General features: G+C 43.5%; 2 protein-coding genes and 1 pseudogene across 12 annotated transcripts; 1 reads left to right on the forward strand and 2 right to left on the reverse strand.

Annotated features, from left to right (window-relative positions):
* Positions 1 to 13,773: 13,773 nt before the first annotated feature.
* On the reverse strand, positions 13,774 to 66,940 carry HSPA4 (heat shock protein family A (Hsp70) member 4). The gene is made up of 19 exons (XM_032156431.2): positions 66,578 to 66,940; positions 53,704 to 53,761; positions 50,951 to 51,091; positions 47,696 to 47,818; positions 44,878 to 44,977; positions 44,082 to 44,215; positions 41,323 to 41,567; positions 31,075 to 31,151; positions 29,381 to 29,532; positions 28,776 to 28,882; positions 28,242 to 28,375; positions 26,565 to 26,746; positions 25,155 to 25,244; positions 21,739 to 21,891; positions 20,712 to 20,837; positions 18,343 to 18,450; positions 16,420 to 16,539; positions 14,226 to 14,387; positions 13,774 to 14,018 (listed from the first exon to the last, which is right to left on the reverse strand). The coding sequence occupies exons 1-19, from the start codon at positions 66,682 to 66,684 to the stop codon at positions 13,815 to 13,817; spliced, it is 2,523 nt and encodes an 840-aa protein (XP_032012322.1). The 5' UTR covers positions 66,685 to 66,940; the 3' UTR covers positions 13,774 to 13,814.
* A 22,800-nt stretch (positions 66,941 to 89,740) lies between these two features.
* Positions 89,741 to 121,323, forward strand: ZCCHC10 (zinc finger CCHC-type containing 10). Of its 11 annotated transcripts, none has more exons than XM_032156438.2 (5): positions 89,741 to 89,978; positions 94,690 to 94,755; positions 111,575 to 111,736; positions 119,218 to 119,287; positions 120,573 to 121,323. In XM_032156438.2, exons 1-5 carry the CDS (start codon positions 89,938 to 89,940, stop codon positions 120,576 to 120,578), a joined length of 345 nt encoding a protein of 114 aa, XP_032012329.1. In that variant the 5' UTR covers positions 89,741 to 89,937; the 3' UTR covers positions 120,579 to 121,323. The 11 variants fall into 11 exon arrangements, with proteins under 11 accessions (XP_032012329.1, XP_032012331.1, XP_032012325.1 ...); XM_032156432.2 differs by having other exon boundaries at positions 89,748 to 89,978; positions 119,246 to 119,287; XM_032156440.2 differs by lacking the exon at positions 94,690 to 94,755.
* On the reverse strand, positions 115,750 to 119,023 carry LOC116471980 (cytochrome c oxidase subunit NDUFA4-like; annotated as a pseudogene).
* Positions 121,324 to 121,526: the final 203 nt, after the last annotated feature.

The raw sequence follows: 121,526 nt of genomic DNA on the forward strand, positions 1-121,526 counted from the left end.
ATCATGTCATCTGCAAACAGGGACAATTTGACTTCCTCTTTTCCTAACTGAATACCCTTTATTTCCTTCTCCTGCCTGATTGCTCTGGCCAGAACTTCCAGTACTATGTTGAATAGGAGTGGTGAGAGGGGGCATCCCTGTCTTGTGTCAGTTTTTAGAGGGAATGCTTCCAGTTTTTGCCCATTCAGTATGATATTGGCTGTGGGTTTGTCATAGATAGCTCTTATTATTTTGAGATACATCCCATCAATACCTAATTTATTGGGAGTTTTTAGCATGAAGGGTTGTTGAATTTTGTCAAAGGTCTTTTCTGCATCTATTGAGATAATCATGTGGTTTTTGTCTTTGGTTCTGTTTATATGCTGGATTACATTTATTGATTTGCATATGTTGAACCAGCCTTGCATCCCAGGGATGAAGCCCACTTGATCATGGTGGATAAGCTTTTTGATGTGCTGCTGCATTTGGTTTGCCAGTATTTTATTGAGGATTTTTGCATCAATGTTCATCAAGGATATTGGTCTGAAATTCTCTTTTTTGGTTATGTCTCTGCCAGGTTTTGGTATCAGGACGATGTTGGCTTCATAAAATGTGTTAGGGAGGATTCCCTCTTTTTCTATCGATTGGAATAGTTTCAGAAGGAATGGTACCAGTTCCTCCTTGTACCTCTGGTAGAATTCGGCTGTGAATCCATCAGGTCCTGGACTCTTTTTGGTTGGCAAGCTATTGATTATTGCCACAATTTCAGAACCTGTTATTGGTCTATTCAGAGATTCAACTTCTTCCTGGTTTAGTCTTGGGAGGGTGTATTTGTCGAGGAATTTATCCATTTCTTCTCGATTTTCTAGTTTATTTGCATAGAGGTGTTTGTAGTATTCTCTGATGGTAGATTGTATTTCTGTGGGATCAGTGGTGATATCCCCTTTATCATTTTTTATTGCATCTATTTGATTCTTCTCTCTTTTCTTCTTTATTAGTCTTGCTAGTGGTCTATCAATTTTGTTGATCTTTTCAAAAAACCAGCTCCTGGATTCATTAATTTTTTGAAGGGTTTTTTGTCTCTATTTCCTTCAGTTCTGCTCTGATTTTAGTTATTTCTAGCCTTCTGCTAGCTTTTGAATGTGTTTGCTCTTGCTTTTCTAGTTCTTTTAATTGTGATGTTAGGGTGTCAATTTTGGATCTTTCCTGCTTTCTCTTGTGGGCATTTAGTGCTATAAATTTCCCTCTACACTCTGCTTTGAATGTGTCCCAGAGATTCTTGTGTGTTGTGTCTTTGTTCTCATTGGTTTCAAAGAACATCTTTATTTCTGCCTTCATTTCATTATGTACCCAGTAGTCATTCAGGAGCAGGTTGTTCAGTTTCCATGTAATCAAGCGGTTTTGAGTGAGTTTCTTAATCCTGAGTTCTAGTTTGATTGCACTGTGGTCTGAGAGACAGTTTGTTATAATTTCTGTTCTTTTACATTTGCTGAGGAGAGCTTTACTTCCAACTATGTGGTCAATTTTGGAATAGGTGTGGTGTGGTGCTGAAAAAAATGTATATTCTGTTGATTTGGGGTGGAGAGTTCTGTAGATGTCTATTAGGTCCACTTTGTGCAGAGCTGAGTTCAAATCCTGGATATCCTTGTTAACTTTGTCTCGTTGATCTGTCTAATGCTGACAGTGGGGTGTTAAAATCTCCTATTATTATTGTGTGGGAGTTTAAGTCCCTTTGTAGGTCACTCAGGACTTTCTTTATGAATCTGGGTGCTCCTGTGTTGGGTGCATATATATTTAGGATAGTTAGCTCTTCTTGTTGAATTGATCCCTTTACCATTATGCAATGGTCTTCTTTGTCTCTTTTGATCTTTGTTGGTTTAAAGTCTATTTTATCAGAGACTAGGATTGCAACCCTTGCCTTTTTTTGTTTTCCATTTGCTTGATAGATCTTCCTCTATCCCTTTATTTTGAGTCTATGTGTGTCTCTGCACATGAGATGGGTTTTCTGAATACAGCACACTGATGGGTCCTGACTCCTTATCCAGTTTGCCAGTCTGTGTCTTTTAATTGCAGCATTTAGCCCATTTAGACTTAAAGTTAATATTGTTATGTGTGAATCTGATCCTGTCACTATGATGTTAGTTGGTTATTTTGCTCATTGGTTGATGCAGTTTCTTCCTAGCCTCGATGGTCTTTACAATTTGGCATGTTTTTGCAGTGGCTGGTACCGGTTGTTCCTTTCCATGTTTAGTGCTTCCTTCAGGAGCTCTTTTAGGGCAGGCCTGGTGGTGACAAAATCACTCAGCATTTGCTTGTCTGTAAAGTATTTTATTTCTCCTTCACTTATGAAGCTTAGTTTGGCTGGATATGAAATTCTGGGTTGAAAATTCTTTTCTTTAAGAATGTTGAATATCGGCCCCCACTCTCTTCTGGCTTGTAGAGTTTCTGCCGAGAGATCAGCTGTTAGTCTGATGGGCTTCCCTTTGTGGGTAACCCGACCTTTCTCCTCTGGCTGCCCTTAACATTTTTTCCTTCATTTCAACTTTGGTGAATCTGACAATTATGTGTCTTGGAGTTGCTCTTCTCGAGGAGTATCTTTGTGGCGTTCTCTGTATTTCCTGAATCTGAATGTTGGCCTGCCTTGCTAGATTGGGGAAGTTCTCTTGGATAATATCTTGCAGAGTGTTTTCCAACTTGGTTCCATTCTCCCCGTCATTTTCAGGTACACCAATCAGATGTAGGTTTGGTCTTTTCACATAGTCCCAAATTTCTTGGAGGCTTTGTTCATTTCTTTTTATTCTTTTTTCTCTAAACTTCCCTTCTTGCTTCATTTCATTCATTTCATCTTCCATCAGCGATACCCTTTCTTCCAGTTGATCACATCTGCTACCGAGGCTTCTGCAATCTTCGCGTAGTTCTCGATACTTGGCTTTCAGCTCCATCAGCTCCTTTAAGCCCTTCTCTCCATTGGTTATTCTAGTTATCCATTCGTCTAATTTTTTTTCAGAGTTTTTAACTTCTTTGCTATTGTTTTGAATTTCCTCCCATAGCTGGGAGTAGTTTGATCATCTGAAGCCTTCTTCTCTCAACTTGTCAAAGTCATCCTCCATCCAGCTTTGTTCCATTGCTGGTGAGGAACTGTGTTCCTTTGGAGGAGGAGTGGTGCTCTGCTTTTTATTTTTTATTTTATTTTATTTTATTTATTTATTTATTTTTCTTGAGACGGAGTCTTGCTCTGTTGCCCAGGCTGGAGTGCAGTGGTGCAATCTCAGCTCACTGCAAGCTCCGCTTCCCGGGTTCAGGCCATTCTCCTGCCTCAGCCTCTCCGAGTAGCTGGGACTACAGGCGCCCACCACCACGCCCGGCTAATTTTTTTTTGTATTTTTAGTAGAGCGGGGGTTTCACCGTGGTCTCGATCTCCTGACCTTGTGATCCGCCCGCCTCAGCCTCCCAAAGTGCTGAGATTACAAGCGTGAGCCACCGCGCCCAGCCTTGTGCTCTGCTTTTTAGAGTTTCCAGTTTTTCTGCTCTGTTTTTTCCCCATCTTTGTGGTTTTATCTACTTTGGGTCTTTAATGATGGTGATGTACAGATGGGTTTTTGGTGTGGATGTCCTTTCTGTTTGTTAGTTTTCCTTCTCCCAGACAGGACCCTCAGCTGCAGGTCTGTTGGAGTTTACTAGAGGTCCACTCTAGACCCTGTTTGGCTGGGTGTCTGTCAGCAGCGGTGGCTGCAGAACAGCGGATTTTCGTGAGACCACAAATTCAGCTGTCTGATAGTTCCTCTGGAAGTTTTGTCTCAGAGGAGTACCTGGCCGAGTGAGGTGTCAGTCTGTCCCTACTGGGAGGTGCCTCCCAGTTAGGCTGCACGGGGGTGAGGGACACACTTTAGGAGGCAGTCTGTCCATTCTCAGATCTCCAGCTGCGTGCTGGGAGAACCTCTACTCTCTTCAAAGCTGTCAGTGAGACAGGGACATTTAAGTCTGCAGAGGTTCCTGCTGAATTTTTGTCTTTCTGTGCCCTGCCCCCAGAGGTGGAGCCTACAGAGGCAGGCAGGCCTCCTTGAGCTGTGGTGGGCTCCATCCAGTTCGAGCTTCCTGGCTGCTTTGTTTACCTAAGCAAGCCTGGGCAATGGCGGGCGCCCCTCCCCCAGCCTCACTGCTGCCTTGCAGTTTGATCTCAGACTGCTGTGCTAGCAATCAGTGAGACTCCGTGGGCATAGGACCCTCCGAGCCTGGTGCGGGACACAATCTCCTAGTATGCCGTTTTCCAGGCCCGTTGGAAAAGCGCAGTATTAGGTTGGGACTGACCCGATTTTCCAGGTGCCGTCTGTTACCCCCTTCTTTGACTAGGAAAGGGAACTCCCTGACCCCTTGCGCTTCCCGAGTGAGGCAATGCCTCGCCCTGCTTTGGCTCGTGCACAGTGCGCTTCACCGACTCTCCTGCACCCACTGTTTGGCACTCCCTAGTGAGATGAAACCGGTACCTCAAACAGAAATGCAGAAATCACCCGTCTTCTCTGTCGCTCAGGCTGGGAGCTATAGACAGGAGCTGTTCCTATTCGGCCATCTTGGCTCCACCTATTTAAATTTTTTAAATTTAATTTTTTAATTTTAAAGTTACTTATTTTGATGCTAGGTTATGAGACTGGCTAATTTTTATATTTTTGGTAGAAATGGGGTTTCGCCATGTTGCCCACACTGGTCTCAAACTCCTGGGCTCAAGCGATTGACCCGCCTTAGTCTCCCAAACTGCTGGGATACAGGTTTGAAGCCACCACGGCTGGGCTGTTATTTGTTTTTTTAATAACAGCTTTATTTTTCACATGCTATATGATTTACCCATTTAAAGTATACCATTCGATGGCTTGCAGTCTGTTCACAAAGTTGTACAGCTATTACCACAATCAATTTTAGAACATTTTCATCACCCCTTAAGAAACCCTGTACCCTGTAGCCATCATGACTAGTAGCGGGTTGAATTGTGGCCCCCTAAATCTTTGTCCACATGGAATCTTAGAATGTGACCTTATTTCGAGTAAGGGTCTTTGTAGATGTAATTAAGGTAAGGAGCTTGAGATGAGATCATCCTGGATTAGGGTGGGCCCTAAATGCAATGCTGAGTGTCTTTATAAAAGACAGAAAAGAAAACACAGAGAATAGACAGAAGGCAACATGAAAACAGAAGCTGAGATGAGACTTATGAAACCCAAGGCATGCGGCATGAAGGGTTGTTAGCATTTTACAGATATATAGCAGTCCCGGCTTATCTGCAGGAGGTATGTTCCAAGAACCTCACTGGATGCCTGGAACCATGAATAGTACTGAATCCTACATACACTATGTTTTTCTTATCCCTACATATCTATGAAAAGGTTTATTTTATAAATTAGGCACAGAAAGGGATTGATGGCAATAAAAATAAAATACAACAATTACAACAATATACTGTAATAAACTTAGAGTGAGTGCGGTCTCTCGCCTCACTCTCAGAATATGCTATTGTACTGTACTCACCTATTTTTGGACCATGGTTGACCACAGGTAACTGAAACTGCAGAAAGCGAAACTACAGATAAGGTGGTGCTACTCTGCCATGTTTTGTTTGTCCTTTCATTGGTTGATGGATATTTGGGTTGCTTCCACTTTTTGGTTATTATAAATAACGCTGCTATGAACATTTATGGGTAAGTTTTGGTGTGGACATACATTTTCATTTCTTTTGGGTACACCTAGAAGTAGAATTGCAGAATCCTATGGTAACGCTATGCTTAACATTTTAAAAAACTTCTAGACTGTTTTCCGAAAGGGGTGTACCATTTGACATTCCCATCAGCAGCATAAGAGCTGCCCGTTTCCCCACATCCTTGCCAACACTTGTTATTATCTGTCTTTTTATTAGAACTGTGTCCAGGCCAGGTGTTGTGGCTCATGCCTGTAATATCAGCACTCTGGGAGGCTGAGGGTGGGAGGATGGCTTGAGCCTGGGAGGTCAAGGCTGCAGTGAGCCATGTTTGTGCCACTGCACTCCAGCCTGGGTGACAGAGTGAGGCCCTGTTTCAAAAAAAAAAACAAAACCAAAGAGCTGTGTCCATACCACAAGTTCCCTCATGGTTTTAACTTCCTCACTATATCTCCCTGTGGCACAGACAGCCTTTGGGTCTACACCACCAGTCCCTTGGCTTAACACAGCTTCCTGTGTCCATAGCACAAACACTCCGAGGTATACAGAATCTTCCACACCAACCCCACCAGGCACCTCAGGTACACAGGAGCTGTACCTCCCACTACAAGTTGTGTCCAATACACACAGCCTTCTCGTCTAACACAGATGGGGCCTCAGATGCATACAGCCTCCCTACCCAACCCACGCACACCACAATTCCCCTGGACATGAAAAGTCCCCTCAGATGCACACAGTCTTTTCTTTTTTTTTTTTGTTTGGTCTGCACCACAAGTTTCCTCAGTGTCACAAAACTGCTATGTCCACACCACAAGCCTCTAAGGCATACACAGCCTTTTACCTACACAAGAAGTCTCCTCAGGTGCACATAGCCTTTCTGCCATATCACACATGTCGTTGTGTATAACCTCCTCCTGTGTCTACATTACAAGTCTTGGTGGGAACAAACAGCTTTCCAGTCCACTCCACAAGTTGTCTTGAGTCTACATACCTCGGTGTGCATGTCACGACCCCTCGTAGGTATATACCGCCTTCTTGGTCCACATCCAGGGTCCACACCAGAAGTCCCTTCAAGTCCACACAGCCTTGTTTTTTTAAACTCCCAAGTCCCTGGTACTCTTGAGTTATGCAGCCTTCTATGTCCTCTGTCCACATCACAAGTCCCCTCAGGAACACACGATTTTTGCTGTCTGCACCACAAGTCACATCACATATGGATAGCTTTTTTTTTTTTTTTTTTGATGGAGTCTCACTCTGTCGCCAAGCTGGAGTGCAGTGGCGCAATCTCGGCTCACTGCAACCTCTGCCTCCCGGGTTCAAGTGATTCTCCTGCCTCAGCCTCCCCAGTCGCTGGGATCACAGGTGGGTGCCACTACGCCTGGCTTATTTTTGTATTTTTAGTAGAGATGGGATTTCATGGTGTTGGCCAGGATGGTCTCGATCTCCTGACCTTGTGATCCGCCCACCTCGGCCTCCCAAAGTGCTGGGATTATAGGCATGAGCCACTGCGCCTGGCCGAGTCACATCACATATGGACAGCTTCCTACTTTCACAACAACAAGTCCTTTTAGGGACACACAGCCTCCTACCTCCACTCCAGAAGTTCCCTCAGGGATACAAGGGCACCTCCGCCCGCACCACAAGTCCTCTTGAAACACATGCTGTCTTCTGTGGCCACAGCACAAGTGTCCCCTCCGCACACTAACCATCAATGTCCACACCACCAGTCCCCTAGGTGTGCACAGCTTTCTATGTCCACACTGTCAGGTCTCCGGGTCACAGACAAACATCATGTCCACATCACAAGTCTCTTTGTGTCTAACAGCCTTCTGGAAATAAACCACATGTTCCCTCAGAAGCACACAGCCTTCCCTGTCCATACCGCTGGTCTCCAAGGTTCACACACCCATGCCACACGTCTTCTCAAGTACACAAAGCTTTTCATGTCCACGCAGTAAGTCTTCTCATGTACATACAGGCCTCCATGTCCACACCACAGGTTTCCTCTTGTAGTCCCATCTTCTTGGTCTGAGACTTCTGAAAGCACTGCCCTAGGCAATCGGTCATCTCATACTTACAAAAATCAGGATGATTCAAGTTCACTATGTAAGGGCATCAGTCAACATGGGCTGCTATTCTCATCAAGTATATATATTTTTTCTTTTATTTATTTTTTTGAGACACAGTCTCACTCTGTCACCCAGGCTGGAGTAAGGAGTACTCTGGTGCAATCTTGGATCACTGTGACTTACGCCTCCTGGGTTCAAGCAATTCTTGTGCCTCAGCCTCCACAGTAGCTGGGCCTACAGGTGCATGCTAATTTTTTGTATTTTTAGTAGAGACAGGGTTTCACCATGTTGGCCAGGCTGGTCTCGAACTCCTGACCTCAAGTAACCCACCCGCCTTGGCCTCCTAAAGTGCTGGGATTATAGGTGTGAGCCACTGTGCCTGGCCTTTATTTTTTTCTTTCTGGACATTTTTTTTCTACATCCAAGCCACTGATTCTCATGGCTTTTTTTTAAATATCTGGGGATAATTCAACTATTTGTGAAGTATAAGCTGGCTTATTCAAGCAAGCTTCGTATGTGATTTCTAATCTTAGGTGGAATTGTGAAATTCTTTCCCCAGCTTGCTTTCTTCTTTTTCTTTTCTTTTCCTTTCTTTTTCTTTTTTTTTTTAGACAGGTTCCCACTCTGTCACCCAGGCTGGAGTGCAGTGCTGCGATCTAAGCTCACTGCAACCTCTGCCTATGCCTCCCTGGCTTAAGCAATCCTCCCACCTCAGCCTCCCCAGTAGCTGGGATCACAGGCACCTGCTACCATGCAAGGCTAATATTTGTAATTGTTTATAGAGATGGGTTTTTGCCATGTTGGCCAGGCTGGTCTCAAACACCAGGGCTTGAATGATCCACCCACCTCGGCCTCCCAGAGTGCTGGGATTACAGGCATGAGCCACCACGCCCAGCCACCTCAGCTTTCTTGAGGTATAACTGACAAATAAAAGTTGTATATATTTATTTAAAGTGTACAACATGATGTTTTGATATTTGTATACATTGTGACCTGATTACCACGATGAACAGATCCGCCATGTTTGTGTTGGTATCACTTTTCCCCATCACCGCGAATCTGTCAACGCTCTTCGTTAATAGACACTAAGTCCCACACACCCTCATGGAGAAGAGAAAAGAGAAGCTGGATTATGATAAACTGGTCTCCTAGACTGAATTTGGATCTGGGACTTTGTCAGTTAACAAGAAGTTACCAATTTTCTCTAGTCAAGCAATATTCTTCCAGCTTGGCAGTGAAAGGAGGAGAGATGGTCATGCTGTGTAGTCTTTGGGCAGAGTGAGGTCCAAGGGAGTCATTACAATGGTTAACAGTGAAGCCAGCAGGGCAGGACACATGAGGCTTCCACATCCATACGCTGGGGATTGGGCTGGCTCTAACCTCATCATTTGTGTTCAGGGTTGGACTTGAGAGAGCACTGGTCTGGAAGCTTCTCCAGGGTTACAGGCCAGCCACAGAACAAACCCTCTCTCTAATCCTCAACCAAACCCAATCTAAACCTTAAAGCCAGTCTTAGAATAGACTGTTTTCTTAGAATACTCTAGAATAGTGATTCTGCCCAATACCCCTTTCCCATCCCCTCTCCTTCTCCTTCTGAGATTGACTGGCTCCTTGAGGCACATTGCCTGGATGGTTCTCCCTAAAGTGTCTGACATTGGTAGGACGGAGCAAGGATAAGCAGGTTTCTTCATTGCAGGATTTTTCAGGACCTTTAATAGGCATTTTGACTCTCTAGGAGAAGAATAAAATTGCAGAGTTGCTCAAATTTACTTGGCCATTAAATTTATTTCTCATCAACATCTCAGAGGACTGGCGTTGGGTGGAACACTGTTATAGGTTGGGTTTTCTAGAAGCAAGAACTGAAATGGTGATTCTTGTGTACATGATTTTTGAGGGAGGGGTCTCTGGAGAAACTTATATAGGGCAGGGAATAAGCCAAGCAAAGATGCAAGTTCAGGCTAAGTTTAGCCTTAGCCCGACCCCACAGGAAGCAGTGGAGTATAATAAACTCTACTACAGAGGTTGCCCCTGTACCTCTGCTAAGATAAGGGGGCTGGGCTGTTACATATCCACCTCCATTAGCCATTGACCACAGGCTGCGCCCTGAAGATGGTGCATAGCCTTCAAGGCATCTCCAGGCAAGGCAGCTCTGTCCACCAAGAGCAAGAGAAAGAGGTAGGTGTGAGCAGAGGCAACACCCAGGAGCCAGAGGGCAAGGTGTACCAGCCCAGGAAAGAAAATATGGGCAGGGCACCAGATCAGCTACAGTCACACTTTGGGAAAGACAATATGGTACCTCAGTCCTGTCTATGGCTTCTCCCCAAGGCTGCATGAGAATCAGATTACTCTTTGGACATATATTCATCTGGCTGTTCTCATGTCACATTTTCATTATCTCTAAGGTAGAGATAAATTATCTTGGAGATACCTTATCAAGGTGAAGAGGATTCAGAGCAATTAGGCAAGAGAATGAAATAAAGGGCATCCAGATTGGAAAGGATGAAGTCAAATTGTCCCTGTTTGCAGACAACGTAATCTTATATATAGAAAAACTTAAAGACTCTACCAAAAGACACTTAGAACTGATAAATTCACTAAAGCTGCAGGATACAAAAATCAACACACAAAAACCAGTAGTGTTTCTATACACAAACAACAAACTACCTGAAAAATAAATCAGGAAGACAATCCCATTTACAGTAGCTACAAAAATTAAAATATTTAGGAATAAATTTAACCAAGGGGATGAAAGACATCTACAACGGAAACTACAAAACACTGATGAAAGAAATTGAGGAGGATAAAAACAGGCAGAAAGACCTCTCATGCTCATAGATGGAAGAATCAATATTGTTAGAATGACCATACCACTCAAAGCAATCTACAGATTCAATGCCATTCTTATTAAAATACCAAAGACATTCTTCAATGAAATAGAAAAAAAAAAAAAAATCCTAAAATTTGTATGGAATCACAAAAGACCCCAAATAGCCAAAGCAATCCTGAGCAAAAGGAACAAAGCTGGAGGTATCACACTACCAGACTTCAAAACATACTACAAAGCTATAGTAACCAAAACAGCACAATAGACATAAACTAGTGGAACAGGGAATGCAGAAATTAATCCAACTTCTAAAGCATGGTTTTGAGCTGGAACCATGCTTACATCTTCCCTCTTCCTGCAGGTACCAAAACCGGCAATGTTCCCCTTCATTTGGCTGTCCCCTCAAAGGTGGACTAAGTCCCACTACCTCCAACATCTCCCAAGCCCCCCGTGCCCCTGCAAAACAGCTCCCACTGCCCCACAACAGAACCCTGATCTCTCAGCCCCCCACCTTTTATGGAGACAGGGTATCACTTTATCACCCAGGCTGGAGTTGCAATGGCACAATCTCGGTTCACTGCAGCTTTGACCACCTGGGTTCAAGTGATCCTCCTGCCTCAGCCCCCCAAGTATCTGGAATCACAGGTGCACACCACCATACCCAGCTATCTCAGCTCTTTCTACCACATCTAACAAACAATTCCTCTACAGAAACCACTTAGATGCTCAGGAGGAAACCAAACCTACTGGAGACACGTTTCTTAGACACATGGCTACAATAGGCCCTGGGTTGGCCCTGGCAGGTAAGCTGCTCCTACAGCCAGAGGACTAGGACTGTGTAAAGGGCATGACCCAGGGGACAAGACCCCTGACCCCTCCTCATCTAGACCCATGCCTTGTCCAGTTAAGGTCTTTTTCACTGGCTTAATGCCCTTTTAACACCCATCACCACCACATACATACACCAACACACATTCCACGCAGCCACACCACATATCCAGTGGCGGCAAAGTTTCTAGCACACTCTGGGCCGTGCTGTTCTTTGGCCAGGTATCAGTCCTAGCACTTACCTCACAAAGTAGGCAGTGTGCTTCAGCTGTCACTCTTCAGGCTGGAAGTCTTCAACAGATGTGAAGTGAAATTTAGCTCAGAGGGTTCCTACTCCTAGAGAACGTTTTTATTGAAAACACACCCCCCGCCCCCACCTCACACACACATACACACACACCCAGCAGCCTTCATTATGGAATTAAGGAAACCATTCAAGTGTAAGACAGGTTTATTTTATTAGTTTTTCCTAAACTTGTCTCATGTTTACTGAATGATTTTCTTAGTGTTTAAGAACGTGACCTGGAGCTTTAACAAATCAGTTTGGATAACGCAACCTGGATAAATGCTTGTCTGTACACAAGCCATCAATTACCACTCTCTGTCCTGGCCTCCATGAAAATCCAGTTGATCTTAAAGCCTGCCTAAGCAGAGAGCAAACAGACCACAACATCTTGTTTCAACTTCAAATTCACCCCCATCCCAGCACCCACACCCTTCCCCACACACACACACACACCAAAAAAAAAAAAAAAAAAAAAATTTTTTTTTTTTTTTAAAGAAGAAATGGCCATTAAGGACTGGGCCAGTTGTAAAGGGTTGGCTTAATCCTGCAGCCAGCACTTTTAAAATAGCTACTGGCTTCACAGCAGGCCAGCTGGAACTCTTGAAGCATGACAGAGAACAGAGGACGTGCTAAGAACATGGCCTTGTTGTGGTGCCTCGAGGCCTCCATGGGTGCTTACACACCAACATAAGTATACTTTCCCCTTCCTCCTCCTAAGCAATTGTTCTCCATAGCACTTTAGAGCCTGTAACACTCTAAAACTTTTCAATGTATCTAGAGATGGACAAACGCTTAATTCTAACTATGCAAGATAGCATCTTTTTTTCTAACAACATAGGCCAAAAGTAACAGAGAGGCACTCTGTTATACAGAATATCAATTTTTACAAAGATCCAAAACATTACCAACAAGCCTTGTAACAGTTTCTTAAAGCAGGTACCAACTCTCTGGCCTCAAACACAGGCTTCCCTTGGAGTTTCCAAAATGCCTCATTCCTGTCAACACTGCCCCAAAAACCAGTCAGAGGAATGCTTTGGTATACCTGACACTGGCCACACAGTTAAGAATGAGGTGTTGTTATAACATCAGGCACCACACTTCTTTAACACTAATTTCAGGCTTATCCAGTACAATCCAGTGTATCTTAGTTTTTTTGCATCATCTGTCAGCTGCTTAAAATGTACAAATTGGCAGGTTCATGACAGATATTAACACTTAACACACAAGTGATTGTGAGTGAGCTAAAAAGAACTTTTAACTCTTGTTCTAGGAGTTCAAGCTATACCTCAAAATTATACGGAACACCTCCCACCTGAATAAACAGGCCAGGATACAAATCTTTACACCAAAATTAACAAGGATTTAATTCCTCAGTTAAATTTACCATGGCTATATCCAACAGTGTATCTATCTACCCAATTCTAATCTTCTGAAAATTATTTAGACCTTGATGCTTGGGGTATTCATGAACATACTTTCAGCAAGAGCCTCCAGGTTTAAAGCCCTCAGTTAACAACTTACTCTAGGCAAGGGGGTCTGTTTTCCCAAGAGAAGTACATGGCATTTATAATGGGAGCCCTTTTATTGGGAGAGAGGGAAGAGAACACAGGTGAGGGTGAAGGTGAAATATGAAGAAGCTCAGAGCACACCTTTGTTCCTCTGCCGTGTTAATCCATGCCGTGCCATGTTCCAGCCCTCACAAAGAGGGGGACCCCATCCCCACACCAGGCAGGGAGCCTTTAGAGCAATCTCCACAACAGATTTTTAAAGCATAATTAGAGCTCCTGCCATGTAAGTCATAATGAAAAGTCTGCTGGATAGCTAGAGCTGTAGCTATAGCTCAACTTTCCAAAACAAACTTATTCTTGTAGACACATGGTTAAACATAAAGGAGTGAAGCATAAGCTCAGTAAGACTAACTGGGCTTCTAAATAGTACCATTATGAAAAAGATACAATGCACTTAATTTCTGTATCTAACTATTTAGAAGTCAAAATGCTCCATACATTACCTATTTCCCCTCCCCGAAAATCCCCTAAAAACTGACTAAGAAATCTTCAGTATTCACTTGCTCTAGTTGATATTTAGAACAAAGTTGACAACTTAAAGCTTTATAATAGTCTGTTTTAATAGAAACAAGTGTTGGAATCAATCAATGTCCATTTCAGGAAGCTTCTTGTCTGAATCCGAAGGCACAGCTGTGTCTGTACCCTGCTCAGCAGCCTGGGGGCCTGGGTTGTCTCCTTGTCCATCCACTGGTCCATTCTGCTCTGCATTTTTTTGTTCCTCCTTTGGAGGTTCCACTTTGGGTTTGGGCTTTGAAATTATAGGGCTACAAATACTTGTCAGCTCCTGGAATGAGTAAGAGAGAAAACTGTGGTTTCTTATAAAATTAACACATTTTACAAGCCATGCTAAACTCGAATCCACCCTCTCCCACCACCCAATCCTCAACCTAGAAGCTAAAACACTATAATAAAGTTCCCTCCTAAATGTCACTTGAGGACTATTAATAATAAGGCTGTCAAGAAAAGACTGTTTTAAAAAGTCTTAAATTACCTTAATTTTAGCTTCAATCTCTTTTGACTTGACAACTGGATCCATGGTCAAACTCTGCTTGTTCTGCAGATTTAGCTTGTTATTCATCCACTCCATTGCCTCATTTGTGCTTTTTTCTACCTTTGTCATGTCAGCAGCATCCAAATGATCATACTGGTCCTCCTGCAACCAGGAGACAGTCAGACAAGTGCTAAAAGGGTGACACCCTCCCTCCCCACAAATACTGTCTAGTTTCTGCCATTTTTCAAAAACTTAAAATCTTTCAAAAAATAAAGCATATTTAGCCGCACAATCTGAACAGAATTATTCAAAAAAAAAAAAAAATAACCACAATTTTTTAATACATTCAGGATAGATTTAAATTTTAAAGGCCAAGAAAATTCATAAGGTATCAATTAAAAGGCTTCAACAAGATAAACAGCAGCACCTGATTTATACAAAATCTTAGGAAGATCATTTCACAATGCAAAAAAATTACATTAGATATGAGAGCCGAAGTTTCAGCATGCTAGTTCAGAACCAAAACTATAATGTATACTATTTTTAAAAGAAGGCCTTTCATGTGAACCCAGGAGGCGGAGCTTGCAGTGAGCCGAGATCACACCACTCCAGCCTGGGCAACAGAGAGAGACTACGTCTCAAAAAAAAAAAAAAAAAAAAAGAAGAAGGAGGAGGAGGAGGAGGAGGCCTTTCAGGCTAGGCGTGGTGGCTCACACTTCTAATCTTAGCACTTTGGGAGGCTGAGGCAGGAGGATCGCTTAAGCCCATGACTTCAAGACCTGGACAACACAATAAGCCCATCTCTACAAAAAATACAAAAATTAGCCAGGCATGAGGGCCATGTGCCTATAGTCCCAGCTACTCAGGAGGCTGAGGCAGGACGGTCACTTGAGCCCAGGAGGTTGAGGATGCAGTGAACTACGATCATACCACTGCACTAGAGCATGGGCAACAGACTGAGACCCTGTCTCACAAAAAAGAAGAAGGAAAAAAAGAAAGGCGGGGCCTGATGGCTAACACCTGTAATCCTAGCACTTTGGAAGGTCGAGGTGGGTGGATCATTTGAGCGCAGGAGTTCAAGACCAGCCTGGGTAACATGGTGAAATGCCATCTCAAAAAAAAAAAAAAAAAAAAAGACAACCCTAGTTGGGTGTGGTGGTGCGTGCCTGTAAGTCCCAGCTACTTAGAAAGTAGCTGAGGCAGGAGAACTGCTTGAGTCAGAGAGATTGAGGCTGCAGTGAGCCAAGATTTCACCACTGCACCCCAGCCTGGGTGACAAAGTGAGAACTTGTCAAAAAACAAAAACAAACAAAACCCCACAAAAGCTCAATTTATCATTCAAAGTTTCTTACACTAACAATATGTCAAGAACCTGGGGTATAATGGAGGAACTTTATACTCCAAAGTCTGAACTTTGGAGTCAGACTTCTGGCTAAATGACAGTTCTCCCAATTTAGTGACCCTGAATGTTGCTTAAGGAAAGTGAGGCTTAAATAAATTGGAATTTATCTATAAATGTTGATACCACCCTCTACCTTATAAAGGTACTGTGTGGATAATTACTGGCCTCAGGTGTTCTTAGAAAGACCAGGATAGAGCATGTTAAGTCAAACACTAACGAAAAGGAAACTGAACACTGTTCAATTCCAGATTCCATCTATTAAAAAGATATAGTAAATCCTATGGTTCTTATTAAGATGCTATAAAACATTACCTATGGTTCTTATTAAGACGCTATAAAACATTACACATTACATTAATATCCAAAATAAAAAGTGCTATTAAACAAGTTAATGAGAACAAGAGAAAAAAATGCTATGTAAATACCTCAGAAGTTAACTTTACAGCCAGGAGCAATGGCTCACGCCTGTAAATACCAGCCAGCACTTTGGGAGGCCAAGGCAGGTAGATCACTTGAGGTCAGGAGTTCGAGACCAGCCTGGCCAACATGACCAAACCCCTTCTCTACTAAAAATACAAAAATAAGCTGGGCGTGGTGGTACACGCCTGTAATCCCAGCTACTCGGGAAGCTGAGGCAGGAGAATTGCTTAAACCCAGGAGGTGGAGGCTGCGGTGAGCCGAGATTTTGCCACTGTACTCCAGCCTGGGCAACAGAGCGAGACTCTGTCTCAAGAAAAAAAAAAAAAAAAGTTAACTTTACTAACATAAGAGTAAGAAAAAGAAAAAAGTTACCTTGTTTTTGAAAGAGCTGATTATTTTCATATACTGTTGGATCTGTTTCCCTAGTTCTTCAAATAATTTGGGTCGTTCTTCAGATTCCTGGAAACGTATCTTAATAGGTTGACCTAGATTCTTAACAGAAGAATACACAGTCTTCATATGGCAGTTCAACGATCCAGAGTACTGATTCCATTAAGACTGGTGATAAAGTACATTTAATCTCCATGTGCTATATGTAAGAATTTAAATATACTTCTCCAGGCCTTTGGAAATATGAAGCTACTTCAGGAGGCGAATGAGACTATACCTCAACACTGTTCCATGGGGAATCGCTTCAATTTGTCACCTGAGCCCTAGTTCTCAAAACACAGCAGGGAGACCACCAAAAATTAGGTGACTCCTAATAGAGATACACACTACTAAATATAAAGTATACTTGCCAAAAATAAAAAATGTTTTAATTTAAAATCTTAAACACCTGAATCTGATGGAGCCTCTAAATGTAACCATTAATTTAACAAATAATGTTAAATACCACCATGGAGGTGAAAATCAGCAAAATCCAACTAGAGGAAAATCCTACAGGACCAATGATCCCATTTCCTCATAAACTAAATAAGGAAAGGTTGGGGCGACACAGGAAATAACGGGAGAAGAACTACAGACACAGTTATAAGCGACATCAATAAAATCTATGAGCCCTATATGGATACTGATTCAAACAAAAAAATCATTTATGAAATAACTGGAATTTGAAAACTTAATACAACAGTGATATTAAGAAATGCTTGGTCAGGTTTGGTGGCTCATGCCTGCAATCCCAACACTTTGGGAGACCAAGGCAGGAGAAGTGCTTGAGTCCATGCCAGTCTGGGCAACACAGGGAGACCCTTTCCCTACAGAAAAAATTAAAACAGCCAGGTGTGATGGCGCACAGCTGTAGTCCTAGCTACTTGGGAGACTGAGGCAGAAGGACCGCTTGAGCATGGGAGGTCGAGGCTGCAGTGAGCCGTGATAACACCACTCAACTCCAGCCCGACTGACAGTGAGACTCAAAATGGCCCAGTTCCACAAGAAACCAAGTAATCCAAAGCTAAATTTAAAGAGAAATGTAAAAAGTTCATTCTTGTGCATCTGCAACCTTTTCTGAACAAAAGGCCTCAATTTTATGTAATTCTTTGCATTTTTAATCCCAATGTTAAAAGATCAGATGCTTTAAATACAAAACCAGATGCTTTGGCTAGGCATGGTGGCTCACACCTATAATTCCAGCACTTTGGGAGGCCAAGGCATGCAGATCACTTGGAAGTCAGGAGTTCGAGACCAGCCTGGCCAACATGGTGAAACCCTGTCTCTACTAAAAATACAAAAATTAGCTGGGCATGGTGGCACGCACCTGTAATCCCAGCTACTCTGGAGGCTGAAGCATGAGAATCCTCTGAACCCAGGAGGCAGAGGTTGCAGTGAGCCGAGACTGCGCCACTGCACTCCAGCCTGGGCAACAGAGCAAAATTGTGTCTTTATAAATAAGTAAATAAATTAATTAATTCATTAATTTTTTTTAAAAAAACCAGATGCTTTGCTTTTATCGCGAATCCAAACTACATAAACAGAAACAGCCCTGCTCCAACTGCATTCCTTGTGCCTTTAGGGCAGGTACTAAGTCTTGCTAGTAATTTATCTCTTGACACCAAGAATGCACTAAACATCCAATTCAGTGAAGCATTACAAACCTCAACTCAATTTTCAGAAAAATCATTTTGTTATTACAAGGTTCTAAGAGTGAGAATGATAATGAGCCTAAGTCATAAAGGGTTTAGTTCATCAAACATCATTTTCAGTCTGTCTTTACTTGAGAATTCCTCCCAAATTTGAGCTCCTCAGAGGAAGCTTCAATAAGGGTTCTGGATACCTCTGCTCTCAAGAGTCACTTACTTTTAATTCAGCCAACTTATCAACATAAACTTGCTTTGGCTGGTCTTCTCCATCCTCATACAACCAATTTTCAGTATCTTCTAGTTTCAAGGTAAAACTGTTACGATCCTAATGATAAAGAAAATATTATAATTAGGTCAATCAAAAATTACATCCCCAATACAGTCAGAGGCATAGAATATAATGATGTATCTGGGATTTGCTTTAAAATACAGAGGGCAGCCAGGCGCGGTGGCTCACACTTGTAATCCCAGCACTTTGGGAGGCTGAGGCAGGTGGATCACCTGAGGTCAGGAGTTCAAGAACAGCCTGGCCAACACGGTGAAACTCCGTCTCCACTAAAAATACAAAAAAAATTACCCGGGTGTGATGGCAGACACCTGTAATCCCAGCTACTACAAAGGCTGAAGCAGGGGAACTGCTTGAACTCAGGAGGTGGAGGTTGCAGTGACCCAAGATGGGGCCACTGCACTCCAGCCTGGGCAACAGAGCAAGACTCCATTTCAAAAAAAATAAGATGAGATACAGGGGGAGTAAGGAGACGGGAGATACAGAAAACAAGGATGGCAAATGTTGGTCTACTTGATAGGTATGGGGAGTTTTATTATATTATTCTCCCTGCCGTGGAGGGCTTTGGATAAGTTAAAAAATTTCAGAATTAAAAACTGCATGTAAAAGCAACTGCGGCCGGGAACAATGGCTCACGCCTGTAATCCCAGCACTTTGGGAGGCTGAGACGGGTGGATCACCTGAGGTAAGGACAGACTAGCCTGGCCAACATGGTGAAACCCCGTCTCTACTAAAAATACAAAAATTAGCCAGGCAGGGTGGAGCATGCCTGTAGTCCCAGCTACTAGGGAGGCTGAGGCAGGAGAATTGCTTGAACCAGGGAGGCAGAGGTTGCAGTGAGCCAAGATCGTACCACTGTACTCCGGCCTGGGCAACAAGACCGAAACTCCATCTCAAAAAAATAAAAAAATAAAAACAACTAAGTACCCATCAACCAATGAGTAAATAAAGAAAACGTGGTAGGCTGGGCACGGTGGCTCACGCCTGTAATCCCAGCACTTTGGGAGGCCGAGGCAGGTGGATCACGAGGTCAGGAGATCGAGACCATCCTGGCTAACACGGTGAAACCCCATCTCTACTAAAAAAAAAATACAAAAAAAAAAAAAAAAAAATAGCCAGGCGTGGTAGCAGGTGCCCGTAGTCCTGGCTACTCAGGAGGCTGAGGCAAGAGAATGGCGTGAACCTGAGAGGCAGAGCTTGCAGTGAGCCAAGATCGCATCACTGCACTCCAGCCTGGGCAACAGAGCAAGACTCCATCTCAAAAAATAAAAATAAAATAAAATGTGGTATATACACACCATGGAATACTACTGAGTCATAAAAAGTAGCAAAATAATGTCTTTTGTAGCAACTGGATGGAGCTGGAGGCCATTATTCTAAGTGAAGTAACTTGGGAATGGAAAACCAAATACTGCTACGTTTTCACTTATAAGTAGGAGCTAAGCTATGGAGCATACACAGTAATATAATGGACTTTGGAGACTCAAAAGTGGGAGGACAGAAGTGGTGTGTGGGATAAAAAAACTACCATCTTGGGTATGATGTACAGGACGTGGATGACAGGTCCACTAAAATCTCAGTATTCACCACTACATAATTCATCCATGTAACCAAAAACCACCTGTACCCAAGAGCTATTCAAATTAAAAAAAAAAAAAACTAAAAATTGTGAGTTACAATAAACAGGAAAAAGTGAGCTTTAATAATTTAAAGAAAAATACAGGCCGGGCGCGGTGGCTCACGCCTGTAATCCCAGCACTTTGGGAGGCCAAGGCGGGCAGATCACCTGAGGTCAGCAGTTCGAGACCAGCCTGACCAACATGGAGAAATCCCATCTCTACTAAAAATACAAAAACTAGCCAGGCGTGGTGGCGCATGCCTGTAATCCCAGCTATTCGGGAGGCTGGGGGAGGAGAATTGCTTGAACCTGGGAGGTGGAGGCTGTGGTGAGCTGAGATCACACCATTGCACTCCAGCCTGGGCAACAAGAACAAAACTCTGTCTCAAAACAAAACAAACAAACAAACAAAAAAAAAAAAAAGGAGAAAAGAAAAATACAAGATAAATAACAATACTCAAATGTCTCAAAAGTGATTTGTGACCGTGATGCACAAAGACCAAACCTTGCAAAACACTGTACTAATAGAGTATATAAAAAAATATAAAATTTTGCCCCCCACCAAAAAAACTCCATTTTTAATAATTCTACTATACACATATAGCTGCACACTTCCCTTCTAACCCATTTAAAGATGTTCACAGAAGACACACAGTAGTTAGGCATATTGCGGCAGACTTACATCTTCACTCACAAACTTCTCATATTCACCACTAAGCTTGTCTCTCATTTCATACACATATTCCTCCACTGCGTTCTTAGCATCATTCCGCTCCTTCTCCAGTTTATCCTGCATGATCATCTTACCCTGAGAATATTATGTATAAATTAGACATTAGGACAACTGAAATAACTTCCTCTTAAATACCAATATAATTATAAAAGTAGAGACTCTTTCTTCCCCAAATCCTTTTAGTTCTGCAAGTCACATAACAAAGGCAAGTAGGAAGACTAATCCTTGACAGACTTTGAATATCAAAAAGTTTTGTGGGTGGGATTAAAAAAAGAACAATAGAAATATCAAGGTGTAGACACTCAAAAGCAAAATTAAAAAATTTAAGAGAAATTTTAAAAACTATTGGTTCAATGTCACTAAGTGATATCCTCTGCTGTATTATTATGAGATAAGAAAAATAAAATTCATTCACACAGTATAAATGCTGAAGTTTCTATAAGACAAAACTATTCTAAGATCCAGTGGAAACCTGGTAAGAAACCTCGCAGACAAAAATTAATTCAATAAATGTGCTCACAAATCCCAAACCTTCCATCTCAGTAAGGGTTACTATATTTACATACTGACTGGCAACAGAAAGGAATAAGCAAAATACTGCCACCATTAATGCCATATGATTTCTCCTACTGAGTAACTTCCATGACTACCAACCTCAAATATCCCAATCTCTAGTGAACAAATATACCCACGTATTCAAAAATGAACAATACCTCCCCTACACCAAAGACATTATATGTCAAAATTTTCATAACAAAGCTTCTAGCAATACAGACATCTTAGTACCACCATAAAAGAACTGACAAAACATGGGATCTATTGCTTCAACTTGCCCTTACAATACCACACAAAAGTCTAAATTATTTTCTCTAAGTCCAAACAATCAAAAATGCATAAAGTCACTAGACACAGAGTCTGAATACTATGGTAACATTAATTTGTTAGCTCATTGTTCCAATAGACTTTAAATGACAACCTCATTTTCAATGTACAAGTTGAGCATCTCTCTGTCTATCTGCCATAATAGCTGATTCTCGATTGGCAGGTCCACAGTACTGGTCTTCACTTTTGCCTTCTTGGCTTGGGGTGGTTGGTCCATCTTTTTATCCTTGGATCCAGCTTGAGAGGTCTAAAACAATAGAAATCATTAAGAACACACACATATACAGACTACCTTAAACTTCAAAATGAGTCATGTTTGAAAAACTGTTTTTGCTTTTTTTACTTCGTTCTCTTTTGATGATGATCTAAGTAACTTAGGACTACCATAACATCTAGAAAATAAAAAATAAGTAAATACGATCAGGTATCTAGAGCAGTCAAATTCATAAAAATGGAAGCAGAATAGTGGCTGTCAGGGGATGGGGGAGGGGAATAATGGAAAGTTATTTAATGGGTATAGAGTTTCAGTTTTTCAAGATGAAGTTCTGAAGATTGGTTACACCACAATGTCTATATACTTAACACTACTGAATGGTACACTTAAAAGCAGTTAAGATGGTAAATTTTATAAAATATGTATCTCCTACAATCCCATATCAATATATAATCACTATTAAAATTTTTTCTATATTTAAACATATAGACATTCAAATGAAGTTAGTGAGGAGGAGGGTATGAAATTTTTATAGATCAGTAACATATTGGTAATTTGATTTCTATAATGTAACTATTTACATTCTCACAAGGAAAAAACTCATTCCACTGCACCCTGTCCACAAATGAGAATTCATTTAACATCATCTCACTGTTACTCAGTATGAGTTTCTTTTAACCTTTTTCAGACACTTACAAGCCATACTTAATTATTTCCTCAAACTGCCTAGTAATATTTTATCCACTGTTCTCTTAGGATTGCAGTATTTTTTTCCCCCACAAACAACTGACTCTTCTAGTCTTTTTGTTTTTTTGAGATGGAGTCTCGCTCTGTAGCCCAGGCTGGAGTGCAATGGCACGATCTGAGCTCACTGCAACCTCTGCCTCTAGGGTTCAAGAGATTCTCCTGCCTCAGCCTCCTGAGTAGCTGGGATTACAGGCGTCCGCCACTATGCCCAGCTAATTTTTGTATTTTTAGTACAGATGGGATTTCGCCATGTTGGCTAGGCTGGTCTCGAACTCCTGACCTTACGTGATCTGCCGCCTCAGCCTCCCAAAGTGCTGGATTACAGGTGTGAGCCACAGCGACTCTTCTAGTTTTTTCTAACGGTATTATTTGTCTATATGTAAGTTTTGACTGTCAAATCCACTCATCTTTTCCTTTGAGATTACTTATGTTGCTTTCATACTCTGAAAGCCCTTCCTCATCCACAGATTAGAAAAATATTCACTTCAAGCTTTTTCAACTCTCAACTTCAGAATTCATCTAGAATTCAATTTGTTCTATGATAAAGCAAAATCTTAATGTCATTTCCCACCTCCTATCAAACTAACTTAAGTCGGCTGCTGAAATTTATCTATCATTTCTATTTCACTTGCCTTTAGAAGCAATATGATGCAAAAGGCACTTTAGTTTCTGAGCCATCCCAAGGAAGCCTAGAAAACTAATACCTCTAGAGCCCCCACAGCTCAAGGGCATTGGGGAAGCAGCTGTCACTTCCCCCTTCTCTTCACCCACCTTCCACAAACATATAGGAGAACAAGTCCTTGTCTCTGCCACTGCTGCCCCCATCCCACCCAACAACATAAAGGGTCTTCCATCTTGAAAAAGGCCTGACCCAACTAAAGAATCTGTAAGCACCATTTCCTGTCCGTTCTCTTTTTTAATATTACTTGCACAGCTAAAGGAAAGCAATTAAATTTTGTTAATTGACATGAAAATATATAACAGACTTAAGCCACTTTAAGGTTCTGTCCAACTTTTTTAAATGCCACTTTTAAATTAGAAAATTGGAAACTCCTAAGATGGTGAGATTATACATTGTAATTTTACAAATAAAAGATATTTTCAATGATAAAAAAATTTAAACATGACAACTCAAAACTAAAGAATAGGTTGTAAAGGATTCAAAAATGTTACTACTCTTTTTGAAATAAATACATTATTTACATTATTCACAAAGTATATTTAAATCCATTATTCCATTATTTAAAATAACTTTTTAAGATGGAGTCTTGCTCTGTCGCCCAGATTGGAGTGCAGTGGCACAATCTCAGCTCACATAACCTCCACCTCCCAGGTTCAAGCAATTCTCGTGCCTCAGCCTCCTGGGTGGCTGGGTCTACTGGCGTGTACCACCCCACTCGGATAAATTTTGTATTTTTAGTAGAGATGGGGTTTCACCATGTTGGCCAGGCTGGTCTCACTCCTGACTCCAAGTGATCCACCCGCCTCGGCCTCTCAAAGTGCTGGGATTACAAGCATGAGCCACCAAACCGGGCCCCATGCCTTTTTATTAAAAGTTGTTATTTTGGCCGGGCACGGTGGCTCATGCCTGTAATCCCAGGGTGCTGAAGTGGGAGGATCACTTGAGGTCAGGAGTTCGAGACCAGCCTGGCCAACATGGAGAAACCCTGTCTCTACTAAAAATACAAAAATTACACGGGCATGATGGTGCACGCCTGTAGTCCCAGCTACCCAGGAGGCTGAAGCATAAGAATCGCCTGAACCTGGAAGGCGGGGGCTGCAGTGAGCCAAGATCATGCCACTGTACTCCAGCCTGGGTGACAGAGCTAGAGTCCATCTCAAAAAAATAAAACAATTAAAAAGTAAAAGGCATGGATCATCGATGATTTTGAAAATTTTTTCAGTTTCATTATTGGTTTATCAGTAATGAATTAAATTATGGGTAGAATGACTTAGTATAAGCCATTCAGAAACTAGCATAAATAAATCACTAGCCTAGTAAAATTAGGATTCCTGAGTGTTTTCTTCCCATGTATCAACCAGGAGAGAGTTTAAAGGCCATCTTGCAAATAGCACATTACAAATCACTACAAAATCTTGCTAAAAAAATTGTTCAAATAAATTAAGAGTTTCTAGTACAACTATCTTTCAAGACACTGCCCCTCAACCAAAACCATGTACTTTAAAAAGACTGCAGTGCATACTCTAAAACACAACTCAGCTGGGCATGGTGGCTCACGCCTGTAATACCAGCACTTTGGGAGGACAAGGCAGGTGGATCACCTGAGGTCAGAAGTTCGAGACCTGCCTAGCCAACATAGTGAAACCCTATCTCTACTAAAAAATACAAAAAAAAAAAAAAATACCTGCCATGGTGGTGGGTGTCTGTAATCCCAGCTACTCAGCATGCTGAGGTAGGAGACTCACTTGAACCCAGGAGGTGGAGGATGCAGCAAGCCGAGATCATGTCATTGCACTCCAGCCTGGGCAACAGAGTGAAACTCTGTCTCAAAAAAAAAAAAAAAAAAAAAACACCACACAACTCATACCTCCATTTCTTCAGACTCTGACTTATTTTCTGCTGGTGTCTGCTGCTGTTGCTCTTCAACATGTGGTTCCTCCTGGTCCACTTGCATCTTCTGAAAAACAGACCAAATTAAATCCTGCAATTAGGAAGACTAAACAACCTTCATTACACATTGACAAAGTCACATGGTTATGTAATTCCTGCTGAATTACCAGCAATCAGAAGGCCTATGCTAAAATTCCAGGTAGGCCACATTACCTAGAACACAGAAGTTTTCCACTGTGGAAGTTAGTTAATACATTTGTACAACGAGGATAACATTTGCCCTGCCCTACCCTTACATACACAAGAATGACCGTGGAGCTGCTTTGTACACCATTAAGTACTCACAGTTCACAATGTGGCATCATTTAATACAATCTACAAAATACAACCTGAAGAGAGCATAAGCTTCTCCAGGCTTCCTCAAAGGTATTTTCTCTCAAAAGTTCCAACTTTTTCAAATAGTTCCTAAGTCAGCCTCTCTTCATCCTCAAACGTATGACCACTGCATGTGCTCAGGGAGGTGAACACGTTAAAATTACAAAGCCTAAAAATAATGATGAAAGAAGGTTTGTGGAGAGCCTGAACCAGTGGCTTCTCAATGCCTGCAACATATTAGAATGACCTGAGAGGCTTTTAAAACTACTGCTACCTGGGTCTCAGCCCAGATCAACTCCAATAAAATCTGTGGGGATGAAACCCAAGCATTTGTAGTTTTGTTTTCCTTGAGGCAGGGTCACACTCTGACACATAGGCTGGAGTGCAGTGGCGCAAACAGGACTCACTGCAGCCTTGACCTCCTAGGCTCATGCAATCCTCCTGCCTCAACCTCCCATGTAGGTGGGACCACAGGTGTGTGCCACCACACGTGGCTAGTTTTTGTTTTTTGTTTTACTTTTTGTAGAGATGAGGGTCTCACTTTATTGCCCAGTCTGCCCCTCAAACTTCCGGGCTCAGGCAATCTTCATGCCTCAGCCTCCCAAAGTGCTGGAATAATAGGTAATTTGCAGTTTTATAAAGCTTTGATTCTGATGCACAGTGAAGACAAGACCCAGTGCATAATTCCAACAAATGAGTGTACAATCTTTTCTACTTTTGAAAATAATTAACTGAGACTCAGAGCACTCTTCAATAACCAGAATCAAGAATAACTCAAGTTGAGAAGTGTATGATCTGAAAGGAGAAATCAACTTGTGTTCCACTTCCATACAAATTCTGCATAAAAATCTACTACTGGTTCACTTATATTGGGGGAAGGGCAAACATACAAACCCACTCTCACTCAGCAGCTCTGTCACAATGCTCCTGCCTTGCCACCAAGTCTACTTGCTATAATTTCTAGACAAGTCACCTCTGGGCCATCACAAATGGTATACAATGTCTAGATTACCTCTTCCTCCTTTGCATTCTGATCTGTTTCCATTGGCTCCTCATTTTCCTCAGACTTGTGAACCTCCACTAAAGACGCACTGGACACACTGAAAATGCCATGGACATTTACTCGAACTTTGACTTTCACTTTTGAACTGGAGCCATCAGACTGAGGAGTGACTTTCTGAACTGAAAACTGAGCTAGGGACATACGAGAGACAAAAGAACACATAACCTAAGAGGATGAATTCAAGCATGAATATATGCCTACACTGCTAGATTATGTCTACTTTCAATGATAGCTCAGTAACATGATGCTTAAAATAAGCAAAATCGGTCCTTTTAGAATCTTACTAAATCATCAGATTTCTCTTTCTTCTTTCACAGTCTCTTATCCTGCCCCAATTAAGAACTCAAATATCTCCCGATTCTTTCCTTTCTTCCAATTTCTTATTTCTATTTATCTTTATATGCTACTTTCAGATTAATTCCTAAAACAGATTTGTCACATTCTCTACTGAAAAAACAAAACAGAAAAAAAAAATGATTCCACTCTGCTTGTCATTTATCAGTAAATTGCCATTTCTAGATCCAGTTACTGTACAAGGTTTTAATTTACATTTTCTTCATTCCCAGAACTCTGCAAAGTATGAATCATCAATGTTATTCCTGGTTTTACAGATTTACAGATGGGGAAAAAAGAATAGGTTAACTTTCCACAGCTTCTAAATGCCATTCAGGATACTCCTAATTCTTTACCCATATATTCTAGGTCTTTATAGTATAACTAGTTTCTATCTCTTCTCAACTAGTATTATTTCCAGATAAGACTTTCCCAGAGTCTATAACTACTCCAGATAACACGGTTCTGAAACCTAGGATGTTTTGATACTGTATCACCATCTCGTAATGATTTTCTGTACACATCTTTTTTTTTTTTTTTTTTTTTTGAGACGGAGTCTCGCTCTGTCACCCAGGCTGGAGTGCAGTGGCGTGATCTCGGCTCACTGCAAGCTCTGCCTACCGGGTTCACGCCAGTCTCCTGCCTCAGCCTCCCAAGTAGCTGGGACTACAGGCGCCTGCCACCACGCCTGGCTAATTTTTTTTGGTATTTTTTAAGTAAAGACGGGGTTTCACCGTGTTAGCCAGGATGCTCTCAATCTCCTGACCTCGTGATCTGCCCGCCTCGGCCTCCAAAAGTGCTGGGATTACAGGCGTGAGCCACCGCACCTGGAGATTTTCTGCATACATCTTATAACTGTATGTTAGGGTCCAAATTGAATTTCGTTAACTCCTTATAGTATACAGCACCATCTTATACATAAGTTGTAATTACAATGTGCGCTAACCAAGAAAAACTGCCGATACAACGGGAGATCCAATTAAATAGTAGCCATTTGGCTGGTTCTAAACCTGCTAACGAGACTGGAAGAGGTTTTCTTTTGCAATCTAAAGCCCCTAAATTTCAGAATACCGTACTTGTTCTTTCTACTATGCCAACTCTCCAAGTAGATAAGTTTTTTTTTGTTTTGTTTTTAAATTTTGACAGGGTACCACCATGTTGCCCAGGCTGATCTCAAACTCCTTGGCTCAAGTGATTCTCCCACCTTAGCCTTCCAAAGTGTTGGGATTACAGTTGTGAGCCACTGTGCTTTTTTTTTTTTTTTTTTTTTTAAATTCCCAACTCTTTACTTACCTATAGCAGGATCTGGATAGGGCAAATCCTGAGGAGAGCTGTAGTAGGCCTCAAGAGTGAAAGGTTCCTTTCTATAAAATGTAAGGACTTTAGAGAAAGGAGCAGCATGATTTTTGGAAAAGACTTCACAGTCACTGAATGGAGGAAAAAGACAAAAACACAAATTCAGGATATTCCTAACATTTTTACCCATGTGTTCTAGGTTTGTAATTATTGTATAGAGTTAGTTTCTCTCTCTTTTCAACTGGTATTATTTCCAGATTATAAGAGTTCCCAAGAATCTTTATATATGAAGTCAGTAAAAAAGGAATATATGTCAATCTGCACATAAAAGGCACCAATGATTTCAGCAGAATCAAGTGTGAGAAACTAATTAAGGACACAAATTTATTCTGACTAAAATAAATGACCACTTTCCTTCATGCACTATGATAAAATGTTACAGATTTATGTAACTGAAATGAAGAGTAACATATTATTCAGACCTAATAGTCAACTAACTTTAGGTATATAAATGATTAATAAACATCATACCTTGACCCTTCTTCAGCTGGAGAATTCCATCTCAGAGATATTGGATATGGTACTACATCAGTGATAGAAAATTCTCTGACTTTGAAAGCAGGCGATAAGATGGCGCACTAGAATAATAATTTTCAAAAGTTCCATTCAACAAGTATAGACATTATAAACTGCTAATATCACTAAACCTACAAATTACTTCAGAAAATCAATGGTCTTTTTAAAATATTTATATTAGTAATTTAATGGTGTCTGAACAGTTTTACAAACTTCTATCATGTCAATTACCTATATAATCTAGCTATTCCTTATTTTTCTATTAACCCCAACCCTTATTTAATTGATGTACACTATTTCATATAGACATAGGTAACAGGCCAGACTTCTAGTCAAACTTCAGGCTCAGAGTTACCTATGTTTCTAGTCAATTAATTCATCTTATGTGCTATAGAGTACAGTTACTTTTAGGAACATCACCTCTATTTTAAAACAAAGGTTTTGGAATCTCAACACCTTGAAATCACCCTGAGCTAACCCCAGGCTGTTAGATACATAAACCACTGCCATCTTGTTACAATGATTTATAAATGGTTACCTACAAAGGAAAGAATATTCACCTGCAGTGCACAGCCTCGAGTGACAGCTTCATCAGCATTTAATGTTGTACTAAGTTCTTTACCAAAAAATTTGCTGATCTTCTCTTTTACTGCTGGGATTCGTGTAGCACCACCAACTATCTCCACTGCATAAATATCTTCTTTCTTTAACTCTATTTTTAAAGAATTAGACAGATTTTTTTAATTGAAAGAGCAGTAACATCTTACCATGATGAAATAACTCAGATGTATAACGAAACTCCTCCACTCCCTCACCCACCTCCACAAACACATATTCACATGCTCACACTCACAGAGGCATGTGGCATCTGGAAACAAGTAGGTGTTTTAATTCTCAAAATAATGGGGGAAGGGTAGCTAGCGGGATTTAGGAGGTGAGGGCCAGGAATACTCAAATGTACTGCAGTGTACAGGTCCTGAATTTCTTACACAATCTCACACAAACAAGTGTTAAAACATCAACAGACCAAACATTCAAATACACTAGCCATCAGGAAAATAAAAGGGCCTCAAAGCACTGAGTTACTCTGACCCGACATTAAAGGAAAAAAAAGAAGAATCACATCCAGCTACTCCAGTGTTCTAATCCAAGGCATAAACATAGTCCACATTAAAACACGGGTAGAGGCTAGGCATGGTGGCTCATGCTTGTAATCCCAGTACTTTAGGAGGCCGAAGTGGGCGGATCACCTGAGGTCAGGAGTTCAAAACCAGCCTGACCAACATGGTAAAACCCCGTCTCCACTAAAAATACAAAAATTAGCCAGACGCAGTGACGCATGCCTGTAATCCCAGCTACTCAGGAGGCTAAGGCAGGAGCACTGCTTTAACCCAGGAGGCGGAGGTTGCAGTGAGCTGAGATTGAACCACTGCACTCCAGCCTGGGTGACAGAGCACGACTCCCATCTCAAAAAATAAAAATAAAATAAAAAATAAAATACAGGTACAGTTTCTTCGTATCACAAAGAAGGTGTGTATCAAGAATCTGCTGTTGCTCATAAAATACTTCTTAATATCACCTGATTTCCTGGTCACATTTTATCTAACAACCATTGATAACTTCTTGGGAAGGGCTATTTAAAGAAATGGGCTTTCCCAGTGTGGAAATAAGCCCATTTGCCATCATCACTAATTAAAGAGGAAAGCCTGTGCCAAGCTGACAGTATATCTCAACACTCTGAAACAGCAATCAACACAACAGTGAAGTCCAGGTAAATGGTTTGTCAAAGAAAGATTTTAGGAAAATTAGTATATATTCCTAAATCAAACAGTCACCTTTTAGCCTGAGACAAAATTAAAGCATCTTGTTAAATAAATATGTGGTTATCCTACCTTCCCCCTTTGCTGTAGCTCTCATCCAGCTAGGGAAGAATTCACTGACAGAAAAGCTTGTAAGACTACCATATCAGCATCGCAAAAGACAATATTTACCACCATTAAATAATTGTGAGGCTTATATCCAACTTTCAGTCTGAATCCAGTTTCTTGGAGAAACTTTTATTAGATTTCCCTAGACATTTCAAAAGATTACTTTGCGCAGGGGGAAGATACAGATTGAAAAAAAGTTTAATATATACTACTGAACTAGTTCATACAATAAAAATTTCTATCACCGCTTGCAAAAGTAAGATAATAAATAACAATTTCCAAAGAGTCTGAGATACGCAAACAAATTCAATCACAAAAATACTTACTGGTTTGTTCCAAAACACTACGAAGTGGTGGCTCCACTCTAGCTAAGAGATCATTGCACATCTCCAGAAATTTGCCTCTACAAAAAACAAACAAACAAAAAAACACAGTACATTAAATCACATGCCACTTTTATGTGGAATGGATGGCTATAATAAAAAACAGGTAACAACGAGTGCTGGCAAAATGTGGGAGACAGTGGATCCTTCATACATTCCCAGGTAATAGAAAATGAAAATGGTGCAGCCACTTGGGAAAAGTGTTTGGCAGTTCCTCAAGACGTTAGAGAGTTAGCATATGATTCAGCAATTCCATTCTAGGTATATAGCCAAAAGAACAGAAAACACATGTTCACACACAAAACTGGTATATCAACGTTCACAAGCAGCCGAAACAACCCAGATGCCTATCAACTGTATAAAGCAATACAAATAAATGAATACAATAAGAGGAACTAATACATATTACAACACATGAAAACATTATGCTGGGTTAAAGAACTCAAACAAGAACAAAAATTTATGTGAAATATTCAGAATAGGTATATCCAGAGAAAGGAGACGAGTGGCTACCAATGACTAAAGGGAAGAAGAGATGGGAAGGACACCTAATGAGTACAGAGTTTGTTTTTTGTTTGTTTGTTTTTGAGACAGGGTCTCACTCTATTGCCCACAATGGAGTGCAGTGGCACGATCTTGGCTCACTCTCACTGCAATCTCAGCAGTGAGCTCCCAGGCTCAGGTGATTTTCCCACCTTAGCCTCTCAAGTAGCTGGGTCTACAGGCATGCACAACCATGTCTCTTTCTTTTATATTAATACACATTTTTGATGTTTTAGGTCTACAGAGAAATGAACATAAAGAATCTCCATACATCCCCTGCTCACTCCCAGCCCAGTTCCTCTATTAACATCTTGCATTAGTATGGTATATTTGTTACAATTAATGAGTCAATGCTGACAAATGATAGTTCCTATTAGTGTTTTATGAGTTTTAACAATGTATTCACCACTTCAGTAACATACAGAATAATTTCACTGTACTCCAACTATTCATCCCTATGCTCCAACTATTCATCCCTCCCTGCTCCAAACTCCAGGTAACTGACTGTTTTATTGTCTGCATAGTTTTTTTTGGGGGGGGGGGGGGGGGGACGGTTTTCAGACGGAGTTTCAATCTTGTTGCCCAGGCTAGAGTGGAGTGGCACAATCCCAGCTCATTGCAACCTCCACCTTCCGGGTTCAAGCAATTCTCCTGCCTCAGCCTCCTGAGTAGCTGGGATTACAGGTGTGCACCACCACGCTCGGCTAATTTTGTATTTTTTTTTTTTTTTTTAGTAGAGATGGGATTTCACCATGTTGGTCAGGCTGGTCTTGAACTCCTGACCTCAAGTGATTCACCCGCCTCGGCCTCCCAGAGTGCTGAGATTAAAGGCATGAGCCATCGCACCCGGTCGTCTGCATGGTTTTGCCTTTTCCAAAATGTCATATAGCTGGAATCCTACAGTATGCAGATTTTTCAAATTGGCTTCTTTCACTTGGCAATATGCATTTAAGGTTTCTCATTGTCTTTTCACAGCCTGATTACTCACTCATTTAGGGTTTAAGAAGTAATGAAAACATTCTAAAATTTAGTTGTAATGATGGCTGCTGAACTCTGCGAAAATACTAAAAAAAAAAAAAAAAAAAAAAAAAATTTTTTTTTTTTTTTTTTTAAATCACTGAGTATACACGTTAAAAGGGTGACTTCTAGTTGGATGCAGTGGCTCACGCCTGTAGTCCCAACACATCATGAAGCTACGGCTTGAGCCCAGGAGTTCAAGACCAGCCTGGACAACACAGCAAAACCTCATCTCTACAAAACATACAAGAAATCAGCCAGGCATGGTGGTGCACACCTGTAGTCTTAGCTACCCAGGAAGCTGAGGCAGGAGGATCACCTGGGCCTGGGAGGTCGAGGCTACAGTGAGCCATGATCAACCCATTGCACTCCAGCCTGGGCAATAGGTATCCTTTCTCCAAAAAAAAAAGGGAAAAGGGGGTAACTTTATTAAATTACATCTCAATAAAAAAGAATAGTAGGCTGGGTGCAGTGGCTCACGCCTGTAAACTCAGCACTTTGGGAGGCCAAGGCAGGTGGATCACCTCAAGTCGGGAGTTTGAGACCAGCCTGACCAACATGGAGAAACCCCGTCTCTACCAAAAATACAAAATTAGCCAGACGTGGTGGTGCATGCCTGTAATCCCAGCTATTTGGGAGGCTGAGGCAGGAGAATCGCTTGAACCTGGAAGGCAGAAGTTGCAGTGAGCTGAGATCAGGACATTGCACTCCAGCCTGGACAAAAAGTGTGAAACTCTGTCTCAAAAAAAAGAAAAAAAAAAAAAAAAGAATAGTAAAGTATAGAATGCACCCACCAGAGCATGCAAAACTTAAGGACTCCTAACATCAATACTGGTGAGATGTGTAGCAACCAGAGATCTTACATGTTAGAAGTTTAAAATGTTTTACTTCTAATAGAAAAAAAAGCTGAAGAGTCACTGTCCATCAATAACAAACCTACAATGGCACAGTAGTTAGCAATACAGAAGAACAACAAATGGCACATGAAACAAACAAATGAATCTCAATTTTATGCTGACTAAAAAATGCCTCACACAAAAAACTACACACTACATGATTCCACTTACAAGAAGTTACAGAATTGGCAAATTTAATCTATGGACTGAAAAATACAAAAAGCACATCAGTGGTTATGGAAGCCTGAGGAAACATTCCAACATAATGGTCTATTTCATAATAAAGGCATTAGTTACAAAGATATATATGTATGCTGAAGCTCAGCAAATGAGCACTTAAAACCTGAGTGTGTCATATAAAAATATATCCAAAAAACAATGAATTCTGGTTAATATGCAAACCTTAGTATTTGGGGAGAAGTCTACATTTACAGATGTCCGCAATTTAAGTTTCTGTAAGAAGTATACAGATGCAATTTACTTTGAGATATGCTAAAAACAAAATTGAGGCCAGGCCACGCAGTGGCTCACACCTGTAATCCTAGCACTTTGGGAGGCTGAGGCGGGCGGATCACCTGAGGCTGGGAGTTGGAGACTAGCCTGACCAACACGGAGAAATGCCATGTCTACAAAAAATACAAAATTAGCTGGGTATGGTGCTGCATGCCTGTAACCCCAGCTACTTGGGAAGCTGAGGCAGGAGAATTGCTTGAACTCAGGAGGCGGAGGTTACAGTGAGCCAAAATCACGCCATTGCACTCCAGCCTGGGCAACAAGAGCAAAACTCCATCTCAAAAAAAAAATAATAATAAATTAAAAATTGATGGCTTTATAGGATATATGAACAAATATGTAATAAAACAAGTACAGTAAATGTTATCAGTAGAACCTAAGTGGTGGGATAAGGACATTCACTGTAAAATTCTTCCAACTTTGTTCATGTCTGAAACTATCTGAAATCAAAATTGTGAAAAGCAAGGGAAAAGATTGTTAAGAAGATAGCTACAGTGGTAGAGTTTTTTTTTGTTTGTTTGTTTTATTTGTTTTTTTGAGATGGAGTCTCATTCTGTCACCCAGGCTGGAGTGCAGTGGCACGATCTCAGCTCACTGCTACCTCTGCCTCCCAGGTTCAAGCAATTCTCCCACCTCAGCCTCCTGAGTAGCTGGGACTACAGGTGCACGCCAAGCCCGGGTTAATTTTTTTTTTTGTATTTTTTTTTTGAGACAGAGTCTTGCTCCGTCATCCAGGCTGGAGTGCAGTGGCACTATCTTGGCTCACTACAGCCTCCGCCTCCTGGGTCCAAGCAATTCTCCTGCCTCAGCCTCCCAAGTAGTTGGGATTACAGGCACCCACCACCACACCTGGCTGATTTTTGTATTTTTAGTAGAGATGGGGTTTCCCCATATTGGCCAGGCTGGTCTCAAACTCCTGACCTCAGGTGATCCACCCACCTCAGCCTCCCAAAATGCTGGGATTACAGGCGTGAGCCACCACGCCTGGACAGTAGAGGTTTTTTGATAGTTTCTTTTTAAAAAGTTTTATTGCAATATAATTTACATGCCACAGAATTCACCCATTGAAAGTATATAATTCCTGTCCGGGTGAGGTGGCTCACACCTGTAATCCTAGCACTTTGGGAGGCTGAGGAGGGTGGCCGAGCTCAGGAATCTGAGACCAGCCTGAGCAATATGGCAAAATCCTGTCTCAACAAAAAATACAAAAATTAGCCAGGCGACAGTGTCGGTGAACACCTATACTCCCATCTACTTGGGGGTCTGAGGTGGGAGGATCTCTAGAACCTGAGAGAGTGAGGCTGCAGTGAGCTGAGATCGTACCACTGCACTCCAGACTGCATGACAAAGTGAGAACTTGTTTCAAAAAGAAATTTAAAAAATTAAAAAAATAAAAATAAAGTATGTAATTATTGACTTTTGGGCATGAGGTTTTGGTACAAAAATATTTTTAAAGTATACAATTCAGTGACTTCATATATAGAGTTGTGCAAGCATCGCAACAATCAATTTTAAAACATTTTCAGTCTAAAAAAGAACATTTTCATCACCCTTAACCGTTACTTTCCTCAATTCCCACAGCCCTAGGCAACCACTGAATCTACTTTCTGTCTCTACAGATTTGCCAATTCTGGGCATTTCATATAAATAGAATCATATAAAATGTGGCCTTTTGTGACTTCTTTCAGCAGCATGAACTTTCGAAGGTTCACCCATGTTTTAGTATGTATCTGTATTACATTTTTTTCAAGTACCAAAAATATCCCATTGTATAGACATAGCATGTTTTATTTATCCACTTCATCAGCTGATGAACATTTGGGTTGTTTCCACTTTTTGTCTATTATGAGTAGTGCAATGAACATTCACATATGTGTTTTTCTGTGGACATGTGTTTCCATTTCTCTTGAATATGTATCTAGAAATACAACTGCTGAATAATGTGATAATCTGATGCGGATTTTTTTGGTTTTGTTTTTGAGAGGCTTTCCCTCTGTCGCCCAGGCTGGAGTGCAGTGGCACGATCGTGGTTCACAGCAGCCTGCATCTCCTGGGCTTATACAATCCTACAACAAAACTAGGTAATGAAATATGCCCACAAACCTCAAAATACATATAGGCAGAGACAAACCATCCACAGCTACAATTCCTGCTTAGTATCAGCTCTGTGTAAAATAAACAGAAGTAAACAAAAGGGCATATAATTGACCTGAAAACTCCAGAATAACCTAACTCAGAGGGCCAAATTGAAAACAGCAGCTGAAATCAGCAGGGGTTGGCATGCTCCAAAACAAGTATAAAAGGCCCTAAAATAAGGTATTCAAGGACCACAGCAAACTGGGCCCAACCTAAAGTTATCTTCAAAGAAAAAAGAACTCACTGAAGAAAAACTACTGATTAAAAAATCCAAACTAAGCAGGACAACACAGTAAACACAAAAGAAGAGGGAGGGAAAACATCTCAGAAAGTTAAGCCACATTTTTAAAATATTTCACAAAAACAAAAGAGGGACTCACACTTATAATCCCTGCACTTTGAGAGGCAGAGGCGGGTGGATGACTCAAGGTCAGGAGTTCAAGACCAGCCTGGCCAACATGGCGAAACCCCATCTCTACTAAAAATACAAAAATTAGCTGGGCATGGTGGCCCACACCTGTAATTCCAGCTACTCAGGAGGCTGAGACATGAGAATCACTTAAACTCGGGAGGTGGAGGTTGAAGCAAGCCAAGATCATACCACTACACTCCAGCCTGGGTGACCTACTGAGACTCTGTCTCAAAAAAAAGAACAGGCAAATCTACAGAGACAGAAAACATATTGGTAATTGCCTAGGGTATGAAGAGTAAATGCTAATGGGTATAAGGTTTCTTTTTGGGGTGACAAAAACATTCTAGAATTAAATAGTGGTCACAGATGCACAACCTTGGAATTGTGCACTTTAAAATAGTAAGGTTTTATGGTACGTGAATTATATCTCAATAAAAATGATACAGGAAATGAAAGAACAAATCAGCATTAGAAAGACCTAGAACAGAATTAGAAGTATGAGAATAAATGTCAGAAATGAAAACTAAACAGTACACAAGAGCAATGCCATGAAGGACTGGACCAAAAATGGCAAATATAAAAAACAGGCAAACTAAAAAAAAAAAATATGTAAGATAAGCAAGGAAGATCCAACATAATTATGTAGGAATTCCCAAAAGAGAAAACCACAGCATTACAACAGAATACCAGAAAATATAATTCAAGAAAACTTAAGAAATTTTAATTAATTTGTAATGTCAGACTACATACTGAAAAGGCACACTGTGTACTGGAAAAAAACTGATGCAAAGTAACCAACATCAAAACATACTATAGTAAAATTATTGAGTTTTTTTTGTTTTGTTTTGTTTTGTTTTGAGACAGGGTCTCACTCCCATCACCCTGGCTGGAGTGCAATGTGGCGTGATCATGGTTCACTGCAGCCTCAACTTACTAAGCTCATGTGATCCTCCCACCTCCGCCTCCCGAGTAGCCAGGACAAGCGAACGCCACCACATCAGGCTATTTTTTTGTATTTTTGGTAGAGACGAGGTTTTGCCATGTTGCCCAGGCTGGTCTCAAACCCCTGAGCTCAAGCCATCCGCCTGCCTCAACATCCCAAAGTGCTAGGTTTACAGGTGTGAGCCACCACACCCAAATGGACTTTCAAAAAAAAAAAAAAAAATCAAAAACATTTGGGCATCTAAGCAAAAAGAACAAGTGACAAACATCTAAAAACTATGCTGTCACACTTTGACAGCAATGTCATACACCAAAAGAAAATAGATTGTTACCGCATTTAAGATCCTCAACAAGGAAAGAAAGGCTAAGAATGTTCTATCCAGCTAAAGTGACTTTTAAGTATAAACATGGCAAACTGTCACCAACATGCAAGAACTTAAGGAACACTATTCACATGTGCTATCCCTTAGGAATCTGCAGGAGAATGCACTTCCAACCATCAAAACGATGAATTAACACAAAGCTGCTAGTAATCTACTAAAATAATCCAAAAAATTGAAAATAAGTGCTGACAAAGACGTGGAGAAACTGAAACCCAGTACAGCGCTGGTGGGGTAATCACTGAGAAATACAGTTTGGAGATTCCTCAAAAAGTTAAACATAGAATTGCTGTATAAGCCAGCAATTCCACTCCTAGGTATATAAGCAAAAGACCTGAAAACAAGCACTTGTTCACAAATGTCCACAGCACTATTCACAACAGCTAAAAAGTAGAAACCCAAATGTCCATCAGCAAACGAATGGATGAATAAAATATGGTATATCCATACAAGAAAATAATATCCGCCCAAAAAAACAAATTAAGTACTGATACAGAATGTGGATGAATCTCAAAAACATTACACTGAGAAGTTAGAACAAAAGAAGCCAGACACATATTACATGATTCCACTTATATGAAATATCCAGAATAAATAAATCCACAGAAACAGAAAACAGGCTGTTGATCACCAGTGACCAGAGGTAAGGGGAAACAGGAAATAATCACCTACTGGGTATGAAGTTTTATTCTGGGGTGATGAAAACGTTTTTCCATTACATAGAGGTGGCCACTGCACAACCCTGTGAATGTACGAAATTCCACTGAATTGTTTACTTTAAAATGCTTAATTTTATGATACGTGAATTTCACCTCAAGTTTTTTTTAAGTGAAGAAACCATTAATTAAAAGAAATATAATGTCAAATAATCTGGTTTAATCGATTTAAACAAAGGTGAATGTTAAAGACTAAATGAAGGGGGCCAGGCACGGTATCTCACGCCTGTAACCCCAGCACTTTGGGGGGCTGAGGCAGGCAGATCACGTGAGTCCCCAGGAGTTCAAGACCAGCCTGGGCGACATGGTGAAACCCAGTCTCTACAAAAATACCAAAATTAGCCAGGCATGGTGGCACGTGCCTGTAGTCCCAGCTACTCAGGAGACTGAGGCAGGAGGATCACTTGAGCCCAGGACACAGAGAGTGCAGTGAGCCAAGATCACACCACTATACTCCAGCCTAGGTGACAGAGTAAGATCCTGTCTCAAAAGAATAACAACAATAATCACCCTAAATGAAGGCTATAATATAGAACATATAAGAACTATGTATTCTGGCCGGGCGCGGTGGCTCAAGCCTGTAATCCCAGCACTTTGGGAGGCCGAGGCGGGCGGATCACGAGGTCAGGAGATCGAGACCATCCTGGCTAACACGGTGAAACCCCGTCTCTACTAAAAATACAAAAAAATTAGCCGGGCGTGTTGGCGGGCGCCTGTAGTCCCAGCTACTCGGGAGGCTGACGCAGGAGAACGGCGTGAACCCGGGACAGTGGTGGCCCTTTAACCACATTTGGGAGGCCGAGGCGGGCGGATCACGAGGTCAGGAGAGGACCATGGTGAAGCCCCCACAAAAAAGAACTATGTATTCTGATGATGTAAATACAGTACAACTTTTTTTTTTTTTTTTTTTGGAGACAGTGTCTCACTTTGTTGCCCAAGCTAGAGTACAGTGGCACAATCTCAGCTCACTGCAACCTCCATCTCCCAAGTTCAAGCGATTCTCCTGCCTCAGCCTCCCGAGTACCTGGGATTACAGGCGCCTGCCATCACACCCAGCTAGTTTTTGTATTTTTTGTAGAGACAGAGTTTCACCACGTTGGCTAGGCTGGTCTCAAACTCCTAACCTCAAGTGATCCGCCTGCCTCCCAAAGTGCTGGGATTACAGGAGTGAGCCACCACGCCCCATCACAGTACAACTTTTTTTTTGAGACAGAGTCTCACTGTTGCCCAGGCTGGAGTGCAGTGGTGCGATCTCAGCTCACTGCAAGCTACACCTCCCAGGTTCACACCATTCTCCTGCCTCAGCCTCCCCAGCAGCTGGGACTACAGGTGCCCGCCACCACGCCTGGGTAATTTTTTGTATTTTTAGTAGAGAAGGGGTTTCACCATGTTAGCCAGGATGGTCTCCATCTCCTGACCTCGTGATCCGCCCGCCTCTGCCTCCCAAAGTGCTGGGATTACAGGCGTGAGCCACCGTACCTGGCCACAACTATTTTTAAAAAACAGCACACAGGCAAATTCAGTTTTTAAAAAATTTAAACTACTTAATAAGTACCTACTTAGCTCTTACAAACACGTAACATTTCACTAACAATTTCTGAAACATATTGGCTTACCTCCAGACTTCATGGAACACACATACACATACACAAGACTGCTGCTTAACAAAAATGAAAGCCATCTCTTGCAAGTAGTGGGTGAGGTGACTAAAAATTTGGATACAAGGCAAAATAAACACCATTTCAATTTTTTTACGGATAGCTCAGGCACATGTCTCCAAATACACCATTAGTCTTGCCTGAATTCTACCAGTAGAGTTCACAGCCAAAAGAATATCTTACTCCCATCATCCAAGCAACCGAACCAGGCAACAATAACACTCTGGGTGTTTCTGAGGATAACCCCGAAATGTCAATTATCCAGAATTCTCGCAGCACTATACAAAAAGAGCTGTCACCCTCAAGTGAATCCGAATCTTTCAAAAAGAAAAATTTCAGCCTGGGCACAGTGGCTCACACCTGTAATCCTCACACTTTGGGAGGCTGAGGTGAGTGGATCACCTGAGGTCAGGTGTTCGAGACCAGCCTGGCCAACATGGCGAAACCCCGTCCCTACTAAAAATACAAAAATTAGCTGGGCGTGGTGGCAGGCACCTACAACCCCAGCTACTCAGGAGGCTGAGGCAGGAGAATCGCTTGAACCTGCGGGCAGAGGTTGCAGTGAGCCAAGATTGTGCCACTTCACTCCAGCCTGGGCAAAAGAGCAAAAACCTCCATCTCAAAAAAAAAAATTACAATTTCTTAATCACTGGGTAAATTAAATTCAATTCTGCATTACAGCCCTTTGCCCTGATTTTTTGGAAACTGAAATCTCGTGTATAACAAATGCATATGTAAAGAACTACCAACACATTGGAATATTCAATTAATCAGAACAAAAACATTAGTCTACATTATTAGAATAACCAGACCCAACTTTATATAAAAAGCAGGGTCCTGAATGGCTTCGAATTTTTTAAATAGAACCAAAATTATCATATAACCCCCATGATGATTTTAACAATTAGCCAATTAAAGGTTAATGTACGTGGAGAAGACTCACTTTTCACTTTAACATCGAAATATTAATATACTTACCTATTCATGGTTCCAGATACATCAACATCATTCATAAAACATTCAATGCTCAAAGGGAGATCTGAAGCATTTGCACTCATCAATTTCTTGAGTTTCTCACACTCCTGAGAGAGTCGTAATAACGCACGGATTTTGGACTTAATGTCTAGCTTGTATTTCTTCCCAAATTCTTCACAGAAGTGATTTACTAACACTTCATCAAATTTTCTACCTCCCAATGTCGTGTCAAATGCAGTGGCCAGAACCTTAAGGAAAAAATGAGAATTAATCAAACAACCAATCGATTTTGAAACAGATGATATATATTTGCCTGGTAAGTTGTTTATTTAGAAAAAAAGAGGGAGGGTTACATTAAGGTTAAAATAAAGCAATGTATACATCATTTAATCCTTATTACCCCACACTGTAAAAATAGGCACTATAATCCCCAATGTACAGATAATGCTACAGACCTGGACAGATGAGATAAACTGCAGTTCACAAAGCTAGTAAGTGGTAGAAGTGGAATTCAAAGCCAAATCTCCTTAATTCCGAAGTCCATGCCCTCCCCACTGTACCAGTCTGACTCCCATTAGCAGTTACATGTCCAAGGTAAAATATACTAACATGTCACGTACATACTTCTAGTCTACTCACTATCTCAAAACTGAGTAATACCAAAGGCTCAACTCTCTGCAGTTTACTACCAAAGGACTCCTTAAAGCCTTAGCTCACAGCAATGTGTTTCTATTTAACCTGGAAGTCTAATTAGCCTGGGTTACCCATTTCCAAATCTCTAACAGATTAGAAGCAAACTAGATCTAATTAGATTCAGTAATAGAAGTTAGGCTAAGTAAGTGATGACATCCTTATGAAGGAATAAAACCAGTAAAAACAATCTCTTCAAAGAATGCTAAACGTCATGGGGGAAATTTTCTTAGTATGTTAACTGAAAAAAAAAAAACAAAAAAAAAAAGACAGGACACAGAGCTAAATATAGTGACTCCAATTCTGTTTTCTTAGAAAACTAGAATGAAACACACCAAGCTGTTAAGAATGGTAAGATTGTAAATAACTTTTCTTTTTTTTTTTGATACAGGGTCTCACTCTGTTGCCCAGGCTGGAGTGCAGTGGCACAATCTCAGCTCACTGTAGCCTCGACCATCCAGGCTCAAGCAATCCTCCCACCCCAGCATCCCAAGTAGCTAGGACTACAGGCACACATCACCACATCCAGCTAATTTTCGTATTTTCTTTGCAGAGATGAGGTTTCGCCATGTTGCCCAGGCTGTTCTCAAACTCCAGGCTCAAGCGATTCCCCTACCTCAGCCTGAAGAGTAGCTGGGACTACAGGCACACCACCACACCCAGCTAATTTTTGTAGAGACAGGGTTTTACCATGTTGCCCACACTTTTCCTTACACATAAATGTTTTCCAATTTGGGGAGATTTTTGTAATGAATATTTTTATAATTTAAAAGTAATCAAAAGGATTGGAAAACTGACAGGTGACAGGTAACACAGAAGGACAATTTAGAAAAACAGAAGCAGATGGCTACTAATACACATCATTCTGATCCAAAGCCAGGCTAAATTATAACCAGAGTCTTCTGTTTAAAAAGATGAAAGCATACCATAGATCTTAGAAATTCTATTAGTGATTAAACACTGAGAATTACATTTGGTCCACCATTTACAGCTGTCAAAAAGCAAAATCACAAATCTCTCATTTCCCAATTACCTAAAAGATTCGCTTTCTTTTATTTAAAAACAAAACCACCTAGAAACAATATAAACCAGAAAATAACGTGGAAACGTCTATTTTTCAAAGACACAAGACCATAACAAATAAAGTCTCAAAATTCCTCCAAAATTACCGAATATTTAGTTTTGGGTAATCCCTCTCCACCAATCTCCAATGGGTACAAGGCGGTCAATTTAGACCTTGGCACCAAGAATTTTAATATACAATTCGAATAATTAAAGCAAACACTTGAGAAATCCTTGGTTCTTCACCAAATTCTAGATAAAATCATCTAGACAGAGAATTTTATACCCTACGGTGGAACTAGCATAAACCAGCAAACTCAACTATGACAGAGATCACCCTCTGGCCCCTCCTTGCCTTCTATACTTCTGTGTGTACAAAACTGCTTAAACTTTTGGCTTTCCAGAAATCTATAATTCCTAGTCCAGTTTGTTTTGGAATCCAAAAGAAACCCCTTTTCCAGAACACTCAAAACCTCAAAAGCAAGAGAACAGAGCACCTGTACCACCCTCTCAATCCCCAGTGTAAAATTCACCAAGGAACTACATGTTAAAAAATCCTCCTGCTGGGCATGGTGGCTCACGCCTGTAATCCCAGCACTTTGGGAGGTCGAGGCAGGCAAATCACCTCAGGTCAGGAGTTCGAGACCAGCCTGACCAACATGGATAAACCCTGTCTCTACTAAAAATACAAAATTAGCCGGGCATGGTGACACATGCCCGTAATCCCAGCTACTAGGGAGGCTGAGGCAGGAGAATCACTTGAACCTGGGAGGTGGAGGTTGCAGTGAGCCAAGATCGCGCCATTGCACTCCACCCTGGGCAACAAGAGCGAAACTGTCTCAAAAAAAAAAGAGAAAAAAAAGAAAGAAAAGAAAAAAAATCCTCTGAATAACCCTGTAAGGTATGCATTGTTTCTCCCATATTGTAGATGAGAAAAAATTGTTGTCTCTCAAAATTTTATAATTACCATATTACTAACACAGTCTTCTGGAAAAAAAACATATACTTACTTTCAGTTTTCCTCTATTAAATGCACATACAGAAACTTGATAAGCAGAGTGGCCCATGTCTACAAAAACTACATTTCTTGGTTTCTCTTCTAAGGCAGGAAGATCCTGCTTATAGATTCCATATGCAAGAGCAACTACAGAAGAAAAAACACAAAAATTAAACATAACATCTAAGTAAATAAAATTCATTTAAGCAGGAAAAAAGAGGTTTTATATATAACGAATGCAACTACATGTGTTATGTTTTAGAAATCAAATTCTTTATAAACACTGTATAATTTATTCAAGAAAAAGATTATCTTCCAAGAGTTAAATACTGACATTCACTTAGACTTCCTTACAGTCGCCAATGGACTTTGGCACAATTTTCCCCAAGCCATTTCCCCCATTTTCCAAATATATTTTCCTGGATCTCTTCTACCCCTACGCTATGTTAACACCCCACATGCTCTGTCCATGAGATGCTGCTTTATGTCCCATTCCTCTGACTCTACCAGTCCACAAGTCTAAGAGAAGACCAGTCTTTAACCCAAAGCACTGCTCCACACGCTAAGTGTGCTCCTTCCCCAACAAGCATGTGATTAAATACCAAAATGCATGCTATAAAGGTACACAAAAAGCACTGGTCAGATTAATTCTTCACAAGTGACACAGTATCCAAAAACACCATGACACAGGTGGTAAGCAAGAGCAGCAGTGCTAAAAGCAAAATAAAGGGCAAGAAACCCTAGGGTTTTAAAATTTCACAACCTTCAAGATTAACCAAGTCAAAAAAATAATCAACGGTCCTCCTTACCTGCAGTGGTTTCATTCATTAATCGCAAGCAATTAAGACCAGCGATCTGTGTTGCATCCATCACTGATCGTCTTTCTGCATCAGTATAGAAACAAGGAACCTACAAAAAAAAAAAAAAGAATGTTTACTGTATTATAGATTCTAATTTTAGTTAGTAAAATCCAGGAACGCCATCAAATACCTACAGCAATTTATTCTGTATATGATCAAGAAAATATTTCAAACTAGTAGGGAAAAGTTAGAACATTTAGTAAGCAGTGTTAGGATAAACAAATAGCCATACCATTACCTTACATATACTCATTACATGGCAGACCAAAATACCAACAGCTAAAGTAGGGACCACAGAGAAGAGTTAATATAAAGGCCAGAAACTGCTATCCTTAGAAAATGCCTGCTTGCATGTTGGTCCTTGCCTGGCATCTAGGATCTTGATTCACAAACAGTTCACTAAATCAATAGAAAAAGTTTCCCTAAATGATTAAGAGTGGTTCGCTGTACCTAAGCTGTTTATATAAACATGTAGCTTGTGCTGACTACCGGCTTTCCTTCTGGGAGTTGGAATTTTGGTTCATGCTAGGTATAGGGTACCAATGTGACCGACTCCTGATAAAAACCGTGGACTAGCCAGGCGTGGTGGCTCACGCTTGTAATCCCAGCACTTTGGGAGGCCGGGGCAGATGGATCACCTGATGTCAGGAGTTTGAGACCAGCCTGGCCAACATGGTGAAACCCCATCTTTATAAAAAATACAAAAAAAAAAAAAAAAAAAAAACCACTAGCTGAGTGTGGTGGCACATGCCTGTAATCCCAGCTACTCCAAAGGCTGAGGCTTGAACCTGGGAGATGGAAGCTGCAGTGAGCCAACATCATGCCACTGCACTCCAAGCTGGGAAACAAGAGCGAAACTCAGTCTCCAAAACAAACAAACAAACAAACAAAATCCCTGAACCAGGCTCAGGCAGAACTCCTGTAGTAGAGAACATTTCACCCGTATTGTTACAACCTGTTGCTGGAGTTAAGCACATGCTGACTCTGGGAAGTTTGTGCCTGGTTTCCTCCAGAATCTGCCTCATGTGCCTTTTCCCTTTGTTGATTTTGCTTTGTATTCCTTCACTACAATAAATCTTAGCATGAGAATAGCTATATGCTAGGGGCTGTGAACCCTCCTAAGCAAATTACCAAAACTCAAGTGTGATCTTGAGGCCCCGCCCAAACATGACTCAACACCTTTTAACTTGATACCCAAAACTGGAAAAGACACTTAGGCATTCCAGTATTTTACATAAATTTTACTCCCACACAGAGTGTTATGCAGGATCAAAGCTAGGGGCACTAGATGGAGGAAGGGAAACAAATCTGGGAGACCAATGGAGAGCTGAGGAAAGGTAGGAAACATCTAAGAAATACAGGATCTGGTGTATCAGCCACTGGGGAATCAAGGTCACTGAATCTGAGCTTTTTAAAGGAACACAGCATTTTCATTCTTCTATAAAGAATAAAGCCCATCCCCAGAATGGTGTACGCAACTATAATCCAATTCTTTCTGACAAATGTCAATTCTACTTTACGATAATCAAGGACCAAGGAATCCGCCAGGCAACAGACTCTAGGGTGAAAAAGCCACCTAACAGTCCTTGCTTTGCCAATCAATGCACCAACATTAAGACAAAAGAGGCCACAAAACTAAAGTATCAGGTAACAATTGCAGAATGAGGAGATTTGGTGGCAAAGCCAATGTAACCACACATATTTCAACAGTCCCTAAGGATTCCACCATACTAAAGCACAAAGCTACAGTAGCCAGGCTTCCATCTTAACAGGGATATGCAAAAGATAAAGTCAACTGCTGCCATGTCTTTGTGTTTTGGATAATTTTTTTGAGACAGGGTCTCAGTCTGTTGTCCAGGCTAGAATGCAGTGGTGTGATCACAGCTCACTGCAGCCTCAAACTCCTGGGCTCGAATCAGCCTCCCAAGTAGCTGGGACTACAGGTGTGCACTACCATGCCCAGCTAATTTTTTTTTTTTTTTTTGGTGAAGACAGGGATCTCATTGTGTTGCCCAGGCTAGTCTCAAATGATCTTCCTGCCCTGGCCTCCCACAATGCTGGGATTAAACCACCATGCCCAATCCTTGCCTTTGTCTTTAACGCTAGATACCAACAGCAAATACAAATAGAGAACAAGTGCCATTTACAATTGGGGTATTCAACTAATTCAACAAATGAGTGGCTACCCCGTGCTATGCCAGGCCATGAAAAAAATCCAGGAAGAAGTGGGCAGGCTGAGATGAATGCACCTTGAAGAACAGAAGAGATTTCAATAGGCAGAATAACAAAGGAGGCCTGAACAAAAGCTAAGCAGCAGAAGAGAGTAAGAAAATGAAGACTAGTTTCATAAAATTTTTTCTTTGAGACAGAGTTTTGCTCTTGTCGCCCTGGCCGAAGTGCAATGGCACGATCTCAGCTCACCACAACCTCAGCCTCCCGGGTTGAAGTGATTCTCCCACCTCAGCCTCCCGAGTAGCTGGGATTACAGGTGCCCACCACCACGCCCAGCTAATTTTTGTATTTTTAGTAGAGACGGGGTTTCACCATGTTGGCCAGGCTGGTCTCGAACTCCTGACCTCAGGTGATCCACCCACCTTGGCCTCCCAAAGTGCTGGGATTACAGGCGTGAGCCACCACGCCCAGCCTGACAAATTTTTTAAATAACCATTACAACCTGAGACAAAAAACAACTTTACTTGAAATTAGCAGCTTTCTTCTCTCTGCTTCTTCATGCAAATTCCCAATAATGTATATGGATCAAACTCACCGAAACAACACAGTCAACTACAGGCTTCTTAAGAACACTTTCGGCTGTCTCCTTCAGTTTGGACAAAAGCATGGCAGTAACTTGCTCAGTGGTAAAATTTCGCTCTTCCTCCATATATGTCACCTGCAAGAAAACAACACAGGGGCCTAGACTTATTATATTTCTTTCTTCATGTCCTAGATGAACAATGCTTCCCATTATCAAAGCAACATTATCTCAAGAGGGGATTGGAAAAAAAAAAAAAAGCTAGTTTTTGAAGTAATACCTTGAAGGTCACTTTTAGCTTCCTTTTTTTTTTTTTTTTTTTTTGGAGGTAGGGTCTGTCTCTCTGTCATTCTCTCTCTCTGGAGCGCAGTGGCACGATCACAGCTCACTGGAGACTTAACTTCCTGGGTTTAAGCAATCCTCCTGCCTCAGCCTCCCAAGTAGCGGGGAGCAGAAGCACATGTCACCATACCTAGCTAATTTCTTTTTTTTCTTGTAGAGACAGGGTTCTTGCTTTGTTGCCGATGCTGGTCTCAAAACTCCTGGCTTCAAGCAGTCCTCTTGCCTCGGCCTCCCAAAGTGCTGGGATTACAGGCATGAGCCACCATGCCTAGCCTATTTTAGCTTTCAACCAAACACGATACTTGGAGATGAATGAGCACAGCGTAAAACAACAAATCTTGGCCGGGCACGGTGGCTCACGCCTGTAATCCCAGCACTTTGGGAGGCCGAGGCGGGCGGATCACGAGGTCAGGAGATCGAGACCATCCTGCCTAATACAGTGAAACCCCGTCTCTACTAAAAATACAAAAAATTAGCCACGCGTGGTGGTGAGCGCCTGTAGTCCCAGCTACTCGGGAGGCTGAGGCAGGAGAATGGAGTGAACCTGGGAGGCAGAGCTGGCAGTGAGCCGAGATTGCACCACTGCACTCCAGCCTGGGCGACAGAGCAAGACTCCGTCTCAAAAAAAAAAAAAAAAAAAAAAAAAAAAAAAAAAAAAAAAAAACCAACAAATCTTAAGAAAAGCTCCTTTGCAAAGACAAATCAGTGTAGCTCACCATGACCCACACTGCCCCTCCATAAAGAGGCTGCTGGTAGAAACTATTTTAATGTCCGACATACTATGTGTATTTTAATGTGTTTACTGTTTATTATCCATCTCCACAATTAGGATTCAATCTAATACGAGGACATGCATTTGTCTGATTGTTCACTGCCATAGCTCCAGCACCTAGAACAGGACCTGGCACAATAAATACTGGTTGAATTAAATAATAAAAGATGGGCTAGGTGCAGTCGCTCACACCTGCAGTCCCAGCATTTTGGAAGGCTGAGGTGGGCAAATCACTTGCAAGACCAGCCTGGCCAACATGGTGAAACCCCATCTCTAATAAAAACACAAAAAATTGGCTGGGCATGATGGTCCATGCCTGCAATCCCAGCTACTAGGGAGACTGAAGCATGAGAACTGCTTGAACCCAGGAGGCGGAGGTTGCAGTAAACCTAGATCATGCCACTGCACTCCAGCCTAGGCGACACAGTGAGATTGTCTCAAAAAAAAAAAAAAAAAATTAAAGTAAGTAACAATAATGAATGAACAAAGCTTCAAGATAAAGCCCTATTCCAGATAAAAGTCTGCAACTTTGATAACAGTTACGAATTTTAAATGTTGAAAGACTGCCTAAAACAATACCAACCCATCCCACACGCCCATATTCCCCAATTACAATCCAGAATAGAACATGTTGCTCTCTTCTTTTAGCTGCTGCCCTAACTCAGCTTGCGTGCCACCTTCTCACTCCCCAACCCAACCACAATTTATTACGGTTTAGAATTGAACAGTTCTTACTTTATTGCATGATAAAGATGGGGAAATATCCCTCCTGGTGCCCTTTCTAAATTATCTCTTTCTTCCCTGCTATTTGCCTAATTCTGAGGTCAATTCCACCACCTTCAGACTTGCATCTACTTGTTTCCCAGATCTTCTTCCTAGTCTTTTTCTCCTTTGGTTCTTGCAATGCTTATGACTAAATCTGCCAGTACCTATCCTATTTTATTTATTTATTATTTCTAGTAAGTATTGCACATTTCTTCACCTCCCTTTTTAACCCCTTTTTCTCTCCTGTGCTTCAGCTTCACCTTTTACTATCCCATTCAAACTGTCCTTAATTACCACAGATATTTTAAGTCATCATTCTTTAGTTTTCAGAATTTTTCACTCCTAAATACAACTAAATTATCGGCTACACTGCAACAGCAGATTACCTTTTTCTCATGGTTCTCAACATCTCTTGGCTTTCCAGCCTGTTCTCCTGATTCTTGGCCTCCAAAACCAAATCTCTCCATAAACTCACCTGCCTGGAAAGCCAATCACGCCCCCACCCCGCCTAGTGAATTCCTCTTACTACCTCTGAGTGCAAGAAAGGCAAATGTGTGCACCCTATCCATCTCCCAGCCTCTTAGCTTTTCTGTGATCAGTTCACTGCATACTTCACAGAGACTCCACTAGATGTACCAGAGATAAAGATCAAACTCACTTTTCCCCAAAAGAACATCTCTTTCTAAATTAAGTCCTATCTCCAAGAAGTATGCCCATCTATCTGCTAGTGACTTAAAACTGTGATTCCTGCCAGGCGCGGTGGCTCACGCCTGTAATCCCAGCACTTTGGGAGGCCGAGGCGGGCAAATCACAAGGTCAGGAGTTCGAGACCAGCCTGGCCAACACGGTGAAACCCTGTCTCTACTAAAGATGCAAAAAACTACCCAGGCGTGGTGGCATGCGCCTGTAATCCCAGCTACTTGGTAGGCCGAGGCAGGAGAATCGCTTGAACCCAGGAGGCAGAGGTGGCAGTGAGCCAAAATCACGCCATTGCCCGCAACCCTGGGTGACAGGGCAAGAGTCCATCTCAAAAAAAAAAAAAACCAAAAAAAAAAACTGTGATTCCTTTGCCTGCTCTTCCAGAAGTCATTCCCTAAAATCATGCTAAAAAGCCCACTGCATCAGTGAGCAAAACAAGCAGCAATGGCAGTATTAATTTCAAACCATCACTACCCAGGCCTCCAACCCATATTAAGAGCACCACACATGGCTCCCAACCAAAATCCAGATGATTCAAAAAATGTCAAATAGTCTTTACTAGAAAAAAGCTTTCCCTAAGCATCTGTAAGCATTTTCATTACAATCTGACATCAGAAAGGTACAGACAGATATTGAACTGATAAAATATAAGAATGCATTTTAATTATAAGGCATTAACTTGACAACCTTACCTTTATACCTGTTAATCCTGTAGGCAACTGCACAATATCATATGCAAGGTTAGATTTTTCTGCCTCCACAAATGGATCAGAGAATGCTCGGCCATGGAATCTTTTAAATCCTTGGACTGTGTTCTTTGCATTAGAAATTACCTAAGAGAAAGAACACCAAAGAGTGGAAAGACTACTACTAATTTTTTTTTTTATTTCAACAGCCTCAGATTAAATTAGCAACATTTTAACTAGATAAATGGTGCCCACTAGCATGCGAAGTGAGGGATGAGGGATTTGCACCGGTCTCAGAGTGGCAGGGCTAAACATAGAGCCCTGCTCTTCCTATATCCCATGAAGTCAGGTCATTACACTTGCATAAGTATTTTCTGTTCTTAAACTTCTAATAAACATTTACATAAAATAATTTTTAGCCTTTAAAAATTGCCCACAGTTTATGGTTGAAAGTTTCCAGGAACCAACTCAGCAATACATAAATTGATTTAGAAATTCTAGTTAAGGCCAGGTGTCATGGCTCAAGCCTGTAATCCCAGCACTCTGAAAGAGGCCAGGGCCTCATCTGAGGTCAGGAGTTCGAGACCAGCCTGACCAACATAGTGAAACGCTGTCTCTACTAAAAATACAAAAAATTAGCCGAGCATGGTGGTGCGCACCTGTAAGCCCAGCTACTCAGGAGGCTGAGGCATGAGAATCATTTGAACCTGGGAGGTGGAGGTTGCGCTGAGATAGGGCCACTGCGCTCTCAAGACAAAAAAAAAAAAAAAAAAAAAAAAGAAAAGAAAAAAAATTCCAGTGAAACAAATTTCTCATAAAGGGGAAAAAAAAAATCATACTAAGTAAACAAAAATGAACACAAAAGGATATTGGGAGAGTATTATTTGTAATACTAGATGCCTAGAAACAGCCTAAATGGTTAATAACAGAGAAATGCTTAAATAAATTATGGGATATTCATACAATGAAATATCAACAGGTAAAAGTTTTCAGAAGGTGGTAAGACAAATGTCTATATGATTTTTGGATAATGGTTGAACAAGTGACTTTCAAATTCCTTACATTTTTTAATCTATGTTTTCTAATTCCTCTAGAATAAACTATCACAATTTATGAGGGGAAAATGCTGACAAAAACATTCAAAAAACTCCAGAATGACCTTCCGCTTAAGATTTACAGGCTCCTCCTCCCAATGCAGGAGATGTAGTAAGCTCCTGTATCAACTAGATGAAAGGGAACAGAAGTCCTTTCGTGAAACAGATGAGGCCTCCCAAATCATGCCTTCCTCGAGTAAGGTGCCAAACAGAAACTCTGTAACACAATAACTGTATCAACCTAGAACTGGGCAGCCAGTTTAGTATAGTAACTGTTTCTCAATCATGAAAAGCAGGTTTAAAAAACAGGAGCGATTTGCTCAAATTTTAGAAGGAAGAGATTTCAAAATGGCCCAATATTTTCTACCTGCTGTCTCCTAAAAGATCTTGAACGCTGTGAAAATGAACTATAGGCCGGACGCGGTGGCTCACGCTTGTAATCCCAGCACTTTGGGAGGCCGAGGCAGGCGGATCACGAGGTCAGGAGATCGAGACCACGGTGAAACCCCGTCTCTACTAAAAAATACAAAAAATTAGCCGGGCGTGGTGGCGGGTGCCTGTAGTCCCAGCTACTCGGAGAGGCTGAGGCAGGAGAATGGCGTGAACCCGGGAGGCGGAGCTTGCAGCGAGCCGAGATCGCGCCACTGCACTCCAGCCTAGGGGACAGAGCGAGACTCCGTCTCAAAAAAAAAAAAAAAAAAAGAAAGAAAGAAAATGAACTATAAAACATCCAATTTAAAAACCAATTGGCCAAGCACCACTTTTTTAGGCTAATAAATTTTAGGCCCTGCCCCATTCAAAAACAGATTCACCCTATAGGGTTGCTCCAGGCTGAACCATAAGAAGGTCAAACATGCAACTCCTTAATTTTACAGATATCTCAGACACTTAGAATAACAGAACACTTGGGGTTCTCCTGCTCTGGTTATTCAGAAACCGGCAACTATGTCAGGTTCCTGGTTTACAGAGTAAACTAACAGCAAGTCCTTTAATGTATTTCTAGAGGTATGCTTTCCTTCCTTGAGAAACTTGTTTAACAAGATCAACACTTACCTTATATATGAGTAAGATGAAAGGCCCAACAAGACAGACTTAAGGAACATGTAAAATATCAAGGAACAAGCAAGCCTTGCTTAACAAGATATGGACAAAATACACCCTGGCAGTTTGCATTAAACAGATTATACTGCTAATGCTATTTTAAGGCTATGTGCTTCTCACTGAAGCAGTGGTTCCTGGGTATCTGCAGGGGACTGATTCCAGGGCACCCCTTGAATTAGACCAAAATCCACAGATGTTCAAGTCCCTTATAGAAAATGACATAGTATTGGCCTATAACCTATGCACATCCTCCTGTATACTTGAAGATTACTTATAATACCTAATACAACGTAAATGCTATGTAAGTAGTTGTTACACTGGATTGTTTTTATTTGTATTTTTTATTGTCACAGTGTTGTATTTTTTCCCAAAAATATTTTTGATCCACAGTTGTTTGAATCTACAGATGCTGACTGTACATGAGAACAGAGAAGAGGTCTGTATCTGTCAGTTGTATACCCAGGGCCTACCAGTGATAGGCACATAATGGGCATTCGACTACTTGCTGAACACAAGGATGAAGAGGAGAAATAAGTCATTTTAGGAAAAAAAATGAAACTTTACCTGGCTTTTAGCTGCTGCTCCAATTGAACGATTCTTAGGACCAAAAGAAATGCAAGCCCTAGAAGACAAAAAAAACACTTAAGAATTAAATCTTACTGCAATAATAAATCCAAAAGCATAGCAGGCAAGACCTGAGTGTCAGCTAAAATGCCATATATTTTAATGTTACAAATCTATGATTTTGACCTTTCTATTGAGTAAATCTGTCCACGGAATGGGTTGCCTCTTACAACTGAGTCCTGTCATTTACATGCTGGAGCACAGATCTGATGTGATAACTACCTGTCTAGAATACTAAAGAGGTGGACTAGACAGTCTCTACCATCCTCTAATTATTTTTCAAGTCTCCTGTTCAAAATCCGAGTATAAAATAATGTACCCTCGCATCAATGTATCAATTAACATTCTTAAGACAGCTCACAACTTCACCAAGAATATAGTCTACAAACCCTGAAAACAACTCTCGCCCTATTAAATAAGTAAAAAAGTAATGTTTCTACAACTAGTTTCCAGGCACTCAATTTTTTTTTTTTCTTTTTTTCAAGAATCTCACTCTGTCTCCTAGGCAGTACTGTAGTGGCCCTATCTCAGCTCGCTGCAACCTCCACCTCCCAGGTTCAAGTCATTTTCATGCCTCAGCCTCCCAAGTAGCTGGGATTACAGGCATGCACCATCACGCCCAGATAATTTTTGTATTTTTAGTAGAGATGGAGTTTCACCATGTTGGTCAGGCTGGTCTCCAACTCCTGACCTCAGATGATTCACCCACCTTGGACTCCCAAAATGCTGACATTATAGGCATGAGCCACCACACCTGGCCAGGACTCAGAATTTCTGACAAGAATCTTTAACCCCACTTCTGAACATTCTTCTAAATCACCAATTCATACACTATCTCCTGATTTAATCCATTTGCTGCTTCTTTTAGAAAGGCGAAACTGAAACCTGCTTGAAGGTTAAATAAAAACTCTGTGCTTATGCTTAAAAAGCGCAGTGGCTCACACTTGTAATCCCAGCACTTTGGCGGGCTGAGGCAGGCGGATCACCTGAGGTCAGGAGTTCGAGACCAGCTAGGCCAACGTGGTGAAACCCTGTCTCTACTAAAAATACAAAAAGTAGCTGGGCATGGTGACATGTGCCTGTAATCCCACCTACTCAGGAGGCTGAGGCAGGAGAACTGCTTGAACCAAGGAGTCGGAGGTTGCAGTGAGCCAAGATCGTGCCACTGCACTCCAGCCTGGCAACAGAGCAAGACCCTGTCTCAAAATCAAAATAAACAAACAAAAAAAGGCATTAATAAGCCTAAGTAAATTTTGGCTGGGCGTGGTGGCTCACGCCTGTAATTCCAGCACTTTGGGGGGCCGAGGCAGGCAGATCACCTGAGGTCTGCAGTTCGAGACCAGCCAGGCCAACATGATGAAACCCCGTCTCTACTAAAAATACAAAAAAATTAGCTGGGTGTGGTGGTGGGCGCCTATAATCCCAGCTACTCGGGAGGCTGAGGCAGGAGAATCACTTGAACCTGAAAGACGGAGGTTGCAGTGAGCCAAGATCACGCCACTGCACTCCAGCCTGGGCAACAACAGCGAGACTCCGTCTGAAAAACAAAACAAAACGAAGAGTAAATTTGGCTGGGCGCAGTGGCTCAAGCCTGTAATCCCAACATTTTGGGAGGCCAAGGCAAGTGGATCACTTGAGTCCAGGAATTCAAGACAGGCCTGGGCAGCATGGCAAAACCCTGTCTCCATTAAAAAAAAAAAAATACAAAAAAATTAGCTAGGCATGGTGGTGAGCCCTGTAATCCCAGCTATGGGGGAGTCATGGGGTGGGGGTGGCTGAGGCAGGAGGATCACCTGAACCCAGGAGACTGAGGCTGCAGTAAGCTGTGATCATGCTATTGCACTCCAGCCTGGGGAACAGAGCGAGCGAGACCCTGTCTAAAAAAAAAAAAAAAAAAAAAAAAAGATAGTAAATAAATTTATCCAGCATCATGCAATCTGAAAGCAACGAAGTCAGTACTCTAGGTGACGTCTGAAGCTTTGACTCTTATCCTCCCTGAACTCCTAATTCTTCCAAGTCAACAGAGTAAATAAGAGCTCTGGAACCATACTGCCTTGGTCCAAATCTGACTAAATTAGATGAACTATTGATTTGGTAGAAACATATAGGAGCCCTGTGGAAACTGGCAGAATGCTGGGCCTCCCTGGGCTTCAGTGGTCCTTTACAACCAATGGCTAAGAACCCCTGTGAGCCAATCTCCCACGGCAGCTACAGGAAGCCATGGCTTCTATTAAATGACAGGAAGAACAAACATGGTATACCCTAGCACCTCATCAGAATTCCTCCAAATCCTAAGCTTTTGGGCCTAGAAAGTGCTGGGAGTAGCCCCTCAAAAGCAAAGGTTGTCAAGCTCAGCCTTTCTGCAACTACGCCACTAATCACTAAAACAAAATCTCTGTTTTAGATACTAGATGCAAAAAAAAAAAATCCTCGGTACCATGTAAATGTCTCTCCTCTCAAAGCCGGTATTACCCTTTAGGAAATTGCCCAAGGCAATCTTACCCACTTCCTCCACCTCAAAAAGGCTGCCTAGCATAAGCCTAATAATTGGCATACCTCCATCTTTCTAAATACCACCACATCTAAATTTCTAAGGTATATCCTACCATGACCCCAATCACAACATAACTAAAAGGCAATGTTACTCATCTTCCATTGTTTCCTGCAGCCCTTTTTCAAACCTTTATCTCCTCAAAACAATTACAATTCCCAACTTTCCTGCAAATCCTTCTGAAGGGTTAATTTCCTATTCTACATCAGTAACTCTGAAACTGTCTTGCTTCTAATTACCTTCCAAAGAAAACCAACTACCAACAAATAAAACCTATATTCCTTAATATGGAACCTAAGGCCTCTCCCAACCCAATCCCATTTTCCAGCTGTATTTCATCCACACAATCAACGTAAGTTGAATAAAATATCTCAATCTTCCTGCTCTGCTTATGTCACTTTTGACATCTGAAATACCCAGTACCTTCACGTATTCTCTAGAAATTCCACCTATTTTGTCTGTAAAGCCTTCTCAACCCACCCCAACTCCCAAATAAAAAGTAATTGTTTACCCGGCACGGTGGCTCATGCCTCTAATCCCAGCACTTAGGGAGGCCGAGGCAGGCAGATCACCTGAGGTCAGGAGTTCAAGATCAGCCTGGCCAACATGGCGAAACTCTGTCTCTACTAAAGATACAAAACAAAAAACAAAAAAATTAGCCAGGCGTGATGACATGCGCCTGTAGTCCCAGCTACTGGGGAGGCTGAGGCACCAGAATCGCTTGAACCCAGGATGTGGAGGTTGTAGTGAGCCAAGATCGCGCCACTGCACTCCAGCCTGGGCAAAAGAGCAAGACTCAGTTGGGTGGGGGGTAGGGGTGGTAATCCTTTTTACCTCTTAAAACTGATTGGACTTGGTTTAATTTCTACTTAACACCAACCACAAACCGAATTACATTATCAATGCTAACACATTTATTTCCCTTGCTAAAACAACGTTTTATAAGCCGTAAGTCACAACCCATGTGTGGGTCTAAAATCAATCAGGGGTTGGAAAAAGTCATGAACAGCAACTTAAATAGAAAACACGGCCGGGCGCAGTGGCTCACGCCTGTAATCCCAGCACTTTGGGAGGCTGAGGCATGTGGATCACGAGGTCAGGAAATCAAGACCATCCTGGCTAACACGGTGAAACCCCGTCTCTACTAAAAATACAAAAAATGCCGGGTGCGGTGGCTCACGCTTGTAATCCCAGCACTTTGGGAGGCCGAGGCGGGCAGATCACGAGGTCAGGAGATCGAGACCACGGTGAAACCCCGTCTCTACCAAAAATACAAAAAATTAGCCGGGCGTGGTGGCGGGCGCCCGTAGTCCCAGCTACTCGGAGAGGCTGAGGCAGGAGAATGGCGTGAACCCGGGAGGCAGAGGTTGCAGTGAGCCGAGATCGCGCCACTGCAAAAAAAAAAAAAAAAAAAAAAAAAAAAAAAAAAAAAAAAAAAAAAACAAAGAAAACACATGCATGCATTGCATGTGAAAGTATTGTTGTTTAATGAAGCTTTTCAGTTGTGTGTGTGCACGTATCAAGTCTTAATGAAAAATGTAAAATCTGAGGTCTTCTGTTACAGATAGATGCTGTCTAATGAAGTAGCCACTAGCCACATGTGGCTATTTAAATTTAAATTATTTTAAATTAAATAAAATTTAAAACTCAGTTCTTGCAGTCAAGGTTGCAGTGAGCTATAATCATGCCACTGCACTCCAGCCTGAGTGACAGACTGAGACCCTGTCTCCAAAAAAAAAAAAAAAAATGTCCTGTTTCACCTACTGGAACTGAAATCCAGTCAGCTACCTTTAAAATTATCTATTGATGTGAAGTTAAAAAAAAAAAGTCCTACTTCAATTAAAAAACGACAACTGAAAACAGAATATGATCAATTTGCTGAATTGGGTCAGTATGTAAAACAGCGCCAGGCGCGCTGGCTCGGGGCCTGTAATCCCAACCCTTTGAGAGGCCGAGGCAGGCAGATCATCTGAGGTCAGGAGTTTGAGACCAGCCTGGACAACATGGTGAAACCCGTCTCTACTAAAAATACAAAAATTAGCCAGGCATGGTGGCGTGCGCCTGTAATCCCAGCTACTCAGGGGGCTGAGGCAGAAGAATCACTTGAACCCGGGAGGCAGAGATTGCAGTGAGCCGAGATTGCACCACTGCATTCCAGCCTGGGTGACAGAGCGAACTCCGTTCCAAAAAAAAAAGAGTAAAACAGCGCAAATTGAAGGATTTTGAAAACTAAAAGCTTACGGAAAGAAACCTAATATTTAAATGAGATGAATACTCAAAAAGATTAACTTGAATATTAGCGCTAGCACTAGAACCTAGGTTAATGCTTTTTGGTACAAGTTTACTGTAGAAAATTAGAAAACAGACAAGTATTAAGAAAAAAATAAAAATTATATATACTTCCACACCCCTCCCCCGCCCCACCATAGAGGGCCACTATTTAGGTAAATACTCCTATGTAATCCTAATAAATCTAGTAAGTCCTAAAAAAAAAAAAAAAAAAAAGTAAAACTGATATACCACAATCAGGTTGCTTCTCCTCAACAAATGCTCTGAAAAGCCTTCAATGGCTGAATTATTGAGGATTTTGACACGGAATAAGCACGACAAGAATATTTAAAGGAAATATATCTACTACTTTCCAGTCAACAAGAACTTTCAAATTTTTCACAGTCTACATCCCTGATCCCTATAAGCAGGTCAAGCTCCCGTGTTTCATAGTTATCATTACAGAGCCTTCTGGTGCCAGGTGGTGTGCTAAGCATCCTACACTTGATAATCTTAAATTCTCTGAGAAATGGGATTAGTATAGAGGAAGAGCTGATTCAAGTCAAGTCAATGTGCCCAGAAACGTATTAGAGTCTATGATTCAAAATTAGGACCGTCAGACTCCAAACCCCATGTATACACACATTTTGAATTTTTTTTCTGGTTTTGAGACAGGGTCTCTCACTCTGTCACCCAGGCTGGAATGCAGTGACTCGATATCTGCTCACTGCAACCTCCGCCTCCCAGGCTCAAGCAATCCTACCTCAGCCTCCCAAGAAGCTGGGACTATAGGTGTGTACCACCATGCCTAGCTAACTTTTTTTTTTTTTTTTTGAGACAAAGTCTCACTCTTGTCACCCAGGCTGGATGCAATGGCATAATCTTGGCTCACTGCAACCTCTGCCTCCCGGGTTCAAGTGATTCTCCTGCCTCAGCCTCCCAAGTAGCTGGGATTACAGGGACCTGCCACCACATCCAGCTAATTTTTTTATTTTTAGTAGAGACAGGGTTTCCCCATGTTGGCCAGGCTGGTCTCAAACTCCTGACCTCAGGCAATCCACTCACCTCAGTCTCCCAAAGTGCTGGGATTACAGGCACGAGCCACCCACACCCAGCCTCTTTTATTATTATATTATTATTATTACTATTTTTGAGATGGAGTCTCACTCTGTCACCCAGGCTGGAGTGCAGTGGCACCATCTCAGCTCACTGCAACCTCCGCCTCCTGGATTCAAGTGATTCTCCTGCCTCAGCCTCCTGAGGAGCTGAGATTACAGGTGTGTGCCACCACACCCAGCTAATTTTTGTATCTTTAGTAGAGGCAGGGTTTCACCATACTGTCCAGGCTGGTCTCAAACTCCTGACCTCAGGGCATCCACCCACCTCGGCCTCCGAAAGTGCTGGGATTACAGGCATGAGCCACCACACCCGGCCAATTTTTGTACTTTTTGTAGAGATGGGGTTTCGCCATGTTGTCCAGGCTGGTTCCGAACTCCTCAGCTCAAGTGATCCCCCGACCCCGGCCTCCCAAAGTGCTGGGATTACAAGGGTGAGCCACCTCACCCGGCCAATTTTTGTACTTTTTGTAGAGATGGGGTTTCACCATGTTGTCCAGGCTGGTTGCTAACTCCGGAGTTCAAGTTATCCCCCCACCTCGGCCTCCCAAAGTGCTGAGATTACAGATGTAAGCCACCACACCCGGCCCTATTTTGTTTTGGTTTTGTTTTTGGGGTTTTGAGATGGAGTTTCACTCCTGCTGGCCAGGCTGGAGTGCAAGGGCATGACCTCAGCTCACTGCAACCTCCACCTCCCGAATTCAAGCAATTCTCGTGCCTCAGCCTCTTGAGTGGCTGGGATTACAGGCATGCACCACCATACCCAGCTAATTTTGTATTTTTTAGTAGAGACAAGGTTTCACCAGGTTGGCCAGGCTGGTCTCAAACTCCTGACTTCAGGTGACCCACCCACCTCAGCCTCTTAAAGTGCTGAGATTACAGGTGTGAGCCACCGTGCCCAGCCCCGTTATGTTTTTTAAGAGACAGTTCTCACTCTGTTGCCGAGGCTTGGAGTGTAGTACTCGATCACGGCTCACTGCAGCCTTGATCACTGACCTCAAGTGATCCTCCCACCTCAGTTTCCCAAGTAGCTGGCATACCACCACAGCCTGCTAATGTTTTAAATTTTTTGTAGAGATAAGGTCTCGCTATGTTGCCCAGACTGGTCTCAAACTCCTAACTTCAAGCAATCCTCCTGCCTTGGCCTCCCAAAGTGCTGGGATAACAGGCATGAGCCACCACAGCCAGCCTTAATTCATTCCTACTTCTATCCTTCACTCAAACTATCTGAATCCTTTATTCCATGTATTATCTAATCCTATTTGTTCAAGTCTCACTCCAGCCTTTCCTCATCAGTTTAGCCTCCACTGCTTACATCTCCTTTGAACATGATATTTTAGGTCTGTATCACACAGCCTTGTCCATAATTGGACTCATTCTATTTACTGCTGATGTTATTCATATTTTAACTATATTGATTACAACCAGACAGCAGGAATCTCTATCTTACACTTCCTCTATACTACACACAATGCAAAGTCAATGCTGCTTAATCCATAAGAAGTACTCACACATTTGCTGCTTGACTGACATTGCTTTTCCTCCATTCCAAATTGCAGGGACTCAATTCAAATCAAGTTTAAGATCCCTCTGTTCTAATCTTTAAGTCCTAGAAATTACATCCTTTTTCAGCCAGACAATATCACTGTTTTCCCCTTCTTAAAAGAGACTACTGACCAAATATTTCTGCACACTCTGAGAGGATATTATGAACAGCTGCAATTGGCATAGGTCCTTTAAAAGGTATAGTTTCATTTCTGTAAGTGTATGCATAGCTAGACTCAGTGGCATGCACCTGTAGTCCCAGCTATTCAGGAGGCTGAGGCAACAGAACTGCTTGAGCCTGAGAGGCGGAGGTTGCAGTGAGCCAAGATTGCACCACTGCACTCCAGCCTGAGCAACAGAGTGGGACATTGTCTCAAAAAAAAAAAAAAAAAGGTACGCAGAACTACTCTCAGGATATTACAACAGCCGTTGCTCTAATTCACCTTCTTCAACAATAGGAGAAAATGAACTTTTCAGAGAAACCGCAATAATTAGACTATCAAATACAACTGACAGGCAAAACTGGAATGGAAATAGAGACATTAATCAGAGTACTCTCTGGTTACTGCATTAGCCATGGACTAGAAAGTACCAAAAAGAGCTGATACCCAACAGACCAAACAACTCATACTTCTGAGATTTGCAGTTCCTAAAAACAGCAAATTCCTCAGTAATTAACCTTTGCACTTTAAAAGTACACAGTTGTAGAACCCAAAAGGTAAACTTCCATAGATTTCATCTTACTGTCCTAATCTCATAAAAAATTAATAAAAAATACAAAAAGTAATAGTATTATTAGCAAATACTTTGGCAGTATTTACTGAATCCCGAGCACTATGGCAAAAAAAAAAAAAGGTATGAGTTATAGTTTTAACTCATAATTCTCATAATCTCCAATGAAGTAGAGAAATCACATCTGTTCCTACTGCAAATTAATCCCTTATATTTGTGTAAAGAATTCTGGCAATATTACTGAAACTTTAAATATATACAGTATATCCCTTACCCTAGCAACTTCACCTCCGGAAATCTATACAACAAAAATAAAAGCATTAACATTATAACATAAATATGTAAGGCTACTTATTGAAGAACTATTTATAACAGCAAAAAGTTAGAAATAACCTGTTTGAAGAAAACGTGTTAGAGCCATAATAAAGAATTTTACAGGCCGGGCACCGTGGCTCACGCCTGTATTCCTAGCACTTTGGGAGGTCAAGGTGGGTGGATCACTTGAGGCCAGGAGTTCGAGACCATCCTGGCCAACATGACGAAACCACGTCTATCTGAAAATACAAAAATTAGCCGCGTGTACGCACATGACCGCAACAATGCACTCCAGCCTGGGTGACAGAGCCAAACTCCGTCTCAAAAAATAATCTTCCCACTGCACCTAGGTAAAAATCCTTATTATTATTTACAAGGCTCTGCCTAATTCCTCAGCTTCATCTCACAGCATTCTCTCAAGCAGCTGTCATGGCTGCTCTTCAATCAAGGATGCAGCTCTTCTTGCTCAGGTCTTTCCCACTTGCTGTTCCTTCTGCCTGGAACAACTCTTCCTCAAACCTACTGTGACCTCCAAGGTAAAATCCTACTCATCCTCAGGTCTCAGACGGTATTTCTTTCAAAGGACCTTCTATCCAACTTATTTCTGAGACAGAGTCTCGCTCTATCACCCAGGTTGGAGTGCAGTGCATGATCTCGGCTCACTGCAACCTCCGCCTGCCAGGTTCAAGTGATTCTCCTGCCTCAGCCTCCAGAGTAGCTGGGACCACAGGGGCCCACCACCACACCCAGCTAATTTTTGTATTTTTAGTAGAGACAGGGTTCCACCATTTTGGCCAGGCTGGTTGCAAACTCCTGACCTCAAGTGATCCTCCTACCTCGGCCTCCCAGAGTGCTGGGATTACAGGCATGAGCTATCGTGCCAGGTCCTTCCATCCAATTTAAATTAGACCCGCTTATTCTATACTCTCACTGTATTCTGTACTTTTCCACCTTGCCCTTTACCACAGTTAGTAATTACTATATATTTTTGTTTAGTATTTGGTTTAATCCACCAGCCATGTCCATAATCGCATGACCTTATTTGTTCACCACAGTACCTCCAGTGCTTAGAAAAATGGCTACCACATCAGAGGCACTCAACATCTGATAAAATGAAGGAAGCCTAAATTGGGTAGAAAATCAAGGGTCTCTTCTGGATGAGACTCCACTGGCTCCTCAAAAATCTAATCCAGATTGTTACACCCACAATCTGAAACAAGGCACTTCCACCATCATAAACCCTCTAAGACTTGCATCTCGTTTCCACTCTCACATTAAAACAAACCCACAACACGCAGTCTTTCTGTATGTATGAGCTCCAAATCCATTCCTCCATAACCGCTACCAAAAAAAAAAAAAAAAAAAAAAAAATCAACCTTCCTGCTACCATTTTCTATTTAGCCCAAGACTCCAAAACGGAGTAATCAAAGTGAATCAGAATCATACAGTTCAGAAATTACTTGAAATGTATGGCATGCCTGTAAGTTAATGAAAACTATGAAGGAAAATATAAAGAAAACATGTAAGGAAAATTATTTAAATGTAATTTTCTTATCACAATTCCGTGGTGTATGGGGTCATATATCACAGTGTCTTTGAGGCAAATTTTTTATCTGAAGCAACTCAGTTTCAAATAGAATTCATGGCATAATTGTTGTAGCTATTGTCTTTCTAAAAGAAAAACAGGAGCATGTGATAATAATCTAAAAGAAAGGATAGGAACACTGTTCTTCCCAATACTTGGGACTCTCTTCCTGTGCGCCCTTTGGAGCTAAAGTGTGTTCAATCACAGGGCAGGAAAGGACCAAAACACTAAATATATTAACTCAGCGCTTTAGCCTTTTCAATTCCTTAGGGGAGACATTTTACAGACCAAGAAAACACGGATCCAAAGATATTCTCAAATAAATACTAAAATGCTTAAAAACCAACTTCAATGCTTAGAAAAAACTTCAGGGCACAATACACTCCCCTGGAGATGCCAAGTTAGACTACCCATTGTTAAAAAGTACAAACAGGGAAAATACACTGCTAAAAGGCACAGGGCTTTGGGGGAGTGATGAAAATGTTCTAAAATTGATTGCAGTAATGGTTGCACTGTTTTGTGACTACACTAAAAACGATCACTTCAACTGGTTAAATTGTATACTATATGAATTAAACCTTAATAAAGCTGTGCTGGGTGCGGTGGCTCACCCCTGTAATCCCAGCACTTTGTAAGGCCAAGGCAGGCAGATCACTTGAGGTCAAGAGTTCGAGCCCACCCTGGCCAACATGGTGAAACCGTGTCCCTACTAAAGACAAAAATTAGCCAGGCGTGTTGGCGCACACCTGTAATCCCAGCTACTGGGGAGGCTGAGGCAGGAGAATCGCTTGAACCCAGGAGGTGGAGGCTGCAGTGAGCCGAGATTACGCCACTGCACTCCAGCGTAGGGAACAGAGTGAGACTCCTTATAAAAAAAAAAAACTTACTAGGGCTGTTAACAAGACTAAACTCAGCAAAGGGACAGCGAACTACAGTTTTGGCTTCTGGGATGAGTTTTCAGGGGAAGCACCTGGGTTAGGAGGTGGTGGGTGCAGAAATTTGACAAGTGGAAGGGAAATGTGAGACTTCTGAACAATCTAGTTTGGCTGAAACTGCTGAAGAAATGTGACAAAAATTGAGGGTGAAAATAATGGACCTTAGAATTGAGCCCCTGGGGCCGGGCACCGTGACTCACGCCTGTAATCCTAGCACTTTGGGAGGCCGAGGCAGGAGGATCACTTGAGGTCAGGAGTTCAAGACCAGCCTGGGCAACTCGACGAAACCCCGTCTCTACTAAAAATACAAAATTTAGCTGGACATGGTAGCACGTGCCCGTAATCCCAGCTCCTCAGGAGGCTGAGACAGGAGAATCGCATGAACCCCAGAGGCCAAGGTTGCAATGAGCCGAGATCATGCCACTGAACTTCAGCCTGGGGCGACAGAGCGAGACTCCATCTCAATCAATCAGTCACAAGTGAGCCCCTGGGCAGGGCACGGTGGTTCATGCCTGTAATCCCAGCACTCCGGAAGGCCGAGGCTGGAGGACTGCTTGAGTACAGGAGTTCGAGACCAGCCTGAGTGACATAGCGATTTCTACTAAAAATAAATAAAATTAGCCACGCCTGTAACGCCAGGTACTCAGGAGGCTGAGGTGGGAGAATCACCTGAGCCAGGAGCCAGGGAGGTCGAGGCTGCAGTGAACCAAGATCGCACCACTGCACTCCAGCCTGGGCAGCCAGAGTGAGACCCTGTCTCAAAAAAGAAAAAAAAAAAAAAAAAAAAAAAAGAATTGAGACCCTGAATGGCAAATAATACAGAACTTTTTACAAGATTTTGCCTAAGAACATGACAATGGATTAAAACGTATCTACATGTATTCAAAAGGCAGACTCTTTTACTGTAACCAGTGAAAGACCTGAGTGACTCACCATTTTTTAGAGCTGTGTCTATGCTGGTCCCAAAACTTACTATGGGTTCTAGAAGTCAAGGCGGGCCCTTGAGCCACTAACAATTGTGGCCAACACGCTGGTTAGAATGCATTATCTTTAAAGTGCAACCCTATTGAGGGGTTAACGCGCACAAAACAGAGAATGACCCAATATAATACAATATCCCGAAATAATGTGGAAAACAAAAGCGATTGCAAAGTTATCATAAGAGCACCGATTTTATTAAATTCCTATCCGTGCCACCCCAATCTCAAGATCCCGAGTCCATCCGGAACCCGAGCCTGAGGCTGCTCCAGCTCGCTCTCTTCCGGGCGCTGCCCCGCCCCCACTCACGTGGGACGCTCACCGCTCCACGGTCTCGCGGCTGGCAAGCCCCAGAACCCGTTCAATTCAACTATTATTAAGGGCCTGCTGTGTGCAAAGTTCTGAGTTTTCTGTTGGGCTCAAAAGACTCAGTACGACCTGGGCCTGGTCTCCGCCCTCCAGAAAAGGACCGCGATCCGTTTACATCCTAGGCCTGCAGTCCTTCCAGTTCCTACCCGTGCCCTCCGCTGGTCCGAGTACCGGCCAGAAGCCCTTCCTTCGGCCGACGGGCCACCAGGGAAAAGGCCTCGCACTTAGCACACACCCACGCTGATGGTGGGTCGCGGCCCCTAGTGTCCTAGTACCTACTGGGGGTCCCTGACCCACCGGGACCTCGGCTCGGAACGGAGGTGACTCCTCGGCCGGCGTTCCCCAAGCAGCGAGGGTCCCAGACTGGAACAAGCATTAGCTCCTCACCCCAGTGCACGCGGCCGGCCCGGCCCACACTTACGGCGTGCAGCGGTCGCTATACTCATTAGCGATAGTCTCGATGCCGCCGGCGCGGGCCACAGCGACGTAGCAGCTCTGGAAACCCAGGTCTATGCCCACCACCGACATGGCGCCGGCTACTGCTCGGGCTCGGGCCCGGGTCCGGCCACCGAGACAGGACACGGACCCCCGGCGGGGCTAGCGCGTGGAAAGCAGGCCTTTTGGGCCGAGGCTACTAAAGCGCGTGCGGTGTCCAGGCGAGCGCCTAAGTCCTTCCAGTGGGGACCGCAACCGAGAGCGCTGCTCAGGCCGGCTCCGGCTCACTGGCCGCAGAGGAGGCGCCGGTAGCGGGGGCGGAGAAGATCTCGAAAGATCTCGTTGCGACGAGAGCTGAGCCGCAGCACGAGAGCAACGAAAGAACAGAATGTTCTCGCGATATCCCGGCTCAGACGCTTTTCCCCTTCAGGCCCCGCCCCCAGTACGTATGACTACGTCACGTCCTGGCTCGAGAACTTGGGAAAGGGCTGGGTGGCTGAAAGATGGCTGGGAAGCGCATCTGGCCAACCGAGCTTGCGCATGGAACCTGCGGCGCTGCACAGCTGCATAGAGATGTGGAGCACCTCCCTTTACCGTAGAAAGTAGGCGAGCCAGCTCCAGGCACTATATTGAGGAAGTGCTGCCGCCTGCTTCCCCCGTTTTTCTTAATATCAAAGAAACTTCTGGTAGTAGGGTGCCTTGCATTCCACCGTGTCGGTCCCCCAGAATGAGACGCAAGCTGATCTGCAGATCCCACAGGGTGCTTTCTGCTCTTCTCAGGGCAGGTTGGCCGGTAGGGGAGAAGGCCGCCATTGGAACGCGGCCCTTACGTCGGGTTCTGTCAAGAGTCTAAGATCGCACCCTCACCAGCGGAGGGAAGGAGCCCACTCCCAGCCACACCGCCTTGTTTTCTTTCGCTTAGCCTTGTCGCGCCGTTCTGTAAGCCACTCATGTCCTTAGATCAGATTGAGGGGCCCGCAGGAGTTAAGCCTTTAATCCACAGCACATTCCAAGCACCTACCCGGTGGTAGGCCCTAACAAGAACACAGGCAAGTGACACGCTGCCTGGCCTGAAAGGTCCGCTCAGACCTTTACATGAAGTTAATAAATATTAAGCTTCAGGGCCCCTCGCTTGTGGCCTCCTGGGAGAACAGGTAGTTGCTGAGTTGAGGAGAGGGGAAGCCAGCTTGAGATTAGGAAGCAAATCTATGTAAGCATTTCTAATAAATTACCCAGAGAGATCTAAGGAGAATCTGAGTCTCCAAGTCTCTAGCAATGTGTTGTGATTTGTCGTTTTAATTATTTGTTTTGTCTATTTTTAGGGCCCCCCAACGGTATATAAGTTTCACTTCTATAAAACCTGGATCATCCCCATCATGAGGGTGGCTAAACAAGTAAAGGTGACCCCGGTACAGAATGGCAAGTGCTATATGCACAGAATGGTGGAGACTAGGACAACTTCCCAGAAAAGGAAAAGGCTGTGTTCAAGTTTGGAAAACTAGCAATAGAAACTATAGTTTAAGGACTAAAAAGAAATTCTGTGTTGCTAGAGGGTACATCATGAGTTGGTCTCAAGGCTAGAGTACTTGCCCTTCAGCCATTTTAAAAGTGAATGAGCAAAGAAGAAATTACATTGCCCTGGTATGCTCTTCCCTTTAAATACCTGCATTTCCTGCCACCTCAAAAGGTACTTCACTCTATAGGGGCAACCCCAAACCTGGGTTGATTACCATTAAAACTTGCAATTGGCCACACAGTTTTCACATTTTGCCTAATTAAAACTTGTTTGTGGCCGGGCACGGTGGCTCACGCCTGTAATCCCAGCACTTTGGGAGGCCGAGGCGGGTGGATCACGAGGCCAGGAGATCAGGACCATGCTGGCTAACACGGTGAAACCCCCGTCTCAACTAAAAGTTAGAAAAAATTAGCCGGGCGTGGTGGCGGGCTCCTGTAGTCCCAGCTACTCCGGAGGCTGAGGCAGGAGAATGGCGTGAACCCGGGAGGCGGAGCTTGCAGTGAGCCGAGATCGCGCCACAGCACTCCAGCCTGGGCCACAGAGCGAGACTCCGTCTCAAAAAACAAAACAAAACAAAACAAAACCTGTTTGTTCTTCAACGACAAGTACCAGGTGCTACCTGTAAAAGGGTACTGGGAGTAAAAAGAGTGGAGGCAGCAAGGAACAGCCTTTGGAAAAACCAGAGCAGGGACATACTTGTACATTGTGTACCCATGTTCATAGTAGCTTATTCACATGTCCATTGACAGATGAATGAGTTTTCTAAATTTAGTGTATACGCACAACAGTACATTATACAGCTTTGAAAAGAGAAAGGAATGAAAGTCTGGTAAATGCTACAGCATGAATGAACCTTGAAAATATGCTAAGTGAAAAGCCAAACAAATCAAAATTAATATTTTTTAATGTTTAATTTTATATTCAAAATTTAATATGATTCCACTTGTATCAGGCACCTACAATAAACTACATAAAGACAGAAAAGCGGTTTCGCAAGTAGAGTGAAATGGAGAGTTTAATGGATACAGAGTTTCAGTTTGGGAAGATGAGAAAATTCTGGAGATGGATGCTGGTGGTAGTTGAATAACAATGTGCGTGATCAGTGACACTGATTTGTACATTTAAAAATGATGAAAATGGTAAATTTTATGTATATTTCACCACAATTTTTAAAAGTTTTTTTAAGTTAGGTTGACCTTGACCTTCCTTCCTCTGTTTTTCTCCTACCTAGGGGCAATATCAATAATACCAACCACACTGTTGACGTTAATTATGACAGAGTCCTGTCTCCATCTGTTTATCTCAGTTGTTAATCACTGAGCGAGCAAACAGCCTGAGCTGCCTAGGCTAAAGTGTCCAGTGGACCTAAAAGATCACTGTCTGTGTTACTGCCTGTTTCTGCCTTCCTTCTATTGGAAGACCTCCCTAGGTCTTAGCTAAGTTGATGAAAATTACACCCATATCTTATTATGTTCCAGCTTCATACCTCAACTGCCTTGTTTGCCTTGGTACTGCTTTCAGTTTAAAATACCACCAGCCCTATCAATCTTTTTAATGATTTGTCCTTCTCAAAATAAAACATAACTACCATTAGTCACAGAGAGTACTCATCCTCCTATAAATAGTTTCCTGGATCATCAAACTTATAGCTCAAGAGATTATTCTGGGATATTTAAATAAATGAAGTCAGGAAAAGGTTATTTTAGAATCCTGAAGAATCTAAAGTGGCAAGTTTCCAAGTATCACAATTGCGAACCAATGAAGTGTCCAGAGTATTTAATGTTGAAAGCACTGTGATCGGAGGACAAATTCTTTCCATTTGGCAGAGTATCTTCAGTATTTAAGTATTTTAGAAGCAGGAAGTTGTTAAATGCCACTCTCAAATGCAACGATTAAATTTAGTCCTAAGCAATCACAGAAGTGTTTTGTTTTTAAATATACAGTGTTCATAGGCTGCCCACCAAAAGACAAAAGGTTCTCCATCAGCGGGGGACTCATATTTCTCCCTAACAAGTGTCCAGTGGAATCTTGCCCTACACTCTGGAGCAGCTTCTGCAATTTTTTGCTTCACAAGGAAACTACCTGCTCAGGTAATGGTGATTTTCTGACCTCCCTGATCTTACAGTGAGTGGATCAATGCCTTTAGTCAAAGCAACAACCCTTTCTTAAACCCCAAAACTCCAATAACTCAATAATAATGGTAATTACCATGTCTCTGGCATTCCTACAGCATATGCTAGCATTATACCAGACACTATACTGATATCAATATCATAATTCCTTTACTCGTCATAGCAAGGCCATCAGGTAGGTGTTATTTTTCCTATTTTATAAAGACCTGATAAGGTTAAGGTACGTGTTCAAGGTCACACAACTTTCTCACAACTACACTGCTTCTCCATTTCTTCTTTTAGATGATCGCATTCTGTCACCCAGACTGGAGTGCAGTGTCACGGTCATAGCTCACTGCAGCCTGGGCTCAAGCAATCCTCCCACCTCAGCCTCCTGAGTAGCTAGGACTACAGGCATGTGCTGCCACATACAGCTCATTTTTTCATTTTTTTGTAAAAATGAGGATCTCTTAGCCAGGCACAGCGGCTCATGCCTGTAATCCCAGTGTGTCCAGAATTGGTGGGTTCTTGGTCTCCCTAACTTCAAGAATGAAGCCGCAGACCCTCGAGGTGAGTGTTACAGTTCTTAAAGATGGTGTGTCCGGAGTTTGTTCCTTCTGCTGTTCGGACGTGTCTGAAGTTTCTAACTTCTGGTGGGGTCGTGGTCTACGCTGACTTCAAGAGTGAAGCTGCAGAACTTTACAGTGAGTGTTATAGCTCTCAAAGGCAGTGCAGACCCAAAGAGTGAGCAGCAGCAAAATTTACTGTGAAGAGCGAAAGAACAAAACTTTCACAGTGTGGAAGGGGACCTGAGCAGGTTGCTACTGCTGGCTGTTGGGGAAGGGCAGGGGTGGGGGGGTGGTGAGCTTTTATTGCCTTATCTGGCCCCACCCACCTCCTGCTGATTGGTCCATTTTACAGAGAGCTGATTGGTCCATTTTGACAGAGTGCTGATTGGTGTCTTTACAAACCTTTAGCTAGACGCAGAGTGCTGATTGGTGCATTTACAATCCTTTAGCTAGACACAAAAGTTGTCCAAGTACCCTACCTGAATAGCTAGAGACAGAGCACAGATTGGTGCATTTACAAACCTTTAGCTAGACACAGAGTGCTGATTGGTGCATTTACAAACCTTTAGCTAGACATAGAGTTCTGATTGGTGCGTTTACAGTCCTTTAGCTAGACAGAAAAGTTCTCCAAGTCCCCATCAGACCCAGAAGCATAGCCGGCTTCACCTCTCAATGGTACTCGCCATGGGACTTTGTGGCACCTAGCCCAGGCACTCTGGAAGCCCAGAGGGAGTTCGTCGCCCCATCAAGCCCAGCAGGCGCCACACAGCCATGCTGAGTGCGGGCTGCCAAGCCCTCACCCACCCAGAACCCACGACCACCCGGATCCCACACCAGCCCACGAGTGCTGTGGGCAGCCCCGACTCCTGCCCGTGCTTCTCCCTCCACACCTCACCGCGAGCAGAGGGAGCCTGCTCCAGCCTCAGCCAGCCCCAGAGAGGGGCCCCCACAGTGCAGTGGCAGGCTGAAGGGCTCCTGGAGCAAGGCCAGAGTGGACGCCAGGCTGAGGAGGCACCGAGAGCAAGCGAGGGCTGCTAGCACGTTGTCACCTCTCACCAGCACTTTGGGAGGCTGAGGCAGGTGGATCACCTGAAGTTGGGAGTTCAAGACCAGCCTGGCCAACATGGTGAAACCCCTTCTCTACTAAAAATACAAAAATTAGCTGGGCCTGATATCACGCATCTGTAATCCCAGCTACTCAGGAGGCAGGGGCAGGAGAACTGCTTGAGCCCGGGGGGTGGAGGTTGCAGTGAACTAAGATGGTACCACAGCACTCCAACCATAGGTGAGAGAAAGAGACTCTGTCTCAAAGAAAGAAAGAGAGAGAAAGGGAGAATGAAGGAAAGAAAGAAAAAGGAAGGAAGGAAAGAAAGGGAAGGAAGGGAAGAAAGAAAGAAAAAAAGAAAGAGGCAGGGCACAGTGGCTCACGCCTGTAATCTCAGCACTTTGGGAGGCTGAGGTGGGCAGATCACAAGGTCAGGAGATCGGGACCATCCTGGCTAACACAGTGAAACCCTGTCTCTACTAAAAATACAGAAAATTAGGCAGGGGTGGTGGCGGGCGCATGTAGTCCTAGCTACTCAGGAGGCTGATGCAGGAGAATGGCATGAACCTGGGAGGTGGAGCTTGCAGTGAGCTGAGATCGCGCCACTGCACTCCATCCTGGGCGACAGAGCGAGACTCTGGGGAAAAAAAAAAAGGAAGGAAAGAAAGAATGAAATGAATGGGGGTCTCGCTACATTGCTCAGACAGGTCTTGAATTCCTGGCCTCAAGCAGTTCTCCCACCTCGGCCTCCCAAACTGTGTTTCACAGGACTGCGTTTGTTCTAGGAGATATCAATAGGTTAATATTACCATTTTTAAGGTTCTGAGAAGCCCTGTGGAAAACCTCTTTAACTTTGTATAATCATAAATAGAAATATAAGAAATACTGGGGGCTGGGGGCAGTGGCTCACGCCTGTAATCCCAGCACTTTGGGGAGCTGAGGTGGGCAGATCACGAGGTCAGGAGTTCGAGACCAGCCTGACCAATATGGCGAAACTCCTTCTCTACCAGAAATACAAAAATTAGGCGTGGTGGCACACGCCTATAACCCCAGCAACCAGGAGGCTGAGGCAGGAGAATCACTTGAACCCAGGAAGAAGAGATTGCAGTGAGCTGAGATCGCACCACTGCACTCCAGCCTGAACCACAGAGCAAAACTCTATCAAAAACAAACAAACAAACAACTACCGGATTAATGGCTGGGCACAGTGGCTCATGCCTGTAATCCCAGCACTTTGGGAGGCCGAGGAGGGCAGATCACAAGGTCAAGAGATCAAGAGCATCCTGGCTGACATGGTGTAATCGCATCTCTACGAAGAATACAAAAATTAGCCGGGCGTAACAGTGCACGCTTGTAGTCCCAGCTGCTCGGGAGGCTGAGGCAGAAGAATTGATTGAACCCAGGAGGCAGAGGCTATGGTGAGCTGAGATCGTGCCACTGCACTCCAGCCTGGGCGACAGAACAAGACTTCTCAAACAAAAAAAAAGAAAAAAAAGAACTACCGGGTTAAAAATACTGGGAGAACATAGTTTAGTCTTCTGCTTTTTTTCCTCAAGCGTGTTTTTTGTTTGTTTGTTTTTTTAGTTGGAGTCTCACTCTGTTGCCCAGGTTGGAGTGCAGTGGCGTGATCTCTGCTCACTGCAACCTCCACCTCCTGGGTTCAAGTGATTCCCCCTGCCTCAGCCTTCCAGGTAGCTGGGATCACAGCTAATTTTTTTTTTTTTTTTTTTGGTTTTGAGATGGACTTTCACTCTTGTTGCCCAGGCTGGAGTGTAATGGCACAATATCAGCTCACCGCAACCTCCGCCTCCCAGGTTCAAGCGATTCTCCTGTCTCAACCTCCCGAGTAGCTGGGATTAGAGGCATGCGCCACCACACCCGGCTAATTTTGTATTTTTAGTAGAGACAGGGTTTCTCCATGTTGGTCAGGCTGGTCTCAAACTCCTGACCTGAGGTGATCCGCCCACCTCGGCCTCCCAAAGTGCTGGGATTACAGACGTGAGCCACTGCACCTGGCCAATTTTTGTATTTTTAGTAGAAACAGGGTTTCACTATTTTGCCAGGCTGGACTCAAACTCTTGACCTCAAGTGATCCACCCACCTTGGCCTCCCAAAGTGTTGGGATTATGGGCCTGAGCCACCTCGCCCAGCCACTCAAGCATTTTTCTAAGCATAACACTTTTTTCTTTTGACACAGGGTCTCACCATGTTGCCCAGGCTGTAGCGCAATGGCTTGATCATGGTACACTGCAACTTCAACCTCCCGGGCTCAGGCCGTCCTCCTGCCTCAGCCTCCTGAGTAGTTCAGGCCATAAGTGCATGCCACCACACCCAGCTAATTTTTTAACTATTTGTATATATGGGGTCTCTCTTTGTTGCCCAGACTGGACTCGAACTCCCATGTTCAAGTGATCCTCCCACCTTGGCCTCCCAAAGTGCTGGAATTACAGGCGTGAGCCACCATGCCAGGCCCATAATGCTCTTTTGATACAAAAACTACCATCACAGCATCACAGTTCACTTCTCTCTTTTTTTTTTTTGAGATGCAGTCTGACTGTGTTGCCAGGCTGGAGTGCAGTGGCGCGATCTCGGCTCACTGCAACCTCTGACTCCCTGGTTCAAGTGATTCTCCTGCCTCAGCCTCCTGAGTAGCTGGGATTACAGGTACGCGCCACCACACCCAGCTAATTTTTGTATTTTTAATAGAGACAGGGTTTCACCATGTTGGCCAGGATTGTCTTGATCTCCTGACCTCATGATCCGCCTGCCTTGGCCTCCCAAAGTGCTGGGATTACAGGCATGAGCCACCGCTCCCAGCCTCACAATTCACTTCTAACTCCAAATTGGCTAAAATCCCAGGGTCTTTACTCCACTCTGGCTATCAAACTGTCTGCTTACATAACAGCACTATGATCTCATCCAGTGGCCTTTTCTCTTAAGCCCTATTTTTTTGTCCTTATTCAGGTTGGTTCACTTAATGTATATAGCTTGCAGCGTCATTCCCTCTTAGTAACTTTTAAATGCTGGGGGAGGCCGGGCACGGTGGCTCACGCCTGTAATCCCAGCACTTTGGGAGGCCGAGGCGGGTGGATCACGAGGTCGGGAGATTGAGACCATCCTAGCTAACACGGTGAAACCCTGTCTCCCCTAAAAATACAAAAAAATTAACCGGGTGTGGTGGCGGGCACCTGTAGTCCCAGCTACTTAGGAGGCTGAGGCAGGAGAATGGCATGAACCCGGGAGGCGGAGCTTACAGTGAGCCGAGATTGTGCCACTGCACTCCAGCCTGGACGACAGAGCGAGACTCCATCTCAAAAAAAAAAAAAAAAATGCTGGGGGAACACTGCACAGATTTCTCTGGGCCACATAAGCTGACATTCTGAAATTTTAACCCTTTCATCTAGGCCCCTTGATTACCAGTAATTTTCCTGACATGACTCACATTTTCACTGGCTCCAACACTCCTCACGTAGCCCCAGACTAGGTTTTTTTCCACCTCTAGCAGCTAACGTTCCAACTCCACCCCCAAGTCCTGCCTATTTCCCTAGTCTGCTGATGCCCAACATGACTCCCTGCTCAGCCCAGCTCTGCTCTAGCCTGGCCTGTCCCTGTCCTGTCCCTAAGTATAGAGGCCCCTACAGGGAACTGTACTGCAGTAATAGCAGCTGCCATCTCATTCCTGCAACTTACAAAACTTTTTTTTTTTTTTGAGACAGAGTCTCACTCTGTTGCCCAGGCTTGAGTGCAATGACACCATCTCAGCTTAGTGCAACCTCCGCTTCCCAGGTTCAAGCAATTCTCCTTCCCCAGCCTCCCAAGTAGCTAGGACTACAAGCGCTCACTACCACACCCAGCTAATTTGTTTGTATTTTTAATAAAGATGAGTTTTCACCATTTTGGCCAGGCTAGTCTCGAACCCCTGACCTCAGGTGATCCACCCACCTCAGCTTCCCAAAGTGCTGGGATTACAGGTGTGAGCCACCTCACGCTGCCCGGAGTGTGAATATTTGCAATTTGATAAAGGATCAGTGTGATGGTTAATACTGAGCGTCAACTTGATTGGATTGAAGGGTGCAATATTGATCCTGAGTGTCTGTGAGAGTGTTGCCTAGGAAGATTAACATTTGAGTCAGTGGGCTAGGGAAGTAGATGGTGGGCAGGCTGGGGATTAGATGGTGGGCACCATCTAATCAGCCACCAGTGAATATAAAGCAGGCAGAAAAACATGAAGTGACGAGAAGGGCCTAGCCTCCCAGCCAACATCTTTCTCCTGTGCTGGATGCTTCCTGCCCTCAAACATCGGACTCCAGGTTCCTCAGTTTTGGGACTCAGACTGGCTCTCCTTGCTCCTCAGCTTGCAGACAGTCTATTGTGGGACCTTGTGACCATTTAAGTTAATACTTAATAAACTCTTCTTTACATATATATGAGGGTCCTACCTATACTAAAAAGATCACTTTTGGCCGGGCGCGGTGGCTCACACCTGCATTCCCAGCTCTGTGGGAGGCTGAGACGGGCAGATTGCCTGAGGTCAGGAGTTCGAGACCAGCCTGGCTAGCATGGTGAAACCCCGTCTCTACTAAAAATACAAAATAATTAGCCAGGAGTGGTGGTGCGCCCCTGTAGTCCCAGCTACTCAGGAGGCTGGGGCAGGAGAATCCCTTGAACCCAGGAGGCGGAGGTTGCAGTGAGCCGAGATTGTGCCACTGCGCTCCAGCCTGGGCGACAGAGCAAGACTACGTCTCAATACATACATACATACATACATACATACATACATACATACATACATACAATAAAATAAAAAAGTCACTTTTAGTAGTTTAGAATAGTACCTGAAATATCTCCATTAGGACTTCTCTCTCATGTTCTTTCCAAAGGCATCCTCTCTCAAAGTAAAATTCCTTTCCAAGGTTAGGAGACAAAGTAACAGTCTGCGATCTCCATGTGAATGAAGACAAACGATAACCACAGAAATGAGAGGAGTTTAGGAAGAAGCATGTAATACAGTCACACGCACAAGAAGGAAGGCTCAAAGGGGCAAAGGCAGACAAACCTTACCAACTTTACCGTTTTGCTGAAGGGGCCGACTGTGCAGTATCTAATCCAGTTAGGGTAGGCTTGTTTTTGGAGAGTGGCGAAAATAATTTAACATTAATAACAGAACCCTTTTAAAGGAATGGAAAGTTATATGGCAGCATATTGAATCCCTCTAGAAATCCTATGATAGGCCAAATCAGGTTGCTGTTTTAATTCAAAACCACCAGGAGGTTGGGCACAGTGGCTCATGCCTGTAATCCCAGCACTTTTGGAAGCTGAGACAGGAGGATTGCTTGAGCCCATTAGATGGAGGCTGCAGTGAACCATGTTCATGCCACTACACTCCAGCCTGGGAGACCAAGTGAAACCACCTAACAATAATAAAACGATCATGCCACTGCACTCCAGCCTGGTGACAGAGTGAGACTCCATCTCAAAAATAATAATAATAAATAAAAATAACAAAACAAAAACCCACACACACCATGAGAAAATAAGAAGGAATCAAAAGATAGGGCTCTGAATACCATAGCCTAACTATAGAATACAGGGTACCTGGACCAACCAACCTTTCCTCTAGGTGCATCATTACTCTTCATTTGTTTGGGTCTGATTTGGTTAAATCTTAACTGAGGATACAGTGGGTACATGGAGTAGCTTCAAAGGGACTTTGAAGATGAAGTTGCAAGCCAGATTGCAAAGGGACTATGAACTTAAAGTTACAAGCCCAATTGTGGGTGTGTGGGCATGCAGGCACATGTAACATAGGGAGAGACAATGCCTGTGTGCCTGACCTAGGGAGGAGGGGATAAATTAAGAAGATTGGAGAAGGAAGGGACAGATCAGAAAACAAAGAATGAAGACCTGTGGTACCTGGCTGGTTTTGGAAGGCTGCTCTTAACACTTCTGCCTGGCAGTTAAAATCCCATAAACTCACATCTTGAACTTTTGGGAGATCATTCCCAGAAATGGGCCATTCTTTTCCTAGTGTAGGCAGGCCCCTGCATGCCTGTTCCTGAGACCTCACTGCATGCCAGGATGAAGAAGAGGAGGTGTAGCCTCAACTCAAGGAATATGGCCTAAGAAGGGCAAGAGTGAAAAATGATGGCTGGGCGCGGTGGCTCATGCCTGTAATTCTAGCACTTTGGGAGGCCAAGGCCGGTGGATTACCTGAGCTCAGGAGCTCGAGACCGGCATGGGTAAGATGGTGAAATCCTGTCTCTACTAAAACACAAAAAAATTAGCCAGGCGTGGTGGCAGGCACCTATAATCCCAGCTACTTGGGAGGCTGAGACAAGAGAATTGCTTGAACCTCGAAGGCGGAGGTTGCAGTGAGCCAAGATCACACCACTGCACTCCAGCCTGGGTGACACAGCGAGACTCCATCTCAAAAAAAAAGAAAAAGAAAAATGGCAAATAAAGGGAAAAGTACATGAAAGAACCAGGGCTCCTCTTTTGAGAACCACTGAAGTCAAGGATTTCATTTATTTGCCTTCTCTGAGTACAAGTTTGCTGATTCTATCTCTCCCCACCTAGATACACACACACGTACACACATACACACACACATATCACTCAGCATTTGCTTTGCTTTCAAGTTCCTTAAGTTAGTGTCTTTCTCTAGGACTTTCAATGGAAGTTCTTTTTTTTTTTCTGAGACAGAGTTTTGCTCTTGTTGCCCAGGCTGGAGTGCAATGACGCAATCTCAGCTCACCTCAACTTCTGCCTCCCGGGTTCAAGTGATTCTCCTGCCTTAGCCTCCTGAGTAGCTGTTATTACAGGCATGCACCACAATACCCGGCTAATTTTGTGTTTTTAGTAGAGATGGGGTTTCTCCATGTTGGTCAGGCTGGTCTCGAACTCCCGACCTCAGGTGATCTGCCTCGGCCTCCCAAAGTGCTGGGATTACAGGCATAAGCCACCGCGCCTGGCTTGCTTGACCTTTCAATATCATAATAAATCGTTGTCTGATAAGTCCATCTAATAGTCATGTGCTTCTCAAAGAAAGTGTAACTGACTTGCCATTTTCTACTGATTAAGGCTCAGACTATAAAATTAGATGTTAACTTATAGAAGACTGATAAATTGCAAATAATTTTTTTTTTTTGAGACGGAGTCTCGCTCTGTCGCCCAGGCTGGATGGAGTGCAGTGGCGCGATCTTGGCTCACTGCAAGCTCCATGTCCCGGGTTCATGCCATTCTCCTGCCTCAGCCTCCCGAGTAGCTGGGACTACAGGCGCCCGCCACCACGCCCGGCTAATTTTTGTATTTTTAGTAGAGACGGGGTTTCACTGTGTTAGCCAGGATGGTCTCGATCTCCTGACCTTGTGATCCGCACGCCTCAGCCTCCCAAAGTGCTGGGATTACAGGCATGAGCCACCGTGCCCAGCAGCAAATAATTTTTGTATGGTAGCGATATTCATTATTTCTTTTTTTTGTTTTCTTTTTTGCCTCCACCTCTCAGGCTCAAGCAATCCTCCTGTTTCATCTTCCCGAGTAACTGGGACTACAGGCTCATGCCACTATGCTTGGTTAATTAATTAATTTATTTTTTTGCAGAGACAGGATTTCTTCATCTTGCCCATGCTGGTCTCAAACTCCTGGGCTCAAGGAATCTGCCTGCTGCATCCTCCCAAAGTACTAAGATTATAAGCATAACTCACCCACCATGTCCAGCTGAGATGTAAATTATTTGTGTCTGGTAGAAAAAAATATTCCCCGCCAGGAGCGGTGGCTTGCGCCTGTAATCCCATCATTTGGAGAGGCCAAGGCAGGGGGATCACTTGAGGTCAGGAGTTCGAGACCAGCCTGGCCAACATGGTGAAACCCCATCTCTACTAAAAAAAATACAAAAATTAGCTGGGCATGATGGCAAGCGCCTGTTATCCCAGCTACTCAGAAGGCTGAGGCAGGAGAATCGCTTGAACCCGGGAGGTGGAGGTTGCAGTGAGCCATGATAGCACCACTGCACACCAGCCTGGGCGACAGAGCAGGACTGTCTCGAAAAAAAAAAGGCTGGGCGCAGTGGCTCATGCCTGTTAACCCAGAACTTTGGGAGGCCGAGATAGGCGGATAGCCTGAGCTCAGGAGTTTGAGACCATCCTGGGCAACATGGTGACACCCCGTCTCTACTAAAAGACAAAAAATTAGCCACGCATGGTGGCGCGTGCGTGTAGTCCCAGCTAGTCGGGAGGCTGAGACACAAGAATCACTTGAGCCTGGGATGTGGAGGTTGCAGTGAGCTGAGATGGCGCCACTGCACTACAGCTTGGACTACAGAGTGAGATTCCATCTCAAAAAAAAAGATAAAATATTCTCCAAAATTATGTTTTTATGCTCTGTAGAATAACAAGTTTTGTATCTAATTTAGAAATCTAACTTCAGCATTCTTTCTTTCACGAGTCTCTTGAATTCTCTATTGAATCAGCTTTGTTCTCCTGCTGGCTGTCTCTTGAGTCAGTTAAATAAATCACTGACATACCCTCACTACATATTTGCACGTTCATAACTTTTTAAAACTTATACTTTTATGATTCAGACATTTCCTTAATAAAATACAAACAAAAAAATAAAAATTATACTTTGTCCTCAAAGAGCCAAGCATAGTATTACCTATGAGCCAGCAATTCCACTCACAAGTGCCTGTATACCCAAAGGAATTGAAAGCAAAGACTCAGACACTTGCGCACCAGTGTTTATAGCAGCATTATTCACAATAGCCAAAAGATGGAAGCAACCCGTGTCCCTCAACAGATAAATAAACAAAATGTGCTATATACATAGACTTTTTTTTTTTTTTGAGACAGAGTCTCGCTCTAATTGCCCAGGCTGGAGTGCAATGGCACGATCTCTGCTCACCACAACCTCTGCCTCCCGGGTTCAAGCGATTCTCCTACCTCAGCCTCCTAAATAGCTGGAATTACAGGCACCCACCACCACGCCCGGCTAATTTTGTATTTTTAGTAGAGACGGGGTTTCACCATGTTGGTTGGCCAGGCTGGTCTTGAACCCTGATCTCAGGTGATCCACTCACCTCGGCCTCCCAAAGTGCTGAGATTACAGGTGGGAGCCACCATGCCCGGCCATACGTGGACCATTACTGAGCCATAAAGAGGAAGGAAATCTAGATAAATGCTAGAACATGAATAAACCTTGAAAACATTATTTTGTTTTTTGTTTGTTTGTTTGTTTTGAGATAGGGTCTCGCTCTGTCACCCAGGCTGGAGGGCAGTGGCACAATCTCGGCTTGCTGAGACCTCCACCTCCCAGGCTCAAGTGATCCTCCCATCTCAGCCTCCTGAGTAGCTGGGACTACAGGCTTATGCCACCACACTTCGCTAATTTTTATATTTTTTGTAGAGACAGGGTTTTGTCATGTTGCCTATGCTGGTCTCAAACTCCTGGGCTGAAGCAGTCCACCTGCCTTGGCCTGCCAAAGTGCTGGGATTATGGGTGTGAACCACCACCTAGCTGAACTTTGAAATTATTATGCTCAGTGAAATAAGCCAAACCCAAAAGGTCAAATAGGATATGATTACACTTATATAAGGTACCTAGAATAAGCAAACTCACAAACTCACAGAGACAGAATGTAAACTAGAGGTTATAGGGGCTAAGCAGAATGGATGGGGATTTTGTTTGTTTGTTTGTTTGTTTGTTTTGAGACAGAGTCTTGCCCTGTCACCCAGGCTGGAGGGCAGTGGCACCATCTCAGCTCACTGCAACCTCCACCTCCCAGGTTCAAGCAATTATCCTGCCTCAGCCTCCTGAGTAGCTGGGACTACAGGCGCCCACTACCATGCCCAGCTAATATTTGTATTTTAAGTAGAGACGGGGTTTCACTATGTTGGTCAGGCTGGTCTCCAACTCCTGACCTTGTGATCTGCCTGCCTGGGCCTCCCAAAGTGCTGGGATTACAGGCATGAGCCACTGTGCCCAGCCAGATTGGGGAATCATTTTTAAGTGAATACAGAGTTTCTATTTGGGATGATGAAAAAGCTCTGGAAACAGGTAGTAGTGATGGTTGCCGGACATGGTGGCTCACGCCTGTAATCCCAGCACTTTGGAAGGTCTAGGTGGGCAGATCACTTGAACCCTGGAGTTTGAGACCAGCCTGGGCAATATAGTGAGACCCTGTCTCTACAAAAACCTTTTTTTTTTTTTTTTTTTTTTTGAGATGGAGTCTGGCTCTGTCCGCCAGGCTAGAGTGCAGTGGCGCGACCTCGGCTCACTGCAACCTCCACCTCCCAGGTTCAAGCAATTATCCTGCCTCAGCCTCCCAAGTAGCTGGAACTACAGGTACCCGCTCCTGCGCCCGGCTAATTTTTTGTATTTTCAGTAGAGACAAGGTTTCACTGTGTTAGCCAGGATGGTTTCGATCTCCTGACCTCGTGATCCGCCCGCCTTGGCCTCCCAAAGTGCTGGGATTACAGGCGTGAGCCACCGCGCCCGGAAACATTTATTTTTATTTATTATTGTTGTTATTATTTTTGGAGACAGTCTTGCTCTGTCACCCAGGCTGGAGTGCAGTGGCACCATTTCAGCTCACTGCAATCTCCACCTCCTGGATTCAAGAGATCCTCCCACCTCAGGCTCCTAAGTAGCTGGGACTACAGGCATGTGCCAACATTCTCGGCTAATTTTTTTTTTTTTTTTTTGAGATGGTGTCTCACTCTGTTGCCCAGAGTGGAGTGCAGTGGCGCAATCTCAGCTTACTGCAACCTCCGCCTGCTGGGTTCAAGCAATTCTCCTGACTCAGCCTCCCAAGTAGCTGAGACTACAAGTATGTGCCACAATGCCTGGCTAATTTTTTGTATTTTTAGTAGAAACAGGGTTTAACCATGCTGGCCAGGCTGATCTCGAACTCCTGACCTCGTGATCTGCCCGTCTTGGCATCCTGAAGTGCTGGGATTACAGGCACGAGCTACCGCGCCTGGCACTGTATTTTTAATAGAGACAGGGTTTCACCATTTTTAACCAGGCTGGTCTTGAACTCCTGACTTCAAGTGATCCACCTGCCTCAGCCTTCTTTCTCTGTAAACCAGATTTCTGTCTCTCTAGACACTGGCTGCCCCTCAGCTCTGAATATACATGCTTCAGGACCAGCCCTACACAGGGATGAAAAGTAAAGACCGTTAGTTCTAACATAGAATTCTCAGGTAAGCAGCCTTGATTGACCCAGCTCAGATCAAACTAGTTCAGTCAAGTGTGGCTAGGGGTACAGGGTCACCAACATCCAGTTTTTAGGGGACTATCATCATGAAGTAGAAAGATACACTAAAATGGCCAGGCGTGGTGGCTCATGCCTGTAATCCCAGCACTTTGGGAGGCTGAGGCGGGTGGATCACTTGAGGTCAGGAGTTCAGGACCAGCCTGGCCAACATGGTGAAACCCCATCTCTATTAATAATACAAAAATTAGCCGGGCATGGTGACGCGTGCCTGTAATCCCAGCTACTTGGGAGGCTGAGGCAGAAGAATTTCTTGAACCTGGGAGCAGAGGTTGCAGTGAGAGGAGATTGCACCACTGCACTCCAGCCTGGAGGACAGAGCAAGACTCTATCTAAAAAAAAGAAAATACCCTGGCTGGGTGCGGTGGCTCACGCCTGTAATCCCAGCACTTTGGGAGGCCGAGGCGGGCAGATCACAAGGTCAGGAGATTTAGACCATCCTGGCTAACACGGTGAAACCCCGCCTCTACTAAAAATAGAAAAATTAGCCAGGCGTCGTGGTGGTCGCCTGTAGTCCCAGCTACTTGGGAGGCTGAGGCAGAAGGATGGCGTGAACTGGGGAGGTAGAGCTTGCAGTGAGCTGAGATCACGCCACTGCACTCCAGCCTGGTCCACAGAGCCAGACTCCATCTCAAAAACAACAACAACAACAAAAAATACCCTAAAATATATCTCACAGTGTTGATGTAATTAGAGGAAAAGTTGGCACCAGAGTACCAGTGAGCAGAGGAATCCAAATAGGCCTGGGTGGGCTTTGAGTTAAATTATATAGGGGAGGGGACATTTATTTACATAACTTTCCAGGGAGTTTCACAAGGCGATATGTAGGGACTGTGGGATTTTGGAAGGGGTCCTGATCAGGGAGGAAGTGGGGAAAGTCATTGAGAGCCAGAGAGACAGTGGTCACATCATCTGGCATGTAACAACCCTTTCCTGCAGCCCACAAACCTTCAGTAAAATCATGAGATGCTTGGCGCAGTGGGATTTCTAGTGGGCACCCACAAATGAGATGCAGCCTCTTATTCAGATATGACCTGGAGCAGGAACAGAAACAGTGAAGCCTACATGAAATTAAACCACTAAAAGTATAGAGTCATCTTTCAACTACCCTAGACCCTAGATGTTGTAGCCAAGATTACCCAGTTCTCCAAGTTCAACAAAGCCCCTAGGTAACACCTGGGTTACAATTCTAAGGGTCAAAAAAAGAAAACCACGTAGATTTCACCAATAGCAACCTGATTGAATAACCTGTGATTACATTAAGCCCAATTAACTACTGGTTGGAAATCCAATTATTCACAAGAAGAGATTTCTGAGCTCTAAAACCAGCATTTTCGCTGGTTGGAATGGAAAGGTGAGGATTTAAACACTCTTCTGTGTTTCTTAAGCTCTAAGACTTCCTGTCTATATTTGCTTATTTTGGCCTAAGGAATCCAATTTCCCTGGAGCATTATTGCAATAGGCTGTTTTCTCACCTTACTGATTCAGATATCTTGAGGCTTTAAAGCTCTTAGGTGTTGGGAACAGGGATTTCAGGAACAGGGATTTCGGGAACAGGGATTTCTGTGACCTCCAGCTCACATTAAGCCAAATTAGGCCTTGAGGTAGGATGGGAAATTAAGAAGTACCGCCAAAAGAATTGTCAAAAACAGAGTAACTTGAAATATTACCAACGCTTGTTAACATTTGCCATCTCATTTTTTTTTTTTTTTTTTTTTTTTTGAGACGGAGTTGTGCTCGTTACCCAGGCTGGAGTGCAATGGAATGATCTCAGCTCACCACAACCTCCGCCTCCCAGGTTCAAGGGATTCTCCTGCCTCAGCCTCCTGAATATCTGGGATTACAGGCATGCGCCACCACGCCCGGCTAATTTTCTATTTTTAGTGGAGACAGGATTTCTCCGTGTTGGTCAGGCTGGTCTCTAACTCCCAACCTCAGGTGATCTGCCCGCCTCCTCAGGTAATCTGCCTGCCTTGGCCTCCCAAAGTGCTGGGATTACAGGCGTCAACCACCATGCCTGGCCTTGCCATCTCAATTTTATAGAATTAAGATTTGAAAGACGGAGGGGCAATTTGAATGAGGAAGGAAACGTGGGATGTCACGTGAGGCTCCTTGGACTGTCTAAAGGTCAAGAAAAAGATTCATGGTAACTTAGGAGCATCATCATTACAGTGCCACTGTCTAATTTTGTCTAATTTTTTAAATCTAATTTTGAACAAAGGTTTGTGTCTTTTTCTGCTATAAGAAAAAGTTTTCGGCCGGGCATGGTGGCTCACACCTGTAATCCCAGCACTTTGGGAGGCCGAGGCAGGTGGATCACCTGAGGTCAGGAGTTCGAGACCAGCCTGACCAACATAGAGAAACCCCGTCTCTACTAAAAATACAAAAAATTAGCCAGGCGTGGTGGTGCATGCCTCTAATCCCAGCTACTTGGGAAGCTGAGGCAGGAGAATCACTTGAACCCGGGAGGTGGAGGTTGCAGTGAGCCGAGATCGTTCCATTGCACTCCAGCCTGGGCAACAGGAGCGAAACTCTATCTCAAAAAAAAAAAAAAAGAAAAAGTTTTCAAATTAAGTTCCGCTGGAATTAAATTGTGAGTTTGCCCACTGTGGTGGTGATTTTTCTTGATCTTCCCAGGACCCCTTCTCTTTACCACGCTAACAGTAGGAGTGGGCATAACCCAAGCTGAATTATCACAGCACCTCCTCTCACTGGACCACAATGATTTGAAAGAGAGATAAGCAGATAAACATGTGACCAAGCACATGGCACTCTCTTCAGAGTGTCTCAGCTGGTGGAATAGTCTTTGTCCTGTTTTCACAACACTGAACTCTATGTAAGTCCTACCCTTCCGGAAAACTGAGATGGTTAAGAACCACCCGCCCCCCACCCCCCCTCACTCCATGCCAACACACTCACTCTTTGTCCCAGCTTACTGCAAAGAATCACTCTTCTGGATAGGACTTAGATAAGACAACTGATGATACCCCTGTTTACTTATGGCAAGACCAGACACAGACTCTCCAAATTTGCGTTATTTGTCTCATAAGGGGAACTGTTTGTCCCTCTGAGACTAGCTAGCCATAGAGATATTTCCTGTTGGAAATATTACATGCCTGTAATCCCTGCTACTCAGGAGGCTGAGGCAGGAGAATCACTTGAACCCGGGAGGCGGAGGGTGCAGTGAGCCAAGATCGTGTCACTGCACTCCACACTCTAGCCTGGGCGACGGAGCAAGATTCCATCTCAAAAAAAAAAGAAAGAAAAAGAAAAAGAATTTAACTAACTTGGCTAAATAGGGGAGTGGTTCAGAGCAGGGTAACCATTCATTTCGTAAAGAAGAGTGGCTATGCAAGGGGATTTGAGAGTGGCCATTCTGGGCCTCTGTGCGTAAGAAGCTCTGATTCTCCAAATGAAAACAGGATTGGCTCTTTCATCTACATCTGGGCATGAGGGCATGAGTAGTGCCCGAAACTCCCCGGAATGAGGTGAGAGCTGCTTTCCTCAGTTTATTTCCACTTTGCAAGAAGACCTAAAAACAAAATGCTCAAAAGTTGTGTCATGTTTCCTTATCTTCAGATGAAGCTGCTTGGGTTCCTTAAAGTCCTTGGGCTTTGATGCAGCACTTTGCTGTGACATAGATCATAAGGCTGTGTGATTGTGAGTCCAGGATTTGCTGGCTCCTCTGGTGATTTAAACTAGTCTGCAGTAGAAGAGAAGGAAATTGACATGCCAAGAGAAACAGAGATGAGAGACAGAAAAAGACCTACCTAGACTTGGTTTGCTTTTCCTTTGATTATTTGGGGTTATCTCAGCTTCCTCAGTATATTCCTTTTTTTTTTTTTTTTTTTTGTGCTCCAGCATGATCTCGGCTCACTGCAACTTCTGCCTCCCAGGTTCAAACAATTTTCGTGCCCCAGCCTCCCAAGTAGCCGGGATTACAGACATGCATCACCATGCCCGGCTAAATTTTTTTGTTTTTTTAGTAGAGATGTATTTCACCATGTTGGTCAGGCTGGTCTCAAAGTCCTGGCCTGAAATGATCTGCCCATTTTGGCCTCCCAAAGTGTTGGGTTTACAGGCATGAGCCACTGCACTAGGCCTGGATTCCTTTTTTTTTTTTTTTTTGAGACAAGTCTCGCTCTGTCACCCAGGCTGGAGTACAGCGGTGCAATCTCAGCTCACTGCAACTTCTGCCTCCTGGGTTCAAGCAATTCTTCTGCCTCAGCCTCGCCAGTATCTGGGATTACAGGCACACACCACCACGCCCGGCTAATTTTTGTATTTTTAGTAGAGACAGGGTTTCACCATATTGGCCAGGCTGGTCTTGAACTCCTGACGTCAAGTGATCCACAAGCCAAGATCATGTCACTGCATTCCACAGGTGTGAGCCACCATGCCCAGCCAAGTTAGTTAAATTCTTTTATGCTACTGGAAGAAGAGTTCTTGTTGTTTTATGCCAAGGCACATGAAGGGTAAACCCACACTTGATTTTTGTACCAGATTCCACTTTTACCGGTTACAGCACTGAGGTTTCCTAAATAGTTACAATAACCAATGGTAAAACATAAAGGGTAAAAACATTTTTTAAAAAAACAATAGCGCCATCCTGGTGCGTTGGCTCACGCCTGTAATCCCAGCACTTTGGGAGGCCAAGGCAGGCGGATCACCTGAGGTCAGGAGTTTGAGACCAGCTTGGCCAACATGGTGAAACCCTGTCTCTACTAAAAATACAAAAATTAGCCAGGCACAGTGGCAGGCACCTGTAGTCCCAGCTACTCGGGAGGCTGAGGCAGGGGACTCACTTGAACCCGGGAGGTGGAGGGTGCAGTGAGCCAAGATTGTGTCACTGCACTCCAGCCTGGGCAATAGAGGTAGACTCCGTCTCAAAACAAAGAAAAACAGAGTGCATGTCCTTTGACCCAGCAATCCTACTAGGACGTCATCTTATGGCAACGCAGGGGATTGTTTAAAAATTTACTCTTTCTGTTGTTGTGGTAAATGATCTAATTGTTCAGCAATAGGGTAGTGGCTGGATACTTGGGGAATATCCATGTAATCCATAACATAATATATAAAAAGAATGAATTAGATCTATATGTGTGGACATGGGAAAATATTTTCTTTTCTTTTTTTTTGTTTTTGAGACGGAGTTTCACTCTTGTTGCCCAGGCTGGAGTGCAATGGTGTGATCTCGGCTTACTGCAACTTCCACCTCCCGAGTTCAAGCGAATCTCTTGCCTCAGCCTCCCGAGTAGGTGGGATTACAGGAATGCACCACCACACCCAGCTAATTTTTTTTGTATTTTTAGTAGAGATGGGGTTTCTCCATGTTGGTCAAGCTGGCCTTGAACTCCCAACCTCAGGTGATCCGCCCTTCTCGGCCCTTCTCGGCCTCTGAAAGTGCTGGGATAACAGGCGTGAGCCACTGCGCCTGGCCGGGAAAACATTTTTATAAATACACTGAGGAATGAAAAAAGCAAGCTGGAGAACACAACATGTAAGAGCCCATTTTTTTGAAGAACAAGTTGTGCTCAAAGGTCACATCATCACCTTCCCTAACGGCTAATCACTCTTTAATCCCTTACTCTGAAATATTTTGCGTTAGAGTACTTATGCCCATGGGAATAGTCTTCATTCATTGTCTGTAGAAAGTTCCATGTGTACACGGATTTTATTTGTTCAAATGCTCTGTCCTCAGCTCCTAAAACATTTTAAGTGTTAATTATTAATTGAAAAAATATGGCTGGGCGCGGTGGCTCACTCCTGTAATCCCAGCACTTTAGGAGGCCAAGGCGGGTGGATTATAAGGTCAGGAGATCGAGACCATCCTGGCCAACACGGTGAAACCCTGTCTCTAGTAAAAATACAAAAATTAGCTGGGCATGGTGGTGCGTGCTTGTAATCCCAGCTATTCGGGAGGCTGAGGCAAGAGACTCTCTTGAACCAGGGACCCGGAGGTTGCACTGAGCCGAGATCGCACCACGCCACTGCACTCCAGCCTAGTGGCACAGCGAGACTGTGTCTCAAACAAAAAAAAAAAAGGAAAAAATATGGATGACCCAGAAACACACACACACACTTCAGAAAGTCATATATATTTCAGAGAACGTGGGTTTTAAGAGAATAATAGCTCCGTGAGCTGACGTTAGATGTAGATGCACCTAAAATATTCTAAAATATTTGTATAGTCTTTTTCTGCTTGACAAAGCAGGTTTAGTTATACAGTCCCATTTAGTACTTGTAATAACGCTGTGAAATACATAAAAAACAGAAATAACGTATATGTTTGTACTCTGGCTTGCTAAAGTCATTCTTTCAATTGATGGTCTCAATCCTGGTCAACTAATTCCTTTCTATTCTCCAGACTACTTCTAGTTTTCTGAACACCACAGTTTCATTCTTTGTCTTTGTATGTGTATCCCTCGTTCGAGAATGCTGTTCTCATTTTCCACAGATAATGTTCTTGACTGTAATCATCCTTTGAAACCCTGTTCGGCCCGAGAACCCGAGATCCACACTGGAGACACGAGCCCCTCCCGACCCACCAGCCCCTCCCATCCCGACCCTCCAGCCCCTCCCCTTCCGACCCTCCAGCCCCTCCCCTTCCGACCCTCCAGCCCCTCCCCTGCCGACCCACCAGCCCCTCCCCTGCCGACCCACCAGCCCCTCCCCTGCCGATCCACCAGCCGGCACTAAGATACTGCCGCAGAGGCTGCCCCAGAGCCCCGAGAGACCTGTCTGGCCCCGCCTATGTCTACGGCCTCCCGGTTGGAAGCCCCGCCCTTCCGAGGAGTTTCCCAAAATCCTGCGCGGCCGGCTTTCACCGCGCTAAGATGGCGACTCCCATGCATCGGCTGATAGCCCGGAGACAAGCGTAAGTAAGGATCCGGCTCGGGCCCACTGGAGGGCTGGGAGCGGGGAAACGCACGTCAACGGGCTGGTTTCGGACCCCTGTTGGGACTGGCGGAGAATGTCCGTTTCTCAAACACGCTTCTGCCTCCCGAGAGGCTCGGGCCCGGGCGATAAGTCTGGTGACCGTGGGTTAGCGATTTCGCGGAAGACAGCCGCGTGAAGTCTGCGGCACGGGACAGAGCGGGGTTTGAAGACAACTGTCGCTTTTGGTTTCTCTGAAGGGAACGCCCATAGTTGGTCACTCAGTTATTTATGCTCCTCCGCCAACCCCACGCGTGGACAGGGGAGCCCTGAAGCCCCGGTCTGACACCTTTATTCCAGCCGATGTAAACCTTCAGTTTCCTATTCAGCGTCCAGCCCAGCTGCCTTTTCCTACTTCCTTATTCTAGCGCCTTCCCTAGGAACACCCTGCCTACAATGCCAATTGCTTTCCCAGGCTATCTTATCACCTTTTGCTACTCATTCTCTCTTTCAATAAATATTAATTTATTTAGTTCCTACCGTTCTGTGCCAGACATTGGGTATAAACAAAAAGAGGTGTTCAAGACAAAATCCTTGCTTTCAGAGAGCTTACATTCTAGTGATGGAAACAGTCGATAAACCACAAATTGTAAATACAGCTGGTGATAACAGCTTTGAAGGAAATAAGCTGTTGTGATGGAAAGAGGGAAAGGCCCACTTTAGGTTGGTTGGACTGGAAAGGCATCTCTGAAGAGGTGGAATTTGAACAGAGATTTAAAGGGTGAAAAAGGAACAGTCATACGAGGATTTTGAGAAAGAGCATCCGGATAGTGGCATAATTGCTTTGAGCCTGAAACTTACGTTTTACAGAACGGAAAGATGGCCATTACGCCTAATGAACAAGAGAGAGTGGCAGAAGAGATTCACAGCTGACAAATAATGCAAGGGTCACCCCAGATGCCTCTTTCTTTTTTTTTTTTTTTTGAGGCGGAGTCTTGCTCTGTCTCCCAGGCTGGAGTGTAGTGGCACAATCTCGGCTCACTGCAAGCTCTGCCCCCCGAGTTCACGCCATGCCCCTGCCTTAGCCATCCTGCTGCCTTAGCCTCCCGAGTAGCTGGGACTACAGGTGCCCGCCACCACGCCCGACTGATTTTTTGTATTTTTAGTAGAGACAGGGTTTCACCGTGTTAGCCAGGATGGTCTCAATTCCCTGACCTCGTGATCCGCCCGCCTCAGCCTCCCAAAGTGCTGGGATTACAGGCGTGAGCCACCGCGCACGGCAACCCCTTTCTTGTAAAGCTTTTTTTTCAACAGCCTTTGCACATCCAAACATCTGCCTCTTTTTCATAAATATTTCATGCCATCTCCATTTTCATGTCTATATGTAGCTCAAAGTCTGCTAGTATATATATGTGTGTTTATCTGTATATCTTTTTATGTATTTTTAATTCAAATAATCTCTTTCTCTTCTCCTTTCCATGTACCCTTTCAGGCCTGATGAGAAGAGTTCCTCAAATGTACAGACAGACTTAGGGAGTTAGAATAGTAAGCTTGGTGAAGGAAGAAGGCTCGAAGTCAGACAGTTTTTTTTTTGTTTTTTTTTTTAGACGGAGTGTCACTCTGTTGCCCAGGTTGGAATGCAGTGGTGCGATCTTGGCTCACTGCAACCTCTGCCTCCCTGGTTCAAATGATTCTCCTGCCTCAGCCTCCCGCCTAGCTGGGACTACAGGCGTCCGCCACCATGCCCTGCTAATTTTTATATTTTTAGTAGAGACGGGGTTTCACCATGTTGGTCAGGCTTGTCTCGAACTCCTGATCTCGAGTGATCCGCCCACATTAGCCTCCCAAAGTGCTGGAATTACAGGCATGAGCTAGTGCGCCCACCATTAATTCAGACAATTCTGAGATCAAAAATAGGATGATGATATTTAAACGGAGTGCTAAATGATGTCACCAGGGTCCCATTTCTCCCTGTCTGTCTCTCACGCTTGTTCTTTCGTTGTTCGCTCCATATTTGGCTAGGCTCTATTCTTTGCTCCCAAGATGGCTGCAATATCCAGGGTCCTATATGTTCTCTCAGTTTCAAGTTGATTGCACTTCTTTGGTCTAGACTGGATTACATGCCCTGTGCTAAACCATGCCTGTGGGATTGTGAAGCTCTGATTGATTTAGAGATCTTATTCTCCTTTCAGTACAATTGAATGGATGACCATAAGCCAATGATGACCAGGGTGGATAGGTCAGAGGAGGTAAATGAATGCAGGATTGGCAAAACCAATGTCCACTTTAAATATGAAGTGAAAATAAGACTAAGCATCTGAATAATACTGCTATTTCTTGTTTCAGAAGTATCAAAAGTTAAACAAATTTTTATTATTTTATTTTATTTTATTTTTTTTTGAGACAGAGTCTTACTCTGTCGCCCAGGCTGGAGTACAGTAGCACCATCTCAGCTCACTGCAAGCTCCGCCTCCCAGATTCACGCCATTCTCCTGCCTTAGCCTCCTGCGTAGGTGGGACTACAGGTGCCCGCCACCATGCCCGGCTAACTTTTTGTATTTTTTTTAGTAGAGACTGGGTTTCACCGTGTTAGCCAGGATGGTCTCAATCTCCTGACCTCGTGATCCGCCCACCTCGGCCTCCCAAAGTGCTGGGATTACAGGCGTGAGCCACCGTGCCCGGCCTTAAACAAATTTTTATATCTACAATGTATCTGTATTTGGTACATGAGTTGCATGATTTGTAAAAGACAAATCTTACCTTTAAGGAGCTTCTGGTCTTGTTGGGAAGCAAACATGTGGCATATTATAAAAGCTGTTGTGGTATACAGAGTGTAAGTCTCCAAGGGATTCAGCAAAGGAGGGCCTTTAGAGGATTGCGAAGTCCTAGAGAATTTGGGGGGAAAGCAGGAGAGGAGCCTTTACTTTCATTTTATATTCATCAAAAAGTTTTAATTTTATTTAAAAGGAGCATATATTACTTCCATAACAACAAATTTAAAATAGTTTTTAAGTTAGTAATGAGAAATGAGAAAGTGCTATCATGAATTTTTTTTTTTTTTTTTTTTGAGATGGAGTTTTGCTCTTGTTGCCCAGGCTGGAGTGCAGTGGCATGATATTGGCTCATGGCAACCTCCGCCTCCCAGGTTCAAGTGATTCTCCTGCCTCAGCCTTCTTTTTTTTTTTTTTTTTTTTTGAGACGGAGTCTTGCTCTGTTGCCCAGGCTGGAGTGCAGTGGCGTGATCTCGGCTCACTGCAAGCTCCGCCTCCCGGGTTCACGCCATTCTCCTGCCTCAGCCTCTCGAGTAGCTGGGACTACAGGCGCCCGCCACCACGCCCGGCTAATTTTTTGTATTTTTAGTAGAGACGGGGTTTCACCATGTTAGCCAGGATAGTTTTTTTTTTTTGAGACGGAGTCTCACTTTGTCACCCAGGCTGGAGTGCAGTGGCACAATCTCGGCTCACTGCAAGCTCCGCCTCCCGAGTTCATGCCATTCTCCTGCCTCAGCCTCTCCAAGTAGCTGGGACTACAGGCGCCCGCCACCACGCCCGGCTAATTTTTTTTTTGTATTTTTAGTAGAGATGCGGTTTCACCGTGGTCTCGATCTCCTGACCTCGTTATCCGCCCGCCTCGGCCTCCCAAAGCCTCAGCCTTCTTTAGCTGGGATTACAGGCATGTGCCACTCGCCTGGCTAATTTTGTGTTTTTAGTAGAGACGGGGTTTCTCCATGTTGGTCAGGCTGGTCTTGAACTTCTGACCTCAGGTAATCTGCCCACTTCAGCCTCCCAAAGTGCTGGGATTACAGGTGTGAGCCACCGTGCCTGGCCTTATCGTTCTTAAAAAAAAAAAAAAAAAAGGTATTTGGACTAATAGAAGAAAACGGGAAAAAAGCCTATATACGAACTCCTCATTTAGTAGATCTTTCGGAGACTTAACTAGTCAGTCTACTAAATCAATTGGAATGAAATAATTGATTTAATTATTTTTACCTTGTAAACTGTACTTTCATCTACCTATATTAAGTAAATTATGGAGTCTAGGCACTATTTGGGGTCATTTCTTCTATTAAACCTTATATGAGGCTGGGCGCGGTGGCTCACGCTTGTAATCCCAGCACTTTGGGAGGCCGAGGCGGGCGGATCACGACGTCAGGAGATCAAGACCATGGTGAAACCCCGTCTCTAACAAAAATACAAAAAATTAGCCGGGCGTGGTGGCGGGCGCCTGTAGTCCCAGCTACTCAGAGAGGCTGAGGCAGGAGAATGGCGTGAACCCGGGAGGCGGAGCTTGCAGTGAGCCGAGATTGCGCCACTGCACTCCAGCCTGGGGGACAGAGCGAGACTCCGTCTCAAAAAAAAAAAAAAAACAAAACCTTATATGAGATTCCACTACTCCTTCTTCAACATCCAGAGTCGTCATCAAACTTGGCTAGAAGACTTCCAGTAATGTGTACTTACCTCCTGAAGTGGCCTGTTGTGTTTTTCAAATCTTTCTAAAAGTTTATGTTGAGCTGAAAAAAAATAATATTTATAAAGTTAAACCCCACTTCTTTCTTACTCCCTTGTTTTTGACCCTTGCTATGATTTCAGTCAGTTAAAAAACCCTGTTTTCTACCTGAATTGTCATCAAGTCAGACCTCCCCTGCCTTGTATTGATTTTCTGGACTTAAGTGTCAGACTTACCTTTGTCCTTGTTAAATTTCATCTTGTTAGATTCGACACAGAGTTGCAGCCTGTCAAGACCTTTTGGATCCTGATTCCGCCATCCATCATTATTAGGTATCCCTCTCAGCTTTGTGTCAACTGCAGGTTTGATAAATATGTACATTTGTGTCCTCATACAAGGCATTTATAAAAATTTGAACAAGGCCGGGTGTTGTGGCTCATGCCTGTAATCCCAGCACTTTGGGAGGTTGAGGCGGGTGGATCACAAGGTTAAGAGATCGAGACCATCCTGGCCGACATGTTGAAACCCTGTCTCTACAAAAATTAGCTGGGTGTGGTGGCATGCGCCTGTAATCCCAACTACTCGGGAGGCTGGGGAGGAGAATTGCTTGAACCCGGGAGACGGAGGTTGCAGTGAGCCGAGATTGTGCCACTGCAGTCCAGCCTGGCGACAGAGCGAGAGTCCGTCTCAAAAAAAAAAAAAAAAAAAAAAAAAAAGTTGAACAATACCAAACTATGCAGGCCATAACTGGATCTCTCCCTATATTGTCATGCACCACATAACAGATCCCATATATTAATTCTATGGTTGTCTCATAAGATTATAATGGAGCTAAATTTCTGTTGCCTAGTGACATCTTGATGATCCTGACCCTTTGTAGACCTAGGCTAATGTGTGTGTGTCTTAGTTTTTAACAAAAAAGCTTAAAAAGAAAAATAAATTTTAATAGAAAACAGCTTATAGAATGAAGATATAAAGAAAGAAAAAATTTTTGTACAGCTATAAATGTGTTTGTGTGTTAATGGTTATTACAAAAGAGTCAAAAAGTTTTAAACATTTATAAGTTATAAAGTAGGCTGGGTGCGGTGGCTCACTCCTGTAATCCCAGCACTTTGGGTGGCCCATGGTGGGTGGATGACCTGAGGTCCAGAGTTCAAGACCGGCTTGACCAACATGGCAAAACCCCGTATCTACTAAAAATACAAAAAATTAGCCAGGTGTCGTGGTGGGCACCTGTAATTCCAGCTACTTGGGAGGCTGAGGCAGGAGAATCACTATCACCTGGGAGGCGGAGCTTGCAGTGAGCCGAGATCACACCATTGCACTCCAGCCTGGGTGACAGAGCAAGACTCTGTTTCAAAAAATAAAAAAGTTTAAAATTGTAGTAAGCTAAGATTAATTTATTATTGAAATAAAAAAAGTTTATAAATTTAGGGCAGCCTAATGTACAGTATTTATAAAGTCTATGGTAGTGTCATGATTACTGTAGCTTCATAATGAGTCTTGAAACCACGTGTTAGACCTCTGATTTTGCTCTTTTTCAGAGTTATTTTGACTATTTTAGATTGTATTTCCAGGTAAATTTTAGAATTAGCTTACCAAAAGCTGCTGTGATTTCAGCTGGGATTGCATTGAGTGTACAGATCAACCTATGGAGAATTGGCATCCTAACAGTATTGAGTTTTCTGATCCGTGCATATGTATATCTCACCGTTTATTTAGGTCATCTTTAATTTCTCTTAGCAGTCTTTTGTAGTTTTCAGAGGTCTTGCACGTCTTTTGTCAGATTTGTCCCTAAGTATTGTAATAGTGTTTTTTAAAAATTTTAGTTTCAGGCCGGGCGCGGTGGCTCACGCTTGTAATCCCAGCACTTTGGGAGGCCGAGGCGGGTGGATCACGAGGTCAGGAGATCGAGACCACGGTGAAACCCCGTCTCTACTAAAAATACAAAAAAAAAATTAGCCGGGCGTGGTGGCGGGCGCCTGTAGTCCCAGCTACTCGGAGAGGCTGAGGCAGGAGAATGGCGTGAACCCAGGAGGTGGAGCTTGCAGTGAGCCGAGATTGCGCCACTGCACTCCAGCCTGGGCGACACAGCGAGACTCCATCTCAGGAAAAAAAAAAAAAAAAAAAAAAAACTTTAATTTTAGTTTCAAAAGGCTGGGCGCAGTAGCTCACGCCTGTAATCCCAGCACTTTGGGAGGCTGAGGCGGGCGGATCACAAGGTCAGGAGATCGAGACCATCCTGGCTAACATGGTGAAACCCCGTCTCTACTAAAAATACCAAAAATTAGGCCAGGCGCAGTGGCTCACGTCTGTAATCCAGCACTTTGGGAGGCCGAGGCGGGCGGATCACGAGATCAAAAGATCAAGACCATCCTGGCTAACACAGTGAAACCATGTCTCTACTAAAAATACAAAAAATTAGCCGGGCGTGGTGACGGGCGCCTGTAGTCCCAGTTACTTAGTAGGCTGAGGCAGGAGAATAGCGTGAACCCGTGAGGCGGAGCTTGCAGTGAGCTGAGACTGCGCCACTGCGCTCCAGCCTGGGTGACAGAGTGAGACTTGTCGCAGAAAAAAAAAAATAATAAATAGAAAAAATTAGCCAGGCATGGTGGCAGGCGCTTGTCCCAGCTACTTGGGAGGCTGAGGCAGGAGAATGGCATGAACGCGGGAGGTGGAGCTTGCAGTGAGCCAATATTCCACCACTGCACTCCAGCCTGGGTGAGAGAGTGAGACTCCATCTCAAAAAAAAAAAAATTTTTAGTTTCAGTTGTTGCTGGTAGTCTTGTGTATAATGATCTTATGTCCTCTGACCTTACTAATTTATTAGTTGTAGTAGCTCTTTTTTTTTCTTTTTTTTTTTTTTGAGAGACAGGCTTTTGCTCTGTCACACAGGCTGGCGTGTAGTTGTATGATCATATCTCATTGCAGTCTTGAACTCCTGGCTCAAATGATTCTCCCACCACAGCCTCCTGAGTAACTGAGACTACAGCTGCAACCCACTACATTCAGCAATTTTATTTTATTTTTTTATTTATATTTTTTTGAGACAGAGTCTTGCTCCGTGGCTTAGGCTGGAGTACAGTGGCGCGATCTCGGTTCCTTGCAGCCTCTGCCTCCTAGGCTCAAGTGATTCTCATGCCACAGCCTCCTAAGTAGCTGGGATTACAGGCTAATTTTTGTATTTTCAGTAGAGTCGGGGTTTTGCTGTGTTGGCCAGGCTGGTCTTCACCTCCTGGTATTAAGTGATCTGCCTTGGCCTTCCAAAGTGCTGGGATATTACAAGTGTGAACCACCACTCCTGGCCACAATTTTATTTTTTGTGCAGGCGGGGTGTCGCTATGTTGCCCAGGCTTGTCTTGAACTCCTAGGCTCAAACGATCCTCCCAGGCCAGGCGCGGTGGCTCACGCTTGTAATCCCAGCACTTTGGGAGGCTGAGGTGGGCTGATCACGAGGTCAGGAGATCGAGACCACGGTGAAACCCCGTTGCTACTAAAAATACAAAAAATTAGCTGGGTGTGGTGGCGGGCGCCTGTAGTCCCAGCTACTCGGAGAGGCTGAGGCAGGAGAATGGCGTGAACCTGGGAGGCGGAGCTTGCAGTGAGTTGAGATTGCGCCACTGCACTCCAGCCTGGGCGACAGAGCAAGACTCTGTCTCAAGAAAAAAAAATGATCCTCCCACCACTGTTTCCCAAAGTGCTGGGATTATAGGCGTGAGCCACTGTGCCTGGCCTAGTTGCTCTATTTTTTGGATTCTTAGGTATTTCCTAGATAAATGGTCATCTTTTATGTTCTCTTTTTGGTATGTACTTTTTTTTTTTTTTTTTTTGAGATGGAGTTTCAGTGTGTCACCCAGGCTAGAGTGCAGAGGCACGATTTCAGCTCACTGCAACCTCTGCCTCTGGGATTCAAGCAATTCTCCTGTCTCAGCCTCCCAAGTAGCTAGGACTACAGATGCACCACCCCACCCAGCTAATTTTTTTATTTTTAGTAGAGGTAGGGTTTTACTATGTTGGCCAGGCTGGTCTTGAACTCCTGACCTCAAGTGATCCACCTGCCTTGGCCTCCCAAAGTGCTGGGATTACAGGTGTGAGTCACTGCACCTGGCTGGTATGCACATTTAAAATTTTTTGGTTGCATATTAACAAGTTGCCCTTTGAAAAATTTGTGCCACTTTACATTCTCACTAGCGGTGTCCATTTACAGAGTGGCTATTCCCTGCTTTTGCCAACAATAGGCATTAAAAAAACAACTTTGCCAATATGGCAAGTGTGTCCTAGTATTTTTGGTATCAAAGAACGTCATTTCACGTAAAAAGCCTGTACCGTTAAAATACATCCCTCAGCCTTACCTTAGCAAATAGAAATGAATATTGTTTGAATAGATAATTCATTTGGGTAGAAAGAAATGGTAATCTTCTTTGTTTTGAAATTATGTTTGTCTAACTCAGCAATCTTTATGGAAAATTAGTAATTTTAGGGGTGATTTGTGAGTTGTGAGTGTTTAAAACGTAAATATAAAATATGTTAATTATACCTGGGCTTCATTTATTTTCTCTCTCTCTCTCTCTTTTTTTTTTTTTTTTTAGAGACAGTGTTGCCCAGGCTGGTCTCAAACTCCTGAGCTCGGGTGATCCTGCCTTGGCCTCTCAAAGTGCCAGGATTATAGGCATAAGCCACTGCGTCCAGCCTCATACCTGAGCTTTAGATGATATTTGTGAATGTCATATTTATAACAATAAAAAACAAACTCCACAATGTCTGGTGGATATTTTTAATGACTAGGGTCCCAAGCTATCAGTTTCTCAATATGGAGAAGACAACCTATAAGCTTGGAAAAGAAGACTATGGACCCCCACCCCCAACACCCTCACATATTTTCATTTTTAGGGAAAATCGTGAAAGGCTTTGAAATGGACAGAAAGAAAAGATGATTACTGAGTGCTCTGTCTAGTCCACCCTTCCTGGCTATGTGACTCTTTGAGGACCTGCTTCTTTCATTGTCTTTGCGCTGTTTCTCAAATCTTTAAGTCATAGGAAACTTACAGTATTGCAGAAGATTCTTGCCCATAAAAATGCAGTGCAGAGGCCAGGCGCGGTGGCTCACGCTTGTAATCCCAGCACTTTGGGAGGCCGAGGCGGGCGGATCACGAGGTCAGGAAATTGAGACCACGGTGAAACCCCGTCTCTACCAAAAATACAAAAAATTAGCCGGGCATGGTGGCGGGCACCTGTAGTCCCAGCTACTCGGGAGGCTGAGGCAGGAGATTGGCGTGAACCTGGGAAGTGGAGCTTGCAGTGAGCCGAGATCACGCCACTGCACCCCAGCCTGGGTGACAGAGCAAGACTCCGTCTCAAAAAAAAAATGCAGCGCAGGCTGGATGCGGTGGCTCATGCCTGTAGTCCCAGCACTTTGGGAAGCCAAGGTGGGCTGAGGTCAAGGATCACCTGAGGTCAGGAGTTCAAGACTAGCCTGGTTAACATGACGAAACCCTGTCTCTACTAAAAATACAAAAATTAGCAGGGCAGGGTGGCACACCCTGTAGTCCTAGCTACTTGGGAGGCTGAGGCATGAGAATCGTTTGAACCTGCGTGGCGGAGGTTGCAGTGAACCGAGATTGCGCCACTGTACTCCAGCCTGGACGACAGAGGAAGGCTCCGTCTCAAATAAAAAGGGGGAGAGGCCAAGGAGGGAGGATCGCTTCAGCCCAGGAGTTTGAGACCTGATTGGGCAGCATAGTGAGACCTTGTCTCTATTGTAATTAAAAAAAAAAAAAAAAGTCAGCTTGCTGAAGTTCATATAGCTATGTAGTGAAAGAGTAAAGATTTCTTTAAAACTTTAAAGAAGTGCTGGGATTACAGGTGTGAACCAACACACCTGGCCTTGGTTTATTTACTATCTGTGCACTAGAGTTTAATTTTGTCTTTTTTTTTTTTTTTTTTTTGAGACAGATTCTCACTTTGTTGCCCAGACTGGAAGGCTGTGGTACGATCTTGGCTCACTGCAACCTCCGCCTCCTGGTTGGTTTCAAGCGATTCATAGGCCTCAGCCTCCCGAGCAGTTGGGACTACAGGCATGTGCCACGACACCCAGCTAATTTTTTGTATTTTTAGTAGAGACAGAGTTTTGCCATGTTGGCCAGGCTAGTCTCGAACTCCTGGCTTCAAGTGATCCACCCACCTGGTCTCCTAAAGTGTTGGGATTACAGGAGTGAGCTACCACACCTGGCTGTCTCTTTAAACTTTGTATAGAATCGTTCAATTTGGATTATTCTATCTTATATCTTATGTTAAATGAAGCTGTAATTTATTCTTTGTTATTACCATGAAGTATTCCACTGTATTCTGTACCACAAATTTCTGTTCTAGTTTCATATTATTTCCAATTTTGAGGATACTGCAAATCATGCTGCCAAGCACAGTGGCTCATGCCTATAATCCCAGCACTTTGGGATGCTGAGGTGGGAAGATTGCTTGAGGCCAGGAGTTTGAAACCAGCCTAGGAAACATAGTGAGACCCTATCTCTACAAAAACTAAAAATATTAGCCATGCATGGTGGTGGGCACCTGTGGTCCCAGCTACTTGAGAGGCTGAGGTGGAAGGATGGCTTGGGCTCAGGAGATTGAGGTTGCAGTGAGCCATGATCACACCATCGCACTCCAGTCTGGGCAACAGAGTGAGACACTGTCTCAAAAATGAAAAAAAATATCATGCTATGGACATTTTTATAGTTCTTCCTCTTCCCTTCCTTAACAATGCAATCCTAAAAGTATTGGGTAGAATAGAGCACACTAGGTGTCTATGCAGAGGGTCAACTTGGCTTTGAAATATTAGAGCTGAATGTGGGGTCTGGAGAGCACCTACAGAGGAGCTTGAACTGGCTTGTGTTGTCAGCAGGTTGTAGAGGTCATCCAGTATTGGGAAGTCCAATGCAGGGTGTCAGATCCCAAGCTGGGTCAAAGGTGTCCACACGAGGCAGTTTAACAAAAGTTGTCTCCTCATGGAGAGAACATCTACACAGGGTATGTGAGTGGGTATAGGGTACCGGAGCCTGAGTATAAAGAGAAATGTGCCTGGGGGGCCCACCTGGCAATGGGAGTCGCAGGTTGGGGTGCAGGGCAGATTCCAAGCGAAGTTAAGAGGATATGGGGGAGGAGGCAGCAGTGGCAACAATGGGCAATTGGTTACATAAGGGGAATTGACCAAATAAGTAATCTGTTAATGATAGTGGGAGCCAGGTTTCTTCCTGAAGAAGGAAGTATAGAAGAGAAAAATAGCTGGGCGCGGTGGGTCACATCTATAATCCCAGCACTTTGGGAGGCTGAGGCGGGTGGATCACCTGAGGTCAGGAGTTCACGACCAGCCTGGCCAATGTGGCGAAACCCCACCTCTACTAAAAATACAAAAATTAGCCAGGTGTGGTGGCAGGCGCCTGTAATCCCAGCAAATTGGGAGGCTGAGGCAAGAGAATCGATTGAACCCGGGAGGCGGAGGTTGCAGTGAGCCAAGATTGCGTCATTGCACTCCAGCCTGGGCACAGGCGCAAAACTCCGTCTCAGAAAAAAAAAAAGAGAAAAATAAATAATAATTGCTTCTCGGCTTTTTGGCTAAGATCAAGTGGAGAAAAATTTAAAAATCTGTGAAATTGGGTTAGAATTAAAATTATCAGTGTGAAATCGTGGTTTTCAAAATATTAAATATAGATGTAAGTGTGTATATTTGACAGATGAGTAGGTGTGTGTATTCCCTAGCTGTATTCACTGACACTAACTAGGAGCAGCAATATCCCAGTAACAGCAAGCAGTCTGTGCCCCCATGTTGGCTCCAAACATTATCAGAGCACCTTGGAGAAATGGCTGGTTTCAGGGCTGGAGCAGGGAAAATACAAACTAAGCCTATATTTTTTTGTTCTTGTACCAGAAATCAAGGAAATACCCAAATAATAAAGGAGCCATGTCAAAAGAACACAGAATCCAGCTTGAAGGGGCTCCCACTGACCAAAACTGTGACAGTTTGAGCCTCAGCCTAAAAGATGGTGATGGATTATAACCCATTGAATAAAATGGAAAAACATTAATTCACACTCATGAATAAAGGAACTAAATATTTAATGAGGAGTAGGATACTTATGGACTTTCAAGTATTAGCCCACAAAATAATTATTAGTTATCAATTGCTGTGTAACAGATTACTCCTAAAATTTAGTGGCTTATAACAATAAATATTAATTCACAGTTTCCCTGGGTCAGGAATTGAGGAGTGACCTAGGTGAGTGGTTCTGACTCAGGCTCTCCCATGTGGTTGTTATCAGGATGTTGGCAGGGGCAGCAGTTATCTGAAGGCTTGACCAGAGCTGGGAATCTGCTTCCAAGATGGTTCACTTACATGGCTATTGACAGCAGGGTAAGGTTCCTTGCCACATGGGTCATTGTGGAGGCTGCTTGAGCATCTTCATAACATGGCAGCTACTTGACCTAGTCTTCAAAGTCACACTCCCTCACCTTGCTTCATTCTGTTAGTTGGAAGCAAGTTGTGAAGTCCAAGCCACACCCAAGGAGAGGGGAATTACAATTCCACAAAATTTGTGAACATATTTTAAAACTGCCACAATTACAAAAGGATGAAAAGTAACTTTACAGCCCAAACGCAGTGGCTTCTGCCTGTAATCCCAGCACTTTGGGAGGCTAAGTCAGCCAGATCACTTGAGGTTAGGAGTTCGAGACTCCTATCCTGGCCAACATGGTGAATCCCCATATCTACTAAAAATACAACAATTAGCTGAGTGTGGTGGTGCACACCTGTAATCCCAGCTACTCAGTAGGCTGAGGCAGGAGAATCTCTTGAGCCCGGGAGGCAGAGGCTGCAGTGAGCTGAGATCACGCCACTACACTCCAGCTTGGGTGACAGAGCAAGACTTAGTCTCAAAAAAAAAAAACAAAAACACCTCACAGTGGCGAAGTCTGGTAGATACTCCTTAATCAAGGGATCAAAGTGAACATCATCAGTAATAAGACAAATTGAAATCTTATGTTAACCTGATAGGATACAATGAGAAGTACACAGCATCACTTCTGTTTTATTCCTGCCAAAGATACTCAGAGATACCAGATGTGATAGCCAGCCTCTAAGATGGACTGTGATGATCTCTGTCTCCTGGTACACCCTTGTGTAATCACGCATTATACCATGGTTGGTCTGTGTGATCAGTAGAATACAGCAAAATTTATGGTCTTGGTCATTCATTCTGGGCAAAGCTGTGTTGTAAGTAGCACTTTGGAAAGGCCAACATGGCAAGGAACTAAAGCCTTCTGCAAATAGCCACATGAGTGGGCTTGGAAGCAAATTTTCGAACTCAAATTGAAGCACACTGCGAAGATACCTGGCTTGTAATCTTCTAAAAGTGTCAAGATCATGAAAAGCAAGATGTGACTGAGGAACTCTTCCCTACTGAAGGAAACTAAAGAAATGTGACAAGTGCAACTCTGGCGCTGAACTGAATTTGCTATATGGGACATTAAGACATTTGATGAAACTTAAATGGGGTCTAAAGAGTAAATAGGGCCAGGCGCGGTGGCTCACGCCTATAATCCCAGCACTTTGGGAGGCCCGGGTGGGCGGATCATCTGAGGTCAGGAGTTCAAGACCAGCCTGACCAACATGGAGAAATCCGCCTCTACTAAAAAATACAAAAAAAATTAGCCAGGTGTGGTGGCACATGCCTGTAATCCCAGCTACTGGGGAGGCTGAGGCAGGAGAATTGCTTGAACCTGGGAGGCGGAGGTTGTAGTGAGCTGAAATCGTGCCATTGCACTCCAGCCTGGGCAACAAGAGCAAAACTCTGTCTCAAAAAAAAAAAAAAGAAAGTAAATAGTAGGAATGTATCAACATTAATTTCTTGATTTTGATTGATATATAGGAGAAGGTTCTAGTTTACAGAAAATATGCAGGAAAATATTCTGGGTTGATGAGGAATCAAGTGGGCAACTTACAAATGATTCAGGAAAAATTATTTGAAACAGAGTTAGAACTTTTCTGTAAGGTTGTGACTGAAAATTTTTAAAAGCTATAATACATAAAGGAAAAGCAATATTGTAAATATTTTTTGGTATACTTGTGCATGGATTTCTATTGCATACAAGTAGAATTGCTGGGCCATAGAGTAAGCATATCTTTTCAAATATAGTAAATGGTTGTTTTTGAGGCTTTTTTTTTTTTTTCACCATGATTTTACCGCTGTTTTTGACCTCCTTTAGTGGATGGATGTTTCTTTTCCTACATATATATATATATATTTTTTTTTTATTTTTATTTTATTTTATTTTATTTTTTTTTGAGATAGAGTCACTTTGTTGCCCAGGCTGGAATGCAGTGGCGTGATCTTGGCTGACCACAGCGTCCGCCACCTGGGTTCAAGCGATTCTCCTGCCTCAACCTCCCGACTAGGTGGGACTACAGGCGTGCACCACCATGCCCAGCTAATTTTTGTATTTTTAGTAGAGACGAGGTTTCACTATGTTGTCCAGGCTGGTCTCGAACTCCTGACCTTGTGATCTGCCTGCCTCGGCCTTCCAAAGTGCCGGGATTACAGGTGTGAGCCACCACACCTGGCCTCTTTTGCTACATATCTTTGCTAACATTTGCTATTACTAGTTTTTATTTTTAGTCTTTCTGGGAGGTGTGTAGTGGTATTTTGTTGGGGTTTTAATTTGCTTTTCTTTGATTTATAATGAATACTTTTTCATATGTTTATTGTTCATTTGTGTTTCCTAGTCCCTTTTTTTTTTTTTTTTAGGTGGGAGTCTCACTCCGTCGCCCAGGTTGGAGTGCAGCGGTGCTATCTTGGCTCACTGCAATCTCTGCCTTTCGGTTTCAAGCAATTCTCCTGCCTCAGCCTCCCAAGTATCTGGGACCACAGGTGTGCATTGCCATGCCCAGCCAATTTTTTGTATTTTTATTTATTATTTATTTATTTATTATTATTTTTTATTTTACTTTATATTTATTTTTTTTTTTGAGACGGAGTCTCGCTCTGTCGCCCAGGCTGGAGTGCAGTGGCGCCATCTGCGCTCACTGCAAGCTCCGCCTCCCGGGTTCACACCATTCTCCTGCCTTAGCCTCCCGAGTAGCTAGGACTACAGGCATCCACCACCATGCCTGGCTAATTTTTTTGTATTTTTAGTAGAGACGGGGTTTCACCATGTTAGCCAGGATGGTCTCCATCTCCTGACCTTGTAATCTGCCCGCCTCGGCCTCCCAAAGTGCTGGGATTACAGGCGTGAGCCACCGCCCCCAGCCTATTTTTTGTATTTTTAGTAGAAATGAGGTTTCACCATGTTAGCCAGGCTGGTCTTAGACTCCTGACCTCAAGTGATCCACCCACCTTGGCCTCCCAAAGTGCTGGGGTTATAGACGTGAGCCACTGTGACCAGCCCCTAGTCCCATTTTTGTACTATCTTTTCATATTCTACTTCATCTTATTTTTCTGTTATCCATCTTTTTTTTTTTTTAATTAAAATCTTCCCTACTTGTTCTTTTACAAGGGCATTTTGCCTGTTACTGGCCTTTTGAATTTCTGTACACTTTTTTTTTTTTTTTTTTTTTGAGATGGAGTCTCACTCTGTTGCCTAGGCTGGAGTGCAGTGGTGTGATCTTGGCTCACTACAACCTCTGCCTCCTGAGTTCAAGAAATTCTCCTGCCTCAGCCTCCCAAGTAGCTGGGATTACAGGCATGCACCACCACACCCAGCTAATTTTTGTATTTTTAGTAGAGATGGGGTTTCACCGTGTTGGCCAGGCTGGTCTCGAACTCCTGGCCTCAGGTGATTCACCTGCCTTGACCTTCCAAGGTGCTGGGATTACAGGCGTGAGCCACTGAGCCTGGCCCACTTTTTTCTTTTTTTTTTTCTTTTCTTTTCTTTTTTTTTTTTTTTTGAGATGGAGCCTCTCTCTGTCGCTCAGGCTAGGGTACAGTGGCACGATCTTGGTTCACTGCAACCTCTGCCTCCCAGGTTTGAGCAGTTCTCCTGCCTCAGCCTCCCAAGTAGCTGGGGACTACAGGTGCATGCCACCATCCCCAGATAATGTTTTAAAAAGTTTTTTTGGTGGAGATGGGCTTTCACCGTGTTGCCCACGCTGGTCTCAAACTTCTGACCTCAAATGATCTGCCTACCTTGGCCTCCCAGAGTGCTGCGATTACAAGAGAGAGCCATCAAGCCTGGCTGTATACATATTTTAGAATGAGCTTGTTAAGTTCTACACCCAAAAAACTTTTGGGATTTTTATTGGAATTGCTTTGAATCTATACAGGAATTTGGGGAGAATTGACATTTTATAATACCGAATCTTCCAGTCTTTGAACATGGCATATCCCTCTATTTGTTTAGCTACTTTTATTGGTATTTAATTTATCTCAGTCAGGGTCTTTTTTTTTAGATGGAGTCTCAGTGTATTGCCCAGGCTGGAGTGCAGTGATGTGATCTTGGCTCACTGCATCCTCTCCTGCCCAGGTTCAAGCAATTCTCCTGCCTCAGCCTCCCGAGTAGCTAGGATTACAGGTGTCTACCACTGCACCCAGCTAATTTTTTTGTATTTTTATTAGCGATGGGGTTTCATCATCTTGGCCAGGATGGTCCTGAATTTCTGACCTCGTGATCCATCTGCCTTGGCCTCCCAAAGTGTTGGGATTACAGGCGTGAGCCACCACGCCTGGCCTAAGGTTTGTTTTTGCATAAAAGTGTCACACTTCTTTTCTCTATTTTCTAGGTATTTGGGTAGTTTTTAGGATTATTATAAATATTATCTTTTTAAAATGTTCACTTATGCAGTGGCTCATGTCTGTAATCTGGGAGGCCAAAGCAGGAGGATTGCTGGAGCCCAGGAGTTCAAGACCAGCCTGGGCAACTTGGTGAGACCTCTTCTCTAAAAAAAAAAAAAAAAAATTTTAATTAAAAGGTTCCTTTTAGCCAGGTGTGGTGGCTCACACCTGTAATCCCAACACTTTGGGAGGCCAAGGCAGGTGGGTCACTTGAGGTCAGGAGTTCGAGACCAGCCTGACCAACATAGTGAAACCCTATCTCTACTAAAAATACAAAAAATTAGCTGGGTGTGGTGGCTGGCGCCTGTAATCCCAGCTACTCGGGAGGCTGAGGCAGGAGAATCACTTGAATCCGGGAGGTGGATGTTGCAGTGACCTGAGATCGCGCCATTGCACTCCAGCCTGGGCAACAAGAGCGAAACTCCATCTCAAAAAAAAAAAAGTTCTTTTTAAACTGTTTTTGTGGCTGGGTGCAGTGATTCACGCCTGTAATCCCAGCACTTTGGGAGGCCAAGGTGCGAGGATCACTTGAGCTCAGGACTTTGAAACTAGCCTGGGCAACATAAGGAGACCTCATCTCTACAAACAAAATACGAAAACTCTTTTTGTTGTATAGAAACTCAATTCATCTTTATATGGTGTCTCTATAGCTAATATAAGGTTCCACAAACTGTGGTCACTGAATCCTGCCTGCTACCTGTTTTTGGAGGCTCATGAGCTGAGAATGTTGTTTATATAGGAGCCTTCATTTCATCCACAAAATACGGAAATTTGTTTTCTCTCATGTTATATGAGTACCTGTATAACATCCACAGTTTTGCCCCTTGTTCCACAAAGCCTGTAATATTTACTACCTGACCCTTTACAGAAAAATTTGCTGACCTTTACCAGGCGTGGTGGCTCACACCTGTAATCCTGGCACTTTGGGAAGCTGAGGCAAGTGGATTGCCTGAGCCCAGGAGTTTGAGACCAGCCAGGATAACACGGTGAAACCCCGTCTCTACTAAAATAAAAAAAATTAGCCGTGCGTGGTGGTGTGTGCCTGTAGTCCCAGCTACTCCTGAAGCTGAGGCAGGAAAATTGCTTGAACCTGGGAGGCAGAGGTTGCAGTAAGCCGAGATCGCGCCACTACACTCTAGCCTGGGCGACAGAGCAAGACTTCGTCTCCAAAAAAAAAAAAAAAATTTCTGACCCAAATTTAAAACCTTGCTAAACTCACTTAATTCTAATTATTACAAAATATTTTACCTGTAGATTCATTAGGATTTACAATGTACCTAACGTGTTATCAATAAGAAATGACAGGTTTATTTCTTCCTTTTCAATTCTTTTACTTCTTTTTCTTCCTTGGCTGTATCTCAGTCCAATTTCAGGGACTGGATTTTTCTCAGTCTTCCAGGTAACTAGAAGTTGGCTGAAGTTTGTAAAAACTTGGGTTTATTTGTAGGATATAGCCCTTCGTCTTAACTCTGACACAGAGTTTATCTCCCTAGCTTGTAATATGTGATGCTTACCCTCTTGCAATGGACAGACACACCCAACACAAAAGTTGACTTAATTCTGGATTTCTGTCTTCTTCCATATCTTGTTTTGATTATTCTGTTTTTTTTTTTTTTGAGACGGAGTCTTACTCTGTCGCCCAGGCCAGAGTGCAGTGGCGTGATCTCGGCTCACTGCAAGCTCCGCCTTCTTAAGTTCAAATGATTCTCCTGCCTCAGCTTCCTGAGTAGCTGAGATTACAGGTGTGTGCCACCAAGCCTGACAATTTTTGTATTAGTAGAGACGGGTTTCACCATGTTGGCCACGCTGGTCTCGAATTTCTGAACTCAAGCGATCCGCCCACCTCAGCCCTACAAAGTGCTGGGATTACGGGAATGAGCCACCGCACCTGGCCATCATTTTTTTTTTTTAAGAGACAGAATCAGGCAGGGTGCAGTGGCTCATGCCGGTAATCCCAGCACTTTCGGAGGCCGAAGTAGGTGGATCACTTGAGGCCAGGAGTTTGAGACCAGCCTGGCCAACATGGCAAAACCCCACCTCTACAAAAAATACAAAAATTAGCCGGGCGTGATAGTGCGTGCCTGTAGTCTCATCTACTCAGGAGGCTGAGGCAGGAGAATTGCTTTAACCTGGGAGGCAGAGGTTGTGGTGAGCCGAGAGCGTGCCACTGCACTCTGGCCTGGGCAACAGAGTGAGACTTCATCTTTAAAAAAAAAAAAAAAAAGAGAATCTCCATCTGTCACCCAAGTTGAAGGGCAGTGGCGCAATCATAGCTTACTGTAGCCTCGAACTCCTGGGCTCAATTGCGCCTCCTATCTCAGCTTCCCAAGTAGCTGGGACTACAGGTGTTTGCCAGCACACCCGGCTAATTTTTGTAGTTTTTTTAGAAACAGGGTTTCACCATGTTGCCCAGGCTAGTAGTCTCAAACTTCTGAGCTCGAGTTATCTGCCTGCCTTGGCCTCCCAAAGTGCTGGGATTACAAGCCTGAACCACCGGGCCTGGCCCTGGCTAATCTTTCAAAATTTGTTGTAGAGATTGAGTCTTGCTGTGTTGTCTTGCCTGGCTGGTCTCAAATTCCTGGCCTCAAGCAATCTTTCCACCGTGGCCTCCCAAAATGCTGGGATTACAGACGTGAGCCATTTCAGCTGGTCAGCTTGGTTGTTCTTTACCCCCTTGTTGATTCTCTGATCTTTTTTTTTTTTTTTGAGATGGAGTCTCACCCTGTTGCCCAGGCTGGAGTGCAATGGCGCAATCTCGGCTCACTGTAACCTCTGCCTCCCAGGTTCAAATGATTCTCCTGCCTCAGCCTCCCATGTAGCTGGGATTACAGGTGCCCACCACCACGCCCAGCTAATTTTAGTAGAGACAGGGTTTCACCATGTTGGCCAGGCTGGTCTCGAACTCCTGACCTCATGATCCACCTGCCTCAGCCTCCCAAAGTGCTGGGATTACAGGTGTGAGCCACTGCTCCTGGCCTGATTTTCTGATTCTTTTTTTTTTTTTTTTTGAGGCAGAGTCTGACTCTGTCACCCAGGCTGGTGTGTAGTGGCGTGGTCTTGGCTCACTGCAGGCTTTGCCTCCTGGGTTCACACCATTCTCCTACCTCAGTCTCCCCAGTAGCTGGGACTACGGGCGCCCACTACCACCACACCCAGCTAATTTTTTGTATTTTTAGTAGAGGCGGGTTTTCACCGTGTTAGCCAGGATGGTCTCGATCTCCTGACCTCGTGATCCGCCCGCCTCGGCCTCCCAAAATGCTGGGATTACAGGCACGAGCCACCGCGCTCGGCTGATTTTCTGATTCTTAAAGAAGCTTGTTAAAAATGTTTTGATGGTCTTTTCTAGTTCTGAGCTGGAAAGTAGTCTGAATGACCTAGTCTCTCATAACTGGAACAGAATTGAGGAGCCAAGATTTGAATTCAACTGTATCTTCAAGGTCTATGCTTTTAACCATTTAATATATGTATTAATCCATTTTCACGCTGCTGATAAAGACATACCCAAGACTGGGCAATCTACAAAACAAAGAAGTTTATTGGACTCACAGTTCAACATGGCTGGGGAGGCCTCACAATCATGGCAGAAAGCAAGGAGAAACAAGTCACATCTTACATGGATGGCAGCAGGAAAAGAGAGAGAGACTGTGCAGGGAAACTCCTGGTTTTTTTTGTTGTTTTTTGTTTTGTTTTGTTTTGTTTTTTTGTGAGACGGAGTCTCGCTCTGTTGCCCAGGCTGGAGTGTAGTGGTGCAATCTTGGCTCACTGCAAGCTCTGCCTCCTGGGTTCACACCATTCTCCTGCCTCAGCCTCTCAAGTAGCTGGGACCACAGGCACCCACCACCATGCCTGGCTAATTTTTTGGTATTTTTAGTGGAGATGGGGTTTCACCATGTTAGCTGGGATAGTCTCCCAATCTCCTGACCTCGTAATCCGCCTGCCTTAGCCTCCCAAAGTGCTGGGATTACAGGTGTGAGCCACCACGCCCAGCCAGAAACTCCTATTTTTAAAACCATCAGATCTTGTGACATTTATTCACTATCACAAGAACAGCACAGGAAAAACTTGCCCCTATGATTAAGTTACCTCCCACCAGGTTTCTCCCACAACATATGGGAATTCAAGATGAGATTTAGATGGGGACACAGCCAAACCATGTCATTACACTTATTATACTTTGTTGTATTAAATCTCACGTAACATAAAGGGTAAAATGTTGATTTTTATGAATTGGACCATAAGAGTAAACATAATTTTATCCTTTATATTTTTTATAGTTTTCAGGGTGAAAGTCACAAGACAGAATTTTAAGGCTTGTATTCTATTTTTTGTTCTGTAGCGAAGCAAATAAGCAACATGTAAGATGTCAGAAATGCTTGGAATTTGGACATTGGACTTACGAATGCACAGGAAAAAGAAAATACCTACATAGGCCCTCAAGGACAGCAGAACTAAAGAAAGCTTTAAAGGAAAAAGAAAACAGATTATTATTACAACAAAGGTAGGTTTACATGTGGTATCCAAAGGAATATTTTTTTAATGTATATGTAGAATTTATTAAAGGACCAAACGTTTCATGGTGGTTCTCCAGATTTTAATTATAATGTTACTAATGTTTAATGGATGCTTACTGTGTGCCAAGTACTATTCTAGGGTCTTTATAAGTATTACCTTATTTAAACCTGATATCTACACTATTAAGGTAGGTAGTATTATTGTCTTCATTTTACATATGAAGAAACTAAAGCAAGGAGATGTTGAATAACTTACTCATTGTCATACAGCTAGTAAGAAGAAAAAGTAAGTGCTAAATCATGCAGCCTGTCCCCCAGATTCATGGTATTAATCATTTTGCTTTTTTGCCTCAACTGTCAATGAAATGACAGTTGAATTAAGAGATAGATGATATGAGCTGACATGGAAAGCTATCCAAGAAGTATCAGGTCTATTAATTAAGGTAGAGAACAGAATATATAATATGCTATGATTTATGTTTATAAAAAGAAGAATTGGCTGGGCGGGGTGGCTCACACCTGTAATCCCAGCACTTTGGGAGGCCGACACCTGGCCAACATGGTGAAATCCCATCTCTGCTAAAAATACAAAAATTAGCCGGGCGGCTGGGCGTGGTGGCTGACGCCTGTAATCCCAGCACTTTCGGAGGCCGAGGCAGGCGGATCACGAGGTCAGGAGATTGAGACCATCCTGGCTAACACGGTGAAACCCCGTCTCTACTAAAAAAAAGCACAAAAAATTAGCCGGGCGTGGTGGCAGGTGCCTGTAGTCCCAGCTACTCGGGAGGCTGAGGCAGGAGAGTGGCGTGAACCAGGGAGGCAGAGCTTGCAGTGAGCCAAGATAGCGCCACTGCACTCCGGCCTGGGCGAAAGAGCGAGACTCCGTCTCAAAAAAAAAAAAAAAAATTAGCCAGGCATGGTGGCAGGTACCTGTAATCCCAGCTACTCAGGAGGCTGAGGCAAGAGAATCACTTGAACCTGGGAGGTGGAAGTTTCGGTGAGCTGAGATTGTGCCACTGCATTCTAGACTGGGCAACAGAGGGAGACTCTGTCTCAAAAAAAAAAAAAAAGCATCATCTTCCTAAGGGCTGTTAGCTGTATAATAGTGTCTTAAATATTTAGACTTTCAAGGCAACAGTCTTCCAATTTGTGACGTGAAAGTTCTTCAAGAGTTATGCAGGAATAGGTAACCAATTTCTAGATTATCAACATTCATATACAATTCTTCCTAAAACAAATCTGATGAGAACTTGCCTACTGGTCTCCTTTTCTGCTTCCCCTTTTCCAACAACGCTTCTCTAATCTCATAAAAGAAAGGTATACCTCTCACCCATCTCTAACATACCTTAGTGTATTGTCCTTACGTATAAAAACCTAGACGGTTTTTCAGAATAGTGGTGTTTGTGCTGAGAAAGTGAATGGTCATAATAGTTTTGTTTGTTTGTTTGTTTTGAGACTGGGTCTCACTGTGTCACCCAGGCTGGAGTGCAGTCTCAGCTCACTGCAACCTCCACCTCCTGGGTTCAAGTAATTCTCCCACCTCAGCCTCCCCAGTAGCTGAGACTTCAGGTGCACAGCACCACGCCTGGCTAATTTTTTGTATTTTTGGTAGAGATGGGATTTTGCCATGTTGCCCAGGGTGGTCTCAAATTCCTGAGCTCGAGCAATCCACCCACCTCGGCCTCCCAAAGTGCTGGGATTGTAGGCATGAGCCACTGTGCCCAGCTGGCCATAATTTTTTAGAGTAAAAATTTTTTTTTTTTTTTTTGTGAGACAGAGTCTCGCTCTGTCACCCAGGCTGGAATGCAGTGGTGCGATCTCAGCTCACTTCAACCTCTGCTTCCCAGGTTCATGTGATTGTGCCTCAGCCTCCAGAGTAGCTGGGAGTATAGGCGCATGCAACCACACCTGGCTAATTTTTTGTATTTTTAGTAGAGACTGGGTTCACCATGTTAGCCAGGATGGTCTTGATCTCCTGACCTCGTGATCCACCCGCCTCGGCCTCCCAAAGTGCTGGGATTACAGGCGTGAGCCACCGCACTCGGCTGAGAGTAAATTCTTTTTTAAGGTTTTTCCCTCAACAAAATTGAAGAGGACCTAATTGAATTGTCAATTAAAAAACATATTTTAGGCCGGGCGCAGTGGCTCACGCTTGTAATCCCAGCACTTTGGGAGGCCGAGGCAGGCGGATCACGAGGTCAGGAGATCGAGACCACGGTGAAACCCCGTCTCTACCAAATATACAAAAAAAAATTAGCCGGGCGTGGTGGCGGTTGCCTGTAGTCCCAGCTACTCGGAGAGGCTGAGGCAGGAGAATGGCGTGAACCCGGGAGACGGAGTTTGCAGTGAGCTGACATTGCGCCACTGCACTCCAGCCTGGGCGACAAAGCAAGACTCCGTCTCAAAAAAAAAAAAAAAAAATTTTAATGCTATATCATTATGTGACTTGTGGAATATAACAGATGGAATGCAGAGAATTGAGTGACATGGAAATAACAAAAGTCTTTCCATTCCAATCCATCTATTTAGGTTAGGGTTTCTCTAGGTTAAATATGTAACACTTAAGAATTAAGCCGGGCGTGGTGGCTCACACCTGTAATCCCAGCACTTTGGGAGGCCGAGGTGGGTGGATCACGAGGTCAGGAGATCGAGACCATCCTGGCTAACACAGTGAAACCCCGTTTCTACTAAAAAGATACAAAAAATCAGCTGGGCGTGGTGGCGGGCGCCTGTAGTCCCAGCTACTCGGGAGGCTGAGCCAGGAGAATGGCGTGAACCCGGGAGGTGGAGCTTGCAAGGGAGCCAAGATCGCGCCACTGCACTCTAGCCTGGGTGACAGAGCGAGACTCTGTTTCAAGAAATAAAAATAAAAATAAAAAAGAATTAAGCTGGGTGCGGTGGCTCATGCCTGTAATCCCAGCACTTTGGGAGGCCGAGGCGGGTGGATCACCTGAGGTTGAGAGTTCGAGACCAACCTTACCAACATGGAGAAACCCCGTCCCTACTAAAAATACAAAATTATCCAGACCTGGTGTCACATGCCCATAATCCCAGCTGCTTGGGAGGCTAAGACAGGAGAATCACTTGAACCCAGGAGGCGGAGGCTGTGGTGAGACGAGACTGCGCCATTGCACTTCAGCCTGGGCAGCAAGAGCGAAACTCCATCTCAAAAAAAAAAGAAAGAAAGAAAAAATAAGAAATAATTCCCAAGGAGCCATCTCTACTGAAAAAATAAAATTTAAAAATAGGAATTTAATTGATGCCAAACCTGGTCACATTCTACCATGAAGAAATATTTATTTATAGATACCTGAACTAGAAAAAAATCTGTCATTAAGAAATGCATTTCCAGACTGGGCACAGTGGTTCATGCCTGTAATTCTAGCACTATGGGAGGCCGAGGCGGGTAGATCACTCGAGGTCAGGAGTTCGAGACCATCCTGGCCAACATGGCAGAACCCTGCCTCTACTAAAAATACAAAAATTAGCTGGTGTGGTGGTGCACCCTGTAATCGCAGCTACTTGGGAAGCTGAGGCAGGGGGATCACTTGAACCCAGGAGGCAGAAGTTGCAGGGAGCTGAAATCACACCACTGCACTCCAGCCTGGGTGATACAGCGAGACTCTATCTCGCCAAAAATATATATATATATATGCACATTACCAGTAAGTTTGTTTTAATGTAATAGTTATTAAAATTTTTTATACTATCAGCCAAATGCTGTGGCTCATGCCTGTAATCCCAGTACTTTGGGAGGCCAAGACAAGAGGATCACTTGAGGCCAGAAGTCTAAGAACAGCCTAGGCAACATAGCAAGACCGTGTTTTGTTTTGTTTTTTTTCAACTTTCAGTTGTTTATTAATCAGTGTAATCTCCAGTAGATTACCTCAACATGATTTCATGCATTTAGAGGAGAAATATTTCCTGTTAAGTGGAAAATTGTGTGGATGGCTTCTGGAAGACCTTCATTCTAAAGGAGCTTTATAGTGAAACATTTCATTTAGAAATCTGAACCCTCTTTCTTCAATTTGCTGTAGTCCACATTCACTGAGTAGAACTCGTATTGATCATTGGGACCCAGTTTGTTCAGGGCTCTGGGTTATTCTTTCTGTCCCAGCAAACATCCGAATTGAACAATGCCAGACGCGAGAGAAACAGTGCTGCTCCAGTACCTCCAGTTCCAATAAATACAAAAAGGGGGATCAACTTCACCTGCTTCTTGGCCTGATCCATGATCTGGCAGAGAATGTTTGCAGCAGAAGCCTCCAACTGGAAAGGAGACAGCCAGCCTAGCCACCAGGCCCTGGGCTAAGTAGTATCTGCCAAGACCTTGTTTCTTAAAAAAAGGCCGGGCGTGGTGGCTCACACCTGTAATTCCAACACTTTGGGAGGCCAAAGTGGGTGGATCGCCTGAGGTCACGAGTTCAAGACCAGCCTGGCCAACATGGTGAAACGCCATCTCTACTAAAAGTACAAAAATTAGCCAAGCATGGTGGCGGACACCTGTAATCCCAGCTACTCAGGAGGCTGAGAGAGGAAAATTGCTTGAACGCGGGAGGCAGAGGTTGAAGTGAGCCAAGATCGTGCAACAGTACTCCTACCTGGGCGACAGAACAAGCCTCTGCCTCAAAAAAAAAAAAAAGTATCAGCTGCTAAAAATGTTCGTATGTTCTTATGTGAATAATAGGTATTAAATTATTGTAGAACTTCTTATAATATGTATATAATATGCGCTTTGCAAATATTAAAACTTAGAATTGCAAGTATGAGTTTTCCAGAAATTATTTTATTAGGAATGTAAGCAAAAAAAATGTTTGAAGACCCCTGTCCTAAAGAATGAAATATGGGTTATGAAAATTTTCATTCTAGTTTAGGTGCACACCTCTAATCCTAGCACTTTGGGAAGCTAAGGTGGGAGGATCACTTGAGGACAGGAGTTTGAGACCAGCCTGGGCAACACAGCAAGTCTCATCTCTACAAAAAATAAATAAATAAAATTTTATTTTGACATTTACTTTTGTTTTTCTAATTGTATCTCACAAGTATTTTGGTCTAAAAATATATATAATTACATGAATCTGGCTCTGTTAAAAAAGATTGCTGGCCGGGCACTGTGGCTCACACCTGCAATCCCAGCACTCTGGGAGGCTCAGGCGGGTGGATCACAAGATCAGGAGATCGAGACCATCCTGACTAACATGGTGAAACCCTGTGTCTACTAAAAATACAAAAAAATTAGCCAGACATGGTGGCAGGCGCCTGTAGTCCCAGCTACTCGGGAGGCTGAGGCAGGAGAATGACATGAACCTGGGAGGTGGAGCTTGCAGTGAGCCGAGATCCTGCCACTGCACTCCAGCCTGGGTGACAGAGGGAGACTCCGTCTCAAAAAAAAAAAAAAAAAAGATTACTGAATTTTGATTCAGTTATAATTTAATAAGTATACTTCACCCTCTTATTTTACTCCCAAAATGACAATTCAGTAAGTAATTCCATTGTGTAAAAAACTTTACATAAATACATGTTTATGTTTGGAGACTCAGGAAACAAGGACAGAAGCATTATCTAGGAAATATAGAGAAGGCCAGAATATAAAAACGTTGGCCATGTGTGGTGGCTCACACTTGTAATCCCAACACTTTGGGAAGCTGAGGTGAGCAGATTGCTTGAGCTTAGGAGTTCAAGACCAGCCTGGGCAACATGGTAAAACCCCGTCTCTACAAAAAATACAAAATTTAGGCATGGTAGTGCGTGCTTGTAGTCCCAGCTACTCTGGAGGTTGAGGTGGGAGGATTGCTGAGCCTGGGAGGCAGAGGTTGCAGTAAGCCAAGATCATGCCACTGCACTCTAGTAACAGTGGCATGGGTTACAGTGAGACCCTGTCTCAAAAAGAAAAAAAAAAAAAGTTAAATTTACAGGACAGTGGTGATAGAATTAATTCTGTTTTTTTCTTGTTGTTGTTGTTGTTTTTATTTTGAGACAGTCTTGCTCTGTCGCCAAAACTGGAGTGCAATGGTGCGATCTTAGCTCACTGCAACTTCCGCCTCCCAGGTTCAAGAGATTCTCCTGCCTCAGTCTCCTGGGTAGCTGGGAGTACAGGCGTGTGCCACCAAGCTGGCTAAATTTTGTATTTTTTTTAGTAGAGACAGGGTTTCACCATGTTGGCCAGGCTGGTCTCGAACTCCTGACCTCAAATGATCTGCCTGCCTCGGCCTCCCAAAGTGCTGGGATTACAGGTGCGAGCCACCACACCTGGCCTAATTCTGTAATTTAAAAACCTGATTTAGTATGCATGTTGTTTGACAGAATAATAGCAGCAAGCCATTTGTCCCTTTCATTCAGGTTTACCAGACTTTATTCTTTATAAATAATGTGAGTGAGCATAGTTTTGAAGTATTAAATTTCCGGTCTTTAAAGAGTAAATAACTCGGCCAGGCAGGGTGGCTGACACCTGTAATCCCAGGACTTTGGTAGGCCAACGTGGGCGGATCATGAGGTCAGGAGTTTGAGACCAGCCTGGCCAGTATGGTAAAACCCTGTCTCTACTAAAAATATAAAAATTAGCCAGGCTTGGTGGCACACACCTGTAGTCCCAGCTACTCGGGAGGCTGAGGCAGAAGAATTCCTTGAACCCAGGAGGCAGAGGTTGCAGTGAGCCAAGATTGCACCACTGCACCAGCCTAGACAACAGAACAAGACTTCATCTCAAAAAAAAAAAAAAAAAAAAGAGGCCGGGCATGGTGGCTCAAGCCTGTAATCCCAGCACTTTGGGAGGCTGAGGCGGGCGGATCACAAGGTCAGGAGATCGAGACCATCCTGGCTAACACGGTGAAACCCTGTCTCTACTAAAAATACAAAAAATTAGCCGGGCGTGTTGGCGGGCGCCTGTAGTCCCAGCTACTCGGGAGACTGAGGCAGGAGAATGGCGTGAACCCAGGAGGCGGAGCTTGCAGTGAGCCGAGATCGCGCCACTGCACTCCAGCCTGGGGGCAGAGCGAGACTCCGTCTCAAAAAAAAAAAAAAAAAGTAAATAACAGGAGACCTGCAGGAAAAGAAGTAGTTATTTTAAATTAAAGGGCTGCTTTTGAAAAATTATGAAATGGCTATTTATATGATTCTGAGAACTCAAACTACAAATTACGGCTATTGTGCTATTAGCTTTGTTCTGTTGTTCAGGAGGTAGTGATACAGCTATATCAGCCTAAGTTCTAGACTAAAAAAATTTAATCATCTTAACTACTAACCTACCTGACTTTTATACAGTTGCTAAGATACATTGTATTGCTTAAATGCTGGTTAAGTTGACTGCATGTACCGTATACAGCCTACAATGGCAGACTTTCCACTTGCTTATAATAAGAAATACTGTACTCTATATGTGATAAAAACAAAGAATGTTTCCCCAGAGTAAAATGATTTGGGGGATAGCAGAAGGGCTTGTCTGAGCTGTGTATAATCACTCTATTAACAGGAACTTTTTCCCCCCTCGTGTTTATCAGCATTGGAGAAACCAATGTAGAAAGAAAGGCCAAGAAAAAAAGGTATGTGTGGTTTTAGCAGTGTTTTATAGATAACATGTAATACTAATTGGAGGGATGGGAAAGGTGATTTTAAAACAATAGCTATGCCAGATGCAGTGGCTCATGCCTATAATCCCAGCACTTCGGGAGGCCAAGGTGGGTGGATCACCTGAGGTCAGGAGTTCGAGACCAGCCTGTCCAACATGGTGAAACCCTCTCTACTAAAAATACAAAAATTAGCTGGGTGTGGTGGCACATGCCTGTAATCCCAGCTACTTGGGAGGCTGAGGCAGGAGAATCGCTTGAACCTGGGAGGCAGAGGTTGCAGTGAGCCAAGATCATGCCATTGCACTCCAGCCTGGGCGACAGAGCGAAACTCTGTCTCAAAAAAAATAGCTATAAGATTTGGATCTGAAGCCTCTTATTGCAATTTATAATTAAATAATCATCCTATTTTCTGATAAGTTCCTTTTTTTAACCTGTCTGGAAATGCATTGCTTCCATTTCTCCTTTTACTCCAACTTTCTAGAGTCCTTATACCTGGAAACAATAAACAATTGTCTTCTCTTGGCTTAGAATAGGAAGTGTTAATAGGCTGGGAAGAAATTGTTGGCCAGCCATATCTGGTCTGAAGTAGTTAAAATAAAGATGATGAAACAGTCACCAGCTAAGCTACATGAGGTTTAAATAGACCCAATTGTTATACTGCAGCTTTATTCTAACATTATTCCCTCTGAAACATAATATAGTAGATATGCTTATCTTGAATTCCATCCAAGAGAATTAAGTTGCTGAAGTAACAATGCGTTGTAAAGAGAGGGACTGTGGTTTACAACAGTTAGGCAATCTCCAAAACATCAAACCTAAGGATAACATTCTAGCAAAGCTTCAATATATAAGCATATATATAAACGGAATCATATGAAATTGCTTTTGGCCGAGCATCGTGGCTCACGCCTGTAATCCTAGCGCTTTGGGAGGCTGAGGCAGGCGGATCATGAGGTCAGGAGTTCGAGACCAGCCTGGCCAACATGGTGAACATGTTGAAACCCCGTCTCTACTAAAAATACAAAAATCAGCTGGGCATGGGTGTGCGCACCTGTAATCCCGGCTACTCGGGAGGCTGAGGCAAGAGAATTTCTTGAACCTGGGAGGCGGAGGTTACAGTGAGCTGAGATTGTGCCACTGCACTCCACACTGGGCGACAGAGCAAGACTCTGTTGCGAAAAGGACAAAAAATGAAATTGCTTTTAACATTCTATTACATGTCACCTTCGCATGTATATAACTGTGTATTGTCTAATAGGTCTAAGAGTGTAACCAGTTCCAGTAGCAGTAGCAGTGACAGTTCTGCCAGTGATTCTTCATCAGAGAGTGAAGAAACATCTACCTCTTCCTCCTCAGAGGACAGTGACACTGATGAAAGCTCCTCTAGTTCCTCATCCTCAGCCTCCTCCACAACCTCTTCCTCCTCCTCTGATTCAGACTCAGATTCCAGCTCTTCCAGTAGCAGCAGCACCAGCACAGATAGCAGCTCTGACGATGAACCGCCAAAGAAGAAGAAAAAGAAATAGAGTTGCTCCATTCATATTGGACCGATGGACTGAAAACATTAATGTGATTCTTGAAAGGGAATTTAGAATATGTTAAGGCCAAGTAGGTTAACTGGTGAACATTTCTAGAATTCAAAAGTTGCTAAATGTTTTACATTGTAAGAGCATAAAGAGTATTAATAATGGCTTATAGAGAGAGACTTTTTTATTTGAAGGGTGAATCTTGTTTTTTTAAATCTTTAAAGTATATCTCCAGAACTTAAAGCTGAAATCTGCAAATCTGTTTGTGTGATGAAACAATCTTTTCTCTCTGTGAAATAAATGCCATACTTTGTTATATATGTTAGTGGTATGTATCAGACATATTTTCAGGATGGTGCATCAGGATATCTGGCAGTGGATTTCTAATGCTTTTGGCTGTGTGTTATGTAAGATTTAATATGTTGTTACTGTAAGCTTAGGAGTTTTCCTACTATTAATAAATGTGGTCTATTTTTACATTTATGTTCAGAAAGTTATCTGACTTTTTGTCCTAAGTGGTATGTTCAAGGAGCCTATTAATATATTTATAGTTTTTTAATGCTGTAAGTTTCAAATTGCTGTGTTACATCATTCATCTTCTTCTGGTTCCTTAAGTTTTTCAAGTTATCCTTTTCTGAGGAAAATTATTCTAGAGGAACCTAAAAAGGGACAAAAAATTTGAAACT

The sequence above is a fragment of the Hylobates moloch genome, unplaced genomic scaffold (assembly GCF_009828535.3).
Source record: "Hylobates moloch isolate HMO894 unplaced genomic scaffold, HMol_V3 SCAFFOLD_6, whole genome shotgun sequence".
Taxonomy (NCBI): domain Eukaryota; kingdom Metazoa; phylum Chordata; class Mammalia; order Primates; family Hylobatidae; genus Hylobates; species Hylobates moloch.

What these genes read in the sequence shown, in the direction of transcription:
- HSPA4 (XM_032156431.2), bottom strand. Translation starts at nt 66,684, where the DNA reads ATGTCGGTGGTGGGCATAGACCTGGGTTTCCAGAGCTGCTACGTCGCT. An exon ending in TTAATAGAGGAAAACTGAAA is followed by an intron (nt 41,568 to 44,081) that starts GTAAGTATATGT and finishes TTTTTCCTTAAG; the next exon opens with GTTCTGGCCACTGCATTTGA. An exon ending in TCAGCTCTTTCAAAAACAAG is followed by an intron (nt 14,388 to 16,419) that starts GTAACTTTTTTC and finishes TCCTGGTTGCAG; the next exon opens with GAGGACCAGTATGATCATTT.
- ZCCHC10 (XM_058440500.1), top strand. Translation starts at nt 105,167, where the DNA reads ATGTTTATTGTTCATTTGTGTTTCCTAGTCCCTTTTTTTTTTTTTTTT. An exon ending in CCAAGTATCTGGGACCACAG is followed by an intron (nt 105,340 to 111,574) that starts GTGTGCATTGCC and finishes TTTGTTCTGTAG; the next exon opens with CGAAGCAAATAAGCAACATG. An exon ending in AGAAAGGCCAAGAAAAAAAG is followed by an intron (nt 119,288 to 120,572) that starts GTATGTGTGGTT and finishes ATTGTCTAATAG; the next exon opens with GTCTAAGAGTGTAACCAGTT.